The following is a 121,896-nucleotide window of genomic DNA, read 5'->3' as shown; positions in this document are numbered from 1 at the left end:
TAATATAACAGAGCTATGTTCGTTGATATAGCAAAGTTGCATCATAGCAGAGAGAACATCATACTTTGTGTGGGGAAATGTACTATAGAGGCATCATACCCTATGTGGGGGCATCTTACTATATGAGGGTAGGCTGTATGTACCATAAAAGATGTACCATACTGTGTAAGAACACTAATGAGCTTTATTAGGAGCAATATTTCTGTATGGGTGAATATAAAGGACTGGGTGAAGTTAGGGTGCTGGCTTAGTGTAAAATAAAACATTAGGCACAATGTGCTAGACAAGCTGCAGTGTGTGTCCCACTTAACATTCAAAGTTGTGAGGTATGAAGACTGGAACAATGGCAGAGAAGCAGTGCTGGACCCCCATATTTAGAAATAATAACCATTATCCCCCAATGTACGAGTACCCTGATCCCCCAATATACAGTAATAATGACCCCTGATTCTGCCATATATAGCAATAGTGCCACCTGACTCACCCCATATGTAATAATGCCCCAAGATCTCCATATATGGTAATAAAACTCCCTGATTCCCCTATTAACAGCAATATTGCCCCCTGATTCCTCCATGTATAGTAGTAATGCCCCTGATCCCCTATATAGTAGTAATGTCCCTGATCCCCTATATAATAGTAATGCCCCTGATCCCCTATATAGTAATAATGTCCCTGATCCCCTATATATAGTAGTAATGTCCCTGATTCCCTACATATAGTAATAATGCCCCCTGATCCCCTATATATAGTAGTAATGTCCATGATCCCCTATATAATAGTAGTAATGTCCCTGATCCCCTATATATAGTAGTAATGTCCCTGATCCCCTATATATAGCAGTAATGTCCTTGATCCCCTATATAGTAGTAATGCCCCCTGATCCCCTATATATAGTACTAATGTCCCTGATCCCCTATATATAGTACTAATGTCCCTGATCCCCTATATATAGTACTAATGTCCCTGATCCCCTATATCGTAGTAATGTGCCTGATCCCCTATATATAGCAGTAATGCCCCTGATCCCCTATAAAGTACTAATGTCCCTGATCCCCTATATATAGAAGTAATGTCCCTGATCCCCTATATAGTACTAATGTCCCTGATCCCCTATATATAGTAGTAATGTCCATGATCCCCTATATAGTAGTAATGTCCCTGATCCCCTATATAATAGTAGTAATGTCCCTGATCCCCTATATATAGTAGTAATGTCCCTGATCCCCTATATATAGCAGTAATGTCCTTGATCCCCTATATAGTAGTAATGCCCCCTGATCCCCTATATATAGTACTAATGTCCCTGATCCCCTATATCGTAGTAATGTGCCTGATCCCCTATATATAGCAGTAATGCCCCTGATCCCCTATAAAGTATTAATGTCCCTGATCCCCTATATATAGCAGTAATGCACCTGATCCCCTATATAGTACTAATGTCCCTGATCCCCTATATCATAGTAATGTCCCTGATCCCCTATATATAGCAGTAATGCCCTTTTCCAGCCTCATGATGGCGCTCTTCAGGATATCCAATGACAGCGCACTCCAGTACCATGCACAACCTACTGGTAACAACTACTGGAAAACCGTATTTCTCCCAGAGTGGAGCTGATGAAAGAAAACCAGACACTTGAAAAAGTAAAGGGAGCTCTGCATCATCCCGTCTGACTGCAGCGGAAGAGGTCGCGCATGCGCACCACCACTCCACTCGTTCACTGCGGCAGAGCCGAGCTGAGCACACGCAGTAACTCCTCCGCGCCGACAGTTGGCAGCACAACATTGCATCTAGTCTCGACAGACTTGTGACTATAGTAACAACCAAAGCCGGATAGCGGAGAGCGAGTAGCGCATGCGCGGAGGAGCCCGGACGGCCCGCAGCTGACACCTCTCGACTGTGTCAGCAAAAAGCAGGCAGCTCGTATCAGGCCGGCAACGTGCTGTGCGGGCCCGGGAGAGGGGAACCAACCGACGGGGGCATGGACGGGAGCGTGCGGGGCTGGGCGCTGCGGGCGCTGCTCTGCGCCTTGTGCCTGCGCTGCGGAGCGGAGGACATCGTGGTGGGCTGCGGGGGCTTCGTCAAATCGGACGTGGACATCAACTATTCGCTGATCGAGGTGGGTGTGAGGCGCAGAGCCGCAGTGTGGGGTGCCAGCCCCCAGTATGGGCTAGTGGGGTCTCCAGTGTGAGCTGTCACTGGTGGCGTGGGCAGGCCGCTGCCTCCATTCATTCCCTGCCTCCTCCCTGGTGACCTCTGCTCCCCTAGAGGGGTTGTTCTTCCTCTCCAGCCCCCTGCCTGCTGGCTCAGTAGAGGTCTTTGCCCACCGGTATAAAGGCGAGAGATCTGGTGCCCACCAGCAGAGGAAGGGGGAGAGATCTGGTGCCCACCAGCAGAGGAAGGGGGGAGAGATCTGGTGCCCACCAGCAGAGGAAGGGGGGAGAGATCTGGTGCCCACCAGCAGGGGAAGGGGGAGAGAGATCTGGTGCCCACCAGCGGAGGAAGGGGGAGAGAGATCTGGTGCCCACCAGCGGAGGAAGGGGGAGAGAGATCTGGTGCCCACCAGCGGAGGAAGGGGGAGAGAGATCTGGTGCCCACCAGCGGAGGAAGGGGGAGAGAGATCTGGTGCCCACCAGCGGAGGAAGGGGGAGAGAGATCTGGTGCCCACCAGCGGAGGAAGGGGGAGAGAGATCTGGTGCCCACCAGCGGAGGAAGGGGGAGAGAGATCTGGTGCCCACCACGTCTTGTCCAGACAGGAAACGCTGCTTTTTCCAATGTCTTTATTTCTGGAAGATGTTGTATTTGAAGCACTTACAAAATGGTCAAAAACACTTCAGGGCGTCTTTTTATCCCCCCATTGACTTCTGTAATAAAGAGTAGACCTGAGACCGGGCATGTCTCTTAATTACTTGATGTCTTTGGAAACCTGAAGCGGTTAAAAAACGCTCAAAAGCCTGAACATGTGAATAGTGACTTATTGTACGTAAAAATGTTTGTAAATTTTTATTGATCGTCTAGTTAGCACTGTGTGTATGTGTGTATATATATATATATATATATATATATATATAATTTGCATTTATGTTTTGAGTATTTATCCGCCATTCCTTCTCTTCCAGATAAAGTTATACACCAAGCAGGGCACCCTTAAATACCAAACAGACTGCGCTCCCAATAATGGCTACTTCATGATTCCTCTTTATGACAAGGTGAGTACCCAGCGCTGTGCATAGCCCTAAGTTACATGGACACATACATCCTAGATCAGTCTTGCGGCCACAGTTACAAGCACTGTAGTTAGATGCCAAAATTTCTGCCGACTTTTGGATTGTTGTCTCTTGCAGGTCACAAATGAACCCTATAAACTGCGATAAATTAAAGGGGTTTTCTAGGACTTTTATTATTTTTGTGTATGCGGGTAAGGACTTACCAGCAGATATTAGCTAACTACCTGCGTGTTCTGCATGGGGAGGATCTTTCCCGGCTCCGCTGGTGATTCTGTGGCTTCATCCCACTTCTCATCAGCAGAGCAGCTCTTTCTCTTCCTCTCTGCTCTGTTGACGGGGCGTCCCTGCAGACATCATGCCGATTGACAGCCGGCTGTCTGCAGTTAGGTAGGGGGAATCCAGCTGTCAGTCAGTATGACATAGACAGTGACACCTAATCGACTGAGCAGATCGGAAGAAAAGACTCTGCTGTGTCGACGTGACATCGGCGGAAGAAGAAGAGTTGCCGGCACAAGTAACTTCTCCCTTCCCTGTCTTGCTGTCATGAAGAATTTCAGGCCACTCACCAAGGGATGCCACTAGTCCCATTAGCCATTGCTTAGATTAGCATATTGCAGGCTCCTTTAAATGATGGTTTGGGGTGCTGTTCAGTACCGTTTCACCCACTTGTTTAAAGGGGTTGTCCACTACTTTGATATTGATGAACTATTCTTAGATGATTGTTATCGCTGCCGACATATACAGTAGCCCTGCGCAAAAAGTATACCATGCAGTATAATGAGATGCTATAGGTAACATATGCCCCTTCATAGCTGGGAGACACAAGTAAGGAAATCTTAATAATTCAGGAGTTATTTGCTTACCTCAACATTAAAGGGGATTATTAGATTTCCTTACTTATGTCTCCTAGCTAAACAGGGGCATACGTCACCTATATGAGGATCCCATTCTAGCAATGTATATGCAGTGATCTACTGTATATGTCAGTAGTGATGGCAATTGTGAAGACACGGGGGTCTCCTGTGGGCATAATACTATTCAGACAACACCGGGTGAGGGTCTGACCGAGGTTGGGAAATCCTTAGATCAACTCATAAATCCCCTGTAAGATGACATGCTCTCCTATGTTATTAATGGCTCCATATCTGCCTACTGTCCTTGCCAGAGACTGGGTGTAACACGTGGACATCACATAATACACCCCACAAATGGCCATGGCTCCATTTTCATTAACTTTAGCTCATTCTTGCGTAATAAAACATCATGTGGATATTTAACATTTTTATTTTTTCCAATATCTTTTGTTCCCAGAGAGTAGATGTGGAGATTGTATTAATAGACAAATGTGCTGCCATCAATGTCTAACCAGTATAACTGGTTGTGCCGCCTTTATGTGCATGTGCCCTGTGTATATGTGGGTGCAACCTCGGGGTCTGTGGCAGTCATGTATAATGGCTTGCGAAAGTGTTTATCCCACCCCCTTGGGATTTCTCGTATTTTGCTATTTCACAACCTGGAATTGCACTTGTTATTTTTTAGGGTTTGCATCAGTTCATGTAAAGTACATGTCTATAACTGTGAACATTTGGTTTTCTTTTTATTGTGAAGCAAACAACAAATAGGACAAAGTAAGTGAACACTTCGGTGAGCATAACTATTCACCCCCCTAAAATCAGTACTTTGTAGAGCCTCCTTTTGTGGCAATTACAGCTGCAAGTCACTTTGGATAGGTCTCTATGAGCTTTCCACATCTTTCCTCTGGGATTTTTGCCCATTCATCAAGGCAACTCTGCTCCAGCTCCTTCTAGTTAGATGGTTTCCTCTGGGGAACAGTATTCTTCACGTCTGACAACACATTCTAAACTAGACTAAGGTCTGGGCTTTGACTAGGCCACTCCAAAACATTTACTCGTTTCCCCTTAAACCACTCGAGTATTGCTTTAGCAATATGCTTTGGCCCATTGTCTTGTTGGAAGGTGAACATCCATCCCAGTCTAAAAATCACTGACAGACTGAAACAGGTTTTGCTCAAGAATATCCCTGTATTTCACACCATCCATCTTCCCCTTGACTCTGATCCATTTTCCCTGTTCCTGCTGCCGATAAACATCCCCACAGCATGATGCTACCACCACCATGTTTCACTGTGGGGATGGTGTTTTTGGGATGATGAGCTGTGTTGGTTTGGCACCAGACATAGCGTTTACCTTGGTGGCCAAAAAGTTCAATTTTGGTCTCATCTGACCACAGCACCTTCCTCTAGACATTTGGGGAGTCTTATGGCAAACTCAAAACGAGCCTTACAATTTGTGTGTGTAAATAAGTTTTTTTCTGCCTTCTCTTCCATAAAGGCCACAAAATTGCAAAAATATTTAAACACAGGTTGTAATGTAACAAAATAGGTAAAAAGCCAAGAGGGGGTGAATACTTTCCCTATAAGCATCTTCTGTACAATAATGATAATCTCCTTCTTTTCCTGGTCTTGCAGGGGGATTTTGTTCTCAGGATTGAGCCTCCCCTAGGGTGGAGTTTTGGTAAGTCGCTGTAATAACCGTGTTCATGTCCCTGGGGGTCTTGTGTGTGTTTATGCTTTACATTCCCTAGTTTCACCTATTTGCATTAGTTAGATGTAATCAGTAAATCCCCCGACACCAGAAGCACTCCACATGTAATCCTGTCTGAAATCTCTTCATATGTCGTTAAATCCAGATATGTTATTAATGCAGCGCGGCGATATTATCTTGGCGGCATTTGATTTATAAGATATATTCTATTATCTATATAACGAATGGGAGAAAGTCTGTGTTCTTCTGTTATTCCTGTGATTTATATATTATTTATTTATATTTTATTATATTAAGCCTGGATGTAAGTCTTGGTCAGTATGGCCACTACAGTCTGTAAATGGACCGTGAAATAAACCTGGCCCTAGAGGTTAAATGCCATTCACAGCCACCTCCCGGTGCTTCAATTAGAGGCTCCCACCAGGTATAGAGTCTAAAAAAAATGTATAAGAGTGGTCACTCCAAGAGGGTTTTCTACTGGACATCAAACTGGCATCTATGTATTTAGGGCTAAAAAATATTTTTTTGCAATTGGGTTTCATTAAAAATTTAGCAGTTTGCCGTCCATAGACTCTATGTTGCGCTGTGAGCTAACGGAGAATCCATCAGTGAGCTCATTTAGATGGTCTGACAGGAGGGCTTCTAACTCTAGTCAAGAGCTCCTTTCCGCTGATTTATGACCACGGACCACAACAAACAGTCAAAACATTTTTTATGAAACCCAATTGCTAAAAATGTTTTATCTAAAAAAAAAAATTGTCATCAAAGGTGGCCAACCCTTTTGTGGTGGTCTGAGATCACAAATTGAATGATAATGTCTTTAGATCCTGTAAGAGTGAAATGTTTCCTTCCTCTATGCAGAGCCGACCAGTGTTCCCCTGCACGTGGACGGAGTGAACGATATCTGTACCAAAGGGGAAGATGTCAATTTTGTCTTTACTGGATTTTCAGTCAATGGCAAGGTATGAAAAATAATTGTGGTGTTAGCAGTTTGATCTTATATTGATATTATGTGTGTGTAGGTAACAGGAGGTAACTTACTGATCGCTGGGGGTCCAAGAACCGGGATCTGCCGAATCGATTGCTGGTCAAGCATGTGCACCGCCACTCCATTCATTTTCCATATTACTGCGGGAGACAGTCAAGTACTATATTAAAGAGAACCTGTCATCACGATCTAACCTGTTAAAGTAAACCTATGGTGATAATGGCCGTGTTATACTGATTTAATGGATTCCTATAGTGAAAAAATCCATAGCCGGGTTCTTGCTTAATTCACCTTAGAAGTCTTGGTGCAATAGCCTGCATCAGGCGGGACTGTAGGACGGGTCTTCGACTCTGCTGTGGCCCCTCCACATTTGTATGAGCCTCCTCTTTTAAATTTTGCGCTAGTGCCGCCCTTGCCGTGGGCGTCGCTTGTGCACATTCATGTCCCAGGTGCTCCAGCGAAATGGCGCCAGGGGCGGCACATGCACAGATTATCCTCCGGCGGTCTCCAGCAAAATGGCGCCAGAGGCAGCGCAGGCGCAGATTGGGACCTCTGCTCAGTGACAAGCAGATCTTGCTCTGTGCATGCCCAGCCTCCGGGGCGATTTTGCTGGAGACCACAAGGACATGAATGTGCACAAGCGTCGCCCGTGACAAGGGCAGCACTAGCAGGAAATTTAAATAAGGAGTCTCACAAATGCGGAGGGGCCACAGCAGAGTCGAAGACCCGTCCCACAGTCACACTTGATGCACGAAGAGGATATTGCACCAAAGGTGAATTAAACAAGAACCAGGCTATGGATTATTTTTTTCACTACAGGTATCAATTAAATCCATATAACAGGGCCATTATGGTCATACCTTTACTTTAACAAATTAAATCGTGATGACAGGTTCTCTTCAAGTTGTTTTTGGCAGTCTCATATAAAATGTGGGGCGTGCTGGACCTCCACTCCATTCAGACTGGGCTTTGTACAGCCCCCAATCTTAGGAGTGCTGGAGGTCCCATCAATCGGTAATCTATTCCGTGCCCTATGGATAGGAGATAACTTCTGAACATGGTACAACCCCTTGGTCTTTACGTCGTTGTTGCTTTTATCACATTTGCTTCCGATATATATTTGCTCATCAGGTTTGTATTTGTTGATATGAGGCCATTTTTCAGAATTGCACATTAAAATGTAAAATCGTACTTGCAGGTTCTCAGCAGGAACCAAAATTTGGGTCCAGCTGGGGTTCAGGTGGCAATGAGAAGAGCGGGGAGCGGAGGGAACTTGCAGACGACGGTGACTCAGACTGGTGGGAAGTAAGTCACATAAAGCAAATGATAGGATGGCCGTCTGCTCACGTGCCGGCCCAGCAGCGGGATGAGCTGCCCCCACATTTTATTACAGTCGTACATGGCAGATATGCTACTAACATCTAATGTTTTTTTTTTTCATTCAGGTTTTTCTTCAATAAAGTGCTTCCAGGTGACTATGAGATTATTGCATCTCACCCCACTTGGACCCTAAAGGAGGTATGTGCTGCCATGATAATTTTTGGGTCCGGTATCCTATTACTCTGTTTCATCTTATATTGGGTTCTGGACGGAAAAGCCACTTTTTGGCATTGCTAAAGTAAAACGCAAAAGTTTGAAACATCTTAAGATTATTTTCAGACTGTAATTTCTATCTTTCAGGCAGTCACCATGGTACAAGTGAAAAATTCCAATGCCCAGACTGCAGGCCCTCTTCTCGTCGCTGGCTATGATGTGTCCGGTTCTGTACGTAGTGATGGCGAGCCAATGAAGGGCGTCATGTTTCTTTTGTTCTCATCGACCATCAGCCGGGAGGTAAAGTCAAAGTGATGGTTCTTTAGAAAGTTTTACCCATAAAAAGCAGCTTTCACATTGTCACGTACACGCTTCTCAGCATGTGACATGGGTGCGGCTGCAAGGGGTTAATCTTGCACTCAGGTTGCAAATTGGGCATGCATCACACACCCCACATGCACAACTGACTCCTGCTGTCTTTCACCAAACTAAACGGAGTGATGATTCCCCAAAACACTCACTGGTGACCCCATTCTGGAAGACTGTGGGTTCTTTAGAGCAAACAAGGTCCAACGTATTACAATTTTAGGCTGTAGTGTATCGGGATCCAAGGGGTAACGTTTCTCCTTGTGGAGAGTGACATGCCAGTGTGAGGAGGTTTGTAAGCCATGCAATGCGCCTCTGGGAAATTAAGTATGTAAATTGCCTTTTCAGAGAGGAAGAGGACTAGAACTCTTACGCCACCTATTGGAAGAAGCAATCCTTGAAGTCCATGTCGACCCTTTAACGAGCCTTGCCACATGGCTTAGGGTAAAAGCTGGTTCTTGCTTTTATCCTAAGTCAAAGGGTCGATAGTGACTTGTAGCTCTTTCCAATAGGTGGCGCTAGAGTTCTAGTCCTCTTCCTTTCTGAAGAGACAATTTGCATATTTAATATAAAAAGTACAAAAAAAAAAAGTTTTTTTTTTAGTTTGGATATTATAGGCCCATCTGCCCATTGTTTGACTTTTCTACCAACCAGGCAATAGGTGTCAAGAATGATAATCTCTATACTCTAAAAGATCCCTCCCTGATGTCCGATGGGTGATTATGATCTGCCAAAGATAGGATCTGTCAGGGTGGATATTTTTTTTGGGCTGTTGTCGGATAAAAACGGCATGAGTGGGCAACCTTGGCCAGTAATTTGACACTTTTTTTTTTTTTTTTTTTTTTTCCCAAGACCACTTGTTAAAAAAAAAAATACTGTCTCTCATCTATCTGGCAATTTGGTTTAATCATTCATCCACACGATCTGGATCAAGGATGGGGTTAAAAAACAAAGAGGGGTGCACATGGCGGGCTCTGAGCAATATTTATCAACACACCCCATCACATTGACCCTTGGGCAGCTTTGGGGAAGGTGTCCCCGTCCTGCTTTCCTCTCGTTGTAGTCTGACTGTACATTATTGATGTTGTGCTTCCAGGATATTTTGGGCTGCAATCTGTCTCCAGTTGACGGCTTTCAGGGAAAAGATGAATCGGTTTCGTACCTGTGTCATGCCACATCTAAAGAAGACGGATCCTTTACTTTCTTATCACTGCCAAGTGGGGATTACTGTGTGGTAAGTGGGGAGGGTGTCATCTTCTATAGTGAACCTTCTGCTTGTAGGTGTAGCCCAAATGGCTAATCTCTCAGTAGAGGGATCTGCAGGAGTTTTATTAGTTAAATCCACCAACAAATGCTCAGTGCACTAATCTGATCTGCATCATACTCCACTCAGCCACCTCATCCATCATACGTGGGATCATTTATATGACCGAGCCCGCTAGACTGTCTCAGCCGTACATGCATGTAAGCCCTTTTGGGCGAATATGCAAAAAAAAAAGTTAGACCTTAAATCCCATACACACATTGCTGATCTTCTTCTTTTTTTTTTTTTTTAAAACCAATTGCTGAACCAGTCAAAGTGTATATAATAGTTTAGCTGGGTTATAGCGTTAATGAAATCCTGTGCCTATTCTTGTCATACTGAACTAAGTGTTGTGGGGTTTGGCTAATTTGGATCTGTCACCTTGTGGTGTGCCAAAAAATATTATTTCCTGCAGCCACCATTAGAGGGAGCACAGGAGCTGACTGCATACTGTTAAACATTTGAAATCCATAGTAACACAATTTTGAAGTAGGCTCCATCTAGTGGCTGCTGAAGGCAAACAGGATTAAAAAATCCATGTCCTATGCAGGAACTCAGGATGGCCATATACCTTAGATCGCTGTAGTCGGCACTTGTGTTTTCATAGGGGGAAAACTGCTACTAGACACTTCTGTTGGCGGCTTATCTTATCTGAGAACAAAATAACTTTACGTTTTTAAAAGGAGCATGACCGCAGGAATCATGTACTGGATATGTGTAATGCACACGCCCGGGCTGAGCGGTGTGTGCTTGTATATGTAGTGATTCCACTGGACCATGCCGGAGAGTGAATGCCTGGAGGGACGTAACTAAGTATCCACCCGATCCGACCAGGGTCGCACGACAGCATACGACGCCAGTGCACCAAGGAGGAACCGAGCAGAGGGACCAGGTGCTACTCCAGGACAGACCCCGGACACGGCTCTTGACCCACACAGGGGAATACAGGAACAGGCAGGTTAGGCTGGCACACAGACTGATGGGTATAGGCAGACACGGCTGGTATGCAGACTGGCGGATGCTGGTAAGCACGACTGGTATGCCGGCAGGGAGGTACTAGCAGGTACGACAGGTTGGAGTACCGAGTGGATAGGACCCAGTACAGACTGGGACTCAGGAACAGAACCACAAATGCTGTGGACAAACACAGCAGAGTGAGGCCGCCCAGAGCGGCGAGCAAGAGCAGAACAAGACGAGACCGCCTGGAGCGGTGAGCGAGAGAAGAGCAGGACGAGACTGCCGAAGCAGCGAGCAAAGGGTCCGAGCAGAGCAAGACTGCCGAAGCAGCGAGCAAAGGGTCCGAGCAGAGCGAGACTGCCGGAGCAGCGAGCAAAGGGTCAGAGCAGAGCGAGACTGCCGGAGCAGCGAGCAAAGGGTCAGAGCAGAGCGAGACTGCCGGAGCAGCGAGCAAAGGGTCAGAGCAGAGCGAGACTGCTGGAGCAGCGAGCAAAGGGTCAGAGCAGAGCGAGACTGCCGGAGCAGCGAGCAAAAAGGGTCAGAGCAGAGCGAGACTGCCGGAGCAGCGAGCAAAAAGGGTCAGAGCAGAGCGAGACTGCCGGAGCAGCGAGCAAAAAGGGTCAGAGCAGAGCGAGACTGCCGGAGCAGCGAGCAAAAAGGGTCAGAGCAGAGCGAGACTGCCGGAGCAGCGAGCAAAAAGGGTCAGAGCAGAGCGAGACTGCCGGAGCAGCGAGCAAAAAGGGTCAGAGCAGAGCGAGACTGCCGGAGCAGCGAGCAAAGGGTCAGAGCAGAGCGAGACTGCCGGAGCAGCGAGCAAAGGGTCAGAGCAGAGCGAGACTGCCGGAGCAGCGAGCAAAGGGTCAGAGCAGAGCGAGACTGCCGGAGCAGCGAGCAAAGGGTCAGAGCAGAGCGAGACTGCCGGAGCAGCGAGCAAAGGGTCAGAGCAGAGCGAGACTGCCGGAGCAGCGAGCAAAGGGTCAGAGCAGAGCGAGACTGCCGGAGCAGCGAGCAGAGGGTCAGAGCAGAGCGAGACTGCCGGAGCAGCGAGCAGAGGGTCAGAGCAGAGCGAGACTGCCGGAGCAGCGAGCAGAGGGTCAGAGCAGAGCGAGACTGCCGGAGCAGCGAGCAGAGGGTCAGAGCAGAGCGAGACTGCCGGAGCAGCGAGCAGAGGGTCAGAGCAGAGCGAGACTGCCGGAGCAGCGAGCAGAGGGTCAGAGCAGAGCGAGACTGCCGGAGCAGCGAGCAGAGGGTCAGAGCAGAGCGAGACTGCCGGAGCAGCGAGCAGAGGGTCAGAGCAGAGCGAGACTGCCGGAGCAGCGAGCAGAGGGTCAGAGCAGAGCGAGACTGCCGGAGCAGCGAGCAGAGGGTCAGAGCAGAGCGAGACTGCCGGAGCAGCGAGCAGAGGGTCAGAGCAGAGCGAGACTGCCGGAGCAGCGAGCAGAGGGTCAGAGCAGAGCGAGACTGCCGGAGCAGCGAGCAGAGGGTCAGAGCAGAGCGAGACTGCCGGAGCAGCGAGCAGAGGGTCAGAGCAGAGCGAGACTGCCGGAGCAGCGAGCAGAGGGTCAGAGCAGAGCGAGACTGCCGGAGCAGCGAGCAGAGGGTCAGAGCAGAGCGAGACTGCCGGAGCAGCGAGCAGAGGGTCAGAGCAGAGCGAGACTGCCGGAGCAGCGAGCAGAGGGTCAGAGCAGAGCGAGACTGCCGGAGCAGCGAGCAGAGGGTCAGAGCAGAGCGAGACTGCCGGAGCAGCGAGCAGAGGGTCAGAGCAGAGCGAGACTGCCGGAGCAGCGAGCAGAGGGTCAGAGCAGAGCGAGACTGCCGGAGCAGCGAGCAGAGGGTCAGAGCAGAGGGGACAGGGCTCTGTTCACACGGAACAGACTGGAAGGGAAAGGCAGAACCAGGTACACACAAGATACTTGCAATGAAGTAGCGAGTGGACTCTAAACTCACAAACGGGAGTACAGGGACAACGAGTAGGAGTTAGGTACGGGATTAGATTCTGCAGGAAAAGGGAAGGTACGGACATAGAGATATAGGAGAGTATTCAGACAAGAACAGACACAGCAGCAAGATACAGGAGCGGGACTAGGTATGCGGCCCCTAGAAGGCGGAACGAAAAGGCTAGGAGCGTGTTCACACTGGCCTGGAAATACAGCCTCCAGGATAGGCAGAAGACAACAGGCTAGAAGATAGTTCAGACACGGAAACTGATACCGCAAGGCAGGAAGCATAGACAAGACCTGGCACATCAGTGACCAGAAGCCAACTGACAGAACACAATGCTCAGGCATGGATTCCAGGGAGGAGCTGGTTTAAATACCAGGTGACAGACAGCAATAGGCTGAGGACGCACAAGGGGTGTGCCTGCAGCAGCTACAAGAAGCAGGAAGTGATCGGGCGCCGCCCTTAAGCAGCAGAAACAGAGGCTAGCAGACAGCATGGAGGGAAGCCAGGCTAGCAGACTGGACTGGAGATCAAGTGCGCGCTCTTGCACAGTGGGAGATGGACCACTATGCAAGGACGCCGCCAGGTATGTGACAATATGTTCTTGCGTCTGTGTATGTGTCTCAGATGACTAGTCCAAGAGGCTGGTGACTTCTCCCCACCCGGCTCCCATAGACTGACAGGTCTCTCCATATGTGTGTGTCTAGGGGAGCAGGACGGGGAGAAATTGCTAGGTACACACCTTTTGGACTAGTCATCCGAGACGCATGGTCCTAGGATGAGTTTTGAAAGTAGCCAAGCGATTGCATGAGATTACGTAGCCTAGATGGCTCTATGGTTCACATGAGAATTCCTTCCATTCACCTTGCACTCCATCCACAGTCAGTATGTAGCTGCTGCGCCATTACTTTTATTTGATTTCAGTGTTACTTGTATGTACTTTATTCCTCTTACTGTATTTTATTTTTCCAGATCCCATTTTACAGGGGAGAGAGGATAACATTTGACGTTGCCCCATCCAGGCTGGATTTCACTGTTGAACATGACAGTCTTAAATTAGAGGTAATATAATGCTTTGAATTACCCTGATGTCACCGTGTCTTGGTTTCTCTTGTCCTATTACATTTATATTACCCTGAATTTTACGGTCATCTTAGTGAATTGTAATCTGTACATATACTATATGTCTAATTTAACACTTCATTTTACGGCACGTGCACATGACCGTATTATCGGTCCGAGTGTGATCCGACAAATCATCGGATCTTACCTGGACCAATGTTATTCTATGGGGCTGTGCACATGTCTGATACTCCCCCAGAACAAAAATCGCTGCGTGTCTGGGTTTGATCCGATATTCCAATCTCTCTCAGCCATGCAAGTCAGTGAGTGTGTGGAAGTCATCGGACTGCACTCGGATTACGCCTGAGTGCAGCCTAATTTTCACACACTGACACAATGGTGAAGATGGAAAAATTTTGCTCTCCATCTTCTCCTACCACTATGTTGACACTCTGATCAAACGCTGATCAGAGTGTCATTTGCATAATCTGTCCATGGGAGAATCTACGACCATCTGCACAAGCCCTTAAAAGTAATCGGTCAGCAGGTTTTCTGCTATGTAATCTGAGGACAGCATAAGTTGGGGGTTAAAACACCGATTTCAACTATGTGTCACATGCCAGGATGTGTGCTGTTGTTTACTTATTCTGAAAGTTTTCTCACCTGGTGATTATCACTGCATGGACTACAGCAGCGCATGCATACTAGTCTGACTCCGTCCCGCCCTGTGATAAGCAGCTCATTGTCTATGTACATAAAAAGCTGTGGTGTGGGTGGGGTTAGTTTTCTCAGCTCTGCTGCATTGCTACATCTAAAAACTGTGTCAGAACGGCTGCACCCAGTAAACTAAGTGATATATCGCTGGAATCGGGGTCTCTTTTCCTACATTATGCTGCTCTCAGATGAGGTGGCAAAAACCTGCTGATAGATTCCCTTTAATGGGTGGTCTCACAAGGACTACCACCTTGGAAGTACAAGTTGGCCTATCATTCGGCAGCTTTTCCAGCGTCCATAAAATGCAGTTGGCCGTACAGAGGTATTACATGGTGGTCATACCAATAATTACCGGAAGTTGCCAAATAGAGAGCTTCATCTAGCAGCTCTGCTCTGACGTAAAGGGGTTACCCCTTCCTGCCCCCTCATGTCCTTGTGCCCTAGAGCAGATGTAAAGGGTTTGTAATTTTGTATGTCGTGGTAAATGCAAGTTAATCAGGTAATGATTCTAGGGGACGACATCTCACAGGGGCTAAATAATTTTTTTTATATTACATTTTATATCTTTTTGGGTGACCTCTACTGTTGGCTTTCTTATTTAATATTTCCATCTGAGGGAATCCGATTTTTGGCTGTGTTTCTTAAAGAGGTTGTCTACCAGGATAGATGATGACATCTGTGTCTGTTGGGGTCCGACTACTCTGACTGATTGCCCGAATGGGGAACTACAGGGTGGGCCATTTATATGGATACACCTAAATTAAATGGGAATGGTTGGTGATATCAACTTCCTGTTTGTGGCACATTAGTATATGGGAGGGGGGAAACTTTTCCAGATGGGTGGTGACCATGGCGGCCATTTTGAAGTCGGCCATTTTGGATCCAACTTTATTTTTTTCAATGGGAAGAGGGTCATGTTACACATCAGACTTATTGAGACTTTCATAAGAAAAACAATGGTGTGCTTGATTTTAACGTAACTTTATTTGTTCATGAGTTTTTTACAAGTTTATGACCACTTATAAAATGTGTTCAAAGTGCTGCCCATTGTGTTGGATTGTCAATGCAACCCTCTTCTCCCACTCTTGACACACTGATAGCAACACCGCAGAAGAAAGGCTAGCACAGGCTTCCAGTATCTGTTGTTTCAGATGCTGCACATCTCGTATCTTCACAGCATAGACAATTGCCTTCAGATGACCCCAAAGATAAAAGTCTACGGGGTCAGATCAGGAGACCTTGGTGGCCATTCAACTGGCCCACGACGACCAATCCACTTTCCAGGAAACTGTTCATGTAGGAATGCTCGGACCTGACACCCATAATGTGGTGGTGACCATCTTGTTGGAAAAACTCAGGGAACGTGCCATCTTCAGTGCATAAAGAGGGCAACACATCATCATGTAGCAATTTCAGATATCCAGTGGCATTGAGGTTTCCATTGATGAAGAATGGCCCCGCTATCTTTGTATCCCATATACACCACCATACCATCAAGATACGAGATGTGCAGCCTCTGAAACAACGGATACTGTAAGCCTGTGCTAGCATTTCTTCTGTGGTGTTGCTATCAGTGTGTCAAGAGTGGAAGAAGAGGGTTGTATTGACAATCCAACACAATGGGCAGCACTTTGAACACATTTTATAAGTGGTCATAAACTTGTAAAAAACTCATGAAAGAATAAAGTTACGTTAAAACCAAGCACACCATTGTTTTTCTTATGAAATTCTCAATAAGTCTGATGTGTCACATGACCCTCTTCCCATTGAAAAAAAATAAAGTTGGATGCAAAATGGCCAACTTCAAAATGGCCGCCATGGTCACCACCCATCTGGAAAAGTTTTCTCCCTCCCATATACTAATGTGCCACAAACAGGAAGATGATATCACCAACCATTCCCATTTAATTTAGGTGTATCCATATAAATGGCCCACCCTGTATAATCCCCGTTAGGATGGAGCAGTAGTGCAAATGCCAGACGGCTGCTCCATTAATTCCCGAAGCGGCTGCCAGGTAAAGCTGAGGGCAATGCTTGGCAGACCCTTAGGAAATGAATGGAGCGATGAGTGATGCTGCCCCTTTCTAAAGGGGATTAAAGTGCCCCCGTTACCTTGTACTTTCCAGCACGATGACATTTTTTTTTTTTTTTTTATCCAGCAAGACTTTTGAGAATAAATGTCATTTTCCTTCTTTTATTTCAGCCGCTGTTCCATGTGATGGGATTTTCGGTCACTGGCCGTGTATTGAATGGGCCCGAGGGTGAAGGCGTTGCGGATGCTGTAGTCACGCTTAACAACCAGATGAAAGGTAGATACAAGTCTCCTCCATCTGACTTTTTGTGGTGACTCCGGTATTTTCATTAAACTAACATTTTACATGTGCCTAGTTGACTTTTTTTTTTTCTTCTTTAATGGGGTTGTGTCTTAGACTAATATATAGGATAGGTCATTAAAAATAGTGGTGGGGGTCTAACACCCGGGACCCCCAGCGATCAGGTGAAATCTGCTCAGACAGCAGCCAGAACGCCGCCGCTCCGTACATCATTCAGCAGGCCGCTGCTGAGCACTGCTGTTTATACTATCAATATATAGAGTAAGGGAAAGTATATATTGGATACGGTCACGGTGCATATATAGATCTCTCACGACGTTCTTGCTTCCAGCTATAAACCTATGCATGAGGAAAGCAATTGGCAGTCATTACTCCTCGGTTACCTGCATTTAATGTCCCCTTCGTGCTACTTTCATCACCATCATTTAAGGTGTTAGGTCTTATGTGTTGGCGATGGAGGGTCTTGGAGGTCAGACGTAATGATATGTCCTAACACTATAGGGCAGACCTGGGCAAACTGCGGCCCGCGGGCCACATCCGGCCCTTTGACCGCTTCTGTGTGGCCCGCTGACACAGTCAGCCAGACGCAGGAGAAAGCCTGAGCTATTATCTTACTCAGACTCAGCATTCTGATTGTAGCTCCGCCCCCCTGTGGATGCCATCTTCTCATTGGTGGATGTGGGGATGCTCAGTTCCTTGCTTGCAGAGCAGAGCTACTGCAATGTCTTCAGGTCAGGAGTGTTCAAGAAGAGGGAAACTTGGACTACTAAACCCATCTGCTGCACATAGTGGGCAAGTGACATCTAAGTTGAGCCCCATGGTATAAAATAACAGCTAGGAGCTGACATTGTGTCTACTGTGCTGATGAGTTCACAGCACAGCACTGCCTCCTTTCTCAGACCGCAGTTTACACTCAGTGAGAGCAGCTAATTATCTGCAGCTTACTGAGTCTTCCCCTGGCAGCTCAGACTGATCGGAGAGAACATTTGTATTCCTAGTGAATGACTCCAACAGTGAAGTGCCCCTCCTCACCTGGGATATTCTATGTGCTCCCCAAACTGCACCCCACATACTCTGCTGCCTCTCCACCTTTGAGTGAGGGTTAACCCTTACCTCACCCTTTACACTGAGCTTTTGAGTTATTGCGCTGTGTTCTATGTCCTGTGCAGGTGAGGTAAGTGTTAAGCTCCTCACAATGCTCCCTGCTGTGATCTGTGACTTATCACAGCCATAGACTTTAATAAAGATCCCCCCCCCACCTGCCTGTTACATCCTGCCCCACATGTGATGTGGATCTATGCATGTGGAACAGGGGTGGGCAAACAACTTTTTTTTTCCACATGCTCCCAATTTATGTATTGATTGATCAATTGCCAATGCTTGCTATGATAAACTTTATTGTAGCAAGTATTATCAGGGTGTGTTCACACAACTGTATTTTCGGTCCTAGTGCTTTTCGTGAAAAAAATAAAATAAACCTGACTTCACACGGACAGGACTAGTAGCAATGCTTTGCAATTGAGCTATTCAGATTACAGTTTAAGTCCACGGCCCCACTATCAGTATTTGGCAGAATTTTTTTCTCAGGAGTGGGAGCCAAAACCAGGTGAGGAACAATCAGAGAATAATAGAAGATATAATAGAAACAAGTCACCAGTTCTGCATTTATCACCCACTCCTGAGAAAAAATACTGACTGAATACTGATAGTGGGGAATACTGATAGTGGGGCCGTGGCCTAACACAGACCAAATATCCGTGTGAAAAAGATCACAGCACACACCAGTTTCTTCTGTGTATCGGATAACACTCACTTATTGAAGTCAGAGTTTGCAAAAAAAAAATTGAATCACATATTAATCATCTGTATGGCATCTGATTTTTACAGATACATTTCGATTACAATCATACGAAACTGTATTTGTTTTTGTACATTTTATTCACTTCTGATATATAAAAATGGATCACAATACAGATGATAAAAATAGTCTGCCTTTCTGGATGACAATAATGACATCGCTCGTGTAAACGTAATCATATAATCACCTTCTTTTTATAAAGCGATAAAATTAATATTGAGCAGAATTAAAGGGGCGGCCTAAAACAGAAGGTAAATTTCATACTAAATGTCTATTTAATTCAATCCAATCACTTATCTAGTACAGTTCAATTAAAAATTCCCTACCGTTTCCTCTCTACTCTAACTTCTTGTTTGTTTTTTCTCATCCAATGATGTTTTGTTGAGAATTCCAGTGCATTTTGGGATACTCACATGGGACGTCATCAAGGGGAAAAGGATGCGATCACTGACGCTGCTTTCCTCACATTTAAACGAAGCACCATCAGTGACCTCTGTTTCGGAGTCTGGGTTAGTCCCTGCTTGCTGCGTGGTGTCCTTACAATTTCCACTGACAGCGCACTCTCTTGCTGGCTCATCACTTCTCTTTAGAGCCAGCAAGGGAGTGCACTGTCACTGTTCATTCAAAGGAATATAGTGCCGGGAGCTCATACTGTCCATAGGTCATAATTTATAACCAATGCATCACCAGTAGAGCAGGGACTAGCCCAACCTCTGAAACAGACATAATTGATGCCACTTCATTTCATGGAGGGGGCAGAAGCTGCGGAAGTGACCACAGCTTCTACCACCTTATGACGTCCTGTGTGAGTATTCCAAACAAAATGCCATTGGAGGTTTAAAAAAAAAGACTGGAAGTCAGACTGGAGAGGGTATATTAGGGAATTTTCAATTGAAGTATATAAAAAAAGGAGATTAGAAAATTACATTATTTAGATAAATGTTTAGTATGAAATTCACCTTTGGTTTCAGACCACCCCTTTAAGTTCAGCCGACTGGTTCGGCCCTCAAAAGCAGTGCCAGTTTCTCATGTGGCCCCTTGGGAAAATTAATTGCCCACCCCTGCTATAGGGTATACCTGTTATGGAAGACATGATGGCTGCAGTCTAACTAAATGTAGCCTGACCTGCAGCTGTGGTTTGGTGGCTGGTATATTGTTATATGCTTCAGCCTTATAGGAGTTTTCAATAACTAAAGATTTTGGTGGCCTATCATTATCCTTAATATAGGTCATCAGTATGAGATCAGTTGGGGTCTGACACCGGACACCCCGACCTGTCAGATGTTACAGGTCCTGCAGCCACTGAACGTACCTAGTGTGCGGAGCCTGAACACAATTCTGCACGTCATGTAGTCTTCAGTCTCTTCTACTGCAGCTTAGCTCCCATTCTCTTTTAAAGGGAGTATGTCAGCTCAAAATGGCTAATTAAATCAAACACAAGCGAGGTTCACCATCAGATAAGTGCCCTTTCCCACCTACTTGCTTTCCTTCAATCTCTGCTGCCTTTTAAACCAAAGCTGTCAATCAAAGAGGAGCGCAGAGATGGGTGGAAAACCAGTAATTAGGAATGTGCACTAATATAGTGTGCACCGAGCACTTGTGCTTGGTTTGATCAGTCGTTTTTGTGTTGAATACTTAGTTTAATAGGAGCTTAGCTTCTGGGACTGATAATGGCCACTTTACAATGTACGAAGCTGTAGTGTTCTGGCTTCATACACTGTCATCTCGGGGGCTGTGGCTCCTGGTAACAGCTGATTGGTGGGGATGCCAGGTTTTGAGCCCCCACTGATCTGATATTGATGACCTGAGTCCTGAAAAACCCCTTTAAAACATTGCTCCAATATCACCAAGTATTGAAGCTCCTTTTCATTGACACAACTTCTCTATCCTTTTCACTTGTGATTCTGATTTAGCACTTAGTGCACAGTTAAGCTTTTGATGGACTTTATTTCTATTCGAATATCCAGTTTTAACAAGCAAAGCTGCAGTGTAAAGAATGAGAAAAAAATGTCCTGATCTCCTGATAAGGTAAGCTGTGCATTTCAGACTCTCATCTGTTTATCTTTTCATAGTTATGACAAATGGCGATGGATCCTTCCGCCTGGAGAACATGACAGCTGGGACTTACAGTATTGATGCACAGAAGGAACATATTTTCTTTGATACGCTGACTGTGAAAATTGCTCCTAACACTCCGCAGCTTGCTGACATCGTGGCGGCAAGGTAAGACGTCCTGGAAATTGCTCTTGGGTGTTGCAGAGTCTCCGGGCTGTTTGGGTAATTTAGTATTTTTCCTTGCTTCCAGATTCAGTGTGTGCGGAGACATTTCTATCACACACTTTACTGAAAGTATTAAGACGATGAGTAAATATAAGGTCACTCTGACATCGCAGGAGAAGGAGAGAGCGTCTGTCCTGACAATCGAATCCGACACCCACGGAGCCTTCTGCTTCCAGGCTAGAAGGGGATCCTATTATATAAAGGTGAGGCTGTATTTTACCTAATGCATAAGCTGGATGGCCCAAAACAAAAATCACACTAGCTAATGTATAAGCTGGATGGCCCAAAACAAAAATCACACTAGCTAATGTATAAGCTGGATGGCCCAAAACAAAAAGCACACTAGCTAATGTATAAGCTGGATGGCCCAAAACAAAAAGCACACTAGCTAATGTATAAGCTGGATGGCCCAAAACAAAAAGCACAGATGCAGACCAATTTGTTGAAGTTTTAGGCATTAGATCCTTATGGGCAATATCTGCAGGGATTTATGAAAACAGTCATTCAAGGACCTCACAGAAATGAAGTGGTCCAACATGGCTTTTTCAGACCTTGATAGGAAAACTAGCATTACTAATGTGAAAAAATTCCAGTGCAGCCAAACATTGGTCGCTTATGGGCTGCACTTTCTTCAGATGAACCTCGGGTGTCCAAAGGAAGTGTGAGAACTGCAGCCCATCAGCGTCCCTGATTAGCTGCAGGGCTCACGTGGCTTAATGTCACGCGAGTCCTGGAGACCTGGCACCGATATCACTGGAACGTCACCGGTGCGGGAGGTGAGTGTCTGTTATTTTTATTTTGCAGTGGGGAATGTAGTATTTGAGAAGGGATTGTCCGAGGAGTGGACAACCTGTATAAGGGGAGTCTGTCACCCAAACCCTACCGACAAACACAAATTAAGTCCTCAGTCATATAGGGGACTTAGCCCACTCCTTGCCTTCGGTGTCTAGAAAACGCTATTTAATCAATATGAAACTAGGGTACTGGGTGCACCCTTGGAATGCCCGAGAGCTCTGCACTGATCCTCTCACCTAAGCCCACATCCCACGGCCCCTCCCTGTATCTTGATGACACCGCTTGCTTGCCTAGAGCGCACACACTTCTCGTATGCACACACTGACCGTTCAGGTGCACTTGTTCTGATAATTCTCAGCCCAAACAAGGAGGATTACAGTGTTTTCTTCCTGTCGATCATCGTCTGTTTTAGCGCATATGAAGTCAGCGGCGTTCTGTCTCTCTATAATGATCTCTCTTTTGCAGGTCTTTATACCAGAAGCTGAGGTTAAAGCAGGACTGGCGTTAAAACCGTCCATGTTCCCTGTGACTGTAACAGACAAACCAGTTATGGACGTGTCCTTCTCCCAATTTATGGCTTCTGTTTCCGGCAAAGTATCTTGTATTGGTATGTTTAACGTGGAACAATGGCACTAGATGGATTTTAGAGAATTTTAATTTCTTTATTAATGAACTGTCTATACTGTCTCCTAAACCTAAAGGGGTATTCCCATCTCCAAGATCCTATCCCAATATGTAGTAGGTGTAGTAATAATAATAATAATAATAATAATAATAATAATATTAGCAAATGCCTCCAATTAGAAATGTAGTGTAGTTCTTCTGATTTGCTGTGTCGCTTACCCCATGTGCAGGGCACTACAGTAGCTTAGGTATCCATGGTTATGACCACTCATTTAGTGACAGTTTGTTAGCTGTTAGTGGTCATATGGAAGATCTGATGGAAAGCGAAGAATAAGCATTAAAAGCGTATTCCCACGTCAAAGATTCTATCCCAATGTAATAGGTGTAATAGAAATATTAGCAAATACCTGCAATTTAGAAATTTAGTATAGTTCTCCTGATAACCTATGTCACTTACCCCATGTGCAGGACAGTGCAGTAATTAGGTATCCATGGCTACTACCACTAGCAACTAACAAACTACCATATGAGTGTGCGTAACCATGGTTACTTAACCCCTTAATAACATCTGACGTACTAATACGTGTCTGTGCCCTGGGACTTAAGAGCCAGACCCGTATTAGTACGTCATCGCGATCGCGCGCGCACACAGGCTGTGCGGGCGCGATCGCCGCCGGGTGTCAGCTGATTGTCACAGCTGACACCCGGTACTATGTGCAGGGAGCGGTCCTGCACCGCTCCCAGCACATTAACCCCCGCGATGCTGCGATCGAAGTCGATCGCGGCATTGCGGGGGCAAGGGGAGGTGATCGGCGATACTCACCTCCTCTTCCGGCTTCCAGTGCAGTCTGCAAAGGCTTCCCGGGTGTTGCCATGACGACCCGATGTCGTCATGACAACATCCGGGTCACCAGAGAGCAGGAAGATTGCTTGGACATGCGCAGTGCATCTCCAAGCAATCTTCACACTGTGCACTTCTGACAGCCTTCATGGCATAGGGATGGTGCTCCATTCCTGTGCCATGCAGGCGATCAGAAAAAAAAAGTGAAAGTCCCAGAGTGGGACAAAGTAATAAAGTGTATAAACTGTGTGAAAGTGGAAAAAAAAAAAAAATGTGCAAAAATATTATAAAAAAATAATACACCAAAAATAAAAATATAATGTACCCATCAATAAATATTATTATAAAAAAAATAAAAAAAAAACAATAAAAGTACACATATTTGGCATCGCCGCGTCCGGAACAACCTGACCTATAAAACTGTCCCACTAGTTAACCCCTTCAGTGAACACGGTAAAAAAAAAAAAAAAAACGAAGCAAAAAACAATGCTTTATCACCATACCGCCAAACAAAAACAAAAAGTGGAATAACACGCGATCAAAAAGACGCATATAAATAAAAATTATACCGCTGAAAACGTCATCTCGTCCCGCAAAAAACAAGCCGCCACACAGCTCCATCAGCCGAAAAATAAAAAAGTTATAGCTCTCAGAATAAAGCAATACTAAAAAATATTTTTTTCTATAAAATAGCTTTTATTGTGTATAAGCGCCAAAACATAGAAAAATGATACAAATGTGGTACCGCTGTAAACGTACTGACCCGAAGAATAAAGCTGCCTCATCAATTTTACCACACGCGGAACAGAATAAAAAAAAAACAAAAAAAAAACAATTCCTGAATTGTTGGTTTTTGTTTATTCTGCCTCCCAAAAATCGGAATAGAAAGTGATCAAAAAATGTCACGTGCCTGAAAATGGCACCAATAACAACGTCAAGTCATCCCGCAAAAAACGAGCCGTCACATGACTGTCTGCCAAAATCTGGAAAAATTATAGCTCTCAAAATATGGCGATGCAAAAACTAGATTTTACAAAAAATGCGTCTTTTAGTGTGTGACAGCTGTCAGTCATAAAAACCCCATATGATTCTGGCATTGCTGTAATCACACCGACCCGAAGAATAAAGTAGTCTAATCACTTATACCGCACAAGGAACGGCGTCAAAAATAAATTCTTGGGTTAGGATTGGGCTAGGGTTAGGGCTGGGTTTGGGGCTAGGGTTGTGCTGGGGCTAGGGTTGTGCTGGGGCTAGGGTTGTGCTAAGGTTAGGGCTGGGGTTGGGATTTTTTTCAAAAGTAAGAAAAAAAGATGACGATATGGCGACTAGTGTTGAGAGCAAGTGCTCGCTACTTGAGTTTGCATCGGGTGCTCTGGTATGCATTGAGTATCGTGGGTATTTGAGTGACATGCTCGAGTCTCTGCCCCATATGCTTCGCGGCCAAAAAACTTTACGGGGATTGCCTGCCATGCACGAGCGATCCCCGCATGTTTTTTTTTGGGTGTCTAATAACCGTGAAACATGCGGAGCAGGGACTCGAGCATGTCACTCGAGCACACGCTGTACATGGTGCATACCTGAGTACCCGATGCAAACTCAAGTAGCGAGCACTTGCGCTCAAGAATAATGACAACTTATTCAATATGATGACCTAATGTAAACAAATTCTGTGCCGTACCTCTGGGTTCAAAATGTTCACTATACACCTTAATAAAATCCTTGAGGGGTATAGTTTCCAAAATGGGGACACTTGTGGGGGAGCTCCACTGTTTAGGCACATCACGGGCTCTCCAAACGCGACATGGTGTCCGCTAACAAATTGAATGGAAAATCGGCTCAAATTGTTAGCGGATATCATGTTGCATTTGGAGAGTCCCTGTGTGCCCAAACATTGGAGCCCCCCCACAAGTGACCCCATTTTGGAAACTAGACCTCCCAAGGCACCTATCTAGATGCATAGTGAGCACTTGGAACCCCAGGTGCTTCACAAATTGATTCATAAAAATGAAAAAGTGTTTTTTTTTTTCACTTTTTCATTATTACGAATCAATTTGTGAAGCACCTGGGGGTTCCAAGTGCTCACTATGCATCTAGAAAGGTGCCTTGGGGGGTCTAGTTTCCAAAATGGGGTCACTTGTGGGGGAGCTCCAAAGTTTGGGCACAGAGGGGCTCTCCAAATGCAATGTGGTGTCCGCTAACAATTTGAGCCGATTTTCCATTCAATTTGTTAGCGGATACCATGTTGCATTTAGAGAGTCCCTGTGTGCCCAAACATTGGAGCTCCCCCACAAGTGACCCCATTTTGGAAACTAGACCCCCCAAGGCACCTATCTAGATGCATAGTGAGCACTTGGAACCCCTAGGTGCTTCACAAATTGATTCGTAACAATGAAAAAGTGGTTTTTTTTTTCACTTTTTCATTTTTACGAATCAATTTGTGAAGCACCTGGGGGTTGCAACTGCTCACTATGCATCTAGATAGGTGCCTTGGGGGGTCTAGTTTCCAAAATGGGGTCACTTGTGGGGGAGCTCCAATGTTTGGGCACACAGGGGCTCTCTAAACGCAACATGGTGTCCGCTAATTATTCAAGCAAATTTTACAATCAAAAAGTCAAATGGCGCTCCTTCCCTTCCGAGCCCTGCCGTGCGCCCAAACAGTGTTTTTTCCCCAAATATTGGGTATCTGCGTGCCCAGGGGAAATTGCACAACAAATTTTGCGGTCCATTTTTTCTTGTTACCCCTGTGAAAATAAAAAAAATTGGGTCTAAAGTAACATTTTTGTGAAAAAAGTTAAATGTTCATTTTTTTCTTCCACATTCAAAAAATTCCTATGAAGCACCTGAAGGGTTAATAAAGTTCTTGAATGTGGTTTTGAGCACCTTGAGGGGTGCAGTTTTTAGAATGGTGTCACTTTTGGGTATTTTCTGTCATAAAGACCTCTCAAAGTGACTTCAAATATGATGTGGTCCCTAAAAAAATGGTTTTGTAAATTTTGTTGGAAAAATGAGAAATCGCTGGTCAACTTTTAACCCTTATAGCTCCCTAACAAAAAAAAATTTTGGTTCCAAAATTGTGCTGATGTAAAGTAGACATGTGGGAAATGTTATTTATTAACTCTTTTGTGTGACATATCGCTCTGATTTCAGGGCTTAAAAATTCAAATTTGGAAAATTGCAAAATTTTCAAAATTTTCGCCAAATTTCCGTTTTTTTCACAAATAAACGCAAGTGATATCGAAGAAATTTTTCCACAATCATGAAGTACAATATGTCACGAAAAAACAATCTCAGAATCAGGGGGATCCGTTGAAGCGTTCCAGACTAATTACCTCATAAAGTGACAGTGGTCAGAATTGTAAAAATTGGCCTGGTCATTAACGTGCAAACCACCCGCGGGGCTTAAGGGGTTAATCTACTGCAATGCCCTGCACATGGGGTAAGTGACATGGTGAATCAAAAGAACTACATTTATAATTGGCGGTATGTGCTGCTATTGTTAATAATAATAATAAATTATTATTATTATTTCTACTAAATATTGGGCTAGGATCTTGGGAATAGCCCTTTATAGAGAACCTGTAGCAGGATTTTGTCTTGTAAAGTAAAGGCATGTCTATGATGGCACATTATTTCAGAATAAAATGATACCGTTGTTGAAGAAACTGGTGACCTGCCTCCCATGGCCAAAATATCAGTAAGGCCCAATCATTGTCGCGGGCAGCCAATGCGTACATCAATGTCTCAGCTCAATTACATCATGTGGAAGTTAATGTGCATGTTTCTCCTGGCAATGACTGCACCTGCATAAGCCTTCGTGAGGCATCATCGTTGTTGGGGGAAGCACGTGTGCGGTAACTTCCCAGTTAAGTAATTGAGCCGCGAAATCTATCTGAGCATGCACCGTCCACGGCAGTGAGGAGTCCTATTTTGGCTATAGGAGGCAGGTCACCTGTCAGTGAAAGATCAGAGGCAGGCAGAGGTGCTGGCAAATATCCAGACTGGCTGCGTCCTGTCCCGCTACACTTGCAAGTCATTAGCATATAATTTCAACGAGTGATTACTGAAGAACAGGAACTTGGATTTCTTTAATGGTTATTCCCACTAGATCTCTCCTGATCATGTGATTGGCCATGATGAATTGTTACAGTACATATATTGAAGCTGTGTCTAGTAATGGGTTGAGCACCTGCATGCCCGTCCCTGATCAGGACAGATTATCCACTAGAAGAAACCAATGAACCAAAGCAAGCAGAGATCTTGAAGGCCAGGAGAAGTTGAGACCAAGTATGATGCAAAGTTGTATAATACAAACAAGTGAGTTAATGGGATATTCTGAGGTTGTCTCTTGAGCAGCTCACAACTCTGAAGTGTCCTTACTATCTCCTCACTTCCTGGTTTCTGGCAGGGCGGGCTCTCCTGATTTAATGACAGTTGTGGTGAGCAGAGCTGTAGAGTATTAGAATTACTATAAAGCTCGGCACAAGTTCAGCTGTAAAGCATTCAGCTGTCAATGGTTTGTTCTAAGTCTACATTGCTATCACTGTATTTAGACTCAGAGATAACCGGGCATTTGAACAAGCACACAGCTCCAAAAAGTGAGAGCCCTGATTAGAACTGCCGTGGAATCAGCGAATGGTGGGGGCTGAGGATTTTGCAAGATGTATAATAGCAGCTTGCCATGAGCTAAGAGCAGGAAGGTGAGCAGATAACGGCTGTATAGAAATCTATGGGCTAGAGAGGTGGATGGGATGTTAGGAGTTAACCCCTCTTCTGGAATGTAACTACTGCACACTCTTGGCCGGGAGTCTTTGCATGCTCTGGTGGCCAAGCTGCATGGAAACGAGCTGTACACTATGTAAGATGAAAGCTTGCATTGCTGAAGAATGGCAGCAGATAGAAAAAGCAAGTCATTTGCAAACTTACTTATTTTCATGCTGTTTTAACTAAAGCTATTTAATAACATGAAAATACCACTTTAATTACGGACTTGCATTAATAAAATATTAAAACATTTACGCTGTGGACAGCTTTGACATGGAAAAGATTATTTTGTACATAAGTTAGTGTTTTTTTTTTCCTCTAACTTTACAGATTCATGTGGGGATCTCACTGTGACATTGCAGTCAGTGACCCGACAAAGAGACAAGCGTTCTGTACAGGTCTCCAGCAAATCAGAAGGCGTGACTTTCACTTTTGAGGATGTTTTACCTGGGAAATATAAAGGTAAAGAAATATATAATGACCTAGTTTGGCTTCTTCACTGTAAGTTGTCCCAAGAGACATGTCCACACATGCCGGAAATCTTCTGCTGCGGATCCTATTGCATATCAGCGGCATTAATCTGCTGCACAATTTGATCCTTTATATTTGAAAATCTATGGCCTATTTCCATAAGTGACACATTTTATTTAGAGGTTGCAGTGTACCCAGGCATCCCTGATCAAGAAAACTCCTGAGTTAAAGAGTAAAGTAACTCTGTATTTTGTTTATTCCTGAATTACATGTTCAGATTTCTTTTTTTTTTTTTTTTTATTTTCAAGCGAGTATCATCCAGGAGGATTGGTGCTGGAAGAATAAATCTCTGGAGTTTGAAGTTAAAGAGGATGACCTTGTTGGCATTGAGTTCAGGCAGACTGGCTATATGCTGAGATGTTCCCTCTCACATGGCATAACGCTGGTGAGTGAAGACCCGTCTGAGATACTCATGGGTCCCATTGTCTAACCTTTATGGCTACTTGTTTATTGATCGACCTTGTGTCCTTGAACAATAAAATGTCTTTCTTCTCCAAGAGTCACGTTTCTCAAAAACTGAACAATGGAGATTGCAGAGCGTGCCGTGTTCATTAAGAGAAATTAACTTTTATTAGTTTTCTAAGGGATGTACCCATCGGCTTTGGGCTTTCCATTTTTTTCAGACTGGTTTTGGACAGGTCTGGCACCTGGCAAAACTAACGGTGCCACCATTGTGTCTAGAATTTATGGTGGAGTCTGTGGGTGTTCCTTTGAAAAGAGCCTCCAACTCAACCTTATGGGCAAAAGAAGCTCGGCCTGGGAGAATAGGGGTAAAGGTCCTCTATCATCAACTTTATTTTTGCAGCATTACATTAAACGGGTTGTCCGGCCTTAGGCTCCAAGTATGTAATCACTTTGTGAATGCTGACTTGTGAATCCTCACATCGCGCACATTCCACACTGTGAGGATTCTCCAGTGCTGGGATCGAGACGTCATGCGACCGCAAGCATGTGATTTGCATACTTCTGGCCACTTTCCGGCTAGACTATATCCAGCCTCGCTCAATATCCTTACATTGAGCGAGGCCGAGCCCATCTAGTTGGCGTGTGACCAAGTCACATACTTGCGGTCAAGCATCGGCACCGGAGAATCCTCACAGCGTGCAGTGTGCACGATGTGAGGATTCACAAGTCTGCAGTCACCTAGTGATTGCAGACTTTCAGCCTAAGGCCGGACAACCCCTTTAAGGGTAAAATAAGTGATACAGTGGGAGTGGCGCAGACAGAGGGTTGTCCAAGGAGGTCTTGGCTATTAAGCTGCAGTTTTAGCATGGATGGTTGTACTGAGAAATCCCACCCCAAGGTGTTAGTTTACTGCTTTCTTGGTGTCTCTTATTCTATATTTATTTTTTTCTTTTATTGATCTCTTATGTCACAATTTGTGAATCCTCTGAATTTCTCATCCCCAGGAATTTTACCAAGATGGAAATGCCCCCGAGCATGTTGGGGTGTATAATCTAACAAAAGGAGTCAATCGATTCTGCCTATCGAAACCAGGTAATTTTCACAGATTTTATTTATTTTTGTTTCAGATTCAGCATTTTTATCATCAAAAGATTAGGCACCCACCCCTTCAGCCATGCTTGTCCAATAGGGGAAAAAAGCCATACGAGGCTTGACGTGGGCAAAGGGTAGGGGGAACATATATGGAGCATTGCCCTGCCCCGACCACTATATACTAAAATAAAATGTGGCCAAGGAGGAGCTCCCGCTGCCTCTTCTACCTATTCCTCCCACCTTCATCACTATCGATCCCAATACTTTTCTGTTACTCCAGTCCAATACCCAAACCCACCTTCTCCATCATAGCTTTAGTTTGTGAGGTGGGAAATGCCCTTGTTGTCTCTTGAGACGCCATCCTGACATCAGTATACCCTAATGGGGCATATAAATAAGGGTTGTCCTAGCGAGACTTCTCATTTAATTTATCTTGATCAACATCTACATTGACAGAAATGTAATTTAAAAAGTTTACACTTGCAGAATACAATGGGGGCAAAAACTGACTGCATCCGTAACATCGTAAAAAATACCTAGATGTATAACCCACGGTATCTGGGATATGCTATCATTTTAAGTATTCTCAAAATCATTTGTAATTTATCCTCTATCCAGTGGTTGAACCCCCAGAGGATCAGTAAGTTATCCCATATCCAAGGAATAGGTGCTAACTTATGATTTTGGGTTAAGGATAGATGAAGATCTGACCTCTGGGACTACCGCCAATCCTGAGAATATAGGGGCTACAGCACTGCATCCCCCCCCTTTTTTTTTTTAAGCACAGGGTGTTCCCTGACACATGCCGTTCATGTCAATGGGGCTGACAGCACAACCATGAAAGCACCGCTATGGGGAAGGGGGAAAGTGAAGGATATGCATCACTTTGGTCCCTATAGTCTCAAAATCAGTGGGGGCTCTGCATTTGGACCTCCAGCAATTCTTAAAGGGGTTGTCTGGGACTTTCATTGATTGCCTATCCTTAGGATAGGTCATCAGCGCCTGATCATGGGGGTGTGACACCCGGCACCCCAGCCAATCGGCTGTTCTCGGTGTCAGCGGCCCAAACTGCTCAGTTTCGGAGCTGCGCAGCTCTGTCTGCGGAATATTGGCAGCAGCCGGGTACGGTATGGATTTGAATAGCGGACGGATGTGCAGTACCTGCCGCGGCCACTATACAGTCTGTGCCGCTCCATAACTGAGCCTTTCCGTCTGACTCAAGAACAGCTGATCGATGAGGGTGCCGGGGTGTTGCACCCCACCCGATCAGACATTGATGACCTATCCTAAGGATAGACCATAAATGTTTAAGTCTCAGACAACCCCTTTAAGTGATAGCATGTCCTAGGAATATGCATCGCTTCTAAAGGTTGTTTGCCATTTATCTAAGACACAAATTCAAGCTTATTAAATTAATTGCTGCTATATGTAGCATTTTTTTTCATCCTCAATGTGACTGAGGAGGGGAGAGGATCTGTCTGTGTTAGACCCATTACGTGCCTACAATTAAAATATTCCTATTTCTAGCTTTCCCTCCTGAATACAGCTGCTGATTTCCTCTTTTTAATTAATATTGTTTCCAGGTGTTTACAAGGTCACCCCGCGATCCTGCCATCGCTTTGAACACGCATACTACACTTATGACACGTAAGCAGATTTTTTTTTAATGTGTTGAATTTAGAGATGTAAACTGTCAGCAATTTTAACAGATACAATCACAATACTATGATACCAGCAAATGCTTTCATGATCATCAGATCATACTCCTTATCTTAAAAGTATATTGGTAGTTACTGGTCCAGAAGGTTTTACTTAAATGTGGCAGAAAATTGAGACTATTACACAGCTGTACTGCACTGGAGTGAGATAAAACACTTACTAGAAAGCAGCATAGTCTTTCGGTGTCTCTCTCATTCTGCTTCTCCCCATCGCAATACTCTTCCTTGGGCAGCTGTAATGGGATCTCTATTACAGCAGTATTTAGAGTGATTGAATAGTTCAAGAGGCATCTGGGAAGGTGGCTCATAAGTGGAGAAAGAAGCCTATTTCTCTGAGATATATTGGAAGGTTCTTATTTTTGCTTCTACAGTGATTTTTGCATAGATTGTTGAAGTGACAGCGATCAGTCAACCCAGTAATATTTAATGCCCGTGTTCTGCTAAACCCTAATATCGCTGCATTTGTTTTCTCCACAGGTCCTCACCGAGTATCCTTACTCTGACTGCAGTACGGCATCACGTCCTCGGGGCCATAACCGCAGATAAACTAATGGATGTGACCGTCACTATCAAGTAAGAGGAGGAACAATTCCTGCTTAAATTAGTTTTATTGGTACCTTTTATGGTGGAAGGTCTGGCAAAACATGAGTTTAGACTCTGCTGATGCCTAATCAGTGATGTCCGCACAGTCCTTCCTAAGGTGTGAAAGGCACTGGTTTTTGGTAACGCACACCAGTGTCTGTCCACTTGTAGTGCCAGGGGATAGTGGATGGGCATGTTTATAAAGAAGTACTTGTAGGTGTCACAAGATCTTCAAAGATAGACACATCTGCTTATGAGAGAAGACTTTGTCAACTGAGCAACACTAACATTTAAAGGGGTATTTCCATCTCCAGTATCATATCCCAATGTGTAGTAGGTGTAATAATAATTTTATTAGCAAATACCTTCAATTAGAAATGTAGTATAGTTCTTCTGATTAGCTCATGTGCAGGACATTGCAGTAGCTTACATGTCCATGTTTACGACCACTCATATGACAGTTTGTTAGTTCCTAGTGGTAGTAGCCATGGATACCTAATTACTGCAATGTCCTGCACATGGGGTAAGTGACATAGGTTATCAGGAGAACTATGCTAAATTTCTAATTGCAGGTATTTGCTAATATTTTTATTACACCTACTACATATTGGGCTAGGATCTTTGAGATGGGAATACCCTTTTAATGCCTATTCTTCGCCTTCCATCAGATCTTCCATTGACACAGAACCAGCCCTGGTCCTAGGGCCGCTCAAGTCTATAGAAGAGACACGCAGAGAGCAGCAGCTGGCGGAGATCGAGGCACGTAGGCTGGAAAGACAGAAATCTGATGCGGAAGAGACTGATGTACAACCACCGGTTCAGGAGGTAGTGGAGGAGCTCCAGGGGCCCTTTACTTACGAATTCTCTTACTGGGCAAGGTAAGGGTCATTTGGTTAAGTTTGCATGTTTTTGTCAATGATGAAGGTAAAAGCAGAGGGAATGCGAAGAAAAAAAAAAGGATACTGCACCCAGTTAGTTCATTGTAGCACAAAAACTATATGTTTTGAGATGTTTTCTTACTAGTAATTTTTTTTGTCCTATTTAGATCCGGTGAGAAGATCACTGTGACTCCATCATCTAAAGAACTTCTCTTCTATCCCCCCTCTGTGGAGGCTGTCGTGAGTGGAGGTGAGCAGATGTCATCACACACGACAAACCGATCTGATTAAGTAACATTTCTAGAAATTGTGCAGCTTGATCACATTGACCTCTCAATTTTAGAAAGCTGCCCAGGAAAGCTGATAGAAATTCATGGGAAAGCTGGCTTATTCCTGGAGGGACAGATACACCCCGAATTAGAGGGTGTGGAAATAGTCATCAGTGAGAAAGGAGCCGCTTCACCTCTCATCACCGTATTTACTGATGAGAAAGGTTCATACAGGTTGGTGCAAATTTTTCTTTTTATGTTCACAGACTTTATAGATCATGGGCTACATACATCAGTAAGACGAGCACATACAATTAGGTATAGCTGCTTTACAGAACATACCTGTTCATAAGACAAACTGGCTGTGAGAATCCTTATCCGGATCTGTTCACATTACGATTGAGCATTGCATCATACATGGGGAAGATTTCCAGAACTCCTGGCAACAAAAGTGAGTACACCCCTAAGTGAAATTGGCCAAATTGTGCCTAAAGTGTCAATATTTTGTGTAGCCACCATTATTTTCAAGCACTTTCTTAACTCTCGGGCATGGAGTTCACTAGAGCTTCACAGGTTGCCACTAAAATCCCCTTCCTCTCCTCCATGATGACATCACGGAGCTGGTCGATGTTAGGGATCTTGCTCTCCTCCACCTTCTGTTTGAGGATGCCCCACAGATGCTCAATAGGGTTTAGGTCTGGAGACATGCTTGGCCAGTCCAGCCCCTTTACCTCAGTTTCTTTAGCAAGGCAGTGGTTGTCTTCGAGGTGTGTTTGGTGTCCTTATGCTCGAATACTGCCCTGCGACCCAGTTTCCTAAGGGAGAGGGATCATGCTCTGCTTCAGTGTATCACAATACATGCTGCCATTCATGGTTCCTTCAATGAACTGTAGTTCCCCACAGCTGGCAGCATTCATGCAGCCCCAAACCATGACAATGCCACCACCATGCTTGACTGTAGGCAGGACACATTTGTCTTTGTACTCCTCACCTGCTTGCCGCCACACACGCTTGGCACCATCTGAACCAAATAGCTTTCTTGTCTGCAGCAAACTGTTTGTGGGCTTTCTTGTGCACCATTTTTAGAAGAGGTTTCATTCTGGGACGACAGCCATGCAGACCAATTTGATGCAGTGTGCGGTTGTGTATGGTCTGAGCACTGACAGGCAGGGTGGATTTGATTTAAATCGAACTGATTTAAATCACGATTTAAATCAGTGATTTAAATCAAAGTTTCTACCTAAACTAGTTCTTGCTACTTTAACATGCAAGTAGATGAAGATTTTTAGAATCACTTTTTATATTACTTTTTTCTCCCCAGTTTAATGGGTTAATCATTCATATTTGGACACCACTGTTCTGTTGTACTTAGGAAGGAGAAAAATAATCCTGACCTTAATAACAATTTAAATAGATTTATTCAACTGAAACAATAACAACATTACAGCATAAGTTATTTGCTTAAACAAACATCCATGTTTGTTAACTAATTTGGCTAAACAATATATATATATATTTTAAGAAACTTAGACTGTCAGCCCAGCCGACACATGAAAAACTTAAATACTACTGTCCCTGCTGTCCTCTGTAGCTCACTCGTCGTCATCTTCATCATCATCTTCTTCTTCTTTGTTCCTATTCATAATCTGGAAAAGAAAAACAAGCTTTCCTGCTTTATTGGGTCCCAACCGATTTCTCAATTTAGAATGAATGAGTCCAAAGGAAGAGAATATTCTTTCAACGCCTGCAGAAGAAGCTACTGCTGTTAAAAGTGAAATCATTACTTGAACAGTCTCTAAATCCAAGCGCTTAAGTGACTTCCACCAGTTTACTGGTGTGACCTTCCTTAAAATATCTTCAGCAAACATATATTTCTTGAATGGTTCCCCCTTAGCTCTGAAGTTTATTATAGTTGGCATTAAAGATGGATGATTGCTGGATACCCATGTCATAGCTAACTCCTCTTCCTTAGCACTTAGGTTTTGACCCTGATATTGGATATTGACAATATTTGCCAAAAAATGAGCTGGAGTCAGTGCTTGTCCCATTCGTTTGTTTACTGCTTGTAATTTAATTCTGTCCATGTGTAGTTCTGTTTTTAAGTGTTCACTCAGTTCCTTCCAAATTTCAACAGCATCCGCAATAAAACAGCTATTTTTCTGTATTTTGTTTAAAGCTTGAGAGATGGGTTTCAGGAAGCTCAGCATATGTTCAACATTTCTCTTAAGCCCAATGTTGAGGATTTTGGCCGTGACAGTGCCATCTATTTTATCTCGATTTTCTTCACAAAGTGTCATCAGAATAGGCCAGTTTTTGATATACCGCTCAAAACAGTCCACCACAGAGTTCCATCTAACATCTTGTGGGAGCGTTAGCTTGGTTCCACCCATCCTTTTCAGAGCTGCTGCAGCAAAATGATTATTACGGAAGTATTTAGCAATTTCAACAACATTAGCCTTTATTTCTGGAACACTTAAGTCTTTGGCTAAGAGGTGCAGCAAATGAGCACTGCAACCATATGTTATTAGCAGCTTTGTATTCCCTCCCTGCTCTTCTAAATTTCTTCTCATCTTGGATACGTTTGCAGCATTGTCAGTGACCAAACTGCGTACTAGACATTTGAATTTTTGTTCACATGCTGTTATAGCTTTTACTGCCACTTCTTGTAAGTATTCTGCTGTGTGTGCATTTCCTGACGTATCAGTTGTTTGTGCAAGGAAGACTTTACCTTCTTCTGTTATACAAGCACATACAATAGGATCATTGTGGACATTACTCCACCCATCAATACTTAGGTTAACAATTTTACCCTCCAGAGCTGTTGCACATTGCTCCATTTCTCTGTCATACACTTGATCCAGCAGTTTCCCTGCAACATCAGCTCTGCTGGGTGGACTGTATCCTGGTCTCAGTGACTGAACCATATTAATGAAATGTGGGTTCTCAGTCAGACGGAAAGAAGAGTTCGTTGCATAAATAAACTGGGCAATTTTTTCATCAATCAACTCTTTTTCTAATCTGCTAGTTCTTATCACAAACCTATCTATGGTGGTTCCAGGAGGTAAAGGTTTTTTCTTCCTTTTGGGTGATGGTGATATGTGGCTGTGGGTGTCTGATGATGATGCTGCTGCTAATGAAGCACTATCCTGGATGGATAACTCTGAAACTGTAGAACAGGATGATGGTGATCTTGGAGGTGGATAGTTTCCAGAATCCATGAATTCCCCTAAACAAAAAAAGTCAATGCTGTTATTTTATTGTTTATACAATTTCTGCTTATTGTACACAACACATCACTGCCCCTGCCCCAAAAGGAATATTTGTTTTTCTTCATAACTGTACCAAATGACAGTAACATGCAGTAATAATAAGAAATATAATTTTTCTCACACATGACAGTTCAGTCTTTAGAAACAGGATTCAATAAAAATGTTTAGCAACAGATCCGGCCTGTTCAGAAGTGTTTCTTTGGTCATCTTCATCACCGCACTTCTCATGATGTTGCCTCATTCGCGCCACCAGGCCTTGCATCTCTTTGTTGCATTGTTGGCATTTTGCACGCATGCCTGCCTTACCGATAGGCGAAGGAGCTTCATTAAAATATTCCCAAACTGGGTCACTTTTACGGCCTGCTGCCATTATAAGGATAGAATGTAATAAACCTCAGATCGTACACACAAACAGATCCAGACTTGTCTGTCTGTGGCTATGCTGCAGTATTGTGCTCAAAGTTTCACTTTCATTTTCTTGTCTGCTTGCCCTTCCTCCTCCTCACACTTAGATTCACATTCTTCTTGTGTTGTGCAGATCTATTCCACTCCAAACAATCAGAAACATATTGTCTAACTTCTTGGACTTGGCACTGAAGGGGTTGATTCTGTATTCATAGGTTTGTAGAACAATAGGATTAAGGTCTTTTTCTCAACTCTGTTCATGTTGTAACATTTTTGCTGTGAAGAAGAGGCTGGGACCTCTGCGGAGTCAAATTCAGTTTTGAGAACTGCGTAAGTAAAGCGAGCGTCTGTGATAATATAGGAGAGAAACTGCCCACTAATCCTACAGAAACCTCTGGAAGAGCATGGCATTGTGAATGTTACACATATACAGCCTTTATTCTACCGAGTTAAACAACTCCGCTTTATCTCATGATGGAAGAACCTTTGGATGGTAAAATATTTTCCTCAAAAAGCAGTTTATTAAAAAAATCCGATTTTTTTTTTTTAATTTTTTTTAAAAAAACATTGATTTTTATCCACCCTGCTGACAGGCTGACCGCCCCCCACCCCTGTAACCTCTGCAGCAATACTGGCGCACTCGTATATCTATTTGGAGAAGACAACCTCTGGATATGATACTGAGCAAGTGCACTCAACTTCTGTGGTCCACCTTGGTTTTGAGTGGAACCTGTCTTGTTAAACCGCTGTATGGTGTTGGCCACTGTGCTGCATCTCAGGCTCAGGGTGTTGGCAATCTTCTTATAGCTTAGACCATCTTTATGTAGAACAACAATTCTTTTTTTTCAGATACTCAGAGTTCTTTGCCATGAGGTGCCATGTTGAGCTTCCAGTGACCAGTATGAAAGAGTGCGAGAGCGATAAGGCTGAGTTCACACGATGCATATTTAATGCGTTTCCGCGGCGTTTTTGCAGTTGCGTAAACGCCGCGGAAACGCATTAAAAACGCATGGTAGAAGGGCAGCAATGATCCCCAATTGAAATCCGCATGTGCTGTGCCCATGATGCGGATTTTTCCGCAGCGTAAACGCTGCTCTCAAGAATCCGCAGCATGTCAATTAATTTTGCGTAAACGCGGCGTTTTCGCCGCCATTGACTTGCATTAGAACGCGCCAATTCCGCAAGACTGCATCTGTACTTGCGTTATTGGCGCGTTCTAATATGCGGATGGTACCCGGGTGTAGAGGAGAGGAGAGTCTCATCCACACCCAGGTACCATTAAAAAAGCTGTAAAACAAGAATAAAATAAAAAATATATATATACTTACCATCTGTCGGCCCGCGCACCGCTCCTGCTTGGTTCCCGGCACTTGCAGTGAGTTGTAGGACCTGCGCTGACATCAGAGTCATGTGACGGGTCACGTGACGCTGACGTCGGCAGGTCTTTCAATTTAAAGTTGCCGGCGAGGGAGAATGGATTGAGCAGGACAGCGTGGGCCATCGGAGGTAAGTATATACACTCGCTCGGGTCACACTATATAAATCCATGCTGTTTGCATGGATTTATATAGTGTGACCTAGTTGTCAAGCACTTTCCAAGTGATGCTAAAATCGCCTGGAAAGCGCTTGTCAATCTGCATGCGGAAACGCATGTGAATCCGCATGTATTCCGCAGGAAAAACGCATGCACAATCTGCATGCGTTTTTTCCGCCAGGGAGATGCAGAAATGATGCAGAAATTTTCTGCTTCATTTCTGCATCGTGTGCACATACCCTAACACCAACTTTAACTCACCTGCTCCCCATTCACACCTGAGACCTTGTAACACTGAGTCACATGACAGCCGTGTGGGATAATGGCTAATTGGGCACAATTTGGCCATTTTCACTTAGGGGTGTACCAATTTTGTTGTCAGTGGTTTAGACATTAATCGCTGTGTTGAGTTATTTAGTATGCAAATTGCCTCTTCAGAGAGGAAGAGGACTAGAACTCTAGTGCCACCAATTGGAAGTAGCAATCCTAAAAGTCAATATCGACCCTTTAACGAGCCTTGCAATGTGACTTAGGATAAAAGCCAAGCCAGAACCAGAATCCCAATTTGCAGACACTGTGTTTCGGGGTAATGCCCCTCATCAGTGCTGAGATCTGCTTTGGCTAGGTCAGAGGCTAAGACTGGGATCTAAGCGGTAAGGTTTCTCCTTGTGGAGAGTGACATGTCAGGTCTGGCATGCCAGTGTTAGAAGACTTAAACGCCTTGCATGCTCAGTGTATTCAGGGTCGAAATTGATATATATAATCTCCCTTCTGTATTGAGTAGCATGCTATTCCATAAAGTATGTGATAATTGCATCCTTTTATCACGTCAGAGGATCTATTGAACGTCGCACCTGAACATTTGTCAGAAATATGAATGGGGTCTAATAACCTTCATGTACCCATGAGCCAGTTACTTCTCACCAAATTTCTGAAAGTGTAAAGAGGATTTTCTTAAACAGAGTACCTCCTCCCTTTGCTGCTGATTCTAGTACAGTTTCTCTTTTACTTCTGTGTCTCTCTGTGCCAAAGTTTTGCCTTCCTCTGTAATATAAGTACAGATTTTCCCTTCAACAATGTGGCGTATACCCCAGAATTTCTCTGTGGGCGCGGCCTTGTTTTGATTGGCCAGCATCAGAGGAGAAAAATCACACGCCCACAGAGAAGTACTGTGGTATACCACCAGTTATTTAAAGGGGAAAATATGCACCTTTATTTCCAGTGGACATAACTTTGGAACGGAGGGTCGTGGAAGAAAAAGAAAAACTGTTCCAGAATCAGTGGAGCAGCGTCAATTGGAGGAAGTACTCTGTTTATATTTAAAAATCCAGTGAAAAATCCTGTTTAAATTTTTATGTAAAATACCTGATACTGGAGGAGAATGCTAAATAATTCCTGATTGATCTAAGAAGCAGTCCCGAAGAAAACCTAAAATCTTGTAAAATACAGCTGAGGTTGAAATGAAGGTTTAGGAAAGAATTGTTTGCGCCTGTGACTTTGTTGTCTGCTTCTTCCCACATGTGACGGCTGAATGGCACAGTGTGGGCCCTCTGCACAGTGACCAGGAGTACACCATCGCTGCTCAGAAGGAAGGCTTTGTGTTGACTGCTGTTGATGGAACTGTGGGAGACTTCAATGCTTTTGCCCTTGCAGGAGTTACATTTGAGGTATCGGTAGAAGTCACGTCTCCTCGCCCTTCTAGAATTCGACTTAGTTTTATGTTTTAAAGGTTTTCACAATGCTTTCATTCTTTGATTCTGCATAGATCCGATCAGAAGACAAGCAGCCTCTGGCTGGAGTTCTCTTATCTCTTAGTGGTGGGATGTTCCGCTCCAATCTCCTCACCCAGGACAACGGGATGTTAACCTTCTCAAACCTGGTAATACAAGCATTATATTTACCACGTTCTGGTTTCTATATGGGTGCGTAAGGCGATAGTTATATACCTCTGCCACATCGCAGCATAATGCAAGTGAAAGGGGTCACATTATTTCAGAAAAACAAATGCTTCTTTATCTTCCTCTTTTCTGCTGCTGAGACCGCAGTGCTGATGTCCTGTTGACAGCACTGCAGCCAATCGATAAGCTCAGCTGCTCTGGTTGAGTTGATGGCATAAGCCGCTCATTGTCCGTGCCAACAATAACAGACACTGGAAGCAATGGTGGTGCTGGACTCAGGAGGGTGAAATAGAGCATTTTTCCCCAAACTGCAGCTGTGGGAGGTGATTTTTTCTAAAACTGGAAAACGCTCTTCCAGCTGACCACACACATTAGATAGCGGTCAGCTGTTTCCCCCGACTACCTCATACTCGGCAGCTGAGTGTTTCTCGTGTTCTTTATGCAAGAGCCACTGCCAAACTCTTCTGGCAGCCACTTCTTTCCTGGAAAACAAAAGGATTTGTTGACTTTATTCCAGTTGCCCATTCCTTATGTCCCCCATTGTAATCTGTTGTGGGGAGAGTTGGGTGGCCCACATACTCATTAGATTGTTGGCTTATCACATCAAAATCAGTAGGTTCATCAAACTTTTATCTAATGTTTCTGGGGCCTTTACTCACAGATATGATGCAAAGTCCAAACTTCCAGATCCCACCCTTTCCCTCCAGCCAGACATCTCCAAAGATACAACAATGGCCAACCTGGTAATAAATCCGTGCCTTCTTCAGGACATAGTTATGTACGAGTGAGTCTTAATCATTTTCCTTGTCTCCTTTCAGAGCCCCGGTCAGTATTACTTCAAGCCTATGATGAAAGAGTTCCGTTTTGAGCCTTCGTCTCAGATGATAGAAGCAGAAGAAGGGCAGAACTTGAAGATTAAAATCACTGGATACAGGACGGCATACAGGTCACCATGACTGCCTGCACAAATTTCTGATATTTCTGAATTTTCCTAAAGGGAGCCTGTTAACTTTTATTTATTGCTTACACTAGCCTAATGCACTTTTTTTCTTTTCTTGTGCCATCACAATTGTGCAATGGACCCCACTCTGAATACGTTATCTCTGATCCACAATACTTACTAGAATGCATTTGCTATAAGTGTGCGGCCCTGCGTGCATGTAAGCTGTACACTGGGCAACGTTGGTCAATGTACACGCGATTATCCACACAAAGCAAAGATTTCCGGACCTAGATGCACACACACCTAGTCATGTCCGCAATATGCCTTTTCGACCGACCCAAACATTTTGGCAGGTGCGGGCTCAAGATCCTTCCCAATACAATGCTACTTGAGGTTTGAGTCCTGAAGGCAGCTTGTGGTTGCGTATGACGCTACCACATTGCAGTTTGCCGATTTACTCTATTCACATTCTAACTATAAATTTCTTCCGTCATAACCCTGAGCGTGGCAATTATATATCGCTTTTTATCGATTATTCCAGTTTTTTTTCAAATAATGCAGCATAATCCAACATGATTGAGTATATGGATATGACAGCATGAAAAAGCAGATAATAAAAGTATGCATCACAGGCTGTACACCCTATTGTCCTATAGGGGGACCCGCTCAGCTCCCCTAATATGTCACTTTTAGTTAATAGTTGTATTTCTCATTAATGAAAAATTCAGAAGCCTCTTTTGCTGGAGGCTTTCTGTATACAGTTTTTCTGTAAGTCCTGGAAATTTAAAGGAGTGATTTTAATGTTCTTTCTTTGAGTGCGCACCGCTCCTCTGCCTCCCGGCTTCCTGGTTGACACCGTGCGGTGCGTTCCTCTGGATTGACAGTTCGGACAGGGGAACTAAAGCTGGTCCAATCCACTAATCCGAACAGTTTCAAAGCAACATTTCCAACCTGTAATCCTACTGCCTGCAAGTGTCGTGCGCTCCTTCCCTAGTTAACCGGCCACTCTAAGCCTGTGGAAAGCTAGTAACCAAGACAACTAGCTGAACACTATAAAACTAAAGGTACCCTTCATTCTTGTATTTTTAATAAGAGGTAAATTGCAAAGTTACTTGTTTTTTTTACCAGCACTTTGCAGTTTTAACCACTTAAGAACTTAAGGCTACTTAAGCCATTAACAAATGGCTATTTCCCTAGTCCATGCCCTATCTGTACAAGATGTAAAGCTGTGATTGGTCAGATTGAGTAGACACACATACTTGTCTGTTAGGCGTGGGATCACTAAACTACCAGAATGCCGTTATGGGGTTTAACCTTCCAAACATGCCTCTACCAAAGCTAGACTAGGACTCCTCTTCTCGATGTTGTACAGTATGTGTATCGGCAGTGAGTGCATCGCCATTGAACAGATAAGGACAGATACAGTACAACTTCTCAGGTTCATCTGTGCAATACTGACCAGACTCATCCCGTAATATGTAAATCCTTTCAATACCAAATAACACCATGGCTGGTTTTGACATGGGCTTGTGAGGAACGTTAATGGTTCAGTGGCCCCAAACCCAGTGACAGGTTCCTTATAATAGACTTATATGTGCACATGTGGGAACTAGTATTCAGTATCTATGGTTTTGTCCCAAATGGCGTAAAAAAGAAATCACATTCTAGACAATTACATTTTTTTGTGTAGTTTTGTGAATTTTCTCTTCCATTTCTTTGTAGTTGTTACGGGACCGTTTCCTCTCTAAATGGTGAACCTGAGCAAGGAGTGTCGGTGGAAGCTATGGGCCAAAACGATTGCTCAATTTATGGTGAAGACACTGTCACGGATGATGAGGGCAAATTCAGGCTTCGCGGATTACGGGTTAGTATCATACATGTAGGGGGCAGAATAGAACTGTTCTCTCCTACCACATTCCATAGATGAAATAAATAATGCACATAACGAAAATGGTACGCTAACCAATTACAAGAGGATTTAGTCGCCTACGCTAACCGCTGTCGACCGGCTTTGGTCGCCTGCGCTGACCGCTGTCGGCCGGCTTTGGTCTCCTGCGCTGACCGCTGTCGGCCGGCTTTGGTCGCCTGCGCTGACCGCTGTCGGCCGGCTTTGGTCGCCTGCGCTGACCGCTGTCGGCCGGCTTTGGTCGCCTGCGCTGACCGCTGTCGGCCGGCTTTGGTCGCCTGCGCTGACCGCTGTCGGCCGGCTTTGGTCGCCTGCGCTGACCGCTGTCGGCCGGCTTTGGTCGCCTGCGCTGACCGCTGTCGGCCGGCTTTGGTCGCCTGCGCTGACCGCTGTCGGCCGGCTTTGGTCGCCTGCGCTGACCGCTGTCGACAGGATTTGGTCGCCTTCATTTTTGCCAGCCTCTGTAGTATTTCCAAATGTCCATAAGTGAATAGTTATCTGAACACTTTCCATTTGTTTCCAGCCTGGATGCACCTACCATGTGCAGTTGAAGGCTGAAGGAAATGACCATATTGAACGTGCTTTGCCTTCATATCGGGTAATACAGGTAAGTTTAGAAAATTCTTGTCAATTATTTCTTATTGATTTTTCTTATATTTTTCTTAATTATTGTGCCTCCCTGGGATCTGGCTTTACTATTGCCTTATCATGCTATGTGTTCAGCAATTACCCGAGATCCATGTATTTCTTGTTAATAGTGTAGAAGTCTGCACTTTTTATAATCATTTTGGCTTTGCGGTACTGCTGCTGATTGGCTCTACATGAGCGGACTTCCTGCAGGGACTGTTATATTCTCTGGTAGGCACTGTTTATACACCGCAGCCAATTAGAGGAGGCAGAGCTGCAAGGAGGCGAGAGAGAGCATCAGCTAGAGCCAATGATAAGACGGGGGCGTGTCTTAGACTCCCTGTAGGCACTGGAACCAAGCTGTAGTCACAAATCATAGCTCTGTCTTAGGGAGCTGAGGTAAAAGCCAAGCAATACGGTACATGCAAAATGTATTGCAGATATAAATAGCAGGTTCTAGACCCCTTTGTGGACTGAAAAAAATACAATTTTTTAAAAGAAAAGGCCTAAAAATTTAAATATAAAAAAATAACAATATATGGTATTTTCCAGTACATTATATAGTAAAATATTTGTCATTAAAAACTATGACTCGTCCCTCATAAAAGAAGATCTCATTTGGCTATTCTAGACCGGAAAAATAAAAAAGTTATGATTTTTGGAAAAGGAAGGAGGGGCGGGGAGGGGAATGAAGGCAAGAACACTTCAAATGTTTATTTTTTGTACATACTTGGGTTTATGATAGCATTTCTACATGCATCTCGAATATAAAGGGCATTTTCTTTTCTCCGCAGCTTGATGTACTGTACATGCTTTAGTCTCCCGTAACATCTTACTCATTTTATTTGTGTGAAAGGTTGGCGATAACGATATCGAAGATATTAACATTATCGCTTTCCGACAAATCAACCAATTTGACCTGAGTGGAAATATTCTGACTTCCCCTGAACACCTCTCTACACTATTGGTAAGTCACAGCCTTTATACACACCTTGGGAATAATCGCCTGCTCATATAATGATATTTTAAGCCTTAAAGGGATATTCCTATATCCAAGATCCTATCCCAATATGTAGTAGGTGAAATAATAATAATCTTAGCAAATACCTCCAATTAGAAATGTAGTCTAGTTCTTCTGATTCGCTATGTCGCTTACCACATGTGCAGGGCGTTACAGTAGCTTAGGTATCCATGGTTACGACCACTTAGTGGCAGTTAGTTAGTGGTCGGAACTATGGATACCTAAGCTACTGCAATGCCCTGCACATGGGGTAAGCGACATAGCGAATCAGAAGAACTTTACTACATTTGTAATTGGAGGTATTTGCTAAGATTATTATTATTACACCTACTACATATTGGGATAGGATCTTGGAGATGGGAATACCCCTTTTAATGTCCAAAAGCAGTGTATTTTTTACTGTATAACATGCACTTGGGGTTTATTGTATCTGTATGTGCCTATCACAGTTTTATATATCGGCAAAGTATGCGATGGGACCACCAGGGGGTGCTCCTGTCCTTCACACATGGTGGGCACTTTTCTTAAAATATGCTTGTTTAATTTTGCAATTTTTTTTGTATCTGACATTGTAGTTTATTTATAATAGAAAACTTTTTTGACAAAAATGGCAATCACATTAACTACATTGAAATGGGTTTGGTGGCCAATTAGATAAAGATCCCCTCAAAGAAAGGAAGGATCAGCTTCAAATTAAAATGACATTTCTCTTAGGGGTATTTAAAGTTTTTTTTTTTTTTTATTTTTCGCTGCATTTTTTTCCTCCTCAAATTCAGCTATACTATACATTTAAAAATTAGATCCAAGATCTCTGTCTATCATTGATCAGAGAGGATCTAAAAGTCCAGATGAAAGGTTCAGCAAGGTAATCTCACTTTACTGATGCTGAAAAGTAATCTCATTATAGTAATAATTGGAAGATTAGAGCGACTGGCAAATGACTAGAAGCTCTTATCGCTCTCTTGATGAGACGAGATAAACCATCGCAGAAACGGGAAAAGACACAAGTGAAAAAATATGAAGTATAATAAAAAAAGTATGCATATGTATACTAATGCATGTGTAGTGTATATATGCATGTACGTGTGTGTGCATGTATGTATGTATGTATGTATGTATGTACGTTCAAACAGGTGCCAGTACTACAGGTAATGAGCGGAGGACAGAGGAGCCTCTTAACCACTTCGCGGCAGAGCCTGTTTTTGCCTTCATGACCGGGCCAATTTTTTCAATTCTGACCACTGTCACTTTATGAAGTAATTACTCTGGAACGCTTCAACGTATTCCCCTGATTCTGAGATTGTTTTTTCATGACATATTGTACTTCATGATAATGGTAAAATTTCTTCGATATAACTTGCGTTTATTTGTGAAAATGTTGAAAATTTTGCAATTTTCAAACTGAATTTTCATGCCCTTAAATCAGAGCGATATGTCACACAAAATAGTTAATAAATAACATTTCCCACATGTCTACTTTACATCAGCACAATTTTGGAACCAAAATTTGTTTTTGTTAGGGAGCTATAAGGGTTAAAAGTTGACCAGCGATTTCTCATTTTTCCAACAAAAGTTACAAAAACATTTTTTTAGGGACCACATCATATTTGAAGTCCCTTTGAGGGGTCTTTATGACAGAAAATACCCAAAAGTGACACCATTCTAAAAACTGCACCCCTCAAGGTGCTCAAAACCACATTCAAGAACTTTATTAACCCTTCAGGTGCTTCACAGGAATTTTTGGAATGTGGAAGAAAAGAATTAACATTTAACTTTTTTCACAAAAATTGTTACTTTAGACCCATTTTTTTTTTATTTTCACAGGGGTAACAGGAAAAAATGGACCCCAAATTTTTTTGTGCAATTTCTCTTGAGCGTGCTGATACCCCATATGTGGGGGAAAACCACTGTTTGGGCGCACGGCAGCGTTTGAAAGGGAAGGAGCGCCATTAGACTTTTTGAATGTAAAATTTGTTTGAATAATTAGCGGACGCCATGTTGCATTTGGGGAGCCCCTGATGTGCCTAAACAGTGGAAACCCCCCACAAGTGCCACCATTTTGGAAACTAGACCCCTTAGGGAACTTATCTAGATGTGTGGTGAGCACCTTGCACCCCCAGCTGCTTCACAGAAGTTTATAATATTGAGCCGTAAAAATAACATTTTCACATTTTTCCCACAAAAAATGTTTTTCATTCCCTAATTTTGCATTATCATAAGGGTAACAGGAGAAATTGCACCATGAAATTTGTTGTGCAATTTCTCCTGAGTACGCTGATACCCCATATGTGAGGGAAAACCACTGCTTTGGTGTACGGCAGGGTTCGGAAGAGAAAGGAGCGCTATGTTGGCTGGGATAGGCAGCAGACTCCATGTCACATTTGAAGAGTCGCTGACATGCCGAAACAGCAGAAACCCCCACAAGTGACCCCATTTTGTAAACTACACCTCTCAAGGAATTCATCTAGGGAAGTAGTGAGTATTTTTTAATTTTTAAATTTATACCATTGGGCAGTGAAGAAAACATAATTATATTTTTACCACAAAAAAATGTTTTACCCTCAGATTTTACATTTTCACACAAGGCAATGGGTAAAAATGGTGCCGAAATGTGTCACACAATTTCTTCTAAAAGTGGCAATACCCCATATGTGGCTGTATCATACCGCTCAGCCATACGGCGAGATCTGGGGGGGACGGAGCACTATTTGACAATTGGAGAACAAATTATTGTAGCATAGGCATTTGGATTTGGGAGCACAAAATTTTCTGAATTTCTTTTGGGGGGCAAGGGCCATTTTGCTTTTCCAGAGCCTTTCTGCTACCAGTAACTTGGAAGTCCCTTATATTTTTAACAGATGACGGACCTGAGTGGGGACTAGCTTTTTTTGAGGACTGAGTTGAAGCTTTTATTGGGAACATTTTACGTAACATTTATCCGGCGCTCTAGGCTGAGCACTTACATCGGGGTTTCCATCTAAATTTCCAAGTGATGTAATTCAGATGAAACCCCTGTGGGATCCATTCACTGTAATGAGGCCGCAGAGTTACTCTGGACTCCGTCTGGCCTCTGTTTAGCGGTGTCCTTTTTTTCAGAAGTGCACAAAACTGTGGCCAACCGCACTTTTATGCACGCCTAAAACAAATGACACCGTGGGATCACAGGCCAGATGGCATCCACAGTGCCTATATCTGCCTCATTACAGGGAATCTACCGTCATGGGTTCTGGCTGAATCACGTATTTCAGAGATTTACACGGAAACTCTGGGGTAAGTGCTCAGCGCAGAGCGCAGGATAAATGTAAGGCTCTGCGCCTTACTGCGATCTTTGGGAGACATAATAAACAAATCAGTAGCAGGTGAAGAATTGGTTTTATTTATTTTTTACGCCGTTCCTAGTGTGATATAACTGATTAGATTACTTTATTCTTCGGGTCGGTGCGATTACAGAGATACCAGATTTATATCGGGTTTTTATGACTGACAGCTGTCACACACTAAAAGACGCTTTTTTTTTTTTTGCAAAATCTAGTTTTTGCATCACCATATTTTGAGAGCTATAATTTTTCCATATTTCGGCCGACAGAGTCATGTGACGGCTTGTTTTTTCCGGGACGAGTTGACATTTTAATTGGTACCATTTTTGGGTACATGACATTTTTTGATCGCTTTCTATTCCTTTTTTTGGGAGGTAAAATTAACGAAAACCAACAATTCAGGAATTGTTTTTTGAGGTTTTTTTTTATGCCGTTCTGCGTGTGGTAAAAGTGATCAGGCAGCGTTATTATTCGGGTCAGTACGTTTACAGCGATACTACACTTACTGTATTTTTTTTTATGTTTTGGCGCTTTTACACAATAAAACAATTTTATAGAAAAAAAAATGTTTTTTTTGCATTGCTTTATTCTGAGCGCTATAACTTTTTTATTTTTCGGCTGATGGAGCTGTATGGCGGCTTTTTTTTTGCGGAACAAGATGACGTTTTCAGCGGTACCATTTTTATTTCTATTTTGTTTTTTGATCGCATTTTTTTTCCACTTTTTGTTTGGCGATATGATGAAAAAGCATATTTTTTTGCTCCGTTTTTTATTTATTTTTATTACGGTGTGCACAGAAGGAGTTAATTAGTGTGACAGTTTTATAGCTCGGGTTGTTTCGGACGCAGCGATACCAAATATGTGTACTTTTTTGGGTTTTGTAAAAATATACGGATTTATTGGTTTAATATTTTATTTATTTATTTTTATTTATTTTGTGATTTATTTTTTTTTAACAGTTTAAAAACTTTTTTTTTTTACTTTTTTTTACATTTTTACTTAGTCCCTGTATGGGACATTAATTTTTATTTTTCTGATCACTGATCTCATGTAATGTAATAGACACGTATTACATTACATGAGATCTTCGCTGACTGTTTCACAGTCTGTCTCCTGCCTGGCTTCAGCTGCAGGCTGAGCCAGGCAGGACACCATATAAGGCAGATCTGGAGGCGGTCATGTGACCTCCAGCTGCCATAGCAACCCCAGGTCCTGGAAAGTATCAGGGGTCGTCGGAGAGGTAAGTAAGATGACCCCCTCTCCTCCTTCTATCTTCTATATGCCGCGATCACTATAGATTGCGGCATATAGAACATAGCAAAGGGTTAACATCACTGGGACCTGATCCAATCAGGTCCCGATGATGTCCCCTTGTCAGAGCTAACTCTCTGCACCGGAATCGCAGCGCTTGCAGGACCCTGGGGGTCCTGAGCGCTGCGAGACCGACCACCCACCGTTTTTAAACGTCGGCGCTGCACAGAGCCCGGCAAGCGCCTACGTTTATCTACAGTGGCCGGTCGGGAGCCTGTTAAAGAAGAAGTTATAGGTCTGTGAGAGCCAGAAATCTTGTAATTGACCAAATACTTATTTTCCACCTTAATTTGAAAAAAAATTCTTTCCAAATCAAACAATGTGATTTTCAGGATTTGTTTTCTCATTTCGTCTCTCATAGTTGAGGTCTACCTACAGTGCTGGCCAAAAGTATTGGCACCCCTGCAATTCTGTCAGATAATACTCAGTTTCTTCCTGAAAATGATTGCAATCACAAATTCTTTGGTATTATTCTCTTCATTTAATTTGCTTGCAAGGAAAAAACACAAAAGAGAATGAAGCAAAAATCAAATCATTCATCATTTCACACAAAACTCCAAAAAAGGGCCGGACAAATGTATTGGCACCCTCAGCCTAATACTTGGTTGCACAACCTTTAGCCAAAATAACTGCGAACAGCCGCTTCCGGTAACCATCAATGAGTTTCTTACAATGCTCTGCTGGAATTGTAGACCATTCTTCTTTGGCAAACTGCTCCAGGTCCCTGATATTTGAAGGGTGCCTTCTCCAAACTGCCATTTTGAGATCTCTCCACAGGTGTTCTATGGGATTCAGGTCTGGACTCATTGCTGGCCACCTTAGAAGTCTCCAGTGCTTTCTCTCAAACCATTTTATAGTGCTTTTGGAAGTGTGTTTTGGGTCATTGTCCTGCTGGAAGACCCATGACCTCTGAGGGAGACCCAGCTTTCTCACACTGGGCCCTACATTATGCTGCAAAATTTGTTGGTAGTCTTCAGACTTCATAATGCCATGCACACGGTCAAGCAGTCCAGTGTCAGAGGCAGCAAAGCAACCCCAAAACATCAGGGACCCTCCGCCATGTTTGACTGTAGGGACCGTGTTCTTTTCTTTGAATGCCTCTTTTTTTTTTCCTGTACACTCTGTTGATGCTTTTTCCCAAAAAGCTCTATTTTTGTCTCATCTGACCAGAGAACATTCTTCCAAAACGTTTTAGGCTTTCTCAGGTAAGTTTTGGCAAACTCCAGCCTGGCTTTTTTATGTCTCGGGGTAAGAAGTGGGGTCTTCCTGAGTATCCTACCATACAGTCCCTTTTCATTCGGACGCCGATGGATAGTACGGGTTGACACTGTTGTACCCTCGGACTGCAGGGCAGCTTGAACTTGTTTGGATGTTAGTCGAGGTTCTTTATCCACCATCCGCACAATCGTGCGTTGAAATCTCTCGTCAATTTTTCTTTTCCGTCCACATCTAGGGAGGTTAGCCACAGTGCCATGGGCTTTAAACTTCTTGATGACACTGCGCACGGAAGACACAGGAACATTCAGGTCTTTAGAGATGGACTTGTAGCCTTGAGATTGCTCATGCTTCCTCACAATTTGGTTTCTCAAGTCCTCAGACAGCACTTTGGTCTTCTTTCTTTTCTCCATGCTCAATGTGGTACAAACAAGGACACAGGACAGAGGTTGAGTCAACTTTAATTCATGTTAACTGGCTGCAAGTGTGATTTAGTTATTGACAACACCTGTTAGGTGCCACAGGTAAGTTACAGGTGCTGTTAATTACACGAATTAGAGAAGCATCACATGATTTTTCAAGCGGCGCCAATACTTTTGTCCACCCCCTTTTTTAGGTTTGGTGTGGAATTATATCCAATTTGGCTTTAGGACAATTCTTTTTGTGTTTTTTCATTGAAGACAAATTAAATGAAGATAATAAGACCAAAGAATTTGTGATTGCAATCATTTTCAGGAAGAAACTGAGTATTATCTGACAGAATTGCAGGGGTGCCAATACTTTTGGCCACCACTGTATGATGTCAATTACAGGCCTCTCTCATCTTTTTAAGTGGGAGAACTTGCACAATTGGTGGCTGACTAAATACTTTTTTTCCCCACTGTGTGTGTGTGTGTGTGTGTGTGTGTGTGTGTGTGTGTGTGTGTGTGTGTGTGTGTGTGTGTGTGTGTGTGTGTGTATATGTATGTATGTATGTATGTATATATATATATATATATATATATATATATATATATATATATATATATATATATATATATATATATATATATATATATAGGTATATGTATGTGTGTGTATATAATGGCAGCAGTCTAATGATGTGCCATCGCTAAGCTGTAACCCAGCTTTCCCACTACTTGTGTTACTACAGTGACAGCACTGCCCCAAGCAGCATTAAAGCTGGGTTACAGCTCCATAGTCTGTTGTGGCTACTGTGACTCCTAAGCTTTGTAATGTGGACTCTTAGTATAATATGAATGGAATGCCCTGCACCACAGTGAGGTCTCTTTCATGCTGTGGGGCCCATACTACCATATACTGCATGGAGGACTATGTGGGGCCCATTATTCTGTATGGAGGACTATGTGGGGCCCATTATTCTGTATGGAGGACTATGTGGGGCCCATTATTCTGTATGGAGGACTATGTAGGGCCCATTATTCTGTATGGAGGACTATGTGGGGCCCATTATTCTGTATGGAGGACTATGTGGGGCCCATTATTCTGTATGGAGGACTATGTGGGGCCCATTATTCTGTATGGAGGACTATGTGGGGCCCATTATTCTGTATGGAGGACTATGTGGGGCCCATTATTCTGTATGGAGGACTATGTGGGGCCCATTATTCTGTATGGAGGGCTATGTGGGGCCCATTATTCAGCATGGAGGGCTATGTGGGGCCCGTTATACTGTATGGAGGGCTATGTGGGGCCCGTTATACTGTATGGAGGGCTATGTGGGGCCCGTTATACTGTATGGAGGGCTGTGTGGGGCCCGTTATACTGTATGGAGGGCTGTGTGGGGCCCGTTATACTGTATGGAGGGCTATGTGGGGCCCGTTATACTGTATGGAGGGCTATGTGGGGCCCGTTATACTGTATGGAGGGCTATGTGGGGCCCGTTATACTGTATGGAGGGCTATGTGGGGCCCGTTATACTGTATGGAGGGCTATGTGGGGCCCGTTATACTGTATGGAGGGCTATGTGGGGCCCGTTATACTGTATGGAGGGCTATGTGGGGCCCGTTATACTGTATGGAGGGCTATGTGGGGCCCGTTATACTGTATGGAGGGCTATGTGGGGCCCGTTATACTGTATGGAGGGCTATGTGGGGCCCGTTATACTGTATGGAGGGCTATGTGGGGCCCGTTATACTGTATGGAGGGCTATGTGGGGCCCGTTATACTGTATGGAGGGCTATGTGGGGCCCGTTATACTGTATGGAGGGCTATGTGGGGCCCGTTATACTGTATGGAGGGCTATGTGGGGCCCGTTATACTGTATGGAGGGCTATGTGGGGCCCGTTATACTGTATGGAGGGCTATGTGGGGCCCGTTATACTATATGGAGGGCTATGTGGGGCCCGTTATACTGTATGGAGGGCTATGTGGGGCCCGTTAGCCCTCCATACAGTATAACGGGCCCCACATAGCCCTCCATACAGTATAACGGGCCCCACATAGCCCTCCATACAGTATAACGGGCCCCACATAGCCCTCCATACAGTATAACGGGCCCCACATAGCCCTCCATACAGTATAACGGGCCCCACATAGCCCTCCATACAGTATAACGGGCCCCACATAGCCCTCCATACAGTATATGTGGGGCCCGTTATACTGTATGGAGGGCTATGTGGGGCCCGTTATACTGTATGGAGGGCTATGTGGGGCCCGTTATACTGTATGGAGGGCTATGTGGGGCCCGTTATACTGTATGGAGGGCTATGTGGGGCCCGTTATACTGTATGGAGGGCTATGTGGGGCCCGTTATACTGTATGGAGGGCTATGTGGGGCCCGTTATACTGTATGGAGGGCTATGTGGGGCCCGTTAGCCCTCCATACAGTATAACGGGCCCCACATAGCCCTCCATACAGTATATGTGGGGCCCGTTGTACTGTATGGAGGGCTATGTGGGGCCCGTTGTACTGTATGGAGGGCTATGTGGGGCCCGTTGTACTGTATGGAGGGCTATGTGGGGCCCGTTGTACTGTATGGAGGGCTATGTGGGGCCCGTTGTTCTGCATGGAGGGCTATGTGGGGCCCGTTGTTCTGCATGGAGGGCTATGTGGGGCCCGTTGTTCTGCATGGAGGGCTATGTGGGGCCCGTTGTTCTGCATGGAGGGCTATGTGGGGCCCGTTGTTCTGCATGGAGGGCTATGTGGGGCCCGTTGTTCTGCATGGAGGGCTATGTGGGGCCCGTTGTTCTGCATGGAGGGCTATGTGGGGCCCGTTGTTCTGCATGGAGGGCTATGTGGGGCCCGTTGTTCTGCATGGAGGGCTATGTGGGGCCCGTTGTTCTGTATACTGGTTGGCCCTAGACCTTGTCCAAGTTTTTCATTTTGGCCCTGTGTGTGTTTGAGCTTTACATCCTTGATTTAGACTGATTGACTGGCGGTACGATACCACCTCCAATCACTAAACTTTTACCAATCAGCAGGCATTTGACTGGCTGTTAACACAAGCAGGCCAAAGCAAAATGTGCCCTGAGTGATCGGCTGCCATTGTTCCTAGCAGTGTGAGTCCTGTTTACACAGGAGAATGTGCAGCCCATCATTTTCACCCGATGAACTAGCATTTCTCTAGTTCATCAGGTGATCAGCAGCCTGTTTACATGGCTAGATTATTGTGAAACAAATGTTTTTAACAACATGCAAATGTCCCTTTAGAATAGGTCATCAATGTAAAAGTCCTGGACAGCCCTTTAAGTGATTCCCTGCTGTAGTAATAGTGCAGGAATTTGATTGTAACAAAAATAAACCATTTTTTGTAAGTTACATATGATCACACATTGCTCATTCAACAAAACCATTTTCTTTATCGCTTCATTGGGGGACACAGGACCATGGGTGTATGCTGTTGTCGCTAGGAGGTTGACACTAGGCAAAAAAAGCTCCTCCGCAGTATACACCCCCCTACAGGCACCAAGCTCATCAGTTTAAGCTTAGTGTCTGTAGGGGTAGACCTGGATCCTAACAGATCCAACCCTGTTGTGTTTTATTAACCCTTGTTCTTTATTTTTCAGATACAGCTCTTCAGGGTTAACAGGGAACACAGTGTCCCCTGTTGTTCCCACTCTCAAGCGACCGAGAGAGCAGTGTGGCATTCCCCACATCGCCCACTCTCGGACCCGCTGGGCAGGACCTATCCCCTGTCACCTCCAGGTGTGTCAGGGTGATTCCTGGTAGCCAGTACTTGCCCGTTCCCCACCCCTGCCCCCTCCTCGAAGTGGCCTGGGAGGGAGACTGTGGTCCCTGTGGGTGACCTTCCCCCAGATCTGGGGTTGACACCGTCTCCTGCACTGTCCAGGACCGGACAGTGCGGGAAGGACAAAGAGCCAGGATCCTCCCCATCCTCAGATGGGGAGAGGAAGAAGAGGCATCGGGACCTCTAACAAAGGTAATCCCTCCCACTCCTGCTGCCTTACAACCGCAGACCCCGAGGCCCAGATCACTGGATATGGACATGCTTACTTACAGCAGCGCTTCCCTGGCCACTCCCCCTCTATTCACATCTTCATGGCGCCCCCCACAGCATGGATTCCCCCGCAACATGGCGTCCCGTCCCCCCCCCCTTTCTTCTCTTTTTTGCGCGGCACATCTGCCCGTGCTTTCTCCGTCGGGGAGCGTCTCGGGTGGGGCTTTCCTCTTACTGGCGGGTATACTCCCCCTCCGGCAATCGGACAATCAGGGCCGAGGAGCAATGTGATGCGTCCGGCACGCCCATATTTCTCCCGGGGACTTATCAGAGGCTGGGTTCTTAAGCCCGCCCCCCATTCTTTCCACCTATCAGAGCCTCGGCTCCTCTAAGTCACTCAGGACAGCACGCTCTGCTCCTGCCCCGCCCCTCTACGCTGTTCTGTTCCTGGCTCTGCCTGCCAGCTTCAGCACCGCACTTCCTACAGCGGCTCCCTTCAGCCTCCGCTCCGGAGTCTCCAGGGGATACTGTACCGTGGATATTCCTATGCCGGGTAGGTCCTGCCCTGGCACCGACACACACTTTTCCTGCCCACAGGCTCCCTCCTATGCAGTATTCCTGGTTAGGCACATATGCCCAAACCCAGGGAGTTTTCTGTCTGTCCCGCTCACACAGTCACATACTATGCCTGTGCTCTTTGCAGTACTAAGTGGCCCGCGGGTCTGACAGCGGCTTTCTGCTCGACCTGCAAGCCTCCCACCATGCTGGCACCCCAATATCCCCCCGCCGCCCAGGACGAAGTAACTCTCCCTCCTCCAGAGAGGGCTGTTGCCATGTCCCAGTCTGTCTCTGACCACACCAAGGTATCTCAATCTGTGGTGCAGGTCCTAGAACACTTGCCTATGTTATCCACGGCCACCAGTGCTCCGAACGTTCCCACGGATGATTCGCAGGCACCCCTGCCCTCTCCTCCCAAGACTGACCGCACGTTCTCAGAAATGGACTCGCACAAGTTCGTCTTCCAGCTCTCCAGACTCCAAAATGCTCCCAGCATCTCACATCTCTTCCCCAGAGGTCGCTCCGGGATCTGACACGGCATCAGATTCTGACTCTGGATCCGACACGGACCAATATTCTGGAATCCAGGACATGGTTGACAGCCTTATATCGACCGTCAATCAGACCCTGCATGTTAAAGAGGACGAGGGCCCTTCTCAGGACTACTCCGTTTCCTTCAGGAGAATTAAGCGCCCGGCTCACACCTTTTCTAATCATACAGAATTTGACGGTGTCTTTCAGAAACAGTGGGAGCATCCAGAAAAGCTCTTCACTGGAAAGAAACAGTTAGACATGCTATACCCGTTTAACCACGATCTTGTCAGCAAATGGACAGAGTCCTCATCTGTGGATCCTCCTGTCTCTTGTCTCTCGGCCAAGACGGTGCTGTCTCTTCCAGACGGTTCCTCCCTCAAGGACACTACGGATAGACAGATAGGTTGAGGCCTTGGCTAAGTCAGCCTTCGAGGCTGCTGGCGCCTCCCTTTGTCCTTCCTTTGCCTCAACTTGGGTATCAAAAGCAGTGTCCGCATGGGCTAAACTGCTTAGGCAGGGCATCCTATCGGGGGCTTCCCCAGACGATCTGGCTGACCTAGCGGATCAGATCGCCCATGCAGGAAAATATCTGCTCACGGCGTCCCTTGACGCCGCTGCCTGTTCAGCCCGCGTCTCTAGCAATATCACTGCTATACGTAGAATTCTTTGGCTGAAAGCTTGAAACGCCGACCCAGCCTCCAAAAAATCACTAACAAATCTCCCTTTTCAAGGCTCCAGGCTGTTTGGGTCTAAGTTAGACCGTATCATTTCTGATGCCACTGGGGGCAAGAGCACCTCCCTTCCCCAGCCGAGACCTAAACGCACCTTTCCTAAGAGACGTTCCCTTCAGTTCCGGTCCTTTCGTCAGTTCGCTCAACCAGGCCCCTCCTCTCAACAGGACCGTACCCCAGCACAGCGAGAGAGACGTAAGCCTACCTTTAGGCCCACTCCCAACTGGCGCCCAAAGGGTCGCTCTTCTAAGCCCTCTGGATCCCGATCACGATCCAACAGATTTTCCTCCGCATGACTGGTCACTCCCACCTGGGACTTCTCCCAGGGTGGACGGCCGTCTACTTCTGTTCCGAGACTCTTGGGTCTCGGCAATAGAAGACGCCTGGGTCAAGGAGATCGTGACCTCCGGCTACAGGATCTAATTCCGCGCCATGCCAGAAACACGTTTTCTCAGGTCCCGCCCGCCCGCATCCATCTCTGCTTCCTGGCTTCCTTCAGGCCATCGCCTCCCTTCTGCGCTCAAGAGTCATAGTTCCAGTCCCCCTTCAGGAAAGGTTTTCCGGTTTTTACTCCAATCTTTTCGTTGTTCCAAAAAAGGACGACTCACTACGTCCGATCCTGGACCTCAATCAACTAAACCGACAGGTATGCATCCGGCACTTCAGAATGGAGTCCCTCAGGTCTGTAATCGCCTCGATGGAAGCCGAGGAATATCTATGTTCAGTGGACATTCAGGATGCGTATCTTCACATCCCAATCTGCGCTCCACATCAGAAGTTCCTTCGATTTGCCTTCTAGAACGCACGTGATCAGTTCACTTGTCTCCCCTTCGGGCTTGCCTCCGCCCCTAGGGTTTTCACGAAGGTAATGGCGACAGTCATGGCCATTCTACGAGCCAGGGGGATTGTAATTATCCCCTACCTCGACGACCTATTGATCAAGAGTCAAGGTTCAGGGACTGTCTCCACAGTCTCCAGATCACCTTGAACACGCTCTCTCGGTTAGGCTGACTGATCAACACAGACAAATCCTCCCTGGTCCCATCCCAACGTGTAACCTTTCTAGGGATGCAGTTTGACACGACCCATGCCCGGGTCCTTCTCGAGGGAAAAGATAAACTCTCTCCTTCGGGGGATCCACCTTCTTTCCGACCCAAGTCCACACTCTCTTCGCCTATGCATGAGTGTCCTGGGAAAAATGGTGGCAGCTATGGAAGCAGTGCCGTTTGCCCAGTTCCATACCCGGCCTCTTCAACTGGCCCTTCTGTCGGCATGGGACAAGAACCCGTCGTCTCTACATTGACGCATCAGGTTACCTCTTCATGTGAGAAGGTCATTAACATGGTGGACTCGCCCCTCTTCCTTCAGACCCGGGAGGTCATTCCTACCGCTTCTCTGACAGGTGGTCACGACCGATGCCAGCTTCATCGGTTGGGAGGCAGTCTTCCTTCACCACACCGTGCAGGGCTGGTGGAGTCCCCAAGAAGTCTCCCTACCGATCAATATCTTGGACATAATGGCAATTTATCTGGCGTTGTGTCACTGGCAGAATATTCTTGTAGGGTTCCCGGTCCGCTTACAATCGGGCAACACCACGGCTGTGGCGTACATAAACCATCAGGGAGGAAGTCCGTCTTGAAAGAGGTGGCAAGAGTGCTAGTTTGGGCCAAGAACTCAGTTCCTGCAATCTCAGCAGTCCATATTCCGAGGGTCGACAATTGGGCGGTCGACTTCCTCAGTCGACAGGGCCTTGCCTCATGAGAATGGTCTCTCCATCCCAAGGTGTTCCATCAGATTTGCTTTCGATGGGGCACGCCGGACGTCGACCTCATGGCGTCTCGGTTAAACCACAAGGTTCCATCCTTTGTAGCCCGGTCCCGCGATCCCCTTGCGATCACTCAAGACTTGCTAGTCATATCATGGTCTCAGTTCCAGCTGCCCTATCTTTTTCCCCCTCGACCATTGATCCCTCGAGTCGTCAAAAAGATCAAGACAGAAGGAGTACCGGTAATTCTAGTAGCCCCGGATTGGCCCAGGCGCGTCTGGTACGCAGATCTAGTAAACCAGCTCGTCCACTCCCCCTGGAGACTACCAGACCGTCCAGACCTACACTCTCAGGGGCCTATTCTTCATCAGAGTTCTCGTTCTCTGAATTTAATGGCATGGCCGTTGAGGCCGCAGTGTTGAGGAAGGCGGGTTTTGCGGACAATGTCATCCAGAGCCTAATTAGTGCTAGAAAACCTGCATCCTTTCCCATATACCACAGAACCTGGAGAGCCTTTTTTCGTCACTGCAAGAAAGATCCGCTAGCTCCCATGTCCTTTTCATTACCGGTCATTTTGGCCTTTCTTCAGTCTGGTCTGGAAGCGGGACACTCTCTAAGCACTCTCAAAGGCCAAGTTTTGGCCTTGTCCATTCTATTCCAACGTAACTTGGCTTTCCGTCCTCAGGTCAAGACGTTTCTACAAGGGGTGGCTCACCTGGTGCCGCCTTATCACCCCCCGGTGGATCCATGGGACCTTTAATATGGTCCTAAGCGTCCTCCAACAGCCCCCATTTGAACCCATTCAGAGCATCTCAGCCTCTCTTCTCTCCTGGAAGGTGGATTTTCTGGTGGCCGTTACCTCTATTAGGAGGGTTGCTGAGCTTGCAGCCCTCTCATGTCGGTCAACCTTTCTGGTCTTCCATCAGGATAAGGTAGTGCTCAGGCCGGTGCCTTCCTTTTTGCCGAAAGTAGTCTCCTCTTTCCACATCAATGAGGACATTGTTGGACATTGTTTTGCCTTCCTTCTGTCCGGCCCCAGTGCACGCACGAGAGAAATCCCTGCACAAACTGGATCTGGTCAGAGCTTTACGTGTGTACCTTTCTAGAACGGCTTCTCTCCGGCGTTCGGATGCCGTTTGTCATCCCTGAAGGGCGTCGCAGGGGCCTTCCTGCTTCCAAGTCAACCATCGCCCGTTGGGTACGGTCGACCATTTTGGAGGCATATCGCGTCTCGGACAAACCTCCCCCTCCGGGGTGTAAGGGCTCACTCCACCTGGGCGGTGGGGGCCTTTTGGGCTGTTCGCCATCAAGCTTCAGCTTCTCAGATCTGTAAGGCTACAACCTGGTTTTCACTCCGCACCTTTTCAAGGTTTTACAAAGTGCACACTTATTCCTCGGCTGATGCCAGTCTTGGATGGAAGTTGCTGCAGGCGGCGGTTGCCAGCAGTCAGACCTAATCTGTGGCTATCTTTTGTTCTCCCACTCTAGGGACTGCTTTTGGATGTCCCATGGTCCTGTGTCCCCCAATGAAGCGATATAGAAAGAGGGATTTTTGGTACTCACCGTAAAATCTCTTTCTTGGAGCCTTCATTGGGGGACACAGCACCCTCCCTGATTTCGGGGATATGTCCAGTTGGCCCTGTTGGGCATCTAATTTAGTTTTCACGGTTGTGCCCCATTGGGCATTGCATAGTTAATTGTTTTATGTTCTTCCTACTGCTTTAGCCACTAACTGGTGAGCTTGGTGCCTGTAGGCGGATGTATACTATGGAGGAGGAGCTTTTTTCTTTTTTTGCCTAGTGTCAACCTCCTAGCGACAACAGCATACACCCATGGTCCTGTGTCCCCCAATGAAGGCTCCAAGAAAGAGATTTTACGGTGAGTACCAAAAATCCCTCTTTTTTCAGACGTCTCCCTTTAACATCCGTGGTTTAGAAATGTTTTGGATTTGGTGTGTAGGTGTGAGATGGTGTTAATGTAGCCCTCAAGCCACCCTAACCCTCCCTATGGATCAAAATGGTCAGCAGAAACCCCTCCCCCAGGGCCCGCTATGGCAGGACACGTTTTCCAATGCTTTCTATTTCAGTTCATTTAGACAGCTGGGGTGTAATGTGGATGCTGCAGAGATATGCGCAGCCTCCTAAAACTTCCTCTGTCGATAACCAGCTGGAGGTACCATGGGCCGAAGCAAAGCCCTACAAGCCCGTCCCATCATTACCCTGTGATGGCCGTGCTAAATGAGGTCAAACATTCCGAAAACATATAATCCAAAGGAAATAATTGCGATTCGCCGTAAGCTGTTTTCCTGCTTTTCTTCAGCTTCACCTTTCACAGCCGGTCATTTTCTACACTCTCATTTCCATCACTTGCTGCAATCTTTCCGTCCATATTTTTTCTAACGCCATGCTGTGCACCGGCCCCTGCACTTATACCTGTTAGAGCCTTATACTTTGCAGCCTCTATGATTTGTGCCTTGTTCTGTTCCTTAAAATATACATAAAATGTACGTCTTTAAGTTTAGTTCAGAGTGGTGTTAAGTTGAAGACCTTACTTGTTATTTGAAGAAAACTAGGCTGCTGGAAAGAGTGCAATATTTCTTTTTACAATTGAATTCTCATCGGCATATGGCTTCGGGCACATGTCTTGGGCATTCCGTAATATAAAGGATAAAGGGGTTCACATTCCCCTCTTTCCAACAAATCACATATAGCGGGTGAAATAAGTATTGAACACATGACTAATTTTCTAAGTAAATATATTTCTAAAGGTGCTATTGACATGGAATTCTCACCAGATGTTGGTAACAACCCATGCAATCCACATAGGTAAAGAAATCAAACCATAGATATCCATAAATTAAGTTCTGTTTAATAATGAGAAATGACACAGGAAAAAAGTATTGAAGAAAGAGAGGTGCAAAAAGCCATGGAAAGTCATGACACCAGCTGAAATCTATCAGTAATTAGAAAGCAATCCTGCCACTTAGTGAAAAATATCAGCTGGTTCAACTGATGGCCTATAAAAAGGTGTCTCATTACCAAGGTGCCACACAAGAAACATCTCATGATGCTGTCTCAAGACGTTCGCAACCTTATTGTTACAAAACATACTGATTGTATTGTTTACAGAAGAATTTCTAAACTACTGAAGGCTCCAGTGAGCACTGTTGGGGGCCACAATCCAGAAGTGGAAAGAACATTATTTCACCATAAACCGATCACGACCAGGTGCTCTTCGAAAGATCTCAGACTAGCACCTTTAGAAATATTTTTGCTTAGAAAATTAGTGATTAGTGTTGAGCGAACGTGCTCGGATAAGGCGTTACCCGAGCATGCTCGTGTGCTAACCGAGTGTCTTCGGCGTGCTTGAAAAATATGTTCGTGTTGCCGCTGCTGCAACATGTGCAGGTATTGCCTAACAGGTGAAAACAAAGCTCTTTTGCATCAGCCATTCTGATGAATTTGACGCAAAATCCAGAGGTGCAAAAAGGAAAAAAAAACAACCACCAAATCAGTTTAGACTTGTCTGTTGTGGCAAAATGAAGTTTGCACAGTCTAAAAGTTAGTCACGATTCATAAATCTGTCCTAAAGTGGAGCTTTACGATGGATGGATAGAATGTTAAAGAGGCAGAGATTTGCTAAGATTAAAGTACACATTTCATTTGCGACACTGATTTTTATTATTTTTCGAAATGTTGCAGAATAAAACAGTGTTGTGTAATTAGCTTTTTCTTTTCACCCCTGTTAAATCTAGGTAAAGCTGTATAAAAGTGAAAATTTGGACAACCCAATCCAGTCGGTTTCTCTGGGGCAGTCCCTATTTTTCCATTTCCCTCCGCTGCTTAGAGATGGAGAGGTAATTAATTTTAATTTTTCTAATTAAGGTTTTAAAAAAAATTACATGATTACAAGTCAGACGACCGGACACATCAGGCATTTGTGTATTTGAAATATTTTTTAGCGTTTTATTTTTTTTTTGTTTTTCAGACCTACGTTGTACAGCTGGATTCTTCCCTCCCTAAATCTCAGTATGACTACACCCTGCCGCAGATTTCCTTCAGCACGCAGGGATACCATAAACACATCACTTTCCCCTTCAATCCTACGGTCAGTCTAGAATTTTTGTTTGCCCTTTTCTGTTCACGGTGTGCTCATTATTATAATTTGATACTGATATATCTTTATTTTGCTGTAATTTAATAGATTTTGTACCTTTTCTGTATATTTTTAATTTGATCGTACGGTTAGCGGGTCTTTAGCATATATACATATATCAATGGTGGTCTTTTATAAAAGGTTGTACAGGAGCTATTTGTGTGTATATATAACATGCAGCAAATACATTTGGCGTCTCTGAGCAGCTATAAATATCAAAGGTAGAGGGGTATGCAAAATAACAAATCATTCCCATCCTACACATGCAGAAATCACTATATGAATTGTGTATAAGCAAGTTCATACTCCTACCCTCAGACAAGAAACTGCTTACATAGAAGTCGATGTAACAGCTTCTGGCTCACTTTTGTCAGTGGAGGTACTCCTGACTCCTAAGAGTAGCCAAATTTTTAAATCATACCTTCAATGATTTCCACATCAGTGTTAATTCTAGTTTCTTGCCTAGATTATATAGCCATTTAGTAGCTTTATTTACAGTCTGCATACACAAAGTATTTTCATATGGGGCAGAGTAGGAGGAAACTTGAATTATTACAGTCCTGTGATCACAGCAGCATCAGCACTAATTTATACAAGCAGTCTCTTTAGACTAATCGGGATGTGATCACAGGAATATCAAGCTGGCAAGTGTAGGAGGATGCTTGAATTATTGCAGTTATTTACTTCCTCACAGTCCTGTGATCACAGCAGCATCAGCACTAATTTATACAAGCAGTCTCTGTAGACTAATCGGGATGTGATCACAGGAGTATCAAACTGGCGAGTGCTTATGTAGATTTGTGAGCGTGATAAGGGTACATCTCTACCAAGATATCTGCTACGTGTTGGTGTCCTGTGCTGTTTATTAGCTTCTTTTACTTAGTCTGCATACACCAATTATTTTAATATGGGACAGAGTAGTAGAAAGCTTGCATTATTGCAGCTGGTTTCTTCCTCACAGTCCTGTGATCACAGCAGCATCAGCACTAATTTAAAGAAGCAGTTTCTGTACAGTAATCAGGATGTGACCACAGGAATATCACGTTGGCAAGTGCTTTCGTAGATTTGTGAACGTGATAAGGGTACATCTCTACCAAGGTAACATTGCAGGCAGTAATAGCCACTTCTTGTTGGTGAATTGGGAAGCTGGGGTCTGCAGCACAAAAAGCTGAGCTTTACTATATAATCTTGTCTAGATTATATAGTGTTCTGTGCGATTTATTAGCTTATTTTGCTTAGTCTGCATACACCAATTATTTTAATATGGGGCAGAGTAGGAGGAAACTTGAATTATTAGTCCTGTGATCACAGCAGCATCTGCACTAATTTAAACAAGCAGTCTCTGTAGATTAATCGAGATGTGACCACAGGAATATCAAGCTGGCAAGTGCTTTTGTAGATTTGTAAGCTTAATAAGGGTACATCTCTACTAAAGTAACATTGCAGGCCGTGATATCTGCTACTTGTTGGTGAATTGGGAAGGAGAGGTCCGCAGCAGAAAAAGATGAGCTTTACTATATAATCTTGTCTAGATTATATAGTGTCCTGTGCTGTTTATTAGTTTCTTTTTACTTACAGTATGCATACACCAATTATTATAATATGGGGCAGAGTAGTAGGAAGCTTGCATTATTGCAGCTATTTACTTTCTAACAGTCCTGTGATCACAGCAGCATCAGCACTAATTTATACAAGCAGTCTCTGTAGACTAATTGGGATGTGACCACAGGAATATCAAGCTGGCAAGTGCTTTTGTAGTTTTGTGGACGTGATAAGGGTACATCTCTACTAAAGTAACATTGCAGGCAGTGATGGCTACTATTGGTGAATTGGGAAGGAGAGGTCCGCAGCATAAAAAGCTGAGCTTTACAAAGGCTCTATGTATGAGGAACAATGGACACTTACAGTACACACATATATTTTAGGACAAAAGCAGCATACGAAGTCTGAGATGTGATGTTTGCACCCCGTGACATATACACCTTTATGAATGATCTCCATGTTTGTTTGAATTGCAGAGAAAGTTACCTGAGCAAGATGTAGTCCAGGGCTCGTACCTGGCGCTTCCTCTCACCCTCCTGCTGCTTTTGGCTGGTTACAAGTATGACAAGGTAACTAAACCTATGCGCTTAATAGTAATGTGCAGCTCTTACCACTCACACCAAACACCGGATCATGATATAGGCTACAGAACAGGAGCCTGTGATGTCCTGGCCAGCTGGCTGTGATACATTAATACATTTCACCTAAGTAATCATAGCCTTCTATGTGATCTAACACGTCATAACTCATCCTGTCTGTATAGGATGGAAACAGGAATTGTTCCTTGTTGAGCTTTTAAAAAGGATTCCAATGGATTTAGCAAAACCTTAATATAAAATCCTGACTAATGGATGGGTTATGCATAGCCAAAAAATTTCTAGCTCCCGTACAAATGCCGAATCCATTTGTAGACAAACGCGTGGAGCTTTCATTTGTTCTATAGTCTAACCCTATTAACTGCTAACGCGCCAGCACCATACCATTGTGATATTACTCCGCATCGCACCAGTAATGTTGGTATAGGAGTAGCAAATGCAAATGACCCACTGTCATAACACGGCGTTAAAATAATATATGGTTTGATGAGATATTTAAATAAGTGAATACTGTAAAGGCAATGTCTCTAGGACTGGAGTGAAAACCAATAGAATACATGTAAATGGGCATAATAAAATCTGATGCAGGGAGCAGTCTGTATAGATTTGAAGTCGCGGTGCAGAGAATTAAAGGGGGTGTCCCGATTTGCCATGAAATTCTGTAATCACTCTATGTGACTGCAGACTTGTGAATCCTCACAGGGCGCACACCGCATGCTGTCAGGATTCTTCGTCACTGGTACTGGAGTGGGCGGACATGTTACCGCGAGTATACAATATTCGTATTCCTGGCCACATTCCGACTAGACGTGTGTTGCCTCACTCAATGCAAGTGGATTGTGCAAGGCCATGCACATGTAATTGAAATGTGGCCAGAAGTAGGAATATTGCATTCCTCCGGTCACATGATTGCCACGGGAGAATCCTGACAGCATGCTCTATGAGGATTCACAAGTCTGCAAAAACACAGTGACTGCAGACTTTCATGCCAAACCTGGACAGCCCCTTTTAAATAGGTTGAACACAGAAGACAGTGCCTTTTTGGTTAGGTTATGCAACAATGAACTGATTGCAGCTTTTCCCTACACAAGACCCCTGCTGTAATCTGTAAGGATATTAATCAGCCGCTGTTATTTTACCTGCAGCACCCCTACCAGTGACATGGAGCATTACACTTCCCATTGAAACAATAAACTGCCGATGCAATGCGCAGACCTGCTGGTCCCTCTGAACTAGATATAGGGATGAGTGGACCCGTGGAAGTTCGGGTTCTGGTACTCAACTCGTACTTTATTCCAAAGTTCGGTTCAGGAACCAGAATTGTACCCGAACTTGAACCCGTACCCCATTGAAAACAATGGAGACCCAAACTTTTGATGTTTAATAATTCTCTCTTTCTCCCTCTCCTTCGCTCTCCCTCTCCTTCGCTCTCCCTCTCCTTCGCTCTCCCTCTCCTTCGCTCTCCCTCTCCTTCGCTCTCCCTCTCCTTCGCTCTCCCTCTCCTTCGCTCTCCCTCTCCTTCGCTCTCCCTCTCCTTCGCTCTCCCTCTCCTTCGCTCTCCCTCTCCTTCGCTCTCCCTCTCCCTCCCTCGCCTTCCCTCTCCCTCCCTCGCCTTCCCTCTCCCTCCCTCGCCTTCGCTCTCCCTCTCCCTCGCCTTCGCTCTCCCTCTCCCTCGCCTTCCCTCTCCCTCTCCCTCGCCTTCCCTCTCCCTCCCTCGCCTTCCCTCTCCCTCCCTCGCCTTCCCTCTCCCTCCCTCGCCTTCCCTCTCCCTCCCTCGCCTTCCCTCTCCTCCCTCGCCTTCCCTCTCCCTCCCTCGCCTTCCCTCTCCCTCCCTCTCCTTCCCTCTCCCTCCCTCGCCTTCCCTCGCCCTCCCTCGCCTTCCCTCGCCCTCCCTCGCCTTCCCTCGCCCTCCCTCGCCTTCCCTCGCCCTCCCTCGCCCTCCCTCGCCTTCCCTCGCCCTCCCTCGCCTTCCCTCGCCCTCCCTCGCCTTCCCTCGCCCTCCCTCGCCTTCCCTCGCCCTCCCTCGCCTTCCCTCGCCTTCCCTCGCCCTCCCTCGCCTTCCCTCGCCTTCCCTCGCCCTCCCTCGCCCTCCCTCGCCTTCCCTCGCCCTCCCTCGCCTTCCCTCGCCCTCCCTCGCCTTCCCTCGCCCTCCCTCGCCCTCCCTCGCCCTCCCTCGCCCTCCCTCGCCCTCCCTCGCCCTCCCTCGCCCTCCCTCGCCCTCCCTCGCCCTCCCTCGCCCTCCCTCGCCCTCCCTCGCCCTCCCTCGCCCTCCCTCGCCCTCCCTCGCCCTCCCTCGCCCTCCCTCGCCCTCCCTCGCCCTCCCTCGCCCTCCCTCGCCCTCCCTCGCCCTCCCTCGCCCTCCCTCGCCTTCCCTCGCCCTCCCTCGCCTTCCTCGCCTTCCCTCTCCCTCCCTCGCCTTCCCTCTCCTTCCCTCTCCCTCCCTCGCCTTCCCTCTCCCTCCCTCGCCTTCCCTCTCCCTCCCTCGCCTTCCCTCTCCCTCCCTCGCCTTCCCTCTCCCTCCCTCGCCTTCCCTCTCCCCCGGAACTCCAAATATATCAATGGACTTCCAGGAGAAGTCTGTGTACGGCGATTAACTCCGGACACTAACTGTCCGATACGAACCCTTTTAAGTTTGGGTTCACTCATCTCTCCTTAGAGATGCTCTTTGTATTCGGTCTCTGCCATGGCTAATATATGGGGGAGGGGTCCTTCTAATAACTCCAAATTCGCAAGTAGGGTTTATAAAAATTAATTTTCTAATTCAGATCATCTCTTTTGCTATTCCGTACTTTGGCCAGTAGAAGTATTCTGTACCTACATCGCCATACATGATTTTCCACTTTTCACCTGAGCGCCGACATCATAAATTATGACCGCCCAATGACCATGGACTAGTACGTGTCCTGTACAAACTGTTTTCAGATTTTTCTTAGCCTTTATAGTAGAACATCATTCAGTTTATATAGTTTGTCTCATTCTTAGTAACTTTTCCAGAGATCTGCCTTGTTGTTACAGCTACAGTGTAGTAGCCTGCCTCATTATGAGGATGACCTTTAGTGTATTGATAGTGATGGCTTTAAGGGTCTGAATAATGACCAGTGTGTGCCTGTGGTTTCTCATTACATAAGATGCCGGAGATGCTGGTGAGATGTGTGGAACCATCCGTCACACTTTGTTAACCTGACATGTGTAAACAGTTTTTGGCTGGAGAATAGGTCAGACTGTGTCATTAATTGCACTGAAAAGATCCAACTCGAGAGTTTCATGCGTTTGGTCCTGTTAGACTGCAGCAGGTTGTAGTGGAAGTATTAAGCAATTTATACAGCCAAGTGTATTGGATAAACCCTTGGTATAATTATGAAGCTCACAGAAGAAAATGCCAGCTTCTATGTATGGGTCACACTATAATTTGCTTACACATATTATGCCGCTTAATTAGAATCACAGTAGTCCTCGATTCCAGCAGGGCTCATATTAATCAGAATGTAAATGCAGGTTTCTGTCTGCCGTCTAGAAAATGAAATTCGGCATTACCGAATGTCCAGTGGCTCAAAAAGTGGAATGTTCTGCATCTTTGTGCTGCTTCTGTTGTAGGAACTTATGACCATGCATATTGCATGATCCTAGACTGCCATCAGATCAGTGGGAAGCACTTAAAGTTATCTTGGAAATCCTTTTACTGTTTTCTGTCCCTTAATTCAGTCCAAGAATATACCGTAACTACTATAATACTGCCTCCTATGTACAAGAACATAACTACTATAATACTGCCCCTATGTACAAGAATATAACTACTATAATACTGCCTCTATATACAAGAATATAACTACTATAATACTGCTCCTATGTACAAGAATATAACTACTATAATGCTGCTCCTATATACAAGAATATAACTACTATAATAGTGCCTCTATATACAAGAATATAACTACTATAATACTGCCCCCTATGTATAAGAATATAACTACTAATACTGCTAATATGTAGGCATAAAATAGTGTTTTTTTCCCCTCAAGTTATCATAAACAGTGACTCATCTATATCTATCTTTATATATATTAATTAGAGATAGATATATCTATATATAATTTATAGAAGTAAAATGTGATATCTGAAGTCCTGATTCCCTTGTCTCTCTTTTGCTAGTTGTTTCCCCTGCTGCTGCAGTTGACAAGCCGTCTGCAAGGAGTCCGTGCTCTTGGACAGAATGGAGCTGACACCACCAACCCAGAGGATGCAAAAAGACTTCAAAAGAGACAAAAGACACGGAGGACGTGAAGACGAGGGTTCGTGGTGGGAAGTGACGCCAATGTCATGCTCCAGACCTCTGGGACGTGTTATGGAAACTCTCCTTGGTTTGAAAGAAATTACAGACTTGAGATACAGATTCTCTGTTCTACATGATCCTTTTTTTTTAAAGATCACCTGTTCTGTTTTGTACATTGTGGATTTGTATCAAAAGATCCTGGAACATGATTTAAATTGGAAATGAAGAAATTTGATCACTTTTTTATTTTTTATTATTTTAATTTTACCACTGGAGATGACTTCTTGTTAACATTACTAAAATAATTTGATTGTCGACAACTTCTCCATAATAAGCAAAAAAAATAAATATTATCTCTACCACTGATTTCCCAAGGAAACCTAAATAAAAAGCAACATGGTTTTCTCTTTCTACATTGCTTTGATACAAAGTTTTGTTCTTGAAATCCTGCCCCATAATAGTCATCTTGTCTGAGTGGTCATCTTGTCTGAGTGGTCATCTTGTCTGAGTGGTCATCTTGTCTGAGTGGTCATCTTGTCTGAGTGGTCATCGAATGTAGACCATAGATTTAACGGGGGAATTTATGAAGACTGGCATCTCGTATCATAGTCTTAACATGAAGTGTGCTGGAATAAGAAAAGCCACTACACCAGTCAGAGCCCCCCTTCCCTCCTGCTAAACCCCATAGTTTTCTCTGTCGCAGAGATTAGTTGTTGAGCTGTGTATAAACTGCCCACACCACAGCCTTCTGTGTACATTATATAGTGACAGAGCTCCTAATCAGAGGAGGGGTGTGTGGTTGGACTAGGAGGCACGAGGCCAGTTGTCCTGTAGTGATAATCTTCTGCTGATAAAACACTGATTTTGTATTGAAACAGCAAAACACAGCCCAGTAAGTGACACATCACTGTAATCATCGCCTCTGCCCTTACATAATTTAAAAACCTGCTGACAGATTCCCTTTAATACTGGGATAGATCTGAGTAGTTAGGGGAGCACTAAGTTCTGACTCTAGAGCAAGTTCATGAGAGAACCCCTCTAACTATAACTATTCCCCAATATAGAACATACATGTATGTCCTTCATCAGGTGTTTCAGCTGCAGAAGGGAAGGAAGGGAGACACAGATCCATTACTAGTGGGTAAGCGGAGCCTCACAGGGATAGTTCACCTCAGATTTAAAAAAGTGATGACCGGCCCCTCCAACTTAAGCTCCTCCTACTCCCATGTTCTCCAGTCTGAAATTTGAGGTCGCAGAGGATAGTCGCTGCCTTTGCAGCTCCTCAGAAGATTTTTTATTTTTACCAAAGGAGACCTGGACCCCCCGTGGTCTAGAGGTCTCAGGGGGTCTTGGCGCTGCCGGGACCCCTGCCCTCCCCTGGCAGACCTGCGTACCCCTTAAAGAGGTCCCCGGGGGACATAGGGCGCTTCCTGGCGGAGACGCACACCACCTGTGGGGTCCCTGCGCGCTCCGCTGTGGGGGGAGCAAGGGCCACAGCGCCACACATCCCTGGGGGTCCCTGTGTCGCACAACGGGGTAAGTGCTCTGTGTATGAGTGCTTTAGCGGCTGCTGCGGCAGCCGCCGTTATTTCATGTGGTGACTTTCTGCTTTTCTTTTTTTGCAGACGGTGTATGAGGATCACCGCTGCATTCTCTGACCCTTGGGGCTGGGGGGGCAGGGACGGAGGAGCACGGCTCCGTTGGAACGGGGGGGCGTGGCTTTATTATCTTGGCTTCCTGCCGTCACTTTTAGGCAGGAAGCCTTCAGGAGAGCGCGTGCTTTCTCCCTAAGCGCGGGTTCTGTGAGTGAGCTCGGGGGGCGGGGCTTCATGTCGTTCGGCTTCCTGTCATTGTAGTTCTGACAGGAAGCTCCTGGCTTACCGCGCGCTGAGCTCTCCGCCCCTCTCCCTCCTTCCGGCTTCCCTCCATGTGCACCTCCGGCTCTCTGCTCCCCGTTCACCGCCCTCACAGCTCAGAAGGAGCGGTCACCGCGGCACTGGTGAGTCGTTTCTGCCTGTAGGCAGAAGCTCCCTTTTTTTCTTTCCATTGCAGAGCACCTTGGCTGACCTGCTAAGGCAGGCAAGGTGCTATTTGCCGCTACCGCTTTTCTGGACACTCTCACTTCTCTGACCTCTTAAGGCAGTGAGGTATTTAGTGTGTCAGCAGCATTAACCCCTTCTGAAGGCGTCTGCTCAACAGGGCTGTTAACTCTTTCTGGGGGTGCACGCTTCTGTTTCAGAGGGCGCTTCTCCCCAGTTTTGTTAGGTTAACTTTTGCTCTGCAGGGCTGGGGTAACTCTCTCTAGGGGAGAGTTTTAACCCTTCAGTGCCTTTTAAAAGTTAAAAAAAAAAGGGGGGAATTTGTTTTGTGGAAGCAGGCTGTGTTAGCTATTTTCGCACACCCTAGATTACCATACTCATTCTAACATGCTGGCATCTGATGTGGGAGGCATGACGGATCAGGGACCAGGGGGCGCGGACCTCTCTCCCGATCCGTTTCGGGATCGGTCTCGCATTTCTGATACACCCAGGTCTTCCGCGTCGAGTTCGACCCTTAGTGATGTTAAAGTGGAGGCTCTCACCTGCTCCATTGACAGTCTTTCTAACCTCCTGGGTCATTGGGTGTCAGCTAGGTCACAAGCGACACCACAAGGCAAAAAGCGCCACAGGGTGGCGCTGTCTCCTCCGCGCGATGCATCGGAGGCTCTGGATTCACCAACGAGCTCGGTTGGTGAAATCTCCGATTCTGAGGATGAGGATCGGCAAAGTCGTTCTGCTTCGCTTTCGGGCCGCGTGGATGCTCTTATTGGAGCCATGCGGGAAGCGTTACAGCTGTCTGAAGAGCCGACAAAGCCTGGCAAGTCGGCCCGGCTGTATCAGGAGTCGCGTCGGGCTCGTTCAACATTACCGGCGCATGATGAACTTAACAAGGCAGTGGAGAAAGAACGCCGGTGTCCGGATAAACGCTTCCAGGGGATGCGTTTTTTTGATGCCTTGTATCCCTGCGCCACGGAGACTATCGCTAATTGGGTTCCCTCCCCTGAAGTGGACGTTTCTCTGTCTCAGCTTAGCAAATCTTCCTTGCTTCCTGTTAAAGGGAAGGCCAGTCTTCAGGAGCCTCTGGACAGAAGAACGGAGTTAGCGGCGAAGTCCATCTACGAGGCCGCGGGTCATGGATTCTGTGCGGCCTTGGGGGCCATGTGGGCCGGTGAGGCTTCTCTGCGGTGGTTGGACCAGCTGCGGACGGCATGGCAGGATGGAACTCCGCTGTCGGAAGTGGAAAGACTTTTCCAGCTGTTGGAAGAGGCGACACGTTATGGCAGGGACGCAGTACTGGATACTATTTCCGTTCTGTCCAGGGCTCAATCTTCGGCCGTCACAGTCAGGAGAGCACTGTGGCTTAAACAGTGGACTGGAGACGCAGTATCCAAACAAGGTTTGCTTAGTCTAGCGTACCAAGGCGGTCATCTTTTTGGTTCGGGCCCTCACGGAGCTGATTGCTAAGGCCAAGGCTAAGGATGCTGCCTTGCCTCAGCGGAAGGCGGCGGCTTCCACGTCTGGCAGGTCAAGTGCCAGTGGTGGTCGTCGGTCCTTTCAGACCAGGGGGCGGTTCGGTCAGCCTTCTTGGGGATCGGGTCGTCCCTCGGCTTCCGGTAAGAAGTCCACCCAGAAATCCCGTATTTCCTGGAAGCAACATTTCCGTCAGGACAAACGGGAGGTTGACAAGAAGCCCGCTAAGGCGGACTGACGCCAGGATTCCGCCCGAGGGCTCTCGGGTGGGAGGTCGTCTGCTACAATTCGGGTCGATTTGGGCGTCCCACATTTCGGACGCCTGGGTGACGCGGGTTATGTTGGCAGGCTATTTCATAGAGTTTCACTCTCGTCCCCCGGACAGGTTTAGTCAGTCACGCACCCCGTCCGAGCCCAAGCTGGCTGCAGCACTGCTGCGGGAGGTAGGCACTCTTCTGCAGCAGGGTGTGGTGGTCCCGGTTCCGCCAGAGGACCGGGGAAGGGGGTTTTACTCCAACCTTTTTGTGGTTCCCAAAAAGGAGGACAAGTTTCGCCCCATTCTGGATCTCAAAGATTTGAATCTGCATGTCCGGACCCGGAAATTCCGCATGGAGTCTCTCCACTCTGTCGTAGCGGCCCTGTCGCAGTACGATTTCTTGGTGTCGATCGACATCCGCGACGCCTATTTGCATGTCCCTATCGGCAGGGCTCACCAGCGTTTCCTGCGTTTCGCCATAGGTCAGGCCCATTACCAGTTTGTGGCCCTACCATTCGGGTTGGCCTCGGCACCCAGGGTTTTTACAAAGATTCTGGCGCCACTCATGGCGCTTCTTCGAAAACAAGGAGTTACGATTCTACCCTACCTGGACAACCTGTTGATTGTGTCGCCCACAGTGGAGGAGGCGATGACTGCTCGCGATCTCTCCCTCCAGCAGCTGGAGGACTTCGGGTGGCTGGTCAATTGGAAGAAGTCGTCATTAAAACCGACGCAGTCAATCCTGTTCTTGGGGATGCATTTCGACACCGTACGGGCAGTGGTGTCCCTGCCTCCGGACAAGCAAACGAACCTTCGTCGCCATGTCCAGGCTATGAGGTCGGCGATGGCAATGTCCCTTCGGGAATACATGCGCCTTCTGGGTCTGATGGTGGCGGCAATGGAAGCCGTACCGTTTGCACAATTTCATTCCCGAGATCTCCAAAATCTTATTCTGACAAGTTGGGATCGATCGCCGACTTCACTGGATCGCTCGGTCGTTATCTCCCGCAGGGTGCGAGAGTCTCTTGGATGGTGGTTACGTCTGGAAACTATCCCTGGGGAAATCCTTTCTTCTCCCAAGGTGGTCGGTGATTTCCACCGATGCCAGCCTGACAGGCTGGGGGGGGGGTTTGGAACGACCTCTGGGTTCAGGGGGTCTGTTCGTCAGAGGAGTCGTCTCTACCGATCAACATTCTGGAGTTGAGAGCAATTTTTCTCTGCCTCCGATATTGGACGGTCCTTTTGAGCGGTCTGCCGGTCCGGATTCAGTCGGACAATGCGACGGCTGTCGCGTATATCAACCATCAGGGCGGGACGAGGAGTTCCAGACTCATGATGGAGGTCTCTCGGATCCTGGTTTGGGCCGAGTCCAGGGTTCCAGCCATCTCCGCGATTCATATCCCAGGTGTGCTGAATATCTCGGCGGACTTCCTCAGTCGCGAGCAGGTGGATCCGGGGGAATGGAGTCTCCATCCGGAAGTGTTTGCACTGCTGTGCTCCCGGTGGGGGACTCCTCAGGTGGATTTGATGGCATCCAGGCTGAACGCCAGGGTTCCGACATTCTTGTCCAGGTACAGGGACCCGGAGGCTGTGGCGGTAGATGCTCTAGTGGCCCCGTGGGACCAGTTCGAGGTGATCTACGTCTTTCCGCCAGTATCCTTACTTCCTTTGGTGATTCGGCGGATCAAACTGGAACGAGTATCAGCAATTTTGGTAGCGCCGGATTGGCCACGGAGGACGTGGTATTCGACGCTGGTGTCTCTTCTGGCGGCGCCTCCATTTCCACTGCCTCTTCGCCCAGACCTGTTAATCCAAGGGCCCATTCGTCATCCGGACCTGAAGTCACTTTGTTTGACGGCGTGGCACTTGAGACCGAGATCTTGAACCGTCGTGGTTTTTCGTCCAAGGTTATTTCTACCTTGGGGGCGGCCAGAGGTCCAGCTACGACTAGGATTTATCACAGAACTTGGGAGTCTTTTTATTCTTGGTGTTCTGGATCGTCAAGGAACCCGAGGGTTTTTTCCATCCCCAACTTCTTGGCTTTTCTGCAATATGGTTTGGCCAAGGGTCTAGCAGTTGGTACCTTACGAGGTCAGGTATGTGCACTATCCGCGCTTTTTTGAAGGGCTATTGCTTCACGTAGGGACGTGCGTTCTTTTTTTCGTGGGGTTGCTCGTCAGTTTCTGCCTCGGGAGGCGGTTGTGGCTCCTTGGCGGCTTAATCTAGTCCTGGAAGCTCTTCAGCATGAGCCTTTTGAGCCTATGGATTCGGCTACGCTTTACTTGTTTTCTTGGAAGGTGGCCTTCCTGGTAGCGGTCACCTCTTTGAGAAGGGTTTCTGAGTTGGCGGCACTGTCTTGCTCGCCACCTTTTCTGGAATTTCTTCCGGATCGTGTGGTGCTTCGTACCCGTGGAGATTTTTTACCTAAGGTGGTGTCGCATTTCCACGTCAATCAGGACATCGTGTTACCGTCTCTGTCCGAAGCCGAAGAGTCCAAAGGAGCGGGCCTTGCACTCATTGGATTTGGTGCGGGCATTGAAGTTCTATCTTACAATCACGCAAGGTTTTCGGAAATCGGACTCTCTTTTTGTGATTCCTGCTGGTCGTCGACGTGGTCAGCGTGCTTCCAAGGACACTATAGCTCGGTGGCTACGTTCGGCTATCCTGGAAGCGTACCGGCTCAAGGGCGAGCCTTGTCCGGTTAAAGTTCGAGCTCATTCCACAAGGGCTGTTGGTTCGTCGTGGGCTTTTCGTCAGGGGGCCTCGGCAACGCAGCTCTGCTGAGCGGCTACCTGGCGCTCCGTTCACACCTTTACTAAATTTTATAAAGTGGACGTGAGTGCTTCCGCCGATGCGGCCTTGGGACGCAGGGTCTTGCAGGCGGCGGTGGTTTAAGTTACCTCTTTTATTTTATTTTTTGTTCGGCGCTGGTTGCGCACTTACCTAAGTTGTTGGGGTGTTGGTGATTCTGCCACTATTTCCCACCCTAGAGTTTTGGACTGCTTTGGGACGTCCCACTAGTAATGGATCTGTGTCTCCCTTCCTTCCCTTCTGCTGCTGAAAGACGGATTTTGGTAAGACCTTACCTGTAAAATCCTTTTCAGCGAAGGAAGGAAGGGAGACACAGCACCCTCCCATGGCAGAAGTATTTTTTTGTTTCTAGATGCGGCGACCCTTTCCTGATGGCGGTCATCTGGTCTGGGGTTGGCGCACTAGGGCTCTTTTCCAGCATCGCCTGCTCATCTCAGTTGTCAGGTCCAGTGAGTTGTACCTAGGACTGTGTGTTTTTTGCTGTTATTTGCATAACCTGTTTTCTCACATTTCTGAATTTTTCAGAATGGGTTGTACTTGTTCTGCTGGTGTTGTCTGCTCTTCCTTAGCTTGTATACGGACTGGAGAACATGGGAGTAGGAGGATCTTAGGTTGGAGGGGCCGGTCGTCACTTTTTTAAATCTGAGGTGAACTATCCTGTGGGGCTCCGCCTACCCACTAGTAATGGATCTGTGTCTCCCTTCCTTCCTTCGCTGAAAAGGATTTTACAGGTAAGTTCTTACCAAACTCCGTCTTTTTGGATGGCTCCGGCGCATGAGCTTAGCCCGCTTCATAAATGGCAGGTGCTGGCTGTGCTGTACAGCGGCTATGAATGTCTGACAAAGGCATTTATATGGTTCCTTTACTTGTGCACGAGATCACGGGTTGCCAATAGATTACCATGGCAGCTTGGGGTTAATTGAAGGCTAACGTCACCACCACGTTCTCCCATGATAGATTTTTCAAAATCTAAAATAAAAAAACCAAAACTTTTTTCATTGCATGCTTTTGCCAATTGAAAAAAATATACATATAAATTCTTAAAAAAAAAATTGAAAATCCAGGCTATTAAAATCTAAAATGAATTAACCCATATAGTAAACATCATAAAGAAGGGAAAAAAGATAAAAAAGATAAAAAAGAGGCATTTTTTGGTCATCTTGCAGTCTGAAAATATGGAATCAAAAGCCATCATATTCCTATGTACTAAACACACCAGGAACATGTGCATATTCCCAGGAAAAGAAGAGAACCATGCTATAATAGTAATTAAAAGGTATGAGTTTATTGGGAAAAAAAATGTAAAAAATCTAAATGGCAAAAAAGGTGCCTCACTAAAAGGGACACAAAATGTGGCCAGATATACAAAGATGAATGAGTGGGATAAACAACATGGCCAGGAGCAATAAACAGATAAGAAGGCACAAATGCACTAAGTGAAGTCACTAAGCTAGCTATATGAAAACCTGCCAAGTCCCAAAGTTATAGATCTACCCTCTAGCACTGACTGACAGCTGCTCAGCATTAGGGCCGGCTGTCAGTCAGTGCCAGGGACATGGTTACAGCCACCACTCTCTATAGACAAAGCAGTGACTGAACCCACGCCGGCGCTCAACGCTGCCGGGGGAGAATAAAGTTAATTTTTTCCAGGCAGCGGGGCTCTCAGTGTGGGCGCCACACAGTGTCGGAACTTTATTAATCTGCAGATTAACCCCATGCCCGCAGGTTATAGCGTTATTTTACTTGACAGGTTCCTGCAGTGTCAGCACTTTCTCTTCCGGGTTGTTGTGACCCCGGCGCCCAAACAGCTCTGGCGTCACTGTCTCAGCCTCCTGTCGAATTGAACATGAAGAGGAAGTGAGAGATCAGCCGCAGCCTGGACTTCCTCTTCATGTTCGATTTGTCCGAAAGCGGAGACAGTGATGCTGGCGCTGATTGGGCTGGCGCTGACGTGTGACAACTGCACGAGAGCCCCAGGATCGCGAGTGCCAACACCTCTGGAACAGGAGGGGAGTATAGGCTTTTTTAAATTTTATCTGGGCTCAAATTATTCGGCTTATACCTTATATACTGTGATCCGCAATACCGGACATATTCAATAGATAAAAGTGGCGCTATTTCTGGAAACTTTCATACCCTTAACCGGTAGTTGTTACGGCTCTGTCTGGTTTAAACCCCTAGTACATGTAACGGACATGGAGATGGTAATGAATGGCAAGTACAGGTTAAGCACTGATTATTACAATTTATATTCTTAGTAGCTCACTTTACAGTGATCTCCAGAGAAATGTGAAACTTGGCCTCACCGGAGCAATATAGGACGTAGTCGTGAATAACTGTGCTGTAATCCACGGTTTAAGCCAGTCGCACAGCAAAACTACTTGCCCAAACTGTCAATCAATCGGCAGTGCCCTTCGCCCCAAGGACATAGGCCTCCTGAAAGTACTCTACGAAAAAACCCTTTAAAGGGAATGTGTCAGCAGGTTTTTGCTATGTTTTCCCAGAGCTGCATGATGTAGGGGCTGACACCCTGATTCCAGCAATGTGTCACTTATTGGGCTGCTTGTTGTAGTTTCAATAAAATAAGTGTTTTATCAGCATTAGATTAACACTAGAGGACTATTTGTCTTGTGTCATGTAGTCCTGCTCTCTGTAACCCTGCTCACTAGCACTGATTGGTAGCTTTCCGCCAATCAGTGGTGTGGGCGGGGTTATACAGAGCTCAGCTTTCAGTGAACTGCTAGATCTGCAGCAGGGACAACTGTGATTTATATCAAAGCTGCTCCAAGTGACACCGCTGGAATCAGGGTCTCTGCCCCTACATCATGCTGCTCTCAGATTACACCGCAAAAAACTAGTAACAGATTCCCTTTAAATCCATGCAATTTCTGTGCTTAGCAGTCCAATGTGCAGTCCTATTCAGTGAGTGACAGCCTTCCTTGTATGACTGATAGTTGTCAAATCATCAAGCCGTACTGCGCACTGCACACTAAGCATAGAAAGAGCAGAGAAAAAAAATATACTGTATCTTTTCCCACAAAACTATGTCCTTTTTCGAGTTATTACTTTAGGTTTCCAGCAGCTTTGAGTGACTTATATTATTCTGAACTGTATACCAGATTTTGCAGATAGCTGCTGGAACCAGACCACAACTTTGTGGGCAAATGCTCCCATAATGGATGAGCTGCTATATTGCCATGCTTTCATTTCCCCGCATTCTGGGAGACTTAGGTTTTCCTACATGAGATTATTGTAGCATGCATGGTAAAAATATTGGGCCTGATTCATTGGGTTTTGCGATTGTGTTTTGTACGTCAGACTTCATGAATCAGGTGCATCTTACGTCTGCCATGTTCCTCCGCTAGAAAGTTTACTCCAGTCGGGAACTAGAGTACATTTCTGGCATGATCTAAGTGGCTTAAATTTTTGAGTTTGCTGTGGGGGCTTCACCCCATCCCGCCCAATTTTGGCCATATTTGTATAAGCTGTCCGGAACTTGCGTAAAAAAACCCCCACAAATCGCAAGTCTTTCTGCAACTCTTAATAGTTGCTTAAAAATTTTGAGATGTTTCTAGGTGTTTTATGCCAAAATTCTTAATTAATCCTTGATGATTCAGGAACATTTAAGTGTCTGGAAATGCTAATTAAAAAACAGAAATACTATTGAACAACATAAGATATGAGAAGACATGATCACTAGAGGACTAGTTGTCTTGTGCCATGTAGTCCTCCTGCTCTGTGTAACCCCACCCACTACCACTGATTGGTAACTTTCTGCCAATCAGTGGTGTGGGCGGGGTTACACAGAGCTCAGCTTTCAGAGAACTGCTAGATCTGCAGCAGGGAAAACTTTGATTTTATGGTGGGTGCTTATGAAATTTGCATTCTGAATATAGCTGACCTCATGCATCACATAGGTGTCGGTTAAAAGGTACAGTTCCTGTCCCCTTCTCCCATACACATGCACACTCAGCTTAGGCCAGCGTGCATGCGTTCTGAATGACAAGGGAGAAAGTCTCCGCCAAACTTCTTGAACAGCGGCTTACTGCTCTGGAAATAGGGTTGGAGACATTTAGCCGGTCCCCCCTGAAATCGGCGGGTTCAGACAATGTTAATGTAATGTGTATGGCCAGTTTAGGACACCTGGTGCATAGAGGAGATATACTGGCACGCTGCGCGCACATGGTGCACCTGTAAGAATGCATCGCCCCCATATATATAGATTTTTTTTCAAACGTGTTATCTGTCTGTGGTATTTCTGTTATCATAATAGGTCAAAAAGGTTAGTCTGCTATTTCTTCAGTGCCGCATTGTACATTCAAGCATGTCTCCTACCCAATTAGAACGGACAGCTTAAACCAGGTCATGTTATTGTAGAGACGGCGGTGAGGAGCCGACGCTTCGCTAATAGGAGTCATTGTGAGCAGAGGTTGAAATGAGCTCTCCTGCGGTTGTGTCACACATTCACCACTTTATAGTCGCTATTATAAAAGCAGGCGATTGCCGGTGGCCTCACACTGCTGGCTTCCGTACCCGTTCCATGGTCATTATCTCCCGCTGAAGGTCTGTCAGGGGTTAAATAGACAGGAGCTCGAAAAAGTTCACGAAAGGATTTTCAAAGTTTTATTTCATGGCAAAAAGCGACACATTAGCATAGTATTATTTCTATTCTTTATTTTATTGTTCGTGCAGAGATAAATGTAGCCAAGCTGTAGACCCTATAGATTGATGATTTAGGAAAGATCTGGTCTGTGCAGCACAGTGAAAAATATTGTACCTCTGTACTGTTCTAATCATTTAGAAGGTGCTGATTAAAAGTGAGCAGTGGAATTGAATAATCCTGGAATTTTATAAAAATTTGTGTTCTCCAGAATATGAATTATTATTTTTTTTTTTGCAATTCGCTCTTTGATTTTGCTTAGTCGTTGAGGGCTGGCAAAAGGTAAAAATACCTCCCCGTTCACCTGTCCCAGAGCTCGACGTCCGATTTCCCATGTCTTTTTGCCTAACCTCGATGTGCTTATCCTCTTTGACCTGCTTTTACTCTATGCTGCATTTTCTGGCTCCAACGAGGCCTCTGCTGTCATTATGCACCGTTCTATCGTGAAGCTCATTCTATGCTGGGACTTCCGGCACCTACTAGGCCGCTGATGTCACTACGACCAAGCTGTCTCGAAGCTCGTTCTATGCTGGGACTTCCGGCGCCAACTAGGTCGCTGATATCACTATGCACCAAGCTGTCTCGAAGCTCGATCTATGCTTGGTCTTCTGGCGCCAACTAGGCTGCTGATGTCACTATGCACCAAGCTGTCTTGAAGCTTGTTCTATGCTTGGTCTTCTGGCGCCAACTAGGCTGCTGATGTCACTATGACCAAGCTGTCTCGAAGCTCGTTCTATGCTTGGTCTTCCGGCGCTAGCTAGGCTGCTGATGTTAATATGACCAAGCTGTCTCGAAGCTCATTCTATGCTGGGAATTCTGGCGCCAACTAGGTCGCTGATGTCACTGTGCACCGTGATGTCGCGGGGCATATTGTGACGATGTGTCATTCAAGGCCTTGACAGCAACTTTAGGGGGGACAGATGTCGTGACAGCACAGTGCGCAGTGATCTCAGAGGCTTAGTTGATGCCAGAAGCCTGGCAAAGATTTAAACAAGAAGAGTATGTGCGCAAGGGGAATAGGTATAAAGAAGAGGCACTGAGGACCAAATGACAGGCGAGCAGTGAGGTGAACCGAATTTCCCTGTTAAAGTGTCATGATTTGCCAAATTTTAATCTTGGCAAATTTGATCATCTCTTGTACTGATATTACTGATATTTGGCCTGCAAATGTCTAATCAGAAACTACTAACATAACACTCTAAGGCCACGTGCACACTTTGAGTGTTTGGTGAGTTTTCTAACCTCCAGTATTTGTAAGCCAAAACCAGGATTGGAACTATAAGAGGAAAAGTATAATAGAAACACGTCACCACTTCTATATTTCTCACCCACTCCTGGTTTTGGTTTACAAATACTGATGTAAAATACTGACCAAATACTCAACGTGTCTCTGAAAGGTCTAGGTCTACTTTTTAAGGAGAACCTGTCACAGTAATATTTTTCTTTTTATCTGGAGTTAATGCCATGCTCTGAATCCAGCGTTTTTTTTCTTTTGTTGCTGCACCTCTCTGTTCTTGAGATATGGCCTCTTCTTCCCTGTATAGAAATCTTGTCAGCCAAGTGGGCATGGTCCTCAACTATTTTCTATGGGAGTCTTTTTGAGAATCACACCCAGTTGGCTACAGAGATTAGATTTATATACAGGGAAGAGAGGGCCATATCTCAGGAATGGAGAGGCGCAGGAACAAAAGAAAAACCGCTCCAGATTCAGATGAACGAGTGGCATTTAGAGCAGGTTAAAAAAAAACATCTTTACAGCAAATGACAGGTTTTCTTTAATGGGTTTGTAACAAGCTTTTCATTCATATATAAAAAAGATTCTGGGCAGTCAAAAATGCATGATATGTATTTTATTAAGGCAATCCAACAAAAATGACGCTTCGGCCCTTAGAAATGGGCCTTCATCAGACTCAGATTGCTGCTATAGTAAGGCAGACTGCTGAATAGCAGCGCTATAGAGGTGCAACGCTGAGTTGTGTAATGGAGAGCATCATTATTCTTGTTGGTTTGCCTTAATAAAATACATATCATGCATTTTTTAGTGCCGAGTATCTTTTTATATTCTAAGACACGGAGTGAAACCTTTACTCGAGCACCAATTTCATTTTTTTCGAGTGCCGTATATCCATCTTTACTAAGCTTTTATTTCATCACCGATAAGATAAGGAATATGTTAATCAATGGTGGTCCACTGGGATGGCAATACTGGCCAGAATAAGTGTTGTTCTTCATATACAGTATGTAGATATTTTTTTGGGGTAGATGAAATTTTTCACCTCTTTACATAACACATCTGTTTTAGCACATCCTGCGGCTAGTGATTATAGTCGGCAACTAATTCTACTTCTGAAATATATTTCTTGTATGACAGAGCTCATTAAGTAAAACAATAATTGTGCTGTCGTATTAATGGCATAAGTTGTCATAATTTCTGTTATAATTAGATTAAGTGTCAAAGTGTACATTCTGCATCTAATAAGCCAGCAACACTTTCATATATACAGTATGTTGTGAAAATGCTCTGCAGTCAGAGACACTGGCAACCTGCAGCTAGAGAAGTACTGGAGGACAAGGTATATCTCACCCAGGAAAGCTCCTTATTCAGGGGCGGACACAGACTGTAGAGGGCCCCTGTGCAAGAAATTTTTGGGGGCCCCCCCCTGCCCTTCATAAGGCAACAAAGTTATGTAAACATAACCCCCCCATGTGCAGCTCTCATCCCCCCCATGTGCAGCTCTCATCCCATGTGCAGCTCATCCCCCCATGCATCTCTCATCCCCCCCGTGCATCTCTCATCCCCCCCCGTGCAACTCTCATCCCCCCCCGTGCATCTCTCATCCCCCCCCGTGCATCTCTCATCCCCCCCGTGCATCTCTCATCCTCCCCCGTGCATCTCTCATCCCCCCCATGTGCATCTCTCATCCACCCCATGTGCATCTCTCATCCCCCCCATGTGCATCTCTCATCCCCCCATGTGCATCTCTCATCCCCCCATGTGCATCTCTCATCCCTCCCATGTGCATCTCTCATCCCTCCCATGTGCATCTCACATCCCCCCCATGTGCATCTCACATCCCCCCCATGTGCATCTCTCATCCCCCCATGTGCATCTCTCATCCCCCCCATGTGCATCTCTCACCCCCCCATGTGCATCTCTCACCCCCCCATGTGCATCTCTCATCCCCCCCATGTGCATCTCTCATCCCCCCCATGTGCAGCTCTCATCCCCCCCATGTGCATCTCTCACCCCCCCATGTGCATCTCTCACCCCCCCATGTGCATCTCTCACCCCCCCCATGTGCATCTCTCACCCCCCCATGTGCATCTCTCACCCCCCCCATGTGCATCTCTCACCCCCCCCATGTGCATCTCTCATCCCCCCCCCATGTGCATCTCTGATTCCCCCCACTCCTGGTTAATTAATTGTATTTAAAAAAAATAAAACTTGTTATACTTACCCCCATGCGATCCCTGCAGAATCCTGGCGCTCGTCCACGTCGCTGCCACCACGTTCTCCTGACGTTCGGCCATGTGACGGCGCCACATACATAGCCAGCAGCTTTTGTTTTGGCCAAAAGATTTTTAAAGCCGCCACCACTATAAGGTAGACTCTTCTGACCGGGCCCTACTCTAACCTATTAAAATTTTCTTAAAATATCCAATACTCTTTTTAGATATGTTTATTTAGTTTTCTTTAAGGGAATGTGTCATATACATTTTTTTTTTAAATGACCAATAATACCACATACAGGGAATACCGCCACACCATGACCAGACCACATATTACCACAACATAGTGACCGAATAATACCACACAGAAGGGAGAAAAACTGCCACACCATGACCAGACCACATATTACCACCACATTACTAATATTACCACCACATTACTAATATTACCATAAGTGTCATTATACACGGGAGCTCTATACATGGTATGTATAATGTAAGTGTCCAGGTAATCTAGTGATCACCAGTGACATTATACACAGGAGCTCTGTATATAGTGTCAGTGTACAGGTAATACAGTGATCACCAGTGACATTATACACAGGAGCTCTGTATATAGTGTACAGGTAATACAGTGATCACCAGTGACATTATACACAGGAGCCCGGTACATAGTATATAGTGTAAGTGTACATGTAATACACTGACTCACTGGTGACGTCTCTAGGTGAAGTCCTTCAGCTACGCTTTTCTCCTTCATCCAGCACAGACCGCCATCACGTCTTCCAGTCAGGACTCGTCTCTGTATAAAATAACACAGTTATCTAGAGCACATTCCCCAACTTCTACATTACGCAGCTGAATACAGACATGCATCCACCATCAATATATGGTTAGTTATTATGCCACCTACCATTCCAAATATAAATTGTAATCCACCACGGTGCCCCCATTAACTGTAAATAGGCACTCAATATATAATTTAATTAGAACCTCTACTCTTTCCGCCAATTTGTTACCAGTTACACTCCTGCATCCGCAATGCCCCCTACTCTATGCTTCCTGCTCCCCGCATTCATTATTTACATGCACCCCCTGCCCCAATTCATTATGTCATGTCCGTGCTCTCCCCACCCCATCATCATTTATCATTTACTCTCCCCCACCCCACATTCATTATGTGCAGCTCATTATCCCCCTACTCCCAATTCCCCCATGTGCAGCTCATTTTCTCCCAATTCCCCCATGTGCAGCTCTCATCCCCCCCATGTGCAGCTCTCATCCCTCCATGTGCAGCTCTCAAACCCCCCCATGTGCAGCTCTCAAACCCCCCCATGTGCAGCTCTCAAACCCCCCCATGTGCAGCTCTCAAACCCCGCCATGTGCAGCTCTCAAACCCCGCCATGTGCAGCTCTCAAACCCCGCCATGTGCAGCTCTCAAACCCCGCCATGTGCTGCTCTCAAACCCCGCCATGTGCAGCTCTCAAACCCCGCCATGTGCACATCTCTCACCACCCCCCCATGTGCACATCTCTCACCACCCCCCCATGTGCACATCTCTCACCACCCCCCCATGTGCACATCTCTCACCACCCCCCCATGTGCTGCTCTCAAACCCCGCCATGTGCAGCTCTCAAACCCCGCCATGTGCAGCTCTCAAACCCCGCCATGTGCAGCTCTCAAACCCCCCCATGTGCACATCTCTCACCACCCCCCCATGTGCACATCTCTCACCACCCCCCCATGTGCACATCTCTCACCACCCCCCCATGTGCACATCTCTCACCACCCCCCCATGTGCACATCTCTCACCACCCCCCCATGTGCCCCTCTCTCACCCCCCCATGTGCCCCTCTCTCACCCCCCCATGTGCCCCTCTCTCACCCCCCCATATGCCCCTCTCTCACCCCCCCATGTGCCCCTCTCTCATCCTCCTATGTGCATCTCTCATCCCCCCCATGTGCAGCTCTCACCACCCCCCATGTGCAGCTCTCACCACCCCCCCATGTGCACCTCTCTCACCCCCCCATGTGCACCTCTCTCACCCCCCCATGTGCACCTCTCTCACCCCCCCATGTGCACATCTCTCACCCCCCCATGTGCACCTCTCTCATCCCCCTCCCCCACATGTGCACCTTTCTCATCCCCCTCCCCCACATGTGCACCTTTCTCATCCCCCTCCCCCACATGTGCACCTCTCTCATCCCCCTCCCCCACATGTGCACCTCTCTCATCCCCCTCCCCCACATGTGCACCTCTCTCATCCCCCTCCCCCACATGTGCACCTCTCTCATCCCCCTCCCCCACATGTGCATCTCTCATCCCCCTCCCCCACATGTGCATCTCACATCCCCCCCCCCCCCACATGTGCATCTCACATCCCCCCCCCACATGTGCATCCAGGGCCGGCTCCAGGTTTTTCTGGGCCCCGGGCAAAAGAGTCTCAGTGGGCCCCTTTAACACATACCATGATTCATGATGCAGAGATATGGCGGAGAAATATATATATATAGTACAATGCAAAGATTTCACTTCTTACATTACATGAGTGATATCTATTGTAAATTCCACAATAGCTCAGAAACCGGTGAATCGCTCCACACAGAATACTGTCCCCCATATAAGGCTCCATACAGAATACTGGCCCCCATATAAGGCCCCATACGGAATACTGGCCCCCATATAAGGCCCCATACGGAATACTGGCCCCCATATAAGGCTCCATGCGGAATACTGGCCCCCATATAAGGCTCCATGCGGAATACTGGCCCCCATATAAGGCTCCATGCAGAATACTGGCCCCCATATAAGGCTCCATGAGGAATACTGGCCCCCATATAAGGCTCCATACGGAATACTGGCCCCCATATAAGGCTCCATACGGAATACTGGCCCCCATATAAGGCTCCGTACAGAATACTGGCCCCCATATAACGCTCCATACAGGATACTGGTCCCCTTATAAAGCTCCATACAGGATACTGGCCCCCATATAACGCTCCATACAGGATACTGGTCCCCTTATAAAGTTCCATACAGGATACTGGCCCCCATATAACGCTCCATACAGGATACTGGCCCCCATATAACGCTCCATACAGGATACCGGTCCCCATATAACGCTCCTTACAGGATACTGGTCCCCTTATAAAACTCCATACAGGATACTGGCCCCCTTATAACGCTCCATACAGGATACCGGTCCCCTTATAACGCTCCATACAGGATACCGGTCCCCTTTTAACGCTCCATACAGGATACTGGCCCCCATATAATGCTGCATGCAGGCTGTTACCCCCCACATAATGCCCCATACAGGCTGTCCCCCCCTTATAATGCTCCATGCAGGCTGTTACCCCCCACATAATGCCCCATACAGGCTGCCCCCCCCCTTATAATGCACTATGCAGGCTGTTCCCCACCTTATAATGCCCCATACAGGCTGTCCCCCCCCTCTTTATAATGCCCCATGCAGGATGTCACCCCCCCTCTTTATAATGCCTCATGCAGGATGCCCCCCCTCTCTTTATAATGCTCCATGGAGGATGCCACCCCCCCCTTCTCTTTATACTGCCCCATGCCTCCATACATTAAAAAAAAAAAATCAAATACTCACCTCCCTTCTCCTCACCTGCTACCTGCTGCCCGCTGCCCGCTGCTCGGGTCCGAACTCCAGCGTTGTCAGCGTCTTCCCGCTCAGCGCTCCCTGTGACGGCTCAGGGGAGGGCGCGGTGTAAAGACGTCACCGCGCCCTCTGACCTGAGACGTCACAGGGAGCGCAGAGCAGGAAGACAGCTGATCTGCGGAGGCACGGGGAGAGGTAAGTATCCAGCTGCCGGGGCCCTGAGCAAGCGGCGGAGAAGGGCGGGCGCTGACACCGCTGTCCTCCGCCCATAGCCCAGCGGGGTGCGCGACCGCCAGTGGGCCCCTCTGCCTGCTCAGGGCCCCGGCATTTGCCCGGGTGCGCCAGGTGCTGACGCCGGCCCTGTGTGCATCTCTCATCTCCCCCCCACATGTGCATCTCTCATCTCCCCACCCCCACATGTGCATCTCTTATCTCCCCCCCACATGTGCATCTCTCACCCCCCCACATGTGCATCTCTCATCCCCCCCCACATGTGCATCTCTCACCCCCCCCCACATGTGCATCTCCCATCCCTCCCCCCCACATGTGCATTTCCCATTCCCCCCACTCCTAGTTAATTGTATTTAAAAAAAAATAAAACTTGTTATACTTACCCCCATGCAATCCCTGCAGAATCCTGGCGCTCGTCCAAATCGCTGACACCAGGTTCTCCTGACTTCCGGCCATGTGACGGCGCCGTCACTTGACCGGAAGTCAGGGGAATCATGAAGGCGCTGCCACGACAGCGCAGCACAGCGCTGGGATGTCCCGGACCCGGCGCTTAGCATGGGGCCGGGGGCCCCATGAGGCGAGTGATGCACAAGAGGGGGGCCCCCAACGGGGCTCCGAGGGGGCCCCTACCGGCCGGGCGCCATACTGGAGTCAGGGCAGTCATGCCCTGATGGCGGCCCTGCTGGAGGCTGGAGGGGCCCCCTCTCCCTCGGGGCCCCCGTTCAATGAACCGGCTGCGCGGGCGGTAGTTCCGCCCCTGTCCTTATTCTCAGAAGTTGACTGAGTTTTTGGTAAAACTGTTACTTTTAGGTTTGAGGTTTTTACTTTTGTTCGGAATGACAGGTAGATTGGTAATTGATCTTGCTACTTCCTGCCATTCCCTCTATTTTCACCATGGATTTTGGGAAAGTCCTCATTAAAGGGAATCTGTCAGCAGATTTTTGCTATTTAATGTGAGGGCAACTTGATGTAGAGGCAGAGATCCTGATTCCAGTGATGTCACTTGTTAGGGTGTGATGTTGTTTCAATAAAATCAGTGTTTTATCAGCAGGAGATTATCACTACAGGACTATATGACTTGTGCCTCCTAACCCCACACCCATCACTGATTAGCAGCTTTCTTTCAATCAGTGTTGTGGGCGGGGTAATACAGGGCTCAGCTTTCAGAGAACTGTTAGATCTGAAGCATAGAAAACTGATTTTATCAAAACTACAGCAAGCAGACCAGTAAGTGGCACAGTGCCTTGAAAAATTATTCATACCCACAAACGGAAATATATTTTATTGGGATTTTATGTGATATACCAATGTAAAGTAGCAAAATGTAAAGGAATTGATACATGGTCTTTGAAAATATTTTAAAAATATAAATCTGAAAATTTCAAAAATGACCAATTTTTTGTTCTTTATTAAAATGAAAAGGTTGAAAACTCTGCTGTGCGTAATAATTTGGAACATGCATTTTGAGTGCAGTTTGAGTTTTTTATTTTGTTAAAAATATACTGTTATCATAGGCAGTTTGTACAAAAACCTTTCAATTGTACTCTAATAGTTATTTGACTGGAAAATTACAATGACTGCAATTCATATAGGTAATTGGGAAAATCTGAGAAAATATTATTTGCATAATAATTTGGAACACAGTGTAGTCTGCATTGACCCTCACCCCATTCCTCTTCACAATCACATGTTCTGTTCTCAATGCAGGGTCATCTCGTCTGTTGCCTCTACCAAGTATCTTAAGTAAGGTCAACTGGGTCCTGCAACTCCTCTCCAGATCCATCCTCCCCTCTCATATAACAGAAATGTTTTCGCACTTCCACCTGACCCGTGTTCTCTACAATCAGACACTGAAAGTTCACTAAACACATGCAAAGTCTATAATAGATGCTGAACCCTCACTATGGAAAATGCTATAACCTAATTGGTTGTACAAAGAAATATGAAGTCTTAGGACTTTGCTTTTCTCTCCCATAAATTGCGGCCCCCTCTCCACTGACTCTGTCAATGACCACCTTCTCCGCTTCTACCTCGACCTCAGCCATTAGACTCCTACTCGCTCCTTTCCCAACTGGCGAACCCATAAATAAGGTCAATAACGCTTGACCTATTTCAACCACCTGTTTCGTAGACCACACTAAAAAAAAGTCAGCAGCTGAAGAAAATGAAGCCGTTACGATAATAATATGTAACTTTCTCGAAAAAGTTTGCCCAAGATAGCACCACATCTGAGCTGGAAAACGAGATGCAGAAATAGATTACGTCTCCAGATTAACACTACAGATGGACAGCTGACAGTGTGAAAAGTAAGGGGTGTGCAATACGTCTACTTCGGAATAATGTTTTTCTATGCGTGTAATGGGAATATCGCTTATCTGGATGAGATCTGTGGAGAAGGTTCTCTGCTCTCTCATATGTAGGTTCTTTTATATTAAACATTGCGGCCTCCTGGTGATCACTGCTGACTTATGATAGGTAAGGAAAATCAGTATACATTGAGGCGACACATTGATGTGTAAAATATCTGGAAATGGAAACTTAATAATCATGTTTACATTAAAACTGATATAGTGACCAGAAGGATGAAGATGGAAGAGCGGATCTCCTGGAATATTCCTTTGGTGGGATAGATGTAGCTGAAATTTACTTTGCAGAGAATTACTTTCAGAAAGATTTACATTAAAGCTTCTGCATAGAAATGCTTTTAGCAATTCTTCACAGAGTTTTGCATGTGGATGTTGCAATATATGCAGCATGAGTAAAAAAAAAAAAAGAAGTTACTTAAAGGATAGCTGTCATTTATTCCGGTACGTTGCACAAAATTTCTTTTTTGTACATAAACTCTTCAACATTCAGCAAACAGCTCTTCTAAGAATTTTGGAAGGAGGCTCAATATATAGTTAAATTATTTACAGCACAGTAGCTTTATACATTAATCAACATTGAAATTACAGCACCAAGAATGAAAACTCGTGGAATTATGGTAATCACAGTATCAGTAGACATGTTAATGATATGCAAATGATGAAAAAATGGAAACAACATTTTCAAAACATCTTGATTTATTCAGTATTGAGTATGAGCAACATATGCAGAAATCCCCACATGTACAGCCTTGGCTGCTATCAATGAGGTTAATAATGGTTGTCTGAATGCTCTTGGGCATATAAATCATCAAGGTCCGCTGCTGGCAGCTCCCTTTGCAGTTAGCGATGAATGACATCTTAGATGTGCGCTATGAGAGACAAATCTGGAGCTGTTGCTCACATTGCAGGCAGTGTGATGGAGTCAAACACTCCTGAAATTTTTCTTTTTACGGTGACCAATTTCAATGTATGGCTATGTGGTAAGAAAATAATGACGTGATACATACAGCCAGTTTGACAATTTACAAATGGTAATTATTTATTTAGTCCAGTATTTTTAGGCCTCATTCAGATGTCTGTGGATCACATATATGTTCTATCAGTACCCATTATAATCTACGGAGCTGTTGACGGGTCTGTGTTTATTAACGGACTGCGTGTCCGCAAAAATGTCAGGCCGACATCTCTATTTTTGGCCTTAATACAGACTAAAGAATGTTACGAGGCCATATTATAATAGATTTGATTACCAGCAAGTTGATTATGCATAAAAATGGTAAGTGTATCCTAGAATTTGGTCATATGCAGGGGAACAAATGAAAAAAATGGAAAGCACAAAAACTCACATTTAAAGAGTTTTAACTATATTAAAACCCATTACAATGATACGTTAATAAGTGAAGGTGAAAGAATACATAAGTTAATTTAGATCTTCTGAAAAAGCTCAGTGGAAAGAAGGGGAGTGAAAAACAAAAAACAAAATATTTAAGCGCTAGAAAAGAATTACCCGTCATGTGCACCCAATTCAATTATAATAAATCGATAAGGGGACACGGGAAATCGTATTAAACAATGATCAAATGTAATATGCCAATATGAATGCAAATATTATTTAATCATTACACATAGGTATAAATACCAGAGATTATGTGTATTGATAGTGATGATACAAGAAAGTAAAAAGAGGGTTTTTTCTCCCCAAAGATGTATTCAGGCTTTCAGGATAATACATTCTTCTCCAGACGTTTCTTCAGAAGGATATTATGAGGCTGAATTCCTATCGAGGAACCAGTACAGTCAGATTATTACAGGATCTTCCCCATGTGAAAGTAACATAAAAACCAACAGGAGACACATAAGTAAAAATAAAATTAGGATAATCATAAATCTTATAAACATATTTTAACACAAAAAAAGGAACAAGGCTCAACTTTTCATTGAGTCCTGTAGGAGACATGGTGCCCAGAGTCATGATCCACCGGCACTCAATTTGCGCCAAAGAACGTTTCAAATGACCTCCTCTGATGCCTCAGTGGAGGCGATCGATACTTTTGATTTGTAAGGATTTAGGATCGCAGCCATGAAAAATCCAGAAATGCCTCGGTAGAGGTTTCAGTGTGGAAATTTCTTCAACTTTCTGGGCATTAATGATGTCCCGAACATGTTCACGAACACGTATACGAAGCTGTCTTGTGGTTAGTCCAACATAAATCCTACTAGCATAGTATATAACATGGGTGCTGCTGCAAACGATATGATGTACAATGTCAAAATTTTCTCTTCCCATCAGCAGATTCGAAATTTGTACTTTTGATGATATTTTTATTCTTGCAAAAGCCAAACAGTTACTACATGGATAACATCCCCATTTAGATTTCCTATTGTTGGGGTTTAAAGGGTTATTTATTTTGGCCATACAGTGACTATCCACTAGCAAATCTCTCTGATTTTTACCTTTTTTTTTTGCTGTAAATAAAGGCATATTGGATAGTTGAACTGAATGGAATCAGTCATTAGTATAGGCTAGTGTTTTTAAATGATGTTCCGGACTCTATTTCACTGACAATTGTATGTAGAAATAAACATAACATTGGGATTGGAATCAGCCCGACTTTCACACTTAAATAACAGTTTCTGTCTAGGGCAGGGATGTCAAAATCAAACACACAGAGGGCCAAAATGAAAACCTTTGACAAAGTCGCGGGCCAACCAGTTTACAGTATAATGGGCCCTACATAGACCTCCATGCTGAATAATGTGCTCCACATAGTCCTCCATACAGAATAATGGGCCTAACATAGACCTCCACGCTGAATAATGGGCCCCACATAGTCCTCCATACAGTATAATGGGCCCAACATAGTCCTCCGTACAGATAATAGGCCCCACATAGTCCTCCATACAGAATAATGGCCCCACATAGTCCTCCATACAGAATAATGGCTCCACATAGTCCTCCATACAGTATAATGGGCCCAACATAGTCCTCCGTACAGATAATGGGCCCCACATAGTCCTCCATACAGAATAATGGCCCCACATAGTCCTCCATACAGAATAATGGGCCCCGCATAGCCCTCCATACAGAATAATGGGCCCCGCATAGTCCTCCATACAGTATAATGGCCCCACATACAGTGCTGGCCAAAAGTATTGGCACCCCTGCAATTCTGTCAGATAATACTCAGTTTCTTCCTGAAAATGATTGCAATCACAAATTCTTTGGTATTATTCTCTTCATTTAATTTGCTTGCAAGGAAAAAACACAAAAGAGAATGAAGCAAAAATCAAATCATTGATCATTTCACACAAAACTGCAAAAAAGGGCCGGACAAAAGTATTGGCACCCTCAGCCTAATACTTGGTTGCACAACCTTTAGCCAAAATAACTGCGAACAGCCGCTTCCGGTAACCATCAATGAGTTTCTTACAATGCTCTGCTGGAATTGTAGACCATTCTTCTTTGGCAAACTGCTCCAGGTCCCTGATATTTGAAGGGTGCCTTCTCCAAACTGCCATTTTGAGATCTCTCCACAGGTGTTCTATGGGATTCAGGTCTGGACTCATTGCTGGCCACCTTAGAAGTCTCCAGTGCTTTCTCTCAAACCATTTTATAGTGCTTTTGGAAGTGTGTTTTGGGTCATTGTCCTGCTGGAAGACCCATGACCTCTGAGGGAGACCCAGCTTTCTCACACTGGGCCCTACATTATGCTGCAAAATTTGTTGGTAGTCTTCAGACTTCATAATGCCATGCACACGGTCAAGCAGTCCAGTGCCAGAGGCAGCAAAGCAACCCCAAAACATCAGGGAACCTCCGCCATGTTTGACTGTAGGGACCGTGTTCTTTTCTTTGAATGCCTCTTTTTTTTCCTGTACACTCTATGTTGATGCTTTTTCCCAAAAAGCTCTACTTTTGTCTCATCTGACCAGAGAACATTCTTCCAAAATGTTAAAGGCTTTCTCAGGTAAGTTTTGGCAAACTCCAGCCTGGCTTTTTTATGTCTCGGGGTAAGAAGTGGGGTCTTCCTAGTTATCCTACCATACAGTCCCTTTTCATTCAGATGCCGATGGATAGTACGGGTTGACACTGTTGTACCCTCGGACTGCAGGGCAGCTTGAACTTGTTTGGATGTTAGTCGAGGTTCTTTATCCACCATCCGCACAATCTTGCGTTGAAATCTCTCGTCAATTTTTCTTTTCCGTCCACATCTAGGGAGGTTAGCCACAGTGCCATGGGCTTTAAACTTCTTGATGACACTGCGCACGGAAGACACAGGAACATTCAGGTCTTTGGAGATGGACTTGTAGCCTTGAGATTGCTCATGCTTCCTCACAATTTGGTTTCTCAAGTCCTCAGACAGTTCTTTGGTCTTCTTTCTTTTCTCCATGCTCAATGTGGTACACACAAGGACACAGGACAGAGGTTGAGTCAACTTTCATCCATGTTAACTGGCTGTAAGTGTGATTTAGTTATTGCCAACACCTGTTAGGTGCCACAGGTAAGTTACAGGTGCTGTTAATTACACGAATTAGAGAAGCATCACATGATTTTTCAAAGGGTGCCAATACTTTTGTCCACCCCCTTTTTTAGGCTTGGTGTGGAATTATATCCAATTTGGCTTTAGGACAATTCTTTTTGTGTTTTTTTCATTGAAGACAAATTAAATGAAGAGAATAATACCAAAGAATTTGTGATTGCAATCATTTTCAGGAAGAAACTGAGTATTATCTGACAGAATTGCAGGGGTGCCAATACTTTTGGCCAGCACTGTAGTCCTCCATACAGATTAATGGCTCCACATAGTCCTCCATACAGTATAATGGGCCCCACATAGTCCTCCATACAGAATAATGGCCCCACATAGTCCTCTATACAGAATAATGGGCCCACATAGTCCTCCATACAGAATAATGGGCCCCAGCATAGCCCTCCATACAGAATAATGGGCCCCGCATAGTCCTCCATACAGTATAATGGACCCCACATAGTCCTCCATACAGTATAATGGGTCCCACATAGTCCTCCATACAGAATAATGGGCCCCGCATAGCCCTCCATACAGAATAATAGGCCCCACATAGTCCTCCATGCAGAATAATGGGCCCCACATAGTCCTCCATACAGAATAATGGACCCCACAAAGTCCTCCATACAGTATAATGGACCCCACATAGTCCTCCATACAGTATAATGGGCCCCGCATAGTCCTCCATACAGAATAATGGGCCCCGCATAGTCCTTCATACAGAATAATGGGCCCCGCATAGTCCTCCATACAGAATAATGGGCCCCACATAGTCCTCCATACAGAATAATGGGCCCCGCATAGTCCTCCATACAGAATAATGGACCCCGCATAGTCCTCCATACAGAATAATGGACCCCACAAAGTCCTCCATACAGTATAATGGACCCCACATAGTCCTCCATACAGAATAATGGCCCCACATAGTCCTCCATACAGAATAATGGGCCCCACATAGTCCTCCATACAGAATAATAGGCCCCACATAGTCCTCCGTACAGTATAATGGACCCCACATAGTCCTCCATACAGTATAATGGTACCATATAGTCCTCCATACAGTATAATGGACCCAACATAGGGGTGGTGGTTCTGTTGTCGCGGGCCAAATATAATCATGCTGTGGGCCAGATTTAGATATGTGTGGACTAGGGGTATATTTAGCTCTTCTATACCTGTTCTTGATAGTATGATTGCTGTACCCTCTAGACCTGAACCCTGTCGTTAAAATCTTTTGCTTGCTGTTCAAACCTTTCATTGGTTGAACAAATCCGCTTCATCCTGAGAAATTGTCCAACTGGGAGGGCCATGATGGTATGATAGGTATGACCTGATGATGCATGTAGTAAGGTATTAAACCTTCCTAAACACTTTGCACTTTCGCGGCATACTGCCACGTGCATGCGCAACTCATCTGGCGGTCATTAAGTGGGATGCTATAATGGCAGAGGTATGTCCAGGTCGGTACCTTGTTTTGATAAAGCTCACGCAAAACGCATGTTAACAAGGTGTTGTCTCCCTGGTCCCTGCAGCACAACTTTATTATGGGTAAGCCGATTTTTTGATGCCTTTGAATGTGACTTTATACTATGTCTGTCAGTCAGTAGGTCAATTGGCATGTTCACATGATACTCGTAGGATTAGCTGCAGTGATCCGCTAAGATTTTTTGATACCTACCACATAATTGTACTTCATTGTACTGACACTTTCTGTGGGTTTAAACTAATTTCCGGCACTTTATACCTCCTGATACATATGTGTGTGTTCTCAACAGACTTATTGTATCAAAGTCTGACTTACACTGTAATATAACTCATATAGTCTGCAAACCCTTAGGGGCTGCATTTTGGTAGTACGTTCTTAGTTCAACCTCCATATTTTTTTAAATCTTATTGTAATTGCTATTTTTAATGTCATTTTCAATAAATATTATAATTTTATTGAGTAAATAAACTCCAAGTGTTTTTGTAGTTATATTCTTTGTTGTACAAGAAAATCACTGATGAAATACTGATAGTAAATATGACCAAACACTGATTAAAATAAAACAGTTTTTTTTTTCCATATAAGAAAAATGACTTACTTCTGGATGAGGACTTGGGCAGATATTGGTAGAACTCACTACGTGTAGTTCCAGCCTGAGGTTTCTTTATTACAGATCTTTACAAGGATCAGATTTCTACCAGAAACCGGTTGTTCTCACTGGTCTCACTTCAATTAAACTTCTGCCCTACCTTTCTTTAACACTCACTTCTGCAGTGTAAAACTCCTGGTGCTCATGCTTAATTGCTTTGTTCTCATGTTGTCTAACCTCTATAAACTCGATTCCCAAATCAGCAGTCTGGGACAATCGCACACAACACTGAATAGTATCTGGCGCATTCCTCCACCACGGTTATATATTTGTCATTTCCTTAGACACTGCAGCTGAATTTCTTTTATATTTGCTTCCATGTTACATTCCCAAGAGTTTACGCTGTCTTATAAAAGAACAACTAAGTCATGATATACAAATCCAACTCTTGCGAGCTGATGTCTTTTACAGTAATGTATAATATCTACATATTGGAAGTCTTTCTTCAGTATAAATAGTATAAATTAATGGCAAAATGTCTTAAAGGGGGTTGTCACATTAAAAGTATTGTTCAAAACTCAGTAGAACATTCCAAAAGAAGCATATTTGCAATTAACATAAATTCATAATATTGTGAAGTTTCGTAAAGTTGGGACATTTTCATGTGTAATTGTGTCGTTTGCTGTTTTTCCAGTGGCTGAAATGTGGGTCCATATGGATGCACATGCTCAGTAGCTTCACTGTTTTATCCTTGTTCATGCTGCATAGTGATCTGTAATATATCATGTACAGTATAGGTAATAAGATAAGTCTCTCCTTGTGGTAGAGAAAGAAGACAAGCACTCTAGTGGCACTTTGATGAGGCCGTTTGCATATTAGATGTAACTTGTGGGGATTAGAGACAGAGGATAAAGAGTGTAAGGTTGAAGACAAGTCCTGGATGGAGTGCATGTGTCACCAAGGTGCCTAGACTCGGTGATGTGAAACCCGGAGAGCAGGCTCCAGCACAGAGAGTGCTGAGAGGTTTTTTAATGGACTTAGATTTTGGGTCCAGGTTTTAGGAACAGCCATTAGAGCTGGTAGGGACAGGTCGTTCCCATACCTCCAGTTCTTGGTCTTGGAATGCCCTATTAAGGCAGTCCAATTGCCTCATTCAAGGTTTGTGTGTGGAGGTTAAAAGACCTTGTTTATGTGGCTCAGTGTCTGTCAGAGGCTGTGAATGTAGGACTCACATCTAAACGGGTGAACCCATGCTATATATGGACTGTTTATTTTCTGTTTTGATTCTGCTATACCTTTTGTGCCCAGAAGAGACTGTTTTGTTTGAACTTTTTCTGGAAGTTTATGGAAATAATAAACTTCACCTGTTCGGGACCAGACCACATTGTCTGCCTGTGTGAACACTACTGACTACCAAAGAGCTTGATCCTTTACAAGAGATGTAGATATTTAAATGGATAGGTATGAGGTAGATAGAGAGATATGGGGTAGATATATACACATGGAACAGACAGATAAATTGATTGATCATTCTTCATCCTTCAATGCCTATAAAAGAGTCTGGACTTACAAGAAAACCCCCGGGGTTGTGTCCAAGGAGTAGCTGCTGGCCTAATGAGCATTTTTAAGGCAAAAATAGTCAATATAGCCATGTCAGTAACTTGGTGTCGGGACCAAGGACAAAACCATAGTTAAGAGAGTAGATCGGAATGACCAGGAGAGAATAAACCATAGGAAGGGTTAAAGGTATTGTTCAGGACTAATATACAGTGGTGTGAAAAAGTGTTTGCCCCCTTCCTGTGTTACGGATCCGGGTGGTGGAATCTTTGTGCTGCGGTGCAAGGAGGGACCCAGAGGGGCATAACTAAGTATCAACTCGGACCGACCTAGGTCATACGGCGGCTAACGACTCCGTGACCAGGGAGGGACCGAGCAGAGGGACCAGGTGCTACTCTGGGGACGACCTTGTAAGAGAGCAGGTGACTCCCACGGGTCAGATGGCTGGGACTGACCGATACAGTAGATGGGCACAGCAGGCAGCAGGCGGGAGCCTCTAGGTAGGCTGTCAGGTGGTCACGGCAAGTGACGGGCAGGAGCCTCCAGGTAGGCTGACAGGTGGTCACGGCAGGTGACAGGCAGGAGCCTCTAGGTAGGCTGACAGGTGGTCACGGCAAGTGACGGGCAGGTAGCAAGCAGGGGCCTCCAGGTAGGCACGGCAGGTAACAGGCAGGTGCTTCCAGGTAAGCAGGCGGGCAAAGCCCTTAGACAGACTGGTGGACTGAACGGAAGACAGACTGTCGGGCTGGAGAGTAGTCAGGCTGGCGGACTGGACAGATAGTCAGGCTGGCGGGCAGGACTAGTAGTCAGGCTAGCAGCGGGACCTGAGGGCTGAAGCAGAGGTAAGTACACTGTGCATCAACTATTGCTCGGGCACCTCCATATTGGAGGAGGTGCTTTATATATGGGAGGACCTCCGGCAATTGGCCGGGGACTCCTTAGGGCGGGTCGCGGCCCCTTTAAGAGGGAGGGAGCGCGCGCCCTAAGCACAGTGCCCGGGAAGCTGCGCGCGCCGGCAGAAGCAGGAAGAGGAGCGCTGGAGGATGCTGGGCGGGGAGCGCGGCGGTGAGAGGGACGGCATCTCTGCCTGGCAGGGGGCACAGAGACGCCGATGCTACATCCTGATTTCTTATTCTTATTGCATGTTTGTCACACTTAAATGTTTCAGATCACAAAACAAATTTAAATATTAGACAAAGATAACACAAGTAAACATAAAATGCAGCTTTTAACTGAAGGGGTCTTTGTTATTAAGGGAAAAAGAAATCCAAACCTACAGGGCTCTGTGTGAAAAAGTGATTGCCCCCTAAACCTAATAACTGGTTGGACCGCCCTTAGCAGCAACAACTGCAATCAAGCATTTTCGATAACTGGCAATGAGTCTTTTACAACGCTTTGGAGGAATTTGGGTCCACTCATCATTGCAAAATTGTTGTAATTCAGCCACATTAAAGGATTTCCAAGCATGAACCGCTTTTTTAAGGTCATGCCACAGCATATCAATCGGATTGAGGTCAGGACTTTGACTAGGCCACTCCAAAGTCTTAATTTTCTTTTTTAAGCCATTAAGAGGTGGATTTGCTGGTGTGTTTTGGATCATTGTCCTGTTGTATAACCCAAGTGCGCTTCAGCTTGAGGTCACAAACAGATAGCCGGACATTCTCCTTCGGATTTTTTGGTAGACAGCAGCATTCATGATTTAATTTACCACAGCAACTCTTCCAGGTCCTGAAGCAGCAAAACAGCCCCTGGCCATTACACTACCACCACCATATTTTACTATTGGTATGATGTTTCTTTTCTGCAGTGTTGTGTTACTTCTACGCCAGATGTAATGGGACATACACCTTCCAAAAAGTTCAACATTTGTCTTGTCAGTCCACAGAGTATTCTCCCAAAAGTCTTTGTGATCATCAAGATGTTTTCTGGCAAAACTGAGACGAGCCTTTAAGTCCTTTTTGCTCAGCAGTGGTTTTCGTCTTGGAACTCTGCCATGCATGCCATTTTTGCCTAGTCTCTTTCTTATGGTGGAGTCATGAGCACTGACCTTAACTGAGGAAAGTGAGGCCTGTAGCTCTTTGGATGTTGTTGTGGGGTCTTTTGGGACCTCTTGGATGAGTCGTTGCTGCTCTCTTGGGGTAATTTTGGTTGGGTAGGTTCACCACTGTTCCATGTTCTCGCAATTTGTGGATAATGGCTCTCGCTGTGATTTGCTGGAGTCCCAAAGCTTTAGAAATGGTTTTATAACCTTTTCCAGAATGATAGATCTCAATTACTTTGTTTCTCATTTGTTCCTGAATTTCTTTGGATCGCAGCATGATGTCTAGCTGTTGGGGATCTTTAGATCTACTTCACTTTGTCAGACAGGTCCTATTTAGGCGATTTCTTGATTGAGAACAGGTGTGGCAGTAATCAGGCCTATGTGTGGTTAGGGAAATTTAACTCAGCTTCCTAAAGATGTGATAAACCACAGATAATTTATATTTTAAGGGGGGGGGGGGACAATCACTTTTAAAAGCATAATTTAAATTAAATTTAAAAACTGCATTTTTTGTTTACTTGTGTTATCTTTGTCTTATATTTAAATTTGTTTTGTGACCTGAAACATTTAAGTGTGACAAACATGCAAAAGAATAAGAAATCAAGAAGAGGGCAAACACTTTTTCATACCACTGTATGTTGGGTAGGTCATCAATATTAGCTGTTATCGGTCTTGGCAGTGGCAGGATAAAAACAATCTCCAGAGCTGAAACAACTACTCCATATATTAACTAATAAAAGTTAAAGTCCCATAGAGGGACTAAGTAAAAAAGTGAAAAAAAAATTGTAAAAATATTTTAAAAAAAATATCAGAAAATAAATGTAAAAATGAAAATAATATGATACCAATAAATAGATATATTAATGTAAAAACAAAAATAAATAAAAAAAGTTATAGCTGCTTTCAGAACGACCTGATCTATAAAACTGTCACACTAGTTAACCCCTTCAGTGAACACAGTAAAAAATAAAACTAAAAAACGTTGCAAAAACAATGCATTTTCATCAAACTGCCGAACAAAAAGTGGAATAAGACGTGAGCAAAAAGTCAAATGGAAATAAAAATGATATAGCTGAAAATTTCATCTTGTCCCTCAAAAAACAAACCACCGTACAGCTCTGTCAGCAGAGAAATAAAAAAGCTATAGCTCTCAGAATATAGCGATGCAGAAACTATTTATTTTTCTATAAAATAGTTTTTATTGTGTAAAAGAGGCAAAACATAAAAATAAGACATAAAAGTGGTATCGTTGTAATTGTACTGCCCCGAAGAATAAAGTTGCCTTATCACTTTCACCATACGGTGAATGGCATAAAAAAACAAAAAACTTTCTGAATTGCAGGTTTTGGTTCATTCTGCCTCCCAAAAATTGGAATAGAAAGCGTTCAAAAATGTTATGTGCCCGAAAATTGTACCAATAAAAATGTCAACTCGTCCTACAAAAATCAAGCCCTAACATGACTCTGTAGGCAAAAATATAGAAAAATGATAACTCTCAAAATATGGCTATGCAAAAATTTGTTTTGGGTAAAAAAAAGCGTCTTTTAGTGTGTGATAGCAGCCAAACATAAAAAATGTATGTAAATGGAAGCTCTGATGTAAGTGCTAATCGTAGAGCGCCGGATAAATGTGATCTATAATGTTATGTAAAATGTTCCCAATAAAAGCTTCAGCTCAATCAACAAAAATATCCCCCACTCAGGTCCATCATCTGTCAATGGAAATACAGTATAGGAGGCTTCTACGTTACTGGTAGCACAAAGGGTCTGGAAAAGCACTATGGCTCCTCACCTCCCAAATGAAATCCAGCAGATTCTGTGCTCCCAAATCCAAATGTCCACCTCTCTTCTGAGCCCCAGTGTGTCTACACCACATTTAGCATCCACATGTTTGGAATTTCTGTAGCGATGACAGCGCGCTTAATTTACGGAGTGCTTGTCTCCAGAAGCACAAGCTGGACACAGTGTATGGGCACTATAATGTATGGGCACAACAATATACTGGGCACTGCACTGTACGGGCACTACAATGGCAGATTTGCAATTTTCACCCAGCAACATCCACTGCTGCTTGTTCTGGAAAACACCCATTTAGTCAAAATCGTCACTACACCTGTAGATAAATTCCCAGAGGGGTGTCATTTCCAAATTGGGCTCACTTGAGGGGGGATTCTGCTCTTCTGGCACTACAGAAGCTCTGTATATGGAGCCCGCAAACTATTCTACGATAATTTGTTCTCTGAGAGTCAAATAACACTCCTTTCCCCCCGAGTCTCGCCATGTGGCTAACCAGTAATGTATAGCCACATATGGGGTATTTCCACGTTCAGCAGAAATTGTGTGACAAATATTGGTGTCGTTAACTTTTTACCCATTCCCCGTTGTGAAAATGTAATTATCTTTTCTTCACTGCCCAGTTGTATAAAATTCTGTGACACATCTGTCTTGTCGATATGATCATTGCACTCTTAAATTAATTCATTGAGTGATGTACTTTTTAAACTGGCATCACTTATTGGTGGGGTTCTGCTGTTCTGGCACCTCAGGGACTCTGCCAATGTGATATGGCACCCGCAAACCATAACAGCAAAATCTGCATTACAATATGGTGCACCTTCCCTTCTGAGCTTTGCACTGTACCTCAAAAGTAGTTTTCGACCACATATGGGGTATCGGCGTACAAATTGTGTGGTCCATTTTCTCCTATTATCCCTTTTGAAAATTGAAAACTTGGGACCAAAGCAACATTTTAGTGGAAAAAATGGTAATTTTCCAATGACTCAGCTCAATGTTATACAATTCTGTGTATTGCCTGTTGGTTAAAAAATGCTCACTACACCCCTAGATGAATTTCTCAAGAAGTGTAGTTTCTAAAATGAGGTCACTTGTGGGGGTTTCTGCTGTTTTGGCATGTCAGAGGCTCTTAAAATGTGACATGGCATCCGCAATCTATTCCAGCCAAAATTGCACTCCAAAATACAATTGGCCCTGCCGTGCGCCCAAACACTAGTTTTCCACCACATATGAGGTATTGGCGTACTCAGGAGAAATTACACAACAGATATAGGGGTCCATTTTCTCCTGTTACCCTTGCGAAAAGGACAAATTTGGGGCTAAAGCAACATTTTTGCAGTGAAAATGTATTTTTTTATTTTCACGGCTCAACGTTTTACAATTCTGTGAAGCACCTGTGGGTTCAAGGAGCTCCCTACATCTCTAGATATGTTTCTTGAGGGGTTTTGTTTCCAAAATCGGGTCACTTGTAGGGAGTTTCCACTGTTTAGGCACATCAGGGGCTCTGGAAATGCGACATGGCATCCGCTATCAGCCAATTTTGCAAATGGAACTCCTCTTCTTCCAAGCACTGCCGTGCACCCAAACAGTAGTTTTTCACCACATATGTGGTATCGGCGTACTCAGGAGAAATTGTACAACAAATTGTATGGTCTATTTTCTCCTGTTACCCTTATGAAAAATAAAAATTTGGGGCTAAAGCAATATTTCTGTGGGAAAAAGTAAAATTTTAATTTTTTCCTTCCACATTGCTTTCCGGTGAAACCCCTAAAGGATTAATAAACTTCTTTAATGTGGTTTTGAGCACTTTGAGGGGTGTAGTTTTTAAAATGGCATCACTTTTGGGTATTTTTTTCACATTGGCCCCTCAAAGTCACTTCAAATGTGATCCCTAAAAAAAATTGGTTTTGTAAATTTTGCTGGCAAAATGAGAAATTGCTGATAAAAATTTAACCCTTCTAACGTCCTAACAAGAAAAATTATGTTTAAAAAATGATATTGATGTGAAGTAGACATGTGGTAAATGTTATTTATTAACTATTTTGTGTGATATACCTATCTGAATTACGGGCATAAAAATTCAAAGTTTGAAAATTGCAATAGTTTAAATTTTTTGTCAAATTTTTGAAATTTTCATAAATAAACACAAATCATATCGACCAAAATTTACTACTATCATGAAGTATAACATGTCACAAAAAACAATCACAGAATCAGGGGGATACGTTGAAGCGTTCCAGAGTTCTAACCTCATAAAGTGATACTGGTCAGGAAGGTGAAAACAAGCTGGGGGGTGAAGGGATTAAGGAGACCATCTATATATGGAGTCTTAATGGCAATGCTCTTTCAGAAAAATGCAAATAGCTTCTTTAGAGAAGAAGAGGATTAAATCTCTAGCGTCATCTATTAGATGTAGTAGACAGTCCTAAAAGTTAATATCGACCCTTTACCAAGCCTTGCTATGACTTAGAATAAGAAGCCAAACCAGATACTCCATTTGCAGGCATGTGTTTCAGGGTATCTGTCCCTCTTTCATGCAAAGCAAGAGATCTGATTTGGCTGGGTGCGAGGCCTCTGACTGGGGGTCTAAGGAGAAACATCTGTCCTTGTAGAGCGTGCCAAGAGGGCGTAAGGAGACTTATAGGCCATGCAATGCTCCTCTGGGAATTGAAATATACAAATAGCCTGTTTAGGATAGGAAGAAGACTATTGAATGTAACAATCCTACAAATCAATATGGACTTTTCAATGAGCTTTGCCACACGTCTAAGTTCCCTCTTAGACATTCTATAAGAGGCCTCTCACCTAGTCAAATCAGATCTCCTGCTTTGCACTGAGGGAAGCCAAACACCCCAAAACACATCTCTACAAATGGAGATTCTGGCTTTGCATCTTATACCAAGTCATATGGCAAAACTCCTTAAAGGGTTGATATTGATTTTTAGGATTGCTACCCCTAATAGTTGGTACTAGAGTTCCTGTCCTCTTCTTCTATGAAAGAGGACCTTTCACCAAATGTTTTATGTTGAACTATATACATGATGTAATAATGGCTGCAGAGCATTTTTTATTTTCATTTTGCCTCTCTGTTGAGGAGATATTTGTAGTCAAAGTATTTGGCACCTACTGAGTTAATTTTTGTTAAGTTCAAGTGCGTGTTTTCAGAGAGTTTTCACTGGAAGTGTGTACTTCTTTGGCCTGTGTGATGGTGACCAGTAATAACAAGGCAGCAACATGCTAGAGAAAGAAGAACTTGCCTCCACATAGCTTAGAGCAAGTTTCTCAAAGTGTAAGATGTAGGAATACAGCTCTGATCTCCTGGTCTAATCTTGTAATGATTAGGAAGTGCTGGGTGTTGAGAACCGATAACTAATACCTTTCAGAAAAGATTGCTGTGTAGAGTGAGGCAGCACAGCTGATTTTAACTGTGTCACATTACAAACCCTTATTTCCTACTCTCATAGCACTGTCACTTCTTCTATACTACCCCTCCATCACACTTCCTGTCCAGAGATAAGTGTCAGTAATCACCCTTCACTTATGACTCTTGAGCTCACAGCAACTTATAATCACTCTGTAATGTGAACACAGCAGGCTACTCCTGAATTAGATATAAAATGGCAGCCTGGTCTGCTCATCTATGACCTTACCTGACAGGTGTGAGTAATCTGTGCTCTATTCCCTGCACTTTCTAACCATGCAGGAAGTTAGACCAGGAGATCAGAGCTGTGTCCTACATCTTACACAATGAGAAACCTGCTCTAAGCTATGGTGGAGGTATGTTCTTCATTCTCCGGTATGTTTCTTGCCAGCTTATGATTGGTCAGCATGATACAGGGAAAATTACACACTCCCAGTGAAAACTATCTGGCAACGCCCACTTAGATTTAACACAAGTTAACTCATTAGGTCCCAACAACTTTGATTTCTTATATCTCCACAATGGAGAGGCAAAAAAAACAAAAAAAATGGTTTATTCTCCTCTGCTGCCACTATTACATCTTGTGTACAAAATTGGTGAAATGTCATCTTGAAGAGGGTCTTTGCATATTTAAATTCCCATAAGAGCATTGCATGTCCTATAAGTTTCTGTATGCCACCTTGGCGTTCTCCACGAGGTGAGATGTTATCCCTTATCCATCCTGTCAGAAGAAAATATGTAAATGAATTGATTTGCAGATCTTTAAATTGTGGAAGAAAAGAATGTAAAACCCATTGCCAATAATCATAAGGAGCACACATCATTAATGCTTCCAAAAACCCAATGAGCCTATTTAGGAGGATTTAAAAGTATTTTACAAAAATATACAAAGCTAATAAAGCATTAAATAGGCAGGAAACAGCAAGTCGAATGGAGAAGTGAGGGAGGGTCTGCCCGTTAATTGCAATGATGCTGCATATGGCTGTGTAGGCCTCTGCTATGGGCCTCTATGGGCTGGGAAAGTTCTGCAGTTAGAAAAGCAGCAGCTGGGATGTCAAATTGCAATTAGCTGTGCCTTCCAAAATCATATTACTCTGATTTCCTCAATTAGGAACTCATGCAAACCAAAAAAGAGAAATGTGTTTCATCTGAGCACTCTAAACTAACTCACGTCAGGTCTTGTCTCCCGTGTATGCAGTCAGTGCTTATCAGTTCTAGGCAGCCATTGATTTGACAAGCGTGGAGAAATATTGACTGCTCTTTACCTCCTCCAGCTGGAGCAAAGCTTCTTGGCAAAAAAAAGATTATTTCTTACAACTTGCCGACTTTCTAAGGGAATATGTATACGGCAACTATGTCAAATACAAACATGCAAACAAGTAAGACAGCATCGTAGAAAGTAGGACCACAAAGACAGAAGAAAGGACGGCTCAGAGGATATGTAGTAACCACACAGGCGGAACATGGAGGCTCACCCTGGAAGGCTGTTCTCAAATAGGCAGAACACTATTGTAGCTGTATAGGGGGTACAGTGCTGAAAATGTTAAAATCTTTGGGATCCAGGTAGCTGAAATCAGCCGAAGAATGTAGATGAGTACAACAGGCTGTTGATTATCTGTGAAGGACCACCGGAGTCAAGGACATCAAGTGGTGCAGAGAAACAGTAGAGGGCAAACCAAGCTTCAGATGTCGTAAAACATGTAAGCCCCAATTCATCAAGACCACCGATGTTCATTCCAGTCATTATTAGGGAAAAGGTGGAATCAGAGGAGCTTGAGTGATTAAAAGGAGCATACCCCTTAATGAACCAGGAGAGTCTAAAAAGTGCCAAAAATTTTTACTCTAGTTAGGTACGCCACAACTTGTCATTAATTAGACAAGCGAGCATCGCCACACCCCGACCTGACCCAGATCCACCAATTGTGGCCAAAACAGGTGTGAAAATGCTAAAAGTCACAAAAACTTTGAGCAACCTCACGTTGTACAAAAATTTGTGACTTTTTAACTACAGATTTCTAGGGCAAAACACTTTGATGAATCGGGGCCTTTATCTCTTTATTGAAGATAATGGTCTCAGAAAATACAATGTATTTCAAGGCATTAAGGCTCCTTTATCAAGAGAACAGAGAAAAGGCAAGGAATCATTACATTGTGTAGAACCCAATAAATATTATTAATAGGAGACTTATCGCATGTTGGGTTATAGGTTGAACTTTATGGACTTATTGTATGTCTACCTTCAACCTTAAAAACTATGTGCTTTGGGGAACCGATGCTTAGCCATTTGCTTAGCTATATGGATGGCAGGAGGCAGAAAAGGCACATGTGCACTTGGAGTGGGGTACAAAACAGGGCTGTGAAGTCTGAGTCGTGGAGTCGGAGTCAGTGTCCATTTTGGTGGAGTCGGAGTCGGAATCGAAGTCGTTATAAAATGGACCAACTCCAACTCCTAAAATATATAATAAATTGGGTACAGTAGTTCAATGCAGTTTGTGGGGAATATTTTTTTCATAAGAATTTGGGAAAGTTATGAAATGTCCTAAAAATGTCTGTCCTATTCTTGATCTAAGGGTATAGACATTTAGCTGAGATGAATCTGTTCTACAGTAAATTTATCACTTAAACATGAGTCATGTATGAGGGAGTCGGAGTCGTGGAGTTGAGGTTGGAGTCGGTGTCATGGAAATTGAGGAGTCGAGGTTGGAGTCGGAGTCGGAGGTTTGGCTTACCGACTCCACAGCCCTGGTACTAAATATACAAACTGGGTAGGATATGTGTAGGCATACTAGTCAAATAGAGGTAGATAGAGCTAGGGGACTGGGTAGACCATTCAATGTCATCAAAAGAGAATGACAGTGCGAGGGGTAGAATGGACTAATAGAACATATATAGAAATTAATGAAAATTTATAACATTGTGAAAATAATATTATAACTAAAACAATTGGGAGGTGTGTAAAAAAAGTGAAAATAAAAGGGGAAATAATGACAAATGATACTAGGTAAATGAATAAATACATAGGAGAAATGTAGCGCCCCGAGGGTTCGGTCGCTACAGAGGTATTGCATCTCACCCAGAGGTGTGATATCTCACTTCCAGGTAAGGATGGAGTGTGGCTCAGGACCCTAACACCCACATGCACTACACCACATTTCCGGGGGGCAGGGCCACAATGCTCCCGGGTGTGAGCACAACTGTCCCTGTCCCTGGCTGGAGTGGGGGGAGGGAACACCTAGAAAGGGGGAACCCGGTAGTGTGTGGGTGGGGAGAGTAGATCCCGGGTGCACTGTATAGGGGAGTATATATGGTGGGCACCATCTTAGAGTCAGAGTGGAGAAAGTGGGAGAGAGCAGAGAGAGAAGGAGGCTAGGAGCAGGGGCTCTGCATGGGCTCTGCTCCGCAGGCAGGCCATGTCTTAAGGCCTGGGCCTGGAGGAGAAGGAAGGAAGGGAGAGGAACGGAGGAGGCTCCAGGAGTGGAGTGAAGGGACCCCAGGGGTGCGGACCGGCCAGCCGCCTCCGCACGCCCGCCGCTACCAGAGTAGGGGGGTCAGGCCAAGAAAGGTGTAGCGTCGGCGTCCCTGCCTCCTGCTAGGCAGGGACGCCGTTCCCCACACCTCTCCGCTCCGTGCCCGGCGTCTTCCTCCCGCTCTGCTGGCAGCGCGCGCTGCTTCCCGGCTTCTGTGCTTAGGGCGCGCGCGCTCCCCCTCTCTTAAAGGGGCCGCGCACGCCGTCCTAAGGAGTCCCCGGCCAATGGCCGGAGGACCTCACCATATATAAGGCACCTCCTCCAAAATGGAGGTGCCCGAGCAATGTTGTTGCAAAGCCTTTCAACTCTGCTTCAGCCCTCAGGTCCCGTTACCAGTTACCTGCCAGTCACCTGCCAGATTCCTGCTTGATACCTGCCTGATATCTGCTTACCTGCTTGCTATCCTGTGGTCCGACAGTCTGCCTACCAGCACCTGCCAGTCTGTCTATGGATCAGTCCGCCTGCGGACCAGGAAGTACCTGCCAGATACCTGCCTGATACCTGCCTGCCTGTCCAGAGACTCTTGCCCGCTCACCTGGGAGCGCTCACCTGCTACCTGCCTGCTAGCCTACCTGGAGGCTCTGCCGTCACTTGCCGTGACCACCTGCCTGTCCAGAGACTCTTGCCCGCTCACCTGGGAGCGCTCACCTGCTACCTGCCTGCTAGCCTACCTGGAGGCTCAGCCGTCACTTGCCGTAACCACCTGCCTGTCCAGAGACTCTTGCCCGCTCACCTGGGAGCGCTCACCTGCTACCTGCCTGCTAGCCTACCTGGAGGCTCAGCCGTCACTTGCCGTGACCACCTGCCTGTCCAGAGACTCTTGCCCGCTCACCTGGGAGCGCTCACCTGCTACCTGCCTGCTAGCCTACCTGGAGGCTCTGCCGTCACTTGCCGTGACCACCTGCCTGTCCAGAAACTCTTGCCCGCTCACCTGGGAGCGCTCACCTGCTACCTGCCTGCTAGCCTATCTAGAGACTCTTTCCCTGCTGTCACTTGCCGTGACCACCTACCCGTCTAGAGACTCTTACACTGCTGTCACTTGCCGTGACCATCCGCCTGTCAAGAGACTGTCCCTGTCACTTGCCGTGACTTCCTGCTCTTCTACCCAGAGACTGTCCCTGTCACTTGCCGTGACTACAGGCCCGCCTTCCCTGGGAGCCACCCGCTTCCTTACAAGGACTGCCCCTTTGTATAGTTGCTCAGAGGCTCCACCTCCCAGACCCGTTACAGTTTGCTCGGGCCATGGAACCCGGTGGCACCCAAGCTCCCTTGCTCTCGGACCTATGCCATGAACTGTCCCGTCAGAGGTCCCAACAGGAGTCCATCCTGAGTCACCTGCATAGTGTTAACTCCCGCCTGGACACACTGACTACATCTTCGGGACCGGCTTCCAGTCGCACGACTCCTACCCCGGCAGCGTCGCTGCCCATCAATGCCATGGCATCTCTTCCCGGTCCCCGCCTCACCGCCCCGCCTCGTTTTGGCGGAGATCCCGGTCAGGCACGGGGCTTCATTAACCTGTGCACTCTGCACTTCGAACTGTTGGCACATCAGTTTTCCACCGACCGAGCCAAAGTAGCCTTCATCATGTCCCATCTCACGGGGGAGGCGCTGGCTTGGCTAAATCCTCTATGGGAGAGAGGAGACCCCCTGGTGTCCAATCTGCCAGCCTTTCTCTCGGCTTTCCAGAAGGTCTTCGACGAACCAGGATGGAGGACCTCATCCGCCTCATCTCTGCTACGCCTCCGCCAAGGAAGTCTCACCGTGGGCCAATATGCCATATGGTTCCGTACCCTTGCTTCGGAGCTTGCCTGGGATAACGACGCCCTGGTGTCCGTCTTCTGGGAGGGTCTGTCCGGCCGTATTAAAGATGAACTCGCCGGTCGGGACATTCCTACCACTCTCGACGACTTAATTACACTTGCCACCCGGATTGACATCCGGTTCCAGGAGCGCACCAAAGAGGTCACCCGTGAGAGGAGGTTTCCACGCCTTGCCCCTACTTTCCAGAGACCCGTCACTTCCTCCGTTACTCCTCCGGCGCACTCACCCGAGCCTATGCAGGTCGACCAGACCAAGATGGTCAAGACCCGTCAAGAATTACGCCGTGCCAAGGGGAGCTGCTTCTACTGTGGCAGTAAGGAGCACCGGATCCGTTCCTGCCCGGAGAGCTCGGGAAACGCCTGTGTCTAGGATCGCTCAGAGAGGTCACCCTAGACAGAAATAAACCCTCTCCATCTCTAATGCTGTCGGTCTCTATCATCTGCGGGGAGAACCGTTATTTTGAACTGGCTCAACTTGACTCTGGAGCTGCCGGAAATCTCATTTCTCAGTCCCTGGTAGAGAAATATCGCATTCCCACCAAACCTCTGGCTGTACCCTTATCTGTCGCCGCCGTGGATGGGGGCCTCTTACCACATCCCATCCAACTCATCACCGAATCCATAACTCTGCAGGTGGGAATGCTGCACTCTGAGAGCATCTTCTTCCATGTTCTGCCTGGACTCTCTCACGCCCTCTTGCTAGGCCTACCTTGGCTCCAGAGACACGCACCCGTGCTTGATTGGCAGACCGGAGAAGTTCTTCGCTGGGGACAGGACTGCCATAAGACTTGTTTAGTTCCCGTTCATCCTGCTCGTCCTTCTCCTATCCCAGCCAATCTACCCGGCCTACCCATTTCCTATTGGTCTTTTGCGGACGTCTTTAATAAAAGAGAAGCAGAGACATTACCCCCTCATAGACCATACGACTGCCCAATTGACCTGATGCCCGGCGCAACTCCTCCCCGTGGGCGTATTTACCCTTTGTCCGCTGCTGAGACCCGGTCCATGTCTGAATATATTGAGGAGAATCTGGCCCGGGGATTTATCCGGAAATCTACCTCCCCGGCGGGAGCAGGCTTCTTCTTCGTCAAAAAGAAGGACGGCTCACTCCGTCCCTGTATAGACTATAGAGGCCTTAACCAGATCACAGTGAAGAATAAATACCCCCTTCCGCTCATTCCTGAATTATTTGACCGTCTGAGGGGGGCTAGAATCTTCACCAAGCTGGACCTCCGTGGGGCGTATAATCTGGTCCGTATCCGTCAGGGGGATGAATGGAAGACGGCATTCAACACCCGGGACGGCCACTATGAATATCTTGTAATGCCCTTCGGTCTCTGTAACGCTCCCGCCGTCTTTCAAGAGTTGGTCAATGACATCTTCTGTGACCTTCTCTACTCCTGCGTGGTGGTGTACCTGGACGACATCTTGGTCTTCTCTCCGGATCTTCTCACTCACCGGAGGGACGTTCGTCAGGTCCTGCTCAGGCTCAGGCTGAACCACCTCTACGCTAAATATGAGAAGTGCCTCATTGAGCAGACCTCGCTTCCGTTTCTGGGCTACATAATCTCTCAGACCGGCCTACAAATTGACCCTGAGAAACTGTCTGCCATCCAGAAGTGGCCCCGACCAGAGGGGTTGAAGGCTATTCAGAGGTTCCTGGGCTTCGCCAACAACTACCGCCTCTTCATTCCGCACTTCTCTTCCCGGACTGCCCCTATCTCGGCGCTCACCCGTAAGGGCGCTAAGCCCAGAGAATGGCCGCCCGAGGCAGAGGAGGCCTTCCTTTCCTTAAAACGAGCTTTTTCCTCCGCCCCTGTGCTGCATCATCCGGACGTCAACAAACAATTCTTTCTAGAAGTCGACGCTTCCTCCTCCGGAGCCGGAGCAGTACTTACCCAAAAGTCGTCTTCCGGAAGAATGGTAACTTGCGGCTTCTTCTCCAAACTCTTCTCCTCTTCTGAGCGCAATTATTCTATAGGAGACCGAGAATTGTTGGCCATTAAGCTGGCACTGGAGGAGTGGCGTTACCTGCTCGAGGGGGCTCTTCACCCGGTAATAATTTACACGGACCACAAGAACTTGGCTTACCTCCAGAGTGCCCAGAGACTTAACCCGCGCCAAGCCCGGTGGTCCTTGTTCTTCGCCCGCTTTAATTTCATTCTTCATTTTCACCCGGCTGACAAAAACATCAAAGCTGATGCCTTATCCCGATCCTTTTTGGTCTCTGATCTTGAGGAGGAGCCTAAACACATCATCGACCCCGCCAAAGTAATGCAGGTGGCCCCCGTGAATCTAAATCGTCTTCCACCCGGTAAGACGTTCGTATCTGTTCCTGATCGTGAGAAGGTTCTACACTGGGGACACTCGTCCAAGCTAGCTGGCCACGCTGGTCAGAAAAAGACCCTCCAGCTTATTACCCGGCATTACTGGTGGCCTACCCTGCACAAGGACGTAATAGACTTTGTTTCAGCCTGTGTGTCCTGCGCCCGCAACAAGGTTCCGAGACATCTGCCAGCCGGCCGTCTCCTTCCTCTTCCTGTACCTGCTGCCCCGTGGTAGCATATAGCTATGGACTTTATAACGGACCTCCCTGTCTCTGCCGGTTGTACGGTCATATGGGTGGTCGCTGACCGCTTTTCCAAAATGGCTCACTTTATTCCCCTGCCGAGTCTCCCGTCTGCATCAGAGTTAGCTAAAGACTTTATCCAACATGTCTTCCGTCTTCATGGTCTTCCTCTCCACATTGTATCCGACCGAGGGGTTCAGTTCACCTCTCGTTTTTGGCGAGCCATGTGTAAACTGCTGGGGGTCACCTTGGACTTTTCTTCTGCTTATCACCCACAGTCCAATGGCCAAGTAGAAAGGATCAACCAAATTTTAACCAGTTACCTCCGGCACTTTGTTAATGCTCACCATTCCGACTGGGTGGATCTTTTACCGTGGGCAGAATTTTCTTACAATAATCACGAGAGCGAATCTTCCTCCAAATCCCTGTTTTTTGTAGTCTTCGGTCAGCATCCTCGGATCCCGTTTCCCGTCTCCGCCTCGGTGGACAATCCGGCTGCGGAATCTCTCGCTAACGAATTTTCCTCCATTTGGGAAAGTACCAGATCCACACTTCTTCAGTCATCCGAGCGGATGAAAAAACAGGCTGACAAGAGACGTCTGGATCCACCACAATTCTGTCCTGGAGATAAGGTCTGGCTCTCGTCCAAATATGTCCGGCTCAAGATTCCTTCCTACAAGTTAGGGCCTCGGTTCATCGGCCCACTGGAAGTTATCAAACAAATCAACCCGGTGGCCTATAAATTGAAACTCCCGGCCAATTTGCGGATTCCTAACTCCTTCCATGTATCTCTACTCAAACCCGTGATACTTAACTCTTTTTCCAAGTCTACAGGTACGCCTCCTCCTCCGGTTTCCGCTGAAAACGAGTTTGAGGTAGAGAACATTCTGGCCACCAAAAGGGTAAGAGGAAGGACCTTTTTTCTAGTGGATTGGAAGGGGTTTGGTCCTGAGGAGAGAATATGGGAGCCCCGGGAGAACATCCATGCCCCTCTCATCCTTGATAAATTTCTGTCTGGCCTAAAAAAGGGGGGGCCTAAAGGGGGGGGTACTGTAGCGTCGGCGTCCCTGCCTCCTGCTAGGCAGGGACGCCGTTCCCCTCACCTCTCCGCTCCGTGCCCGGCGTCTTCCTCCCGCTCTGCTGGCAGCGCGCGCTGCTTCCCGGCCTCTGTGCTTAGGGTGCGCGCGCGCTCCCCCTCTCTTAAAGGGGCCACGCGCGTCGTCCTAAGGAGTCCCCGGCCAATGGCCGGAGGACCTCACCATATATAAGGCACCTCCTCCAAAATGTGCCCGAGCAATGTTGTTGCAAAGCCTTTCAACTCTGCTTCAGCCCTCAGGTCCCGTTACCAGTTACCTGCCAGTCACCTGCCAGATTCCTGCTTGATACCTGCCTGATACCTGCCTGATACCTGCCTGATATCTGCTTATCTGCTTGCTATCCTGTGGTCCGACAGTCTGCCTACCAGCACCTGCCAGTCTGTCTATGGATCAGTCTGCCTGCGGACCAGGAAGTACCTGCCAGATACCTGCCTGATACCTGCCTGCCTGTCCAGAGACTCTTGCCCGCTCACCTGGGAGCGCTCACCTGCTACCTGCCTGCTAGCCTACCTGGAGGCTCTGCCGTCACTTGCCGTGACCACCTGCCTGTCCAGAGACTCTTGCCCGGTCACCTGGGAGCGCTCACCTGCTACCTGCCTGCTAGCCTACCTGGAGGCTCAGCCGTCACTTGCCGTGACCACCTGCCTGTCCAGAGACTCTTGCCCGCTCACCTGGGAGCGCTCACCTGCTACCTGCCTGCTAGCCTACCTGGAGGCTCAGCCGTCACTTGCCGTGACCACCTGCCTGTCCAGAGACTCTTGCCCGCTCACCTGGGAGCGCTCACCTGCTACCTGCCTGCTAGCCTATCTAGAGACTCTTTCCCTGCTGTCACTTGCCGTGACCACCTGCCCGTCTAGAGACTCTTTCCCTGCTGTCACTTGCCATGACCACCTACCCGTCCAGAGACTCTTACCCTGCTGTCACTTGCCGTGACCATCCGCCTGTCAAGAGACTGTCCCCGTCACTTGCCGTGACTTCCTGCCCTTCTACCCAGAGACTGTCCCTGTCACTTGCTGTGACTACCGACCCGCCTTCCCTGGGAGCCACCCGCTTCCTTACAAGGACTGCCCCTTTGTATAGTTGCTCAGAGGTTCCACCTCCCAGACCCGTTACAAAAGGGAACCGGATCCCTCATCTAGTGGAGGAGAGCAACTACCCTCAGCTAGTAACCGGAGGCCGTGGCATTGTACGTGCATGGCCCCTCACTACACCCGTTAGGAAGGCACCATATAGGACCCAGGGAAACAGAACATACGTTTGCCCGCCAAGGCCCGAGGCAGCTGGACAGAAACGTGGTCAATTGTGGGGTACGACAGGCCAGAGAATGGACACACGAAGGGGGTCCTGAAAAGCTCTCCAAAGGTACCTGGGAGTTGGCCGAGCCCCTCACCTGGTGAGCACAGCATGGCGTGGGCAGCCATTACCTCCAGAAATGGCTTGGAGTGTAAAACTGTGAGTAAAGACCCCGGACTGCATCACTGGACTCTGAGTCATTACAGTTGCTCCCGCGCACCATCACCCCCACCATCTGCACTCACTGCCCTAAGGCTATACTCCTCCCGTGGGGAGTTATACTACCCTCTGCTGCGCACACAACATCAGCCTCAGCGGTCTGCCCCGCAGCAGCGGTTCTCATTGACCGCAATCCACGGGTGGCGTAGTCGGACATTTAAACATTACAAAACCAAAGAAACAGATCCGCCACTGGTTTGACCACCCTGAGCCACGGGACCGGGTCGCCGCCACGGAGACTACAACCCCTGACATTATACAGAGACCCGGCTCCGTGTATTCCCCCACACACGGCCCAGGGGGCGCGTCAGAAACATCCAAACATGACGTAGGATATGGATGATGTGATAAAAAAAATAGATAAAAATAGTAGTAAATAATAATAGAATAATGACCAGTGCATAGGATAACATATTAAAAATTGCTCTATATACTATTAGTTAATTAATGTGGGGACAGGCAATCCAATTAAAAAAACAAACCATCTCTCATTTTCGCAACAATTGAAAATGATCATGAACGTTAGATAATATTACCTCAATCGGGAGGACAGAGAAAAATTGCAATCATAGAATTGGAGTGCAAGATTAAAAATGTTATGTTTAGTATACCCATTGATGACACTCCACCTATGTTTATTAAAGAGAATCTGTCACTAAGTTTCTGCTACCCTATGTGAGAGCAGCACAATGCAGAGGCAGAGACTCTGATTCCAGTGATGTATCACTTATTGGGCTGCTTGATGTAGTTTTGATAAAATCACAGTTTTATGTACAACACATCTAGCAGTTCTCTGAATCCTGAGCGCTGTATAACCCCGCCCACACCACTGATTGGCTACTTTCTGTGTACACTGTGCAAAGGCATAAAGCTGCCAATCAGTGGTGGGGGTGTGGTTGGACTACATGGCAGCAAGTTTACTAGTCCTCTAGTAATCACCTGATTAAATAGTGATCTTATCAAAACTACATTAAGCAGCTCACTAAATGACACATCACTGGAATCAGGGTCTCTTTCTCTACATTATGCTGCTCTCAGATTAAGTGGGAAAAACTTGGTGATAGATTCACTTTAACTGGGGTGGGTAGACATGGTATTGTGTGATTTACTGTAAAGTTTTAATTTTTAAAACTTATTGTGTCCCAATGATACCACATTAAAGGGATTGTACTGTTAGATTTTATCCTGTCAGCCTTTTTTAGTAAAACGTTTTTTGTTTTATCGAGGCTATAAGAGAAAAAGGGCAACTGAGAATAAATTAAAGGAACAAGGCTATGATGTTTAATTCCCTTAAAATGGCTTAGGGCCATTGACTGCATGTAATGGCCAAACTACTTTACAGGATAAATATTCATTGTTTTATTTTTAGCCTTTGCCCTACTATATTTTAATGTGTTCTACAAAAATTTATGGACAAAATGGAAATTCTTAACTTTATAGAGCATGTATGCAATTGTGCTCAGTTTGTTAAATATAGACACATTTTACAGAATATTAAGAGATAATTTTGGGATTAAGAATTCCGCGGATTTTAGATAAAGGTGGTCTTCACTTGATACAATCTATAGCAGCATATCTGTATCTGCATAAAGAAAAGGTCAGCATATAATTGCTTGAAAGTTTGTGAACCCTTCAGAATTTTCCATATTTCTGAATACATTTCAAAAACCATCACAGAAGAAAGGCCGCGGAGATAGCACGAGTGCAAAATACTGATGAAATAGATTAAATAACCACTTGTTTGGTTGCTTCATTAGTATTTTGCATTAGTGTTGCCCCCGTCTTTATCATGGGGGTCTGCTGCATCCTGTAGTACAGGGGTGGACAATTAATTTTCCCGAGAGGCCACATGAGAGACTGTGACTGTTGTGGAGGGCTGAACCAATAGGCTGAAATTAATTCTACTCAATATTAATATTAACATATTAATTATAATTATTTTAGATTTATATTAATTGTATCACTTAATATTGAGCAGAATGAAGTATTCTGACATTCCCCTATATATCGTATGAGCCCCCACACAGCTTCCCCATATCCAACATGAGAGTTCTATAGCCTCCCCAAGTCCAGCCTGAGACCCCCACATCCTCCCCATGTCCAGCATGAGAGCCCCATAGCCTCCCTATGTCCAGCAGGAGAGCTCCATAGCCCTCCTATGTCCAGCATGAGAGCCACATAGCCTCCCCATGTCCAGCATGAGACCCCCATAGCCTCCCTATGTCCAGCATGAGAGCCCCATAACCTCCCCATGTCCAGCATGAGAGCCCCATAACCTCCCCATGTCCAGCATGAGACCCCCATAGCCTCCCTATGTCCAGCATGAGAGCCCCATAACCTCCCCATGTCCAGCATGAGAGCCCCATAGCCTCCCTATGTCCAGCAGGAGAGCTCCATAGCCCTCCTATGTCCAGCATGAGAGCCACATAGCCTCCCCATGTCCAGCATGAGACCCCCATAGCCTCCCCATGTCCAGCATGAGACCCCCATAGCCTCCCTATGTCCAGCATGAGAACCCCATAGCCTCCCCATGTCCAGCATAAAAGCCTCTTAGCCTCCCCATGTCCAGCATGAGAGCCCCATAGCCTCCCCATGACCAGCATGAGAGCCCCATAGCCTCCCCATGTCCAGCATGAGAGCCCCATAGCCTCCTCATGACCAGCATGAGAGCCCCATAGCCTCCCCATGTCCAGCATGAGAGCCCCATAGCCTCCCCATGTCCAGCATGAGAGCCCCATAGTCTCCCCATGACCAGCATGAGAGCCCCATAGCCTCCCCATGTCCAGCATGAGACCCCCATAGCCTCCCTATGTCCAGCATGAGACCCCCATAGGCTCCTCACATCCAGCATGAGACCCCCTTAGCCTCCCCATGTCCACCATGAGACCCCCAAAGCCTCCCCATGTCCAGCATGAGAGCCCCATAGCCTCCCTATGTCCAGAATGAGAGCCTCAAAGCCTCCCCATGTCCAGCATGAGAGCCCCATAGCCTCCCTATGTCCTGCATGAGAGCCCCAAAGCCTCCCCATGTCAAGCATGAGAGCCCCATAGCTTCCCCATGTCCAGCATGAGAGCCCCATAACTTCTCCATGTCCAGCCAAGCATCCCATACACATGAAAAAAAACCATCACATACTCACCCCGTTCCCGTTCCCCAGCGCTCTGCCTCCGCTCCTGTCTGCGGTGCACTGACTCTCCGCAGTGCACAGCTGATGCCATGAAATTACGTCATCGCGTCAGCTGTCTCACATGCTGATTGCTGGAAGAGGGGGCCAGGGCGCTATCGTCCACCAATGCATTCACCGCTGTCTGTATCCAGAGGATGCACATAGCGGTGACAGTGTGTGGTGGCAGACAGGCAGGAGGGGGCACAGTTTATGCTTTTTTCAGCCCCTTGGCTATCTCGGTCCTGACAGGAATAGCCAGAGGGCTGGATGTGGCCCGCGGACCGCCCTTTGCCCAGATCTGCTGTAGTGCATTGGTATTGTGACTTGGTGTTGGTAAGTAAGGCTGCCTTCGTTCTGTGATGCTTTTTGAATTTAATGTCCTGTTGTTAAGTTTCTGCATAAATTTTCCCTGAAAACAAAATCATATTTTCACGAGTCCTAAAAGAAAATCATGAGAACCAAATTAAGCCAAATGCGTTTGTCATCTGTTTAATTTGAAAATGATCCAATATCATATGTTGGTGAGTAGCAAAAATATGGGAACCTTTGCTCTCAGTATTTGGTGTGACCCCCTTGTGGAGCAATAACTGCATCGAAACTTTTCCAGTAATTGTTGATTAGTCCAGCACATTGGCTTGGAGGATATTTAGCCCTTTCCTGCTTACAAAATAGCTTCAACTCTGTCATGTTGGTGAGTTTTCTACCACGAATGCTCTGTTCAGGTCCTTCCACAACATTTCTATAGAATTAAGATCATTTTAAATTTCGCATATCCAATCTCTGCATCCATCTTGGCGCATACAGGGGTTGCTGCACTCTGGTTTGTATATAATATTGTCACAGCAGCTTGTACCTGTTCACACTTCATTCAGTTTTTTTTTTTTCGCAGCACACATTTGGAGGTAGTGACTGCCTCCTTAATTGGCTGAGTGTTCCTCCTATCAGTCTGAAAAAGTGCCCAAGTGTCTTTTATTCGCTTCAAGTTTCAAATATGTAAAGAGGTAGAAGTAGTCACCTGACCATTCTTCTGCCATCTTTCTCTTGAAAACTAAATAAAGAGGTCTATGGTGACAGACGGAAGACAAACTTTCATTTTTGGAGCAAAACGCAGGAAAAAAACACTGCCGTGGGTTACACTTAAAAACTCGGGTTCGCCCGAGTTTAAAACACTTCATGTGTACATACCCTAAAAGGTTGTTTTTAATAAGTATTGGATCCTACCTGTCTTTTAAATTTGTGGCTTAATTTGCTCCAGGAGAGGGAAACCTGATAGAAATGGTTAGGGTTGCATTAGAGAAAGGTCACCTTGTCATGACTGGTGGGCACACACGAAATGTTACTAGCATTATTTTTGCTCTTGGATTTTGTTGGAGTGTACTATATAGCTGTAGTATTTGTTAATATGACAGATTGCACAGGGAAAGCCCTCCTCTGACCCTGGTCTGTCCCTGTCTGACTGTGGAGGTTGGCACCCTAAGAGAACGCAATGGCGTCCCCACTCGACGGCAGCTTACCCTGAGTGTCCTTAGCAGCTCTTAGGATCGCTAGAGTAGCAATTCTCTAAAGAATAAAGGAATCACATGTGAAACAGCTGGAATAAACATAAACTACAGCAAAGTGAATGAATCCAGCAAAGACTATCACCAGCAGGAAACACCAGTAGGGCAAGTTATATAAAGCTGCACCCAAAAGGTGATAGGGCAGACAGAGTAAATGAAAAACACCTGTTATCCAAAACTGACAGAAACAAAGATAACAGAACTAAAACACCCAAAGAAAAGGTGTATCTGTTGTGGCTCAGTGGAAAGAGACACTGACCACAGAATCAAGGATTCGAATCAAGAAGCATGACAGGGAAGCTCCATACACATTAGAGGGTCAGCCTATCCCACCAAAATAACTTTTATCCAATGTGTATAGAGGCCTGTAGAAAGTATGGACCTGCAGATATAGAATCTCTTCATACACAATTTTCACAATTAGTTTCAAAATGAAATTTTCCTGAACTTTTTGAAAAGTTATTAATTAGATAATGAGAGTGGAGGACATCATCCCACAACGCAATCAACTCCTTTATTGGGAACACATCCCATTTTTTGGCTTATTTGTGTTCTTGTGATGCTTAATAAATTTACAAAAAAAAATTACTTAACTCTTGGAAACCTCACAGTTCCAGCAGTCTCCACCAGGGTTGCCAACTTGACTTTTTATTTTTTCTGGGCAGCTTATCAAAAAATCAC

General features: G+C 45.6%; 2 protein-coding genes across 2 annotated transcripts; one reads left to right on the top strand and one right to left on the bottom strand.

Annotated features, from left to right (window-relative positions):
• Positions 1–1,813: 1,813 nt before the first annotated feature.
• LOC141162028 (BOS complex subunit NOMO1-like) lies at positions 1,814–70,056 on the top strand. Its single transcript, XM_073647656.1, has 31 exons — positions 1,814–2,120; positions 3,121–3,210; positions 5,717–5,762; positions 6,654–6,754; positions 7,979–8,085; positions 8,226–8,298; positions 8,461–8,613; positions 9,776–9,913; positions 13,853–13,942; positions 16,860–16,965; positions 20,920–21,070; positions 21,153–21,330; positions 22,388–22,529; positions 28,479–28,610; positions 28,928–29,064; positions 30,089–30,176; positions 31,760–31,823; positions 32,372–32,467; positions 33,145–33,354; positions 33,522–33,604; positions 33,698–33,857; positions 40,372–40,498; positions 40,597–40,710; positions 41,548–41,675; positions 43,395–43,536; positions 44,102–44,185; positions 45,062–45,172; positions 62,833–62,934; positions 63,066–63,185; positions 65,252–65,344; positions 69,521–70,056. Exons 1-31 carry the CDS (start codon positions 1,983–1,985, stop codon positions 69,650–69,652), a joined length of 3,636 nt encoding a protein of 1,211 aa, XP_073503757.1. The 5' UTR covers positions 1,814–1,982; the 3' UTR covers positions 69,653–70,056.
• On the bottom strand, positions 35,201–37,131 carry LOC141162027 (uncharacterized). The gene is made up of 2 exons (XM_073647655.1): positions 37,014–37,131; positions 35,201–36,849 (listed from the first exon to the last, which is right to left on the bottom strand). Exons 1-2 carry the CDS (start codon positions 37,015–37,017, stop codon positions 35,216–35,218), a joined length of 1,638 nt encoding a protein of 545 aa, XP_073503756.1. The 5' UTR covers positions 37,018–37,131; the 3' UTR covers positions 35,201–35,215.
• Positions 70,057–121,896: the final 51,840 nt, after the last annotated feature.

The sequence above is a fragment of the Phyllobates terribilis genome, unplaced genomic scaffold (genome assembly GCF_046119375.1).
Source record: "Phyllobates terribilis strain yellow unplaced genomic scaffold, ASM4611937v1 Scaffold_9__5_contigs__length_417890890, whole genome shotgun sequence".
NCBI lineage: Eukaryota > Metazoa > Chordata > Amphibia > Anura > Dendrobatidae > Phyllobates > Phyllobates terribilis.
The sequence above is the reverse complement of the archived record's forward strand: the minus strand, read 5'-3'. Positions and strand labels throughout refer to the sequence as shown.

Excerpts from the sequence above, each read along its gene's own strand:
- LOC141162028 (XM_073647656.1), top strand. The coding sequence starts at position 1,983 with ATGGACGGGAGCGTGCGGGGCTGGGCGCTGCGGGCGCTGCTCTGCGCC. Across the intron at positions 3,211-5,716 it reads TGATTCCTCTTTATGACAAG|GGGGATTTTGTTCTCAGGAT; the intron begins GTGAGTACCCAG and ends CTGGTCTTGCAG. Across the intron at positions 8,299-8,460 it reads CCACTTGGACCCTAAAGGAG|GCAGTCACCATGGTACAAGT; the intron begins GTATGTGCTGCC and ends TCTATCTTTCAG.